This window comes from Pongo pygmaeus, chromosome 11 (assembly GCF_028885625.2).
Source record: "Pongo pygmaeus isolate AG05252 chromosome 11, NHGRI_mPonPyg2-v2.0_pri, whole genome shotgun sequence".
In the NCBI taxonomy this organism is placed as follows: domain Eukaryota; kingdom Metazoa; phylum Chordata; class Mammalia; order Primates; family Hominidae; genus Pongo; species Pongo pygmaeus.
The window spans coordinates 124,258,932-124,390,403 of NC_072384.2; the positions used below are offsets into that span (position 1 = coordinate 124,258,932).

The 131,472-nt window shown below is 42.8% G+C and overlaps 1 protein-coding gene across 2 annotated transcripts; it reads right to left on the minus strand.

The window, feature by feature from the left end:
• Positions 1-31,373: 31,373 nt before the first annotated feature.
• AP1S3 (adaptor related protein complex 1 subunit sigma 3) lies at positions 31,374-113,209 on the minus strand. Of its 2 annotated transcripts, none has more exons than XM_063648410.1 (5): positions 113,033-113,209; positions 53,338-53,516; positions 51,555-51,663; positions 41,185-41,322; positions 31,374-34,719 (listed from the first exon to the last, which is right to left on the minus strand). In XM_063648410.1, the coding sequence occupies exons 1-5, from the start codon at positions 113,033-113,035 to the stop codon at positions 34,684-34,686; spliced, it is 465 nt and encodes a 154-aa protein (XP_063504480.1). In that variant the 5' UTR covers positions 113,036-113,209; the 3' UTR covers positions 31,374-34,683. The 2 variants fall into 2 exon arrangements, with proteins under 2 accessions (XP_063504480.1, XP_054333035.1); XM_054477060.2 differs by lacking the exon at positions 113,033-113,209 and adding an exon at positions 72,742-72,762.
• Between the last annotated feature and the right edge of the window lie 18,263 nt (positions 113,210-131,472).

The following is a 131,472-nucleotide window of genomic DNA, read 5'->3' on the forward strand; positions in this document are numbered from 1 at the left end:
TCAAACAATGTCAAATCCTTATTATGAGTTCTTTTTCACTGGAAAATATTGAAAGCATTTCTTTTTTTTCACAGAGTGTTTTATATTGATTTGCATCTTAGTCTGTTTGAGCTGCTATAACGAATACCATAGACTGGGTGGCTTCAACAACATTTATTTCTCATCATTCTGCAGCCTGGCAAGTCCGAGATCAAGTTGCTGAGAGATTTTGTGTCTGGTGAAAGCCGTCTTTCTGGTTGGCAAGTGGCTGTCTTCTTGTTGTATCCTCACTTGACAGAGAAGGGGTTGGGAGGAAGGAGAGTACACTAATCTCTTTTTATAAAAAACACTAATCCCATCCTGGGGGCTCCACCCTCATGATCTCATCTCAACTCACTACCCACCAGCAGTCCCACCTCCAAGTACCATCACAGTGGAGGTTAGGGTTTCAATATATGAATTTGGGGTTGCATTCCATAACAATTTGCTTACAACATCTCAACAGTGGCTGAGCGTGGTGGCTCATGCCTGCAGTCCCAGCACTTTGGGAGGCCGAGGCGGGAGGATTATTTGAGCCCAGGAGTTTGAGACTGGCTTGGGCAACATAGTGACACTGTGCCTCAGAAAAGGAAAGAAAGAAAGAGAGAGAGGAAGGGAGAGAGAAAGAGAGAGGAAGGGAGAGAGAAGGGGGGGAGGGGAGGGGAGGGGAGGGGAGGGAAAATCTCAACAATGACCTTTTCCAGTCTGCCTTTCACATCAGGATTTCCAAGGACTTTCCCAGATTATGCAAAGGACCATTTCACTGTTCACTGTGTTCATTATTCAAACAGAGCTTCAGGTACGTCAGGGCACCCACGGGGTACCATCCAACAAAGCTCTGACATCCCTGTGCAAATAGTCAAATTTCAAATTTGTCCTTGGAAACTTTGGTTATCACACAATTCAGCCCCCACGTATTTGTCCTGGGATCTCCCACGTAAGCTATTCTCTAATTTAGTAAGCCCCTGAGCAGTGTCATCGAATTCATTCTAAATCTTTCTCTTTTCAAGGAGCCTGGATAGCTAATTCACCAGTGAAACCTAAATTGTTTACAACCACCACGAATGGGCTATTTACCTCTGAAGTCCTGATGCAAGTCACATGTCTGGCTACTCCAGCACCTACTAATCACTCAGTTCTTTGAATTTTTATTGCATAAGAGTCCTTATCCCTCCTTTGGGCATTTTTGGATATATTAACTTTTAATTGCATCGTACAATTTGTTTTGCAGTTGTTGAGGGTGATAGATAAACTTACTTAATCACCATCTTAATTTTTGCTTTTGTTTTTTAACTCCAAGTACCCATCGCAATGCCCTACACTAAAGGTTCACCCAGTAAGAGTTTATTAGGTTGAAATGAACTTACATTTTGGTAACTCTTGGAACTATAGTCTAATGGGATAAATTTAATGGTAGCATTTCAGACGTTATAGCAGATGAGCAGCAAAGATAATTTGGGATTACAAGGAGTCTTGGAACCCCCAAACGTAGCCACATATATGCTATTGATGTGGAATGCTGGCCCTAATTAGTTTGATGCTGGTCCTGCCCCAATTCAGGCCTCAGTGTAATATTATCATCCAAACTCACACAGGACTGTTCAGTAACAGGAAATCAATTATAAGATACCAAATTAGAATGCGAGAAGGACTTGGCCTATGAACTCTTACACCAGCAGAGGGCACTTCCTTCTAGCATGCAAGTCGGCTAAGGAAAGCAAATTCGAATGAGAAGATGCCTGATGACTGCTGGTACGAGTTACACAGAGATATTTTCCAATAAGCTATGGAAAGCAAATGAATGGCCCTTTCCTTCTCTAGAAGGATAAAACTTTGCTCACTTGGAATTGGAATCCCAGTCCTTTGGGAAATGCTTAGAGTAAGCTGATAAATTCTTATTCTCTGACTCCCTTTCTAAAGTTTATATGAACCGGCCGGGCACGGTGGCTCACGCCTGTAATCCCAGCACTTTGGGAGGCCGAGGCGGGTGGATCACAAGGTCAGGAGTTCGAGACCAGCCTGGCCAAGATGGTGAAACCCCGTCTCTACTAAAAATAAAAAATTAGCCGGGCATGGTGGCAGGCACCTGTAGTCCCAGCTACTCGGGAGGCTGAGGCAGGAGAATTCCTTGAACCTGGGAGGCGGAGGTTGCAGTGAGCCAAGATCGTGCCACTGCACTCTAGCCTGGGTGACAGAGCAAGACTCCATCTCAAAAAAAATAATAAATAAATAAAGTTTATATGAACCTACATCTTCTGAATTCCACATTTTCATCTTATTTCAAATCTCCTTGTCTTTCCCCCTTGTCTTTAAGGGGACATCCCTGTACTGTTATTATTATCACTCATACTGAGACTCTGCCTGTTTTAATCCTGGGGAAAATTTCAATCAAACGTTTGTCTGATAGCCTTTTAAGTCTTTCTGATATTAAACCTGGAGTCTCCCAAATTTGGGTATACACCAAGAAAGTGAGGGATTTCTAGGAGTTCATGCTAAACAGATTCAAACTCCAGGCATCTATTGGGGGGAAAAAGGCGGTGTTATAAATAATTATTGTGGATCAGAAATAGACAGATTGTTCTTGGTTATTATAATACAGAGAATTATAATTTGGGTGCAGAGAATCCCCAAATGAAGCATGGGGTAAGTGTTGGAGGCATGATGGCACTTCGATTTCAGTTCTGTGGAACTCAACTTGTGATGGTGGTAATAATAATCCCAATTACAAAAACTGAGGTACAGAGAAGTTAAATAACTTGAGTAATATCACAGCTTGTGATAAAGCTGAGATTTGAACTAAGTTCAGTCTGGCTCAGAAGTTTCTCTGCACTTCCCACTGTTATCTTGGGCCCAAGTGTTGCTGCCTCTCAACTCCAGGAACCAGCAAACATATTTCCATGGACTAGCTGTTTGTTTTCAGTAGGTTTTTCATCTCTGTCAACAGTGGTTTTAAAGTAAAATAAGAAAAGTGAGAGTTATCTGCATGAAATATATCTTCAATTTTCTTGAATGTCTTCTCCTCTCGTGTATTTACTGCCTTATCCCATTCCTGAAATAAACCAAGTCAACTAAACTTTGCAACATAGTGTGTATAAGCTGATCTTCCTACCACCTTGAATGAACTTTCATTTTCTGGCCCCACCATCTGTCCAACGTACTTCCCACTGTGCTTTCTCTCCTTCTTCTCTTCTCGGAGGTCTGAATGGCAATTCTTTAGGGCCCTCCTCTTAGTCCTGAAACTCCTCAGAGGCCAAGGCCACCCCTGGAAGGTTCCTGCTCCAAGTTTCTAGTTTCCAATAATCCCAACATCTTGCCTTTGTGTCCTAAAAGTGACAACTGCTTTATGCTGTCAATGCCTCTGTGATACTTCAGGATTCCCTTTTAGTTATTTAAGTTCTCGATCCTAGGCCAGGCATGGTGGCTCATGCCTATAGTTCCAGCAAGTTGGGAGGTGAGACGAGAGGATTGCTTGAGGCTAGGAGTTCAAGACCAGCCTGGTCAACGTAGCAAGGCCTCATCTTTGCAAAAAAATTTTTTTTTTCTTTTTGAGACAGCGTCTCCAGCTCAAGCTTGAGCACAATGGCGTGATTTTGGCTCACTGCAACCTCTGCCTCCTGGGTTCAAGCAATTCTCCTGCCTCAGCCTCCCGAGTAGCTGGGATTACAGGCGCCCACCACCACGCCTGGCTAATTTTTGTATTTTTAGTAGAGACAGGGTTTCACCATGTTGGCCAGGCTGGTCTCGAACTCCTCTGACCTCAGGTGATCCGCCCACCTCAGCCAAAATTTTTTTTTTTATCTTCTATTCTGTTTAGCCAAGTCTTTATATTAAATTCTGTTAAAATAACTGATATCTGTTTTTATGACAGGATCCTAACTGATACAGTAATGGTTATAAGGAATTGGCATTCTCTGCCCCCCTCTGGCTCACATGTGTCTTCCTAAGGCATCTGAAGTATGCGATATTCCCTGTTCATCTAAATCCAATCAGCACAATGTCATCAATGCTATGGACTAGTATGCTATTCTTTGGAATGTCAAAATAATCAAAATCTCTGCAGATACAATATGACAGACAGTAAGAGATTTGACGTGGCCCTGCGTGTACACTAAGAAAGTATACTCTTTGCCCTGTCAGGAAAAAACAAACTCCTTCTGGCAGTCTTTGCAAATTGGTGTGGACGAAATAGCATTTGCTGGGTCAATCACTTCATATCCAATTCCAGGGGCTACAAGGTTTTTATTAGTAAAGGTAGTGTATCTGGAACAGATGCTACAACTGGATTCACCATCTGAGTAAGTTTATGAAAATCCACAGGCATTTTCTAACATCTGGCTTTCTTTTGCACAAGGCAAAATAAATGTGAATATGACAAATGTCACCACCCCTGCATCTTACAAGTCTTCTAAAAGGACCTTGAGGTCCCTTTGGAAAAAGGCTTAGAGGAAGACTTAGAGTATATACTTGTAACTGTGTGATGTGTGTGTGTGTGTTTAAATCAAACAATAATTCTATCTTATGAGCATCTACTATATATGGGACATTGAGTAAAAAAAGAAAAGATCATGAGACAAGGAAGCTGCCCTCAAGGAGTGATTTTTTGCTGGGAGTGATTGACAAGTAGAAGTAAATGTATACAGATAAATTGCAACAGTCTTCAAGTGGCATAATAGCATACAAAATCAAGTGACAAGGAGTATTTTATATAGGAGTGGCACACGCCGGGCACAGTGGCTTAGGCCTGTAATCCCAGCACTATGGGAGGCTGAGGCGGGCAGATCACGTGAGGTCAGGAGTTCAAGACTAGCCTGACCAACATGGAGAAACCCCGTCTCTACTAAAAATACAAAAAATTAGCTGAGTGTGGTGGCGCATGCCTGTAATCCCAGCTACTCAGGAGGCTGAGGCAGGAGAATCGCTTGAACATGGGAGGCAGAGGTTGCGGTGAGCCATGATAGCACCATTGTACTCCTGCCTGGGCGACAAGAGCAAAACTCCATCTCAAAAAAAAAAAAAAAAAAAAGAGTAGCACAGATTACATCTTAACACCATGAGTTTGGGCCTTTTCCCAAAATTGGACAAAAGCTTTAAACTCCTCAAAGGCAGCCCAGTCTTGCTTTTACTACTTTGCCCTTTGGAATAGGGACTGACTTCCACACCGACCTCAGATGAGAAGTTCACTGTCTGGTCATCTCATTACTGTCACAGCTGCTGTTTCCACTCTTCTAATGAGGCTTCAGTCTCCCATTTAAACAAGAAGAAGGAGAAGGAAGAAAGGAAGAGGAAAGAAAAGAAGAAGAAGGAAAATAAAGAGAAGGCTGAAAACAACAACAACAAAAAAACTCTGCTTTAAATGTGCTCTGCACTGGAAGTCACAAGTGAGGGTGTTTTTTAACCTTAGGTAAAGATATCTTTAATAAAATATTCCTTGTTCCTGGTTCACCCAGATAAAAGCAGATCAAAAAAGCCAGTACAAGAGGGACAGGCAAAAATGAAAGCTTGATAGAAAATACGAGATAAGTTTTTGGCCATGTCTTCTATAAATTGCCTGGGGCTCTCGACACTATATTTAGCCTCCTGAATTCAAGTCTATGCCCTAAATACAGTAACTAAGAGGAGGAGCCTGATGTAACTGACATACAGGCTGCTGAGTATCTTTGAAGGGTATAATTCACACATCAATACCAGTCATTCCCATTTTTCTGCGTCACTCACTCTCCAGGGACAATTTTAAATCATCTGTGGGTAGACAGTTCAGCCAACTAAAATTTAAAATGTTCATAAAATAGCTCCTGTACAAATAAAACCAATGCCCATAAGGACATCTTATTCTCCTTTTTGGGCCTCTTTCTATTTGCTTCCTCCTTTAGCACATAGTAATAGTCATTCATCCCAGAATGGGCTCACCAGATCCTGATTATGTACTCATACCTTCAGAAAATGTTAGTGACCATTGCCATGCACCAGGCCTTTATGCTAAGCTCTAGGGATACAATGATGATCAACATAGAGCTCCTGATCTCAAGAAAATCATAGTCTAGAGGAGAATACAGATAAATAAGCAGTCAATAGTAAAGAGCTGAGATTAGGAAAGCACTAGAATAGTAGGGAAGCACTTAACCATTAAGTGCTGGTAGGCAGGTGTATTAGTCTGTTCTCATGCTGCTAATTAAGACATATCAAAGACTGGGTAATTTATAAAGGAAAGAGGTTTAATGGACTCACAGTTCCACATGGCTGGGGACGTCTCACAATCATGGCAGAAGGCAAATGAGGAGCAAAATCACATCCTCAATCACGTCATGGCAGCAGACAAGAGAGCCTGTGCAGGGGAACTGCCCTTTATAAAACCATCAGATCTCGTGAGGCTTATTCACTATCATGAGAACAGCACAGGAAAGACCCGCCCCCATGATTCTATTACCTCCCACCGGGTCCCTCCCATGACATGTGGAGATCAGGGGAGCTACAATGCAAGATGAGACTTGGATGGGGACAGAGCCAAACCATATCAGCAGGAATCAGGGAAGGCCTCCTGAAGATAAAAAGAATTTAATGTCAGCCTTTTATTCAACAAATATTTCCTGAGCACCTACTCTGCATAAGCACTGTTACAGACCCTAAGGAGACAGTAATGAATAAGACAAGATCCCTGTCCTAGAAGAGCTTATTGAAAGAGATTGACAAAAAAGGAACAATAATTATATAATATAGCTTTAGGTAGTGATAACTGCCAAAAGCAACTAAAGCAAAGCAAGAAAGTAAAGAAAGATAAAGAACATAAAATAAAATACAGTGCATTTTATTTAAAAGTTTAAAACTAAAGAAATAGAAAATGATGAAACAGTCAGGAACAGTCACTTTCAGTGGGAGGCATTCAAGCATAAAAAGGAGTCAAATAAGGAAGTCAAACATTGGCTCTTTTTATTTTAATTTTTAGAAATGGGATCTTGCTATGTTGCCCAGCCTGGTCTCAGACTCCTGGGCTCAAGAAATCTTCCCACCTCAGCCTCCCAAAGTGCTAGGATTATAGGCGTGAACCAGTGAGCCTGGCCAATCATTAGCTCTTTATTGCCAAATGGTGTCTGTAACAAACCATCCAGAAGCCTCTGTGAGGTACAACACTTGTACTGCCCACACATTTAGGGAGCTTGGTTGGGTGGCTCTGCTGATCTTGGCTGATCTTGGCTGAGTTCACACACAAGTTATTGATGGAAACCAATGAAGCCAGAGCAAGACAGACACAGGGGAGAACAACTTGAGGCTAGAGAGGGTGGCAGGAGCTAGATTAACATAGGGAATGGTAAAGAATTAGAATGTGAATTAAGGTGTGATGGGAAGCTTTTGGAGATTTTTGAAAAAGGAAGAGGCATGATGTGATTATTGTTTGAAAAAGATCACCTTTTTAACAACAGGATAGGTCATAGTGAGTCAAGAGTGGAAGCGACGAGCTAAGGGACCTTTATTATTACAAAGGAAATATCTTGGCAATAAATGTTGGTGGCTTAAACCAGAGTAGCGAAGGCAGAGGTGATGGAAATGTCAGTTTTTTATTTATTTATTTATTTTTTTTTTGAGATGGAGTCTTGCTCTGTCACTCAGGCAGGAGTGCAATGGCACGATCTTGGCTCACTGCAACCTCTGCTTCCCGGGTTCAAGCAATTCTCCTGTCTCAGCGTCCTGAGTAGCTGGGACTACAGGTGCCCACCACTATGTCTGGCTAATTTTTATATTTTTAGTAGAGACAGGATTTCACCATATTGGTCAGGCTGGTCTCGAACTCCTGACCTCAGGTGATCCACCCGCCTCAGTTTCCCAAAGTGCTGGGATTACAGGCTTGAGCCACTGGGCCCAGCCAGAAATAGTCAGATTTTTAAAAAATAATTTGAAGATACATCCAGCAGATCTTAAAGGTAGACTGCAGGTGGGTCAGTAAGGGAGAGGATAATCCAGCCCCAGAAGTGGATTCTGTAGGCTGGACTTGCCAGGCACCCCTACAACAACATATAGTAGATTTCCTTGGTTGCCCCCAGAGAGTTGCCCAGAGAAGTGACATTGCCCTGTTCTGCAACTCTGACAGCTGTCACCAGCAGATTCAATATAAGATGGCCTATTCTTCACCCCTGGCTGCCAGTGGGGCCAAAAAAGATGTGAGCGGGCTCAAGGGTTGGCAGTCTCGGGCTTGAATCCAGTCCCTCTCAGCTACCAGCAGTGTGGGCTTTGCAAAGCTTCACCTCACTGAGTCCCAACCTCCTCTTTAAAATAGGAGTAATACAATCTACAATACAATAAAGTAGGGGTAATAAAATCTACTTCGCAGGTCCGTTGCGAGGACTAAGTTGGAAAACTCTACAGACAAGCACCTACCAGGATGCCTATACTCTCCCACATTGGATACCACCATTAAGTGAATGAAGGCAGCCATCTCCAGGAATCAGTAGTTCTGTGAGCTGTTTAATAAGTACTTGCTGGAAAAATATTTCTGGCACTCAAATACAATTATGAAATGCCAAGTTCAAAGGTCTCTTTACAATAGGAGTTTCCAGAACCTGCAATGGGCTAAAGATGTGCTGTGATTCTCCATGAGAAAGAAGAGAGTATACAAATTTTCTAAATGTTTCTCAGGTATTTTCATGGGGCCCTTATTTTCTTAAATATCTCCTGAGATGACTTGGACATTTCACATTTTGGAAAATAGTGGTGTAAAAGCTTTGTGGGGTTTTTTTTTTTTTTTAAAGACAGGGTCTCACTCTGTCACCCAGGCTGGAGTGCAGTAGCATGATCTTGGCTCACTGCAATCTCCACCTCCTGGGTTCAAGTGATTCTGCTGCCTCAGCCTCCCAAGTATCTGGGATTACAGGCGCCCATTGCCACGCTCAGCTAATTTTTTGTATTTTTAGTAGAGACTGGGTTTCACCATGTTGGCCAGGCTAGTCTTGAACTCTTGACCTCAAGTGATCTGCCTGCCTCAGCCTCCCGAAGTGCTGGGATTATAGGCGTGAGCCACCGCTCCCGGCCAGTATAAAAGCTTTGTATTTCAAGCCCCAAATGTTTAGCAGAAATAGCCATTAGCCCCCTTGCCCTCTCTGAAGGGAAGTGCATGTAACAGGATCCAGTCCCCGCCTTCAGAGCTGCCAGGAGTAGCAGTTCAGAAAAGTGGAATCTGAGGCCAAGTCTAAAGAGCTCAAATTTCAGGCAAAAATGCTTGAGCAACATGGAACTGAGGAAAGAAGGCAAGCAGGGAGTCTGCCATTGGAGGCCAGAGAGCAGAGGTGGAAAACCAGAATCCCAAAGGTAGAAACAGGACAACAAAAGAGAAGAGGGAGAATGGAGAGGATGGTTGAATAGAGGCCAGTGAAAAAGGAAGGAAGTTCAATCTTAGTTCAAAGCAAATATTGTGACTGTGGGAACGTGGCCCTCTTCCTCCTATCCTTGGCGTGTTCTATCTGGGCTGGGGCAGGGCCTAAAGAGGCAAGTTCTGATTAGATAATTGAGATGTTCGCATGGACTTGCCAACTGGACAGAAATGGGTTGGTGCCAGGGGTATCTCTTTTGGAGCACCAAACATGTAGAGGCCCCAAGGAGAGGCTAAGGGAGGTAGGATCCAAGCAGGAATGCTCAGAGGAGGCCATTGAAGGACCCCAAAGATGAATAACTTGTTTCTCACTGTTGCGTGAGGTTAGCCCTGCTTGGCCCGAAGCTCTAACCTCTTACTGTAGGTCACGTGTTCATAGAGGAGCCCTGTGCAGGACCCTCAGTACCTCTAAGACTACCCAGGACTTTGAAGTTCCCGAAAGACACATCCACATCTCTGTCTTGCCCTCCTCCTCATGTTCAAACTTCCATTCCTCCATTTTGAGCATATTCTTGGCCAATCTAAGAACACACAAAAATCAATTTTAAAAACATCATGAGCCAGGAATTTGGCCTTTACTCAGATGTTTCTTTGGCAAAGTCCCTCAACGCGTTTGTCATCAACCAACTCACCACTTTCCTGAACCAGTTTTTTCTGTGACTGCAGAGTGTATGCTTCAGAAGAATGTCTGCTATCACTGCATCAGCTCAATTCCACTCAGTCAAGTCCTCATCACTGGATTTGGCTGACATGTGTTGAAAATTCTCTAATTGTCAGGCATTGAACCAAGCTCTGACATGCTTTACTTAATTTATTTAATTCCCACATCCCCACAACAAACTTAAAAAGAGAGGAGGAGGTAATTTTTTTTCCAGTTTCACTGATGAGAAAACTGTGAAGTTGGAAAAAACCCAAGTTCCCACAGAGAGTAAGTGCCTGAGCTGGGATTCTAACCCAGATCCAAGTGTACAACCTTACACAGGATGTTAAATAAGAAATCCTATTCCAATTCCAATGCTGAACTGAGAATCTGGAAGTGCGGGTTCCAGTTCCAACTCTATAATTCGCTTTCCAGTGGCAAAGTCACTCACTGGGCCCCTTTCTCCCTTAAAACAGAGGCATGGGGTTATGAGATGCATACTGAAAGCCCTTTCAGTGACAGACTAGTCTATATCTGTAGACTATAACAGTCATTTGTCCCTGTGCTCTTTTTTCTAAATTTAATGCACCCACCCCAATCTCGTCTTGAATTGTAGCTCCCATAATTCCCATGTGTTGCGGGAGGGACTCGGTGGGAGGTGATTGAATCATGGGGGGCAGTTTCTCCCGTACTGTTCTCGTGGTAGTGAATAAGTCTCATGAGTGCTGATGGTTTTATGTTTCCCCTTTCACCTGGCTCTCATTCTCTCTTGTCTGCCACCATGTGAGACGTTTCCTTCACCTTCCACCATGACTGTGAGGCCTCCCCAGTCACATGGAACCATGAGTCCATTAAACCTCTTTTTCTGTGTAAATTACCCAGTCTCAGGTAAGTCTTCATCAGCAGCATGAAAATGGACTAATACATAAAGGTTTAGGATTTTCTTCCTTCTATTCAGTTTTTTGAGGCAGTCTGGGGCATTTCCCTGGATTCTTTTCATTCTGTTTTCATTCCCAGGATCCATCTCCCTTCCCCAAAGCACTCTCATTTTCTTGAGGGTGACTCCTACTCTGACCTGTGGGGTGTGGGGCAGGCACTTGGCAGTAGGGTACTTCTGGGCATCTGCCTCCCTCCACAGACATGGAGGAGTGCCTTCATCTACCCTGGACGGCCAGGGCTGGGCATGACACCATACTAGAGTCATTCCGATTTAAGCTCACTGACCTCAGGACACTAGACACCATGGATGATCTCCGATCAAATCTTGTGGTGCTTTGGGAGCTACAGTTCAGGGGTAGCAGAAGCTACATTACGTGGTATGGCATCTGTGCCGGCTGCAGCTTCCTAGCCACACTGCTTCTGTAGAGTGACTTCAGCTGCCGTCCTGCAGCTGAGCTCTCTAGAACTGCCCTGGGCCCTGCCCTTTTCCCAGTCTGGTTTTCTTGACTCCTCATCAATGTGATGTGCTTGCTAGTGTCGTTTCAGTTCTTCTTCCCTCTCCTTTCTCTTTCTCCCTTCCTTTCTCTCTTTCTTTCCTTTTTATATTAGAGCCATCACTTGCTATCAAGAACCCTGGGTAATACTCCTATTTAGGTTTGAGTTTACAGGTCAAGTATATCCTGGTGTTTGAGATATTTTTTCCACCGATTCTTGTGAAACTAATCTTTTAAAATTACCTTCAAATTCACTTTATAAATCATACACACAAAGCTGGTCTCATTAAATTGACATGACTTATTTTTACCTAAAAGGTTTTCATCTAAGTCAATCATCCACCATATTCTCCAGGCGTCACTTCAAGAGACTTCCAAATACCAAGCTGCCAACCAGTGATTTGGCTGCCTCACCAGCTGGCAGGCAAGTGAGAAAACACTGCTCTGGTGGTCGTCTCCTAGGGCCAGTTTTGGCTTGAAATTGAGCCCCCTGCAGACCTCTCCCGTCCCAAGGTTGCCGCTCTATTACAAACTCATTCATTTCTGCCATTAGCATAATTCACCCAAGTCCTTTCTGTACTTAAGGTATTACTAAATAAGGGATGTATGAACAGACAAATGGATGAAGGAGTGAATAAAAGAACAATTTTTCCATCTTTCCTGGATCTTAAACTCAAACATTTGAACAATGTCAACCATGATCCAGCCCTGGTTTAATTAACTCCTAGTTCTTTGTGTGTGAGGTGTCTGGCCTAAATACAATCTCATCCACTGGAATTATGAAAGGGATCCTTGGAAGCTGTTTCAAGAACTCCATTTTGCTGTGGCACTGTAAATATCTCTAACATGAGGGAAAGAAGTGGGCATATTGATATAATGGCCAGAAGTATAAGGCCCTCACATGATTTCTAGATTTGTTTTTATTTTTTTTATTTTTTTCCGAGACAGAGTCTTGCTCTGTTGCCCAGGCTGGAGTGCAGTGGCATGATCTCAGCTCACTGCAACCTCTACCTACCGGGTTCAAGCAATTCTCCTGCCTCAGCCTCCTGAGTAGCTGGGATTACAGGTGCACGCCACCACGTCTGGCTAATTTTTGTATTTTTAGTACAGATGGGGTTCCACCATGTTGGCTAGGCTGGTCTTGAACTCCTGACCTCGTGATCCACCCACCTCAGCCTCCCAAAGTGCTGGGATTATAGGCGTGAGCCACCACGCCCAGCCAATTTCTAAATTTTTTTGTTTGTCTACCAAATTAAGAAAGAGAGAGAAAGGGGAGAAAAAGCAAAAACCAAATATAAACCAAGCTAGCCTTCTCCATAAAGTGACATATTTTTAAACTTCAGAAAAAAATTATATTAGGATAATAGATATAGCAATAGAAATATACTTGAGAGGTTTTTGTTTGTTTTTGAGAAAAAAGAATCTAGAAATTGTAGAGTCAATTCAACTCAACATATTAATACAACAAGTGTTAATTGGAAAACTACTATGGATTTATTCATTTGTTCTTTCATGCAATAAAAATCTGCCCCTAGGACATGCCCTACTGTGAGCTGTGGGTACCGAGAGACCAGTTTCTGACTTCTGGGGTGCCTCAGAGTTTAGTGGAGGAGTAGATACATATGCTGACACAACAGCTACTTAAGAACTAAGTTAGCAGAACAAAACAGAAGAAGCACCCTCCTTTACCTGGGAAGGTTGAGAGAGTGATGCTGGGTGCTAAAGATGAGAAGGTATCCTCAGGTAGGTAGAAAAGGGACCTGTATTAGTCCATTTGCATGCTGCTGATAAAGACATACCTGAGAGTGGGAAGAAAAGAGGTTTAATTGGACTCACAGTTCTACATGGCTGGGGAGGCCTCAGATCATGGTGGGAGGTGAAGGGCACTTCTTACATGGCGGCAGCAAGAGAAAAATAAGGAAGAAGCAAAAGCAGAAACCTCTGATGAATCCATCAGATCTCATGAGACTTATTCACTATCATGAGAATAGCACAGGAAAGACCAGCCCCATGATTCAATTACCTCCCCCTGGACCCTCCCACAACACGTGGGAATTCTAGGAGAAACAATTCAAGTTGAGATTTGGGTGGGGACACAGCCAAACCATATCAGGACCTTTTGGGACCCTACTGCATGCCAGGCTCTTTACTAAGCAGGGTTCCAGCTACTGCAGATATGGAGTTTCTGCCCTCAAAAAGTACACATTATAGAGAGGGAGAAGACAAATGCAATAAATGCATGAATACATGAACAAATAGGTAAGCAACAAAACAAACCAATGGAATAATTTCAAATAAAGTAAGTATTATAAAGAAAACAGGGTTATGGGCAAGACAGTGACAGTGGGGAGACAGGTTGCTACTGAAATGGGGTGATCAAGGAACAACTCTCTGAGGAGGTGATGTACAAGCTCAAACATACAAAAATGCAGAAAGAAGAAAACACATCCTATGTTAGGGACACAGCTGGATGTGGGGTACTGGGATCAGAAAGGAAGGAGAAAGCATGAAAAGACCTGGTTCTTAATGAGAACACATGGACACAGGGAGGAGAACAACACCCACTGGGGCTGCTGAGCGGGAGTGGGGAGGAAGAGCATCAGGATAAATAGCTAATGCATGTGGGGCTTAATACCTAGGTGATGGGTTGACAGGTGCAGCAAACCACCATGGCACACGTTTACCTATGTAACAAACTTGCATGTCTTGCACATGTATCCTGGAACTCTAAATTAAGTTAAAATATATATTTTTTTAATTTAATTTATATCATATATATATATCTGGTTTTATTTATACCACATATATATATATGTATATATATCTGGTTTTATTTATACCAGATATATATATATGTATATATATCTGGTTTTATTTATACCAGATATATATATATGTATATATATCTGGTTTTATTTATACCAGATATATATATATGTATATATATCTGGTTTTATTTATACCAGATATATATATATGTATATATATCTGGTTTTATTTATACCAGATATATATATATATATATATACATATATATATGTATATATGGTTTTATTTATAGCAGATATATATATATCTGGTTCCACAACAAGAAGCATGGACATTATCCCATGGGCAACAGAGACCACTGTGGGGTTTACAGCAACAGAGGGGATAGATCTGATTTGTATCTCAGCTATACTGTGCTTCATCCCAAAGAAATCGCTAGGCATTGGGCCTGGGTTTGGAAATTCCTCTCAAGGTCTTCTACATTGGAAACACTGAAACAACAAGCAGTGGGCAAACAATGAAAGCTATGTCTGATGTTTTTCAACGCAACATAATATATCCCTGATTATATTCCTGCCCAAGACTCTGAAGCCAGACTTATACAGAAATAACCACAAAAGTCACATGCAATGAGATCTATGGAACATGCTGAAATGGGAGAATTCCCTTACCACCCTCAGAGGACGTTTGACAGGGCTGTGGGTCGCTCCTTCAGCCACCCCACTGCTCAAACCCTTAGAGGGAGCAGGCAGACGGGCAGGTACAGAGGCCATGGGGAGCACTTTTGGGCTCCGGCCCCACAGCAGCATCTAGGAGTGGGTGTCTGCAAGTTCCAAAGCCCAAGTGGGTGTGTGTTACAGTGTGCTTTCAGCTTTGCTGTCTGCAGACAGCCTGTGTTAATCAGCTCAATTAGACACTCTGCCTTATCAAGAGGGCAGACGGCCAGTGTGACAGCTTTCTGTATCCCAAGTTCTTGCCCAGTGTACCGGAAAAATTGGATCACACATGGGCTTGAAGGATGAGTGCAAGGTTTTATTCAGTGGTGGATGTGGCTGTCAGTGAGATGGGTGGGGAGTGGGAAGTGGGGATGGAGTGGGAAGGTGGTCTTCCCCTGGAGTCAGGCAGCCCAGCAGCTGGACTTTCCTCTGACTGCCCCTGGCCAACTCCCCTTCTCTGTTTCTCTGCCACATGTTCCAACATTGCTGGTCTGCTGGTGTCTGCTGGTGTGTTCCTCTGCTCCTCTGGACGTTCAACCACTTGTATGTGTGCCCGCTAAGGTTGCAGGTTTATATGGGCACAGGAATGGGGTGTGGCAGGCCAGAGTGGTCTTGGAAAATGAAACATTTGGGCACAAAAAAACAGGAGTGCCTGTTCTCACTTAGGTCCGTGGGCACAGGCCTGACGGTGGAGCCCTCACCAGTAACCCTGCCCTTTTCTACCCAGCACTTTCCTGACCCCCCTTCCTACCGTATCAATACCTTATAGTATTTTATTTCAGAAAGACATATAAATCAATTAAAGAGCATAAGAATGCCTCCTATCCACACCACGCTCTGCAGAATGTGGAAGAAGGGGTGCTGCAGGCTTCTAGGAAATGGAGAAGCTTCCTCAAGAGGGGAGAAAATAGTGTCCTGGGCTAGACGGTGTGACCCTAGTGTCACCTCCCTGCTGTAAGTGTCCTAAAAGCAAGAGCACAGGTATCAGGAGCTATAAGGGCCCATTCCTTTAAGCAAAGTTCTTTCCATTTAAAGCAGAATATCAACAAGTTTCAAATGTGCAGTTTATTCAACATCTGCATTGAACACACAGAAGTTTCTCTTACCCCTCTCCCTCCCTCCTCCCCTTCCTCCTCGTCTCTTTCCTCTTAATAACCTTTTGAAAATGTAAAGACCATTCTTATCTTCCTGGCTGGCCACATAAAAATAGTACACAGGTTGGATTTGGTCCAAGGACCATAATTTGCAGATCCCTGAGTTAGAGTCTCATAATTCCTGGGGAAACAGGCATGATCATTATAATGTTTTTTACACACACAAATTCTTCTTCTGCGATGCATGCTGTTTACCTGTGTCATCCAATATTGGATATTATGTTTACTTTTCATTTTTTCTGAATACCATTTGAATTTTTGTTAAAGACAATTAAAGAAATTTTGCTAGGGATTTTTATTCACTTCTTTAAACATTCCAATATTGCTCAATCTTTTAAGAGTTTGAAAATGGAGTCCACGGCCCCAGAGAAATAAAATACCATATTATGCCTTGTTTGCTGTCTTGTGGAGGGACAGGCTAGCTATCTCTTATAAGGTAGCCAGATCACATCAGACTCTCAGCACACTCGGACTACTGTGTTCCAGGGATCACAGTTGGTCTGTGGCCTTCTGAACCTGGGCAAAAATGAGCCTTATTTGGGGGTTATTCTGAATATGTCAAAAGAAGAGATTATCTTAAACCTAAGAATTTGTCTATGATTTAGTTCCTATTTTGTCAGATTTGTCCATTTGGCATCAGGGATGATATTAGCCTTATACTTGCTTTGTTTGGTGAAGCAAGAATTTGTCCTTCCCAGTTGTAAGCAGTGGAAAGGAGTCAAGAGAGAGCCTGCGGGGCAGTGGGGGAGGAAGACCACCAGGGGAACACCCCTCAACTTATTTACAGAAAGAAACCCTCTCCTTTGAATATACTGTGTAATAAATGGTATTGAAGTGCAATGTCTTTATTTATTTATTTATTTATTTTGTGAGACAGTCTCGCTGTGTCTCCCAGGCTGGAGTGCAGTGGTGAGATCTCGGCTCACTGCAACTTCTGCCTCCTGGTTTCAAGCGATTCTCATGCCTCAGCCTTCTGAGCAACTGGGATTACAGACATGCACCAACCACCCTATACCCCCCATCCTCCCCATGCTCTCCATTCCCCCCATCCCCCACCCCAGCTAAATTTGTATTTTTAGTAGAGCCACGTTGACCAGGCTGGTCTCGAACTCCTGGCCTCAAGTGATCAGTCTGCCACAGTCTCTCAAAGTGCTGGGATTACAGGCATGAGCCACTGTGGCCAGCCTTGAAGTGCAATTTCTATAACCAGCTTACAAAATGGTGCCCCAGTTCTGGACCTTTTTCTTCAATGAAGCTATTTTAGGCAACATAAAACCTCTTCCCTACAATAGGGCTAGGATAGCGCTTTTGCTGTTTATCAGTGAGATCCAGAAGAGAAACCAAGAACAGCAGCTAACATTTGTTGAGCACTAACCAGGTGCCAGACCCTGTCCTGAGCACAGATGAGGAAACCGAGGCAGGGAGAAGTTACCTGCCAGAAGCCACACAGCTGGCAGGGGACAGAGTCAGGTCATGAACCCCAGCACTTCAGGTCCAAAACCCACCTTATCAATTAACTCAGGGATTCTAGGTGCTAATTTCAAGATGTTGTTAAATGGCCTCTGTAAAGCAATTCCCGCGACTTTGAAAGGCTAAGCAGCCAACAAGGCTGGGCAAGCCTGCCTGCCTCTCACCAGTCCCGTGCAGGTCTATGGTCCCTGCTTCCAGCAGGGCAGTCCTAGCAAGGCTGATGGGCAAGCTGCCCTGGGCAGTTAGAACCTCCAAATCGGCAAAATTGCCAGTCATACATACTCACCCTGTGCTTACTGTCCCCTTCGCCTGGGAACATGGAGATAGTTTTGAGTCAGAAGAAACAAAGCCTGAAGTGTACTAATTTCAAATACTGGCTGAGAGATTTTACTCAGCCGTGTCAATTCTGGCTCTCACCACATAATCTCAGGAAATTGAGAAGGCCTGACCTTCTCACAGACCCCACTGCACTCTGCCCCCAAAACACCTTCCCAGACTTTCCCTCCAATTGTCCCCTTCCTGATACCCATAATTGTTTTCTGTCTTTTTTTTTTTTTTTTTTTTTTTTTTTTTGATTGGCTGGAGTTTCTCTCTTGTTGTTCAGGCTGGAGTACAACGGTGTGATCTCTGCTCACTGCAACCTCTGCCTCCCAGGTTCAACAGATTCTCCTGCCTCAGCCTCCCGAGTAGCTGGGATTACAGGTGCGCACCACCACGCCTGGTTAATTTTTTGTATTTTTAGTAGAGACAGGGTCTCACCATGTTGGCCAGGCTGGTCTCCAACTCCTGACCTCAGGTGATCTGCTCACCTCGGCCTCCCAAAGTGCTGGGATAACAGGCGTGAGCCACCGCACCCAGCCTCCATAATTGTTTTCACATACCAAACTACTGAACAATAGCATCTGAATTGGGTTGTATCGGGGGTCCCCAATACCACCCTCAGGCTCGATGATTCCCTAGAAGGACTTACAGGATTCTGCAGCCATTATAGTCAGAGTTAAAGCTTATTGCAGTGAAAGCATATAAATTAGAATGAGGAAAAGGGAAAAGGCACGTGGAGGGAAGTCCAGGAGAAGCCAGGCATAAGCTTCTAGCTTCCCTTCAGTGGTGTCACAGGAGGATGCATTTAATTCTCCCAGCAACAACATGTGGCAACATATGCAAAGTTTTGCCAACCAGGGAAGCTCACTAAACATTGGTGTCTTTGGTTTTACCTAGACACCAGTTACCTAGGCATGCAGCACCCATGTGACTGACCTCAGCTACCCAGACTCCAGCCCCCTCACCCAGAGCAAAAACAGTGTTTGGCATAAATCACAAAGCTAGGATCAACCTATCTGGTCACACTGGTACAGCATGGCCCAAGGCTGGGGTATGCAGAACACTCTTATCAGGCAAAACATTCCAGGGGCTCAGACGTTATGTCTCAAGAGCCAGCCAGTTCTGGAGGCAGGTTTTTAAATGTGCAGAGCTTGAGCAACCTAGACACGCAGAGTTAATCGTTTCCAGTACAGGTTGTCAGCAAAGAAAAAGAAATCTCCTCAAATGGCTCTATCAACAATATCAAGGAAGGCTGGGCATGGTTGCTCACACCTGTAATCCCTGTACTTTGGGAGGCCAAGGCGGGCAGATCACTTGAGGTCAGGAGTTCAAGACCAGCCTGGTCAACATGGTGAAACCCTGTCTCTACCAAAAATATAAAAAATTAGCTGAGTGTGGTGGTGCATGCCTGTAATCCCAGCTACTTGGGAAGCTAAGGCAGGAGAATTGCTTGAACCCGGGCGGCGGAGGTTGCAGTGAGCCAAGATGGCACCACTGCACTTCAGCCTGGGCTACAGAGCAAGACTCCATCTCAAAAAAAAAAAAAAATCAAGGACCAAAAAGAAACAGCAGAACCCTGACTCTACAGTTAAATGTATCCAGGGGGATGTGGGGATGCGGTGTGTAGGAAACCCATGGCTATAGTTTGAATGCACTTCCTTCCATGTGAATTTGAAAGTGTGACAAAGGCATTGATGTAATAAACATTAAGTAATCCATCTGAATAGCAACACAAGCTCATAGCCTCTGCCTTGCAGAAGCTCAGTTTTGAGGGAGAAATGGCCTGTTATCCATGTAGGTTCACGTATATAGGAGCCACGGTGTCCTCTGCTCCTGTGGTACCCAATAAAATCCATTAATGCTGGGGAAGGGAGTCATGGGGATAGTTTCACAGGAGCTGGCACTGAGCTGAGCCCTGGATGGTGACCAAAAGTTACCAGGTCAACAGTGAGTGGGGCATTCCCAAAGCAGGAGACAAAAAGGTAGGATATTCCAGGTGGAGGGCTCAGCGCACGCACGACAGCTCAGTGCATTTGGACTGTCATATTAATCCGATTACTTTTCTAAATCTTCTCCATAGGGTCAAGTTTGTAAGGCTAGTTGTTATAAAGTAGTTTATGGCACAGCATCCCAACCTTTTTATGTCATGGTACTCATAGAAAATAATCCTATTTTTGGTACATTTCCTTTGGAAAAGAAAAAAGGCTCCTCTGGGGACAAAGGATCAATACCTTCAGGTCACCTGCACTATATTTATGTCACCCCCACATAGCACAGCAAATGGGTTGGGAAGCCCTGGTATAGGGCAGACTGCCCACAGGCAGCAGTCCTGATTTAAATATTCTGCTTTCTCTAAGGACAAGGAGGAGAGAGAAAGAGAGAGTAAGAGAGAGAGAGAGAAAGAAAGAGAGAGATGCCAGTATGATTTCCCAATCCATTTTCTGTTTAGTTTTATTTTTCTATTAATATTTGCAATTTTTACTAAATATACAGTTTTCTGTTTAGTGTAATTTCCCAATCAATTTTCTGTTGAGTTTTATTTTTCTAAGTGTTAGTTTTTGCAGTGTGATTTTTATTGGGAGCAAGTGAAGGAGCCACTCCCATAGTATACACTTCCGAAGGAAACACTTGGTTATAACATGGACCCTTTATCACTAAGCCTAATTTTCTGCAGCTATAATTTGCCTTTGTCACTAAAAGGCAATTATTAAGAACAATTGATGGCTGGGTGCAGTGGCTCATCCTGTAATCCTAGCACTTTTGAGAGGCCGAGGCAGGCAGATCACTCGAGGTCAGGAGTTCAAGACCAGCCTGGCCCACAGGGTGAAACCTCGTCTCTACTAAAAATACAAAAATTAGCCGGGTGTGATTGTGCATGCCTATAGTCTTAGCTACTCGGGAGGCTGAGGCAGGAGAATCCCTTGAGCCTGGGAGGCAGAGGGTGCAGTGAGCTGCGATCATGCCACTGTACTCCACACTCCAGTCTGAGCAACAAAGCAAGACTCCATCTCAAAGGGGGGGAAAAAAAAAGAACAATTGAGAGAAATCAATGCTGTATAAAGGGCCTTAACTTGGCTCTCAGCCCTTTTTTACATTGTTCACTCTAAATTCTTGTTTCACTACATTTCCATATATAAACAAGAGCACAAAATGCGTGAATCAAACATATGGGGAATCTTTACATTTAAAAACATGAAATATCATTCTTTTACTATTATCTGTTCTTCCTCACTTGCTCATCTGTTCTAAATAGGAAGGAAGGAAGGAAGGAAGGAAGGAGGGAGGGAGGGAGGGAAGGAGGGAAGAAGGAAGGGAGGGACGGAGGGAGGAAGGAAGGAAAAGAAGGGAAGGGAAGGGAAGGGAAGGAAGGGAGGGAGGGAGGGAGGGAAGGAGGGAAGAAGGAAGGGAGGGATGGAGGAAGGAAGGAAGGGAAGGGAAGGGAAGGGAAGTAAGGAAGGAAGGAAGGAAAAGGAAGGGAGGGAGGAAAGGAGGGAAACTACTTTTCCTGTCCCTTATGAATAATATATTACCTAGGTCTAGTATACAGTGTACTTGGTAGTCAATCATTCTCCTGGTAACTATCACTTTCAGCTACAGTTAAGCTTCTTTAAAGGTATTTTTCCATTTTTGTTTACAGATACGCCTTCCTAGGCTTTATCTTCACATCACTTGCATTTACACAGATCTCACACGGTATCTAAAGAGAAAGTCAACACATTTTTGTAGCAAAGGGCAAAAGGAAGACTGAAGAGACAGAGAGAAATCAGCATGCCACTGCTTTCTACTTCATGACTTGGAAAGAATAATAATAACCAAAACGTTTTCTAATCTTAAAAAGTGATCCTCTATCATACTCTTGCACTAAAATCATAATCCACATGACACATTTAAAAATACAAAAAGTGCACATATTTGGGTAGACTTGAATCATATTTTTGAAAAGCCTATTCCTCCTTGTACAATCACAACAACAAGCCATCAGGTTCTTTTTCATTATGCTGGCAAGGCTTGGCAATGGGCTCCCCACCCAGATGAATAGCTTCAACATAAAAGCTTGGTGTGTCACGCACGTAAATGGTATTGAATGAAGGCTGGCTTGGAAATGTGGCAGTTTAACTTCTGCTTCCAAACTTCTTATTTTTATTTCCCAAGAAAGAAAACATATCCTCATGGTGCCACTGCTAAGTGCTCAGTTTTAATTTTGATCATTTTATCACAAGAACAGCAGCAACTAAGTAATCACCATGTTCATCAACTTTCAGCAGTTACTGATAACTTACTCTGTGCCAGGCACTGGTATGGGTGGTAGGGACCCAGTAGTAGACAGAACAGAATAGGTCCTGGACAGTAGAGTGTCACATGTCACCTGAAATTTTGGAATCCTATCATGCTTCAGAAGTACAATATTTTAATGTTATTTCTGGATTCAAGACAACATAAGAGACAGTACAAAGTCTCTTGATCAAAAATAAACTATTTGATGATATACTCTAGAAATGATCATACAACTTGCTGGATTCAAGAACTTCTTGTGATTCTTCAAAAATCTTCTAGTTTGGCAGTATTAAAAGAAATATACCTTTTGGCCGGGCACGGTGGCTCATGCCTGTAATCCCAGCACTTTGGGAGGCTGAGGTGGGAGGATCGCTTGAGTTCAGGAGTTCGAGACCAGTCTTGGCAACATGTAAAAAAAATTTTTTTTTTTTTTTTTTGAGATGGAGTTTCACTCTTGTTGCCCAGGCTGGAGTGCGATGGTGCAATCTCTGCTCACTCCAACCTCCATCTCCTGGGTTCAAGCGATTCCCCTGCCTCAGCCTCCCAAGTAGCTAGGATTACAGGTACCTGCCACCACGCCTGGCTAATTTTTTGTATTTTTAGTAAAGACCATTCACCATGTTGGCCAGGCTGCTCTCGAACTCCTGACCTCAGGTGATCCACCCACCTCGGCCTCCCAAACTGCTGGGATTACAGGTGTGAACCACTGTGCCCAGTCAGAAACAAACAAACAAACCCTTCTTTACAAAAAATACAAAAATTAGCTGGACGTGGTGGCATGTGCTTGTAGTCCCAGCTCCAGAGGCAAAGGTGGGAGGATCACTTGAGCCTAGGAAGCAGAGGTTGCAGTGAGCCAAGATCATGCCACTGCACCCCAGCCTTGATGACAGAGTGAGACTCTGTCTCAAAAAAATTAAAAAGAAAAATACACCTTTTTAAAGGAGAGGTTTTAGATTCTAATCTAGTAGCTATGAGAAATTGTGTCAATGTATGTAAGAATCAATAGACCATTAGGAGACTTAGAAAAGTTATTTCTCTCTCTCTAACACACACATACACAAACACACACACACACACACAGCCTTCCCACTCATCCTGGACTTTTTATGTCCAGGTAATTTATATTTAAATATCTGCAATATAACATTAAAAGTGATAAATTAAGTACCTTGTGAGGCATAGATTTAATGCAAAGGGATTTCAGAGAAGGGAGAAAGAATGGAATGAGCGAGGATTCAGGAAGACACTAGTACTTGAGTTGGGTGTTAAAGAATCTGGATATAGATGGAGCAAACAACATTTAGGTAAAAGGCATCAACAGAACATTTAGGTAAACAACATTTAGGTACCTAAACAACATTTAGGTAAAAGGAATGAACAGAACAAGCAACGGCGAAAAAGAAGAGAATAATACATCAACCTGAAGGAACTGTGAAGGAGGGTGGGTATGTGATTTAAAAGTACAGAAGCACTCAGATCATGGAGGGTCTCAAAAGGCAAACTAAGGGGCTGCACCTGTAATCACAGAAGCAGGGTAAAAATCTAGCATAGGGGTCAAATGAAAATGCCCAGGGGGCCAGGCATGGTGGCTCATGCCTATAATCCCAGCACTTTGTGAGGCTGAGGCAGACTGATCACCTGAGGTCAGGAGTTCAAGACCAGCCTGGCCAACATGGTAAAACCCCATCTCTACTAAAAATACAAAAATTAGCCAGGAGTGGTGACACGTACCTGTAATCCCAGCTATTTGGGAGGCTGAGGCGCAAGAAACATTTGAACCCAGGAGGCAGAGGTTGCAGTGAGCCAAGATGATGCCACTGCACTCCAGCCTGGGTGACAGAGTGAGACTCATGTCTCATAAAAAAAAAAAAAAAAAAAAAAAGAAAGAAAAGAAAAGAAAATGCCCAGAACTAAGCTAGTATAGAAGTCAGAGAAGTGGGCAGGTGCAGAGGTGGCGGCTGTGGGAAACAGCAGCGCAAGCCTCCAGCTCCAGCTGATTCTTGCCACACAGAAATGCAGGGTCAATATTGCCAGCTCTTACAATTTTCCAAGAAAAACACAAGACTGTTGGTATGTGAAATAACATGATTGATTCAATTTTTTTATACAGTGACAGTCAAACAGAATTTGTACACAGGTGCAGGGTAACCTGTGGGACCCAAATTGTGTCTCTACAAAACTGACATGATGTGTGAATGGCAACATCACAGTCTTTCTACTTCTACATTTTGGTGTCTATTTCTCAGAAGCCTGCTTTCCCAATCATGCTTATTATCCACCCTTTTCCAGGTAGTCGCTTGTGTTATCTCTAAAGGGTGCTTTATTTGTGCACTTCCTGTAAATGAACTTGATTTCACATATCCTGATCCTGCTGATGGTAGCGCACAGTTTTTTTGTGCATTGGAGCAGGTTCAATGCTGTAACGACCCCAGTGCAGTGGGTTAACACAATAGAGGTTGACTTCTGTTGCATATATTAGTCCAGTTTGGCTGTCCTAGTTGGTTGGCTTTCCTGACAGCCTTTTTACAGATTCCTCCCGTCTCATGGCTGTGCCTTCTCTGGGTCCTGGAGTCGTTTTGTTTAGCTGTAAACAAAGAATGGAGGTCTCATATGGGAGAGTTTTATGAGCCAGACCTGCAGTGGGCATGGGTTACTTCAACCCACATTCCACTGGCCATAATTCCACCATGAATAAACCAATCTTCAAGAGAGGCTGCAAATTCAAGACCAGCAAAAAATGTATTCTTCCTCTGTGCTCTCCTTTCCTTCTGAAACATATGAGAAATCCCTCCTCCAAAATTCAACAATGCAAACTTGTTTTTATTTATTTTTATTTATTTTATTTATTATTATTTTTTTTTTGAGACGGAGTCTCACTCCGTCACCCAGGCTGGAGTGCAGTGGCACCATCTTGGCTCCCTGCAACCTCCACCTCCCCGGTTCAAGCAATTCTCCTGCCTCAGCCTCCCAAGTGGCTAGGACAACAGGTGTGAGCCACCATGCTTGGCTAATTTTTGTATTTTTTAGTAGAGATGGGGTTTTACCATGTTGGCCAGGCTGGTCTCAAACTCCTGACCTCAGGTGATTTCCACCCACCTCAGCCTCCCAAAGTGATGGGATTACAGGCATGAGCCACTGCTCCCAGCCAATACAAACTTGTAATTCCCCTTTTATTCCAGGAGTGGTTCTATCTACTCTAATAAAGACATCTTTCATTTAAAGAGCACTCAATATTCTTCACTTGTATCATTTAAAAGGGTGAAAAACATGCTTGAATGTCATTAGGATTGTATTTCATACCAGACTCATCAAATATTCTCATGGGGTAACACCTTTGATCAAGACAAAGTTTAATTAAACAAATGACTAGCACTGGCACTTGATCAAAACATGTTACAGCAATGATTATTCTTCCCTCTTCTATATATTGAGTGAATTAGACTACTCTATGATCTCATCTGATTCTAATATTCCATCCATTCCAAAGAGCAAGTCCAAGAGCCTTGTCAGTGGCACAGCCAGGATCAGCATGAAGGTCCTCAATTCCTACTCCACTTTGACTTTCTAAACATAACTATGATACACAGTAATATGGTTCAGAACATCACAACCAGTGTACTATGGACCACTTCCTTGCTCTGAGAAACTGATAGTTGAAAATCATGTATAGATATAAAAAAACAAATCATTATTTTTATTGATCCAAAAGTTCACAAGAGTTGAAATAATATTTAAATAGTATTTGGATGGCTGTCTCAGAAAAATTCCTAAATTCAGTAATTATGTATTTTGGCTCAAAATATTTTGAATATAAAAGGCACTGATAGCCAGGCAAGATGGCTCACACCTGTAATCCCAGAACTTTTTGGGAAGCTGAGGCAGGAGGATCACTTAAGCCCAGAAGTTTGAGACCAGCCTGGGCAACATAGTGAGACCCTTTCTCTACAACAGTTTTTTTTTAAGTTAGCCAAGTGTGGTGGCACACACCTGTAGCCCCAGCTATTCAGCAGGCTGAGGTGAGAGGATTGCTTGAGCCCAGGAGGTCCAGGTTGCAGTGCGCTGCTATCGTGCTACTGCACTCCAGCCTGAGAGACAGAGTGAGACTCCATCCCATTTCAAGAAAAAAAAAAAAAAAGCACTGGCAGAAAGCAGAGAGGACTTGAATAAAAGTCTCTGCACATGAAGCACTTTCTAAAATGATCAGCTGGTTTAATTTTATTAATACTCCATGATTTATTATTCTCGAGGGTATTTGTATGTAAAAGATTAAAATTTTCTTCCAAATTAATTTGCTCTATGCTCTTATATTTTTTTATTTTATTTTTTTATTATTATTATTATACTTTACGTTTTATGGTACATGTGCACAATGAGCAGGTAAGTTACATATGTATACATGTGCCATGCTGGTGCGCTGCACCCACTAACTCGTCATCTAGCATTAGGTATATCTCCCAATGCTATCCCTCCCCCCTCCCCCCACCCCACAACAGTCCCCAAAGTGTGATGTTCCCCTTCCTGTGTCCATGTGTTCTCATTGTTCAATTCCCACCTATGAGTGAGAATATGCGGTGTTTGGTTTTCTGTTCTTGCGATAGTTTACTGAGAATGATGATTTCCAATTTCATCCATGTCCCTACAAAGGACATGAACTCATCATTTTTTATGGCTGCATAGTATTCCATGGTGTATATGTGCCACATTTTCTTAATCCAGTCTATCATTGTTGGACATTTGGGTTGGTTCCAAGTCTTTGCTATTGTGAATAATGCCACAATAAACATACGTGTGCATGTGTCTTTATAGCAGCATGATTTATAGTCCTTTGGGTATATACCCAGTAATGGGATGGCTGGGTCGAATGGAATTTCTAGTTCTAGATCCCTGAGGAATCGCCACACTGACTTCCACAATGGTTGAACTAGTTTACAGTCCCACCAACAGTGTAAAAGTGTTCCTATTTCTCCACATCCTCTCCAGCACCTGTTGTTTCCTGACTTTTCAATGATTGCCATTCTAACTGGTGTGAGATGGTATCTCATTGTGGTTTTGATTTGCATTTCTCTGATGGCCAGTGATGGTGAGCATTTTTTCATGTGTTTTTTGGCTGCATAAATGTCTTCTTTTGAGAAGTGTCTGTTCATGTCCTTCGCCCACTTTTTGATGGGGTTGTTTTTTTCTTGTAAATTTGTTGAAGTTCATTGTAGATTCTGGATATTAGCCCTTTGTCAGATGAGTAGGTTGCGAAAATTTTCTCCTATTTTGTAGGTTGCCTGTTCACTCTGATGGTAGTTTCTTGTGCTGTGCAGAAGCTCTTTAGTTGAATTAGATCCCATTTGTCAATTTTGGCTTTTGTTGCCATTGCTTTTGGTGTTTTAGACATGAAGTCCTTGCCCATGCCTATGTCCTGAATGGTAATGCCTAGGTTTTCTTCTAGGGTTTTTATGGTTTTAGGTCTAACATTTAAGTCTTTAATCCATCTTGAATTGATTTTTGTATAAGGTGTAAGGAAGGGATCCAGCTTCAGCTTTCTACATATGGCTAGCCAGTTTTCCCAGCACCATTTATTAAATAGGGAATCCTTTCCCCATTTCTTGTTTTTGTCAGGTTTTTCAAAGATCAGATAGTTGTAGATATGTGGCATTATTTCTGACGGCTCTGTTCTGTTCCATTGATCTATATCTCTGTTTTGGTACCAGTACCATGCTGTTTTGGTTACTGTAGCCTTGTAGTATAGTTTGAAGTCAGGTAGTGTGATGCCTCCAGCTTTGTTCTTTTGGCTTAGGATTGACTTGGCGATGCAGGCTCTTTTTTGGTTCCATATGAACTTTAAAGTAGTTTTTTCCAATTCTGTGAAGAAACTCATTGGTAGCTTGATGGGGAGCTCTTATATTTTTAATAAATGTTTAACTACTAAAGTATGCACAAATTGTTTTATTATTGCTATTATCATGGGATTAGGTGTTTCAAGTAGAACCCGTAATTGATTTTATTCATTTTTTTCTATTAATGTGCCTTGTTTTATTCATTTATTTATCCATCATTTTGGTATTGGCTTTGAATATTATAATTAGTCATAGTCTAATGCTTGACAAAATCTCATTAAAAAGTTGTTTCCAGAAATAAAAAGATGCTCATTTCTAAAAACAGAAAAACATAATTAAACCAATTCATTATAGAGGACAGATTATCAGAAATATATTTAATCCTACATAAGTAAAGATACTTATATTTTCATACTTTTTTGAAGTTTATTGTTTATTTTATTAAATGATAATTAATATTTCAATGTTTTCAATTTTACTGCATTCATTTCCCAAATTATATTTTTATTGCACTTTAATTTTTCCATTTATTTTGCATACTAAAAAATGCAAATGACCTAAATTATTTTTTGAACTTAATTTCTGACTACAAATGTGTGTAACTCCCTCAGTTCTTTATTCTTTGCATTTCTATAGTCCTAAGTTTTACAGACATGTTTCCACCATAATAAAAAATTTTATTAAAACTGGAGGCTTCCCAAATTCAACAGATCCCCCCACAAAAAATAATAGTTTTAAAAAAGTTTAAGTGACTACTGATGCAGTATGAGCACTATCTTACTTGTGGAACCAAGTTCTTCATAATTCTCCTTTTTCTTTTTTCTTTTTCTTTTTTTTTTTTTTTTTTTTTGAGATGGGGTTTTGCTCTTGTTGCCTAGGCTGGAATGCAATGGCATGATCTCGGCTCACTGCAATCTCTGCCTCTGGGGCTCAAACAGTTCTCCTGCCTCAGTCTCCCGAGTAGCTGGGAATACAGGCGCCCGCCACCACATCTGGCTAATTTTTGTATTTGTTTTTTGGTAGAGACAGGGTTTCACCATGTTGGCCAGGCTGGTCTCGAACTCCTGACTTTGTGATCCATCTGCCTTAGCCTCCCAAAGTGCTGGGATTACAGGTGTGAGCCACTGCGCCTGGCCCGTAATTCTCCCTTTTCTTCAGCCTAAATGTCTTCTTCTCTTCAAAATGTCATCAAGTAAAGCAATAGTATCAAGTAAATTACAGTGGCATCTTTCTACTAAGCAAGCATTTTACACACAAGATTAAATAAAAGTTTAAAGAAGGGCAAGTATAATATAAGAAATAAAGTTTCCTAGAAGTTATAGCAGACTGGGTGTGGTGGCTGACGCCTGTAATCCCAGCACTTTGGGAGGCTGAGGTAGGAGGATTACTTGAGCCCAGGAGTTCAAGACCAGCCTGGGCAACATAGTGAGAGCTCATCTCTATTTTTTAATTTTTTAAAAAATGTTATAACAATATCAAGTATACCTCATAAAGCTGGTTATGAAGTCAGCTAACAATAGCAAAACCTCATGGAACTCATACAATTGCAGAACTGCTCATTTTACCAATCTGTGTGGAAATTTTCATCATTTTCCAAAGGAAAGAGAAAAAGTGCCACTTTTGAATAATATTATCACTGGATAGAGAACATGCAAAGACACGAAAATAATTCTAATCCAGAATGGTTACACTGTAAATAGATCATCTCAGGTTAATTGATCCTTGTTAGTTAGTAACTGTGAAACCCTGAAGAGAAATGCTTAAAACATTATTTATTCTGTAAAGCTGCAAAACAAACTAGTAAGCAAAATAGTAAATGAACACTTTAAGTGTTTATATTTAAGTTAAATATAATGGAAACACTGCGTAAGTTATGTGATAGCACAGATGCAAGGAAAAATTGCTGAGATTCAGTTAATGCATGAGCTTGTTCATGAAGAACTTATCAAAAGTTCTTGTGTAGGGCTGAATTCCACATTAAATGGTTCTATAAGAAGGTGAGTCTAACAAAACCTGAGAAGGTCAGGCACGGTGGCTCATACCTGTAGTCCCAATACTTTGGGAGGCCAAGGTAGGAGGATCGCTTGAGCCCAGGAGTTCGAGATCAGCCTGGGAACTCAGGGAGAACGCCCCTCTTCCCCCGCTTCTCTAAAAAAGGTTTAAAAATTAGCCAGACATGGCAGTGCATGCCTGTAGTCTCAGCTATTTGGGAGGCTGTGGTGAGAGGATCCCTTAAACCCGGGAGTTCAAGGTTGAAGTGAGCCATGATTATGCCACTGCTCGCCAGCCTGGTCAACAGATCCAGACCTTGACTCAAAAAAAAAAAAAAAGGCGGCCCTAGATGTTACAGACCTTTCTGTTTTTAGCAATATGTGACAAAATAGATTATTTCTGCTTAATACCAAAGTACATGGTCTACTGGTAAACTTTTGTCAAGAGTTCAAATAAGAATTTTTAAAAAATTAATGGTTGTCCTTTGCAGATTATTGGAGAATATTTATTGGCTTGCTTTACTCATATTCCCCAGCATCTGAATGAACTTAATCAAAAATTTTCAGGGACCATTGTGAATAAGTACATTATCAGGTAAAATTTACCAGTAAAATGTATTGATTATAACTTAGGTGAAATTAAACACAGTTCATCAATGATGTTTTGTAGGTATTATAACATGAATTCTAAAGAAGATGCTGGCTGGGCGCAGTCGCTCATGCCTGTAATCCCAGCATTTTGGGAGGTCGAGGTGGGCAGATCATTTGAGGTCAGGAGTTCAAGACCAGTCTGGCCAACATGGTGAAACCCCATCTCTACTAAAAACACAAAAATTAGCCAGGCATGTGGCGCATACCTGTAATCCCAGCTACTCAGGAGACTGAGACACAAGAATCGCTTGAATCCAGGGGCGGAGGTTGCAGTGAGCTGAGATCGCGCCACTGTACTCCAGCCTGAGCAACAGAGTGAGACTCTGTCTCAAAAAAGATTAGAACAATACATTTGACTAAAGCTTTATCATTATTTTAGGAGGTTTGATATGGAAAAAACAGTTTGAATCAAAAATCCATTTGCTTTATCACAAGAACTGTCAACTTTACATTTGTTAATGAAAGAAAAGGAGCTGTCACTAGATTTAAAAAATGATCACATCATTAATTACGTGTAAAGAGATCAGATTACCAAAATGTAGGTGAATGATGAGAAAAGTCAGTAGGAGCAAAAGCAATAAATACTCTTCTCCCATTTGCTACCACTTACTTTTGAAGTTGCTTCTTGTTGGTAGGTACCAAGAAAATAAAGAGGTCATATTAAAGATATATCACCAGGAATTATGAGTAGCAATTTCAAACATAAAATCTGACCTAAAAAAAAGTATATTCATGAAAACACACCAAGTTCCTCATTAAAAAACGTTAAAACATTTTATTTTGAAAGTTTTATAGAAATTTAACATTTATTATCTTTCCTTTCCCTTGGTAGTTTGATGGTAATTATATAATATAAAGAAAACACAATGACTATTTTAGCCTAGACCCATGTAAGATGTCCCTAAAATACCTCATATTTACCCCACTGTGCCATATAGATATGTTTACTTTCTTTCGTTCTTTTTTTTTTTTTTTTGAGACAGAGTCTCACTCTGTCACCCGGGCTTCAGTGCAGTGGCGCAATCTCAGCTCACTGCAACCTCTGCCTCCCAGGTTCAAGCGATTCTCCTGCCTCAGCCTCCTGAGTAGCTGGCACTACAAGTAGGCGCCACCACACTTGGCTAATTTTTGAATTTTTAGTAGAGACAGGGTTTCACCATATTGGCCAGGCTGGTCTCGAACTCCTGACCTCAGGTGATCTGCCGCCTTGACCTCCCAAAGTGCTGGGATTACAGGCGTGAGCCACCTCACCCGGACGAGATATATTTACTTTCTATGTGTCACATTGATTGAAGTCTGAGAAGCCCTGTCCATAACTAGAGTGTCTAATATGGAATTATCCAGAACATGTGTAGTATAGTTGAATGAGGTTCAAGAGATACCTTTATCCAAATATGGTGACAAATTTCAAAAGAACTGGAAAAGCTCTTATGGATTTACATGAGGTCCATCTTTACAAAATTGTATTGAAAAAATAAAGAATTCAGCCGGGTGCAGTGGCTTATGCCTGTAATCCCAGCACTTTGGAAGGCCAAGGCAGGCAAATCACCTAAGGTCGGGGTTCAAGACCAGCCTGACCAACATGGAGAAATCCCAACTCTACTAAAAATACAAAATTAGCCAGGCGTGGTGGCGCATGCCTGTAATCCCAGCTACTCGGGAGGCTGAGGCAGGAGAATCATTTGAACCCAGGAGATGGACGCTGCAGTGACCTGAGATCACACCATTGCATTCTGGCCTGGGTGACAAGAAGCAAAACTCTGTCTAAAAAAAAAAAAAAAAAAATAGAAAGAAAGAAAAGAAAAGAAAAATAAAGAATTCTACCACATTAAAAAGTTAAACCACAAAACTGAAGGTTAGCTAAAGTAAACACAGTTATCAATCGTACATGATAAACTTCAAGCTGATGCCATAATTGTAATTACATGGTAGCTTGAAGAAATATTGGATAGTAAAAGCCTAATGATTATTTTATATGCTAATCTGAGTTATTTCCTTTGAATAATGGTTATATTGAGGAACTGATGAATTTTTCCCTTTGTTCTCCTGCTTGCTTTGCTGTTTTCCCTAAATATGTCTGCTGAGATGAACTAAAGAGAACATTTTTCCATCGGGTTCTCTAAAAATCTACCGGATGGGATCTCCTAAAGAATCCAACAGGAAACACACTCTTCTAGGAAATCACTGGAGGTCCCAAACCACTCCAATATGAATGATACCAGACTTCAAAGCTAACATTGAAAATGCACAGGTAAAACATCAAATAGCAGGCAGCAAGACAGAATACAAGCTTTTACTTTTTCTTTTTTCTCTTGAGATGGAGTCTTGCTCTGTCGCCCGCCTGGAGTGCACTGATGTGATCTTGGCTCACTGCAACCTCTGCCTCCTGGGTTCAAGCCATTCCCCTGCCTCAGCCCCCTGAGTAGCTGGGATTACAGGCACCTGACACCACGCCAAGCTAATTTTTTTGTTTGTTTGAGATGAAGTCTCGCTCTGTCGCCCAGGCTGGAGTGCAGTGGCACAATCTCGGCTCACTGCAACTTCTGCCTCCCAGGTTCAAGTGATTCTCCTGCCTCAGCCTCCCAAGTAGCTGGGACTACAGGCACACACCACCACACCCGGCTAATTTTTGTATTTTTAGTAGAGACGGGGTTTCACCCTGTTGGCCAGGATGGTCTGGATCTCTTGACCTTGTGATCCACCCACCTCTGCCTCCCAAAGTGCTGGGATTACAGGCGTGAGCCACCGTGCCTGGCCTTATTTTTGTATTTTTAGTAGAGATGGGGTTTCATCATATTGGCCAGGCTGCTCTCAAACTCCTGACCTCAAGTGATCCACCTGCCTCGGCCTCCCAAAGTGCTGGGATTACAGGTGTGAGCCACCACAACTGGCCTACAAGCTATTTCCCTGTAATATGTCTGATCGCTGTTAGGACCTGGTTATACAGAATTTTCATTCCAGGAAGCACAAATGTGATATATTTACAGTAATAATGGTCAGCAGCAAATCTTTTCTCTGGGGAGGAAAGGGTGAGAAAAGAAAAAAGGAGGAAAGGAATCTACCATATAGGCTGTGATAATCTTAAATGCTCTAAGTGAGCCATGTAATAAGTCTTCAAATGCATTAGAGATACATTAAAACATATTTGAAATGAAATTTCCAGCATCTAAGAGTGCTTGGAACATGAATTTTAAAAAATAGTAGCAATAATTATTATTGCTATTGTTATTAATTCTTATCATACTATTTTAGAATAATAAAGGAAGTCATAGATGCTGTATCTCTAGGTCTCTATAAACCTTAATAAATATATAGTTTGTAGAAAACCTTATTGGAATGTCCCTTATATTCAGTTAAAAGATAAATTAAAACCTCAGTCAAGATAGCAGCTTCTAAGGCATCAAAAACACTTATTAAGTTCTATACTTTTTGGTTATTTTCTTAATCCCAATTCTGAAAAAAATAAATGAATTCAGCACATTAAAATCAGACACTTGGTATGTGAATTGCAGTTAAAAGTACTATTAAGTGTATGAAAAATGTCTAGCATTACATATAAACTCTGCACTATTAACATAATTTTGAATTATTATACAATTTAAAAAACTAAACATTTAGAAAAAGTATTAATGACATCATATATACTTTACATTCAAAATCATGGATTATTACAATATTGTTTCAACCTGTCAGTAGAGGATCAAATGCAAAAAAAAAAAAAATTGCAGCTAATTTACCTAAACTAGCTTAAAAATATAACATGGAGTTAAAACATTACAAATATTGTCTGTTGGGTTAGGTGGTAGTTACTTTAAACATTTAGAGCTACAAGTACCCTATACAGTATAATACAGACACATAGTTTTTTTTTCTGTTTTTTTTAATAATACAGACACATAGTAATTATAAATATGTTAAACAACTTTAACTTTGTTAGTTAACAAAGAATCCCTTTAAATTATTTTTGGCATGGTGCCTGAGGCTCCATCAAAAAACCGGATGGGAGGCGTTGCTTATTTACAGCTTCATAACATGTAATGCTGGAGTCTTCAAGTAGATTTCCAGTTAAAATGTAGGCTTGTTCATGTATTCTTCCATTGTCTGAAAGTGAACAATAAATTAGAACAATTTTCTCTTTAAGTCACATCCTTCCGCAGACTGTGAAATCTTCTGCATTCTTTGATTTATTTGCCATTGTTGAAAACAAGTTGTCAAAAGGATACATGGATATAAAACCTTTGCATTCTAATCAAAGTTTGAGTATAATTTGTATGCACATCCATATGAGGCTGGAATTAAGTAACTTTCAACTGAGAAAAAGTTAAGCTTGATCATAAAGTGAATGTCTGATAAGAGAAATGCTTGGTCAGCACGGTGCTCATTTCTGTAATACCAGCACTTCGGAAGGTTGAGGTGGGCAGATCACCTGAGGTCAGCCTAGCCAACACGACAAAACCCCATCTCTATGAAAAACACAAAAATTAGCCGAGTGTGGTGGCATGCACCTGTATTCCCAACTACTCGGGAAGCTGAGGCAGGAGAATTGCTTGAACCGGGAGGCGGAGGTTGAAGGGAGCCAAGATTGCACAACTGCACTCCAGCCTGGGTGACAGAGTGAGACTCTGTCTCAAAAACAAAACAAAAAAAGAGAGAGAGAGAGAAATGCTAAAGCAAAGTTGCCAAGATATCACTGTTGACTTAAGATAAACACGTTTGCTAAAATGATCAGGAGGACCACATCCAGGTACATGTATTACAGAATTCTGAATTATATCTGTATAACATATGTATCATTACCTATATTGTGCAGAGCATCTTTATTATACATATTGTCAAGACAAAAAAGATAAACAGACCGAAATTCTTAAGAATTTCTTTACTTCTCTACCAAGTTCACAGGAAAAAATATATAATTTCTGCCATGTTTTCAAAGGCTTCCTCCCAAAGTATACAAATTATGTTTCTTTTTAAGTTCAGAGGTACATGTGCAGGTTTGTTATATAGGTAAACGTGTGTCATGGGGATTTGTTATACAGATGATGATTTCATCATCCAGGTATTAAGCCTAGGACCCATTAGTTATTTTTCCTGATGCTCTCCCTCTTCCCACCCTCCACCCTCTGAAAGGCTCCAGTGTATGTTGTTCCCTTCTATGTGTCCATGTGTTCTCATCATTTAGCTCCCACTTTTAAGTGAGAACATGCGGCATTGGGTTTTCTGTCCCTGCACTAGTTTGCTCAGAATAATGGCTTCCAGCTCCATCCATGTCCCTGCAAAGGACATGATCTCATTCTTTTCATACTGCCCATCAGTTACTAAGTTTGCTAACATGCCCCAAAGCCATAATATTTTTTTTCAGCATTAAAAAAAAAAATGTTTGAACAGACTCACAATTACAGGTAGAGTTCAAAGTTAACAGTGGTGTTGCAGGTTCTATACCATGCAAGACAGATGGGCTTTCTCTCGCACGCTCTCCTACTTTAAACATATATATTTGTGTCACACCAGGGCCCCAAGATGAATCAATAAGAAAGCTCGAGAAGACAAAAAGTCAACCTGCCTCTTTCGTTTGAGTCACAATCTGCTCATCTAGCAATCCAAGTTCAACTTGTTCTTAAACTTAAACTCCAGGGTATATGATTCATAAGAACCTGCCGGGAAATACGCTGACTGACATGGGCTGAAGAGACAAAGGCCGCTGGCCGAGCAAGATTGCTCAGGAGATACCAGGGCTAGAAATCTGCCCTTACCTTCAAAAGAGGTTTTCTAACTGGTTTTCACCAACTCTATCTAGAATTCCAGAGTTCCTCTGCCGAAAAACATTTCTGTTCAGTCATCCACATTTACTCAACAAAGCTCTCACCTCCTAAGTGGGCATTGGCCGAGACAGCCCCGTACCCCTCTACCCCTCTACAGATGCTGCCCGTGGGGTCTTTTAACTTAGCAGAGGGATCATACAGGTCATTGGGCCATGCTGGTTTTATGGAATCTAGAGTTTACACCATTTAAAGGGGAATACAAAGTTACAAATATAAAATCAGGTATAAAGTGTACTTAGAATGAGAAAAGAAATGACCACAGATTATGAACTTTGAAGATGACAAATATCACAAAATAAAAAACGGTTGCATGTTATTTTCATTAATTAATTGCTTGGCACTCCTCCATCATATATCATATTGTATGGCTATGTACTTTTTGCAGTTAAAATATCTTATTTTTGCAAAGTGGACAAAAACCCATGACCAGATGAGGGCATTGCTAGGCCCTGCCTGTAGCCTCGAGAGGGGCCTGGAGTTGACACTTTCCTGTCACTGTAGTTCAGTGGCCTCTAGTCATTGGCACTGCTCACATCACCAGATGACTCAGTCTGCTAAACACCACACCGGCTGCCCTGTCTGAGCTGAGCCAGGCTGTTACTCAAGCTATGTAAATCAATAAGGTAAAAGTTGGCATTTTCTTGAGCTTGCCACTTTAAAGGTTTGGGGCAGACTTTTAGAGCTGGCAGAACCTTAGTTGCCCTTACCTTCGCAAGACAGGAGCTGGAGTCCGTATCTTGGGGTCTCTTCTGGATACATCTAGCTCTGTGGTGTTTCTTATACATATAGCACAGTGTATGTTACGACTGCCTACTGCTTTGTGGTTTGGCTTAGCAGTTAACATGGTTTACGCTTTTAAGGGTGACAGTGTTGGGGTGCACCTAGCAGTTTCGCCTGCATCCACACGAGGGCACATGGTATCCTATTGCTCATGAGATACAATCTAACCCTCCCCTTCGTTTTTTCGAGACAGGGTCTCACTCTGTCACCCAGGCTGGAGTGCAGTGGTGCAATTACCGCTCACTGCAGTCTCGACCTCTTGGGCTCAAGTGATCCTTTCACCTTAGCCTTCCAAGTAGCTGGAATTACAGGTGCACACCACCACATCTGGCTAATTTTATTACTTTGTGTGGAGACAAGGTTCTTACTATGTTGCCTAGGCTGGTCTCAAAACTCCTAGGCTCAAGCGGTCCTTCTGCATCAGCCTTCTGAGTAGCTGGGATTACAGGTGCACACCACCACACCTGGCTAATTTTATCATTTTTTTGTAGAGACAAGGTTCTCACTATGATGCCTAGGCTGATCTCAAACTCTTGACTTAAGCAGTCTTCCTGCCTGGGACTCCCAAGGTGCTGGGAACACAGGCATGAGCCATCGCACCTGGCCTTGAGCCTCCCTTGTTGGCAGGCTGTTAGTCGGGGTAAAATATCTACTGCTTGTTGCTCCCACATATTGCAAGTCCTGTGGTTAATGACCACTATCGCCTTTGGGAGTTTCATTTTCTTTTCTTTTTTAAAGACAGAGTCTCACTCTGTTGCCCAGGCTGGAGTGCAGTGGCATGATCTCGGCTCACTGCAACATCTGCCCCCCGGGTTCAAGCGATTCTCCTGCCTCAGCCTCCTGAGTAGCTGGGATTACAGATGCCCACCACCGCACCTGGCTAATTTTTGTATTTTTAGTAGGGACGGGGTTTCACCATCTTGGCCAGGCTGGTCTTGAACTCCTGACCTCGTGATCCACCCGCCTCGGCCCGAAGTGCTGGGATTATAGGCACGAGCCACTGAGCCCAGCATTTTTTTTTTTTTTTTTTTTTTTGAGATGGAGTCTTGCTCTGTCACCCAGGCTGGAGTACAGTGATGGAATCTCGGCTAACTGTAATCTCTGCCTTCTGGGTGCAAGTGATTCTCCTGCCTCAGCCTCCCAAGTAGCTGGGGTTACAGATGTGCACCACCACACCTGGCTAATCTTTGTATTTTTAGTAGGGATGGGGTTTTGCCATGTTGGCTAGGCTGGCCTCGAACTCGTGACCTCAAGTGATCCGCCCGCCTCAGCCTCCCACAGTGTTGGGCTTACAGACATAAGCCACCACGCCCGGCCAGAGGGTTTAATTTTCCTTCTAATAACTTTGTGCCATTGTCCACGTTGTTGTTACCCCCAAATAAGTATTCCCAACAAAGTAAACAGTTCCTTTCTTTTCCTCTTATCAACACCTAGCCACCACACACTCAGAATAAGCTTTGAGCATTTGGAGATTTGAGGCTATGTCTTCTTACTAAATCTGCAGGCAGGTGTAGCTTTTTAAAAGTTATTATTATTCTAAGAAACTGTTATTAAGTAGGAGCTAGAGAAAAGTCTTAGGGGCTACTGAAGATTGACAGCTGTTCTCACAGCTAAAGCAATGTCACAAAGTCCTCCCTTAACCTTCAGTAACTACAAATATATGATCGGGTCCAAAGGACAGGAAAAAAAAAGCAGTAATTGTTTTCCTTTATGAAAGTATATTATTGGCTCCTATCCAGTTTAAACTTCTTAAGCAGGCAAGATATGCAAAGTCAATTCTTCAACAAGCTCCCCAAAATATTCACTGACTTCACTGAATACCAGAGCCCAAGAGAACGCTAATAACACTCTGTATTTGGCAAGTGTTGTTAGCGCAACAGAAGAGACTGAGAGGGTGGCCATGACATTGCCTGCTCACAATAGGGACACCAGGGCTAAATGCAAGGTCCCCTGAGACCTACCCATCAAGCCCCTCCACTCAGTCACCAGGAACATGAACTACCAATTAGCGTTTAATTGTGAAAGAGCTCACTCTTGAAATACCTACTTCCTAGATTTAAATAGAACTAGCAACACCAGATTTATGACAACCTTTTTAAAACATTTCCTAATTTGAGAGGATTTCAAATTAACCCAGGTGTGTCTTGGCCCCCAATTCAGCTTTAATTACTGAAGTGCCAAAGACCCCATTAAAAAGTCTGTTTCTCCTGTAAGGAGACTCCACAGTCAGGACCCTGAGGTCCTGAAGTTAAAGAAAACCTCCACCCCCTCCGCCTGCCCCCAACTCCCAGCGTATTTTATGAAACACTGTTTTGTGAAATTTCCAAACCACTGATTTCTCAAATACCTTGTAAAATTTTCCTCCCTGTGGCATTTGGAGACAGCCAAATCAACATCAGAGAGTTTAGATGCACTTTTTGAGGTCAGACACCTCTGGTAATGAATGCATTGGCCTTCTAATAGGCACACGCAGCTGCTTACGGCACCCACTCAAATAGATGTTTTCCTCCACATCCATTCACTAGAGGACTGATTCTCTGGCTGGGCGGGAGCAAGTAATCAGCCTAAAGATGCACCAAAACAGTTGCTGGGAATTCATACTTAATGGTGTTTTGTTAATTTAATCACCCTCTTCCAAATAGCAGAAAAAAATAGCTTTAATGCCAGTTTTACTTACTTATTTATTTATTTATTTATTTATTTTGAGATGGAGTCTCGCTCTGTCACCCAGGTGGTGCTATCTCAGCTCACTGCAACCTCCGCCTCCCGGGTTCCAGTGGTTCTACTGCCTCAGCCTCCCAAGTAGCTGGGATTACAGGCACACATCCCCATGCCCAGCTAATTTTTGTGTTCTTAGTAGAGATGGGGTTTCACCACGTTGGCCAGGCTGGTCTTGAACTCCTAGCCTCAAGTGATCTGCCTGCCTCGGCCTCCCAAAGTGCTGGGATTACAGGAGTGAGCCACTGCATCCGGCCAAATGCCAATTTTAAAAAGGTGCTTTACAATGCTCTGGATCCTCTTGACCTGCTTATTTGAAAACAGGAAGATGGGAAGACCCACTGAGGCTGTGGGAAGAATCATCTAGAGGTGGCAGGGCTGGGATGGAACCCAGCCCCTCAGAGCATCTCATCTGGGAGGGCAGAGGTCAGTGGGGTGAAGTGCTCTTTCTCACAGTGTCCTGGGAGGAATGGAGAGACTGATGTAGGTAAGTTCCCTGAGGAGGTATGATACAAATCTGTGCTGCTTCTAAAAGAACATTCCCACTTTATTTTATATAGAAATCCGAGAGTCCAGGGCAGTACCAAATGGATGCTTCCGGGCCCATTTATACCTTGGCAAGCAAACCACGGTGTTCCCAATTTCTTTATGCAAACAGGAGCACACATACAGCCTTCCCAAAAGGTGTAAGAAATTTTAATTAAAATGATAAATGCCATGCTCAATAATAAAGCTTTAATATCCCTGGCAAACAAAATAACAATGTACTGCTATTCTCCTTTCCCAGGGCAGCATAGTTATTTTAATGAAAGTCTTTTTACACATCTCATAAAATTATTCTTGAAAAGAATAGCACTAAGTAGTTGATACCTTTTTGGCAGTGAAGGACTCTTGCACTCCAAAGCTCAGCCAAATGTGAAGAGCAAAGACTCTAAAGCCCAATTGCCTGGGTTCAAATCTCTATTCCACACTTCCTAGTGGAATAGAGAAATTTCACACTTCCTGTGTGAAATCGAGCAGGTCATTTAACCTCTTGGTGTCTCAGTTTACTCATCTATAAAGTGGGAGTAACAATACCACCTACCTTTTCGAGTTGTTGTGAGGATTAAATAAGCTAATACATATAAATAGTTTAGAAACTGTACCCAGCACAGCGTAAGTACTCAATAAGTCTTGGTTAATATTATAATTATTAACACTATCATCATCATCATCAACTTTCTCCCATGGTTTGGGAAACCGTACTGACCTCCTGTAACATATCAGAGTCTTCAATGGCTTTGACAGCAATTTTCTTGGATGTTTCCTGAATTTCTCCACCTATTATAAACTCGTCCAGGATGAAATAAGCCTTTTCAAAATTAAAGATAATATCCAGCTCGCAGACCTGGTGGGACAAAAACAAATGTTTTGATAAACTTGCAGTTGTATCAGGGGAAACATCTGCCCGAATCTCGAGCTTTTTCAGTTTGCACTCATGTGGCGTACCAAAAATAAAAATATCAGATGGCATTTTAAGGACAGAAAAAAAGAACAGGGAATGCCAGGCCTTAATAAATGTATGCCACATTCTATTAAAGCAAAGCACATCCTTAGATAATAATGTTTTGTGTTACAACAGGAAATTTGAGGCTCAGTAAGGGAATGAGGCCACTCGGCTCCTCTTCCTATCTGCACCAAGAAAACTGAGCCCCAGCTGCATTCCAGGCAGGAGGGCAGAGCTTTGTTTCTCCTGCTGTCTGCTCTGTAAATCTTGGCTTCTAGCTTTAGAACTCTCTCAGAAACTAATTCTTCAGAGGAAAATTAGCTCAACTGTGCTAATTTTTCTCAAAATTATGTCACAGCCAGTGGTTCTCAAACTCATTACAAAGGCTCATTAAAACACCCTGGTGCTACGGCCCACCCCTAGAGTTTATGACTCAGGAGGTCTAGATAAGAACTGAGAATCTGCACTTTTAACAGGTTCCCAGGTGATGCTGAGGCCGCTGGATTGGGGGATTTCACATCCAGAACCCCTGGCACGGATCAAAGCAGAGTCTGATAGATTTTGGTGTTTATTTAAGTGTAGCAAGTATGGCAAGATCACTCCCATCATCCAAATAAAGCTCATTTCCCGTACTCACACACCATCCTTGCTGTCTTACTCCCTACTTATTCCTCTACTCACTGACACCTTCTCTTTCCGTACCATACCCCACCCACCCAACTGAAGCTGTTCTCTTGAAACTCTGCTCATTGAGTCTCCAGATTGCATAAATGTCTTCCTTTGGGAAGTGTCTGTTCATATCCTTCGCCCACTTTTTGATGGGGTTGTTTTTTTTCTTGTACGTTTGTTTAAGTTCTTTGTAGATTCTGGATATTAGCCCTTTGTCAGATGGATAGATTGCAAAAGTTTTCTCCCATTCTGTAGGTTACCTGTTCACTCTGATGATAGTTTCTTTTGCTGTGCAGAAGCTCTTTAGTTTAATTGGATCCCATTTGTCTATTTTAGCTTTTGTCACTAGTCATTAGAAAAATGCAAATCAAAAACTACAATGAGATACCATCTCACACCAGTTAGAATGGCGATCATTAAAAAGTCAGGAAACAACAGATGCTGGAGAGGATGTGGAGAAATAGGAATGCTTTTACACTGTTGGTGGGAGTGTAAATTAGTTCAACCATTGTGGAAGATAGTGTGGCGATTCCTCAAGGATCTAGAACCAGAAGTACCATTTGACCCAGCAAGCCCATTACTGGGTATATACCAAAGGATTATAAATCATTCTACTATAAAGACACATGCACATGTATGTTTATTGCAGCACTGTTCATAGTAGTAAAGACTTGGAACCAACCCAAATGCCCATCAATGATAGACTGGATAAATAAAATGTGGCACATATACACCATGGAATACTATGCAGCCATAAAAAATGATGAGTTCATGTCCTTTGCAGGGATGTGGATGAAGCTGGAAACCATCATTCTCAGCAAACTAACACAAGAACAGAAAACCAAACACTGCATGTTCTCACTCATAAGTAGGAGTTGAACAATGAGAACACATGGACACAGGGAGGAGAACATCACATACTGGAGTGTGTCGGGGGTGGGGGGCAAAATACCTAATGTAGATGGCAGGTTGATGGGTGCAGCAAACCACCATGGCACATGTATACCTATGTAACAAACCTGCACGTTCTGTGCATGTATTCCAGAACTTAAAGTATAATTTTAAAAAAAGGGAGGAGAAAAAAAAAAGAAAGAAAGTCTCCAGACCTCCCCAACGTTTACCTCTCAGCCTCATGTGGTACTCTTCACCAATCTCTGTTCCTTGAAAATCTCTTCTCCCTTGCTCCCCTGATTTTGGCAATACCACTTAATGCCTGTTTTTCTTGTCTATCTCTGATAATTCCTTCTCAGACTCCTTGGATAATTTATCTCCGTCCTACCCTGCATTTGTTTAAGAAGTATTTAAGGTGTGCCTAGCACATATCAATCAACAGAACAGACAAACATCTCTGCTGCATGTTGCTTATATTCTAGCCATCCATCTTCTGCTTGAATATTCATGTTCCTCAAGGGAGCCTCTTCTCTTCGCAAAATGCGTATTCTCCTGGACAATCTTGCTGACTCTCTACAGCTGTGTCTAGCATGCAGGTAGCTCAACAAACCTAGACGACTAGCCCTGATCTCCCTCTAGGCCATTAGTCCAATATTTTCCCCCACTAACTAGACATTTTTACCTGCCTATTCCTCAATCCATGTCACTATGTCCCAAACTGATATCAAGATTATTCTTTTTCCTTTAGTCCCTATTTTGCTTAGTAGTTGCAACCTCTAATTGCTCCATCTAATTCATTTTAGGGTTCAACCAACATACTTCCCCTTCCCCACTCATTCCTTTCCCTCCCTTGATCTCATCCCTCTGGATTTGGTCATCAGTTTCTACTGATTCTATTGTCTAAATAAGTCCCTACCCTTCCTCTCTTCTCTGCTTTCACAGCTGCTGCTCAGGCCTACAGCACTTCTCCATCAGGCCCCTGCAATGACCTTCCAGGTGGCGGCTGTGCCTGCTCAAAGCCATTGACCACTAATGCTTTGCTAAAATGCTGATCTTGTGCCTCTCCAGTGTAAGGTCTTCAGGACAAAGGCATATAGGAATCTTTACCAGCCTGGGCCCTGCTGTCTGATTTCCTCTGCCAGTGCTTATCCACGCATCTGACACACATGCCACAAACGCACAATGTCACGGTGCTTTTTTGTGCCTTTGCCTTCTGCACATTCCAACAATTCTTGGATTGTGTCCCCAAATGTCCTTTTCTTTATTCTCCTGCTGGCAAAACCAAGCTCATTTCTTCAAGGCCAAATTCAAAAGTCAGGCACGCGGCGATTCCTCACATCCCCTTTCTCCCATTCAGATTTCACGTCACTTCCTGTGGGTTGTCACCTACATCTTCTGTGCACTAGTTTATGCATATTGATTACTAATCACTCCCCCGTACTACGAGTTCAGGGCAGAAACTTTGCCTTCATCATCTTTATATCCCTGGTTTCTCGCACATTGTGAGACACAAAAAATGCTTGTAAGATAAATGAATGAGCAAGTTTAAGTACAGGCCTTGTCTGAGCATGGTGGCTTACGCCTGTAATCCCAGCACTTTGGGAGGCTGAGGCAGGCAGATCACTTGAGGTCAAGAGTTCAAGACCAGCCTGGCCAACATGGTGAAACCTTGTCTTTACTAAAAATACAAAAATTAGCCAGGCATGATGGTGCACGACTGTAATCCCAGCTACTCAGGAGGCTGAGGCAGAAGAACCACTTGAACCCAGGAGGCAGAGGTTGCAGTGAGCCAAAATCATGCCACTGCACTCCAGCCTGGGTGACAGAGCAAGACTCCTTCTCAAAAAATAAAAATAAATAAATACAGGCCTTGTTTCTAATATGCTAGAGATTAATGGCATCCCAGACACAATTCTATGGTTGTACTGAATGCTATAACTTTGCATGAAATAGATGTCAATATTTTAGCAAATTCCTCCATATATTTACAAGTTAGGTCAATAAACTAGCAAACTTCACAAGGAATATGGTTTAAGTTGACACATCCAAATGAATCCAACTTCTATACAGAATTACCATGGCATACTGGGGGTATATCATAGTTTATTTAAGCAGTTCCTTTATGGATATGGTCAGATTTTGGGCTGTTTCCACTTTTTATTCTAAATGTTGCTGCCATAATTTTTGTTGTTATTGTACACTAATTTGAGTATAGCGTAGGAATAAATTCCTTGGGGAATTGCTGGGTCAAAGGATTTGTATATTTAAAATTGATAAATACTAAAATGTGGTCCTCCAAAGTAGTCTATAAAACTTAAAAGTTTCACTAACAGTAGGAGTGATTACCTATTTATGCCATCTCCAGCAATGGATAGTCTCTAAATTTTCAGATGAACATTAATTAAATTTGCATTTCCCTGCTTATTAGTGAGACTGTACATCTTATTAGATGTGCACTGGCCTTTTCCATTTCTTGCCTTGTCTACAAATTGCTTAATACTTTGTTTTTGTCTATTGTAATATTTGTCTTAGAAATCTGAATGATTCTTTCGGTGTCACAGATACTGTCTCCTTTCCCTGCTGTTGTATATGTTGCAAGCATTTTCTATGTAGAAGCTGAAAAGATTAAGGTAGATTTACATGCACAAATATGGCAAGAGCTCTAAGACAGACTTGTAAGGGAGAAAAAAAGAAAGTTGCAGAATAATATGCAGAATGCAATCCCATTTTTAAAAACTGTATATGTTTAGAGGGATATGTAAAAATATGCATCATTTTTGCAGTTTTAAACAATAGAAAGAAACAAAAAGAAATCACAATAGATCAGACATCCATGCACATGAAAGAAGATATGAGAAGTAAGCAGTTACCAGAGGTCAGAAAAGGCAGAGGTCAGGAGTTATAGTAGCAAGCTGAGGAACCTCAGAGTTCAAGGCAGGCGTAGACCAGGAATCCAAGACAGACAGGAGCCTCATTAGGAGAAACCAGCATTTAAAATCCTGCAAAGTGAACCTGACAGATACTAATGAAAATTCTCTAGGAACTTCTTATACCCCACTTTGATGCATCCCCAGGTCTGGGTCCTCCAGCAGCCATGGGGAATTAATTTACTGTACTAGTTTCAAGGGATAAGGGTAAGGTCAGGTGGTATGCAGAGTTAGAGACACAATACACACACACACACACACACCTTGATATACAGTTACTATCTTTAGCTCTGAAGAGAAATGAATATGCAAGTTCCCTAGGCATTATAGAGAATGTTACAACTGAGCAACTATTTCACATACAGCAACTCAAAAGTGCTATCCTATGGTTATTCTTTGAGTCTACTGCCATCTGAGAATGAGAGAAAACATCCAGGAAGACCCTTAGACCAGTTCATTTTTTTTTTTTTTTTTTGGACAGTCTTACTCAGTCTCCCAGGCTGGAGTGCAGCGGAGTCATCTCAGCTCACTGCAACCTCCGCCTCCTGGCTTCAAACAATTCTTCCACCTCAGCCTCCCGAGTAGCTGCGATTACAGGCATATGCCACCATGCCTGGCTAATATTTTTATTTTTATTTTTAGTAGAGACAGGGTTTCACCATGTTGGCCAGGTTGCTCTTGAACTCCTGACCCTAAGTGATCCCCTCCTTGGCCTCCCAAGGTGCTGGGATTACAGGCATGAGCCACCGTTCCCAGTCCCAATTCAGGTTTCTGAAGCTACTGCCTAATTACTCATGCCTGTAATCCCAGCACTTTGGGGGGACTGAGGTGGGCTGATCATTTGAGGTCAAGAGTTCGAGCAGACTGGGCAACATGGTGAGACCCTGTCTCTACTAAACATACAAAAAATTAGCCAGGCATGGTGGCACATGCCTGTAATCCCAACTACTCGGGAGGCTGAGGCAGGAGAATTGCTTGAAACCAGGAAGCAGAGGTTGCAGTGAGCCAAGATTGCGCCACTGCACTCCAACCTGGGCAATGGAGTAAGACTCCGTCTCAGGAAAAAGAAACAAAATAAAATAAAATAAAATAATAAATTCCACCTTGAGGTTGTCCTAATACAACAAAAATATGTCCTTGATGCTCAAGTGACTCCACGCCTTCTAATTATGCAAATACCCCTGGCTTCTTCCTCCCTCACCATGTTAATAAACACATGAGCCTCTTTATTTTCTCGTGTATCTAGATTCTGAATAAAGCTTTAAAAAGATAGAAACTATCATTTAACTTTATCTTCAATGTCCTAGCCTTGTGCTTTACTGTAGTTTGGCTTAAGGTTCTTTTCTTACAGCAGAATTCATGGTGCAGTGAGATGATTTCTGGCATTTCACCAATTGAATCCTTTTGGACAGAATCTAACAAGCACATGTACTTATTAAATTATGCTCTAAAGTAAATACAAAAAGTTTCAAGTTACATGCAGCAAATGCTTCAAATAATAGTAAACTATATAAGTACCATAAAGCTATATATAAAATAAGAATAGGCTGGGCACAGTGGCTCACACCTGTAATCCCAACACTTTGGGAGGCCGAGGTGGGTGGATCACCTGAGGCCAGGAGTTTGAGAACAGCCTGGCCAGCATGGCGAAACCCCATCTCTACCAAAAATACAAAAATTAGCCAGGCATGGTGGCACGTGCCTGTAATCCCAGCTACTAGGGAGGCTGAGGCAGGAGAATCACTTGAACCCAGGAGGCGGAAGTTGCAGTGAGCCAAGACCGCGCCACTGCACTCCAGCCTGGGCAATGAGAGCAAGACTCCATCTCAAAAAGATAAATAAATAAAATAAAACAAGAATAATTATAATGCAATGTTCAACTATATAGCAATGAATAGTTTATTAAGTATTGCTATCACGCCATCTCTTTGCCCCTCCCAGCAGCCCTATAAGGTTAGCAAAGTAAACACTTCTCTTAACCTTTTTGAGGGTCATTTTTCTCATCTGCAAAACAGAGATACATGACAGGCCCCAAATGCTTGAATTGGTGAGTGAGTGAGCCTACACCAGCATCCGGGGGACTCACAGTGCTCTTCCCCTGACAGCAAAAAACAAACAAACAAAAAACTCCCTACATCAAGTTCAAAAGCTCTCTGGGACATCAACAACCTCACACACTGAGGCACCAGTAAAAATTCATACTGTAGTCTGTAATGCAGAAATATGGCAGGTATCTAAATCCTCAGACTCTTATCTGGCATGAGACTTTGAGGCATTTCCTCTGAGTCTCTATAAATTGGGGTTAATGCTACTTACTGAAGATTGGAAGATTAACTAGTTAATCCTTGTAAATCTCCTTGGAATTGAAAAGTGCTAAAAAAAAAAATTACATAACTTAAATTAGTAGCCAGAGATTTTGATCCATCTGTCTTCAGCAGATAATATTTTCCAGGTTATAAGAGAAGCTCAGTACCAAGTTTTCCCCTAGATAACATTATATAAGGGCAGAATTCAAGGAAAGCTTTAGCATTAATATGGGAGTAAAAGAAAACCAAAGAGAAATATTTTATTGCTGAGACTATCAATGAGAATCAGTACTGGAAGTCTTTGCTCATCACTGTTAATTAACAAGAACTGAACTTCTACTGGGCATATAGCCTTGAATTGCTCTTAGCTGCTCTTAGCTTAATGAAAGATTCATTGAATTTTTTAATAAATTAAATTTTGGTACATGACAAAGACAGAGCTTCCAAAGGTATACCAAAATAGAATGGGAAATTAATGTTAGAGAAATGGGAATTCATTCTGACTCTCTTTGTACTTTAACTGGGTTTAGGATTGGTGAAGGTCACTCGAGTCTCTTGAGAAGCAGAATGCCCTGAGATATCTGGCTGAAATTTGGTCAGATAGATTGAGATCAAAATTCAGCCCCAATTCACATTATCATAGTTGGTTTAATCTAGGAAAATGCAACAGGTCAAGCCAGAGTTCAGAAATGAGAAAGAGAAGGCAGGTTACGGGAATGCCTAGACCTCAGGGAAACTTCTTCAGGCTCTTGCAAAAGGCCAAGTCTGTAGTTTATTTCAAAGGAAAGTACAAAAACGTGAGAATTCATTTGAATAGTAGAAAGTATTAAATTAAATAATATGTTTGAAAACATATTAGTATACATTTGCAAATTTCTCCCTAAAAAAATGAAAATAAACTTGGTATACCAAGAGGAGAAAGAAAAGATGGTCTAGTTGTCTTATTGCTGTTATATACTGACCAACAACCTGAAATCCCTGAAGCAACATTTTAGGTCTTACAATATCATTTACAAGGGGGAAAAAAGGGAGGGAGGAAAAATTCTTTCAGAAATCTTTCCAGTGTTCATCCTTATGAAAAGTGTTGCAACAAATCTGATAAAATTTGTTCAATATTACAAATACTGCTCATTCATTAAAGAGAATAACAAAAAAAAAACTCTTCAGGAAGTAAATTATCCTAACACTTAACAAAAATCTTCAGTGAATAAGAGAATAGGGAAGAGGGTATCATGAGAAGAAAACAGTTTCCAAATCCAGTGATTTATTTCTTGAGACTGTTAACTGGATTAAATGTTTTGGAACATTTGCTATCAAATCTGGCCCACAGCTGTTACAAGTTAAGCGGTGGGGGGATAAAATGAGTCACAAAGCATGGTCTCAAGAGAATTGCAATTTGATGGTCAAGCAAATCGGGTGCCAGTTAGGGACACTCCAAGTTCATTCCTCGTTGCTGGAGAACTGTCACGTATATAAAAAGGGAAATGTAGGCTATAGGTGGTGGCTCATGCCTGTAATCCCAGCATGTCAGGAAGCCAAGGCAGGCAGATCACCCAAGGTCAGGAGTTCAAGACTAGCCTGGCCAACATGGTGAAACCCCATCTCTAATAAAAACATAAAAATGAGCCAGGCATGGTGGTGGAGGCCCGTAATCCTAGCTACTCGGGAGGCTGAGGCAGGAGGATCGCTTGAACTCAGGAGGCAGAGGTTGCAGTGAGCAGAGATCGTGCCATTGCACTCCAGCCTGGGCAACAAGAGCAAAACTCCGTCTCAATAAATACATACATACATACATACATACATACATACATACATACATAAATAAGGGAAGTGCAACAAGGCTGGAAGAGTGGTCAGGGATCCATGCTTTGAAAGGTTAAACAACAGGCTAGGGGGTTTGATTTATTGTACATGATGGAAAGTGGCTGTGAAGGAATGCCCAGATACAAAACCTGTATCCGGGTTTTTTAAGGAAGATGGTAACTAATAGGGCAAGAGGGTGAACAGAGAAAAGCTCAAAGGCATAAAAAGCCAGGTAGGATGTTTAAGAGAAAAGCAAAATTGAAATCCCAAGTGAACCTATACTAGTGAGAGTGGAAAGAAGGAAATGAATGTCAGCCCAATTTGAATAGACAGAGGCAGATTCTGGTAAAGCGTAGAAAAAGACAAAAGCAGCAGCATCCTTTTGCACTGAAGGATCCTGGAACATAACAAATTCCAATCATGAGACGGAACGGATTTTCAGTAGATGAGTTTGGTTCTGGACCATGAGAAGCCCAGTGAAGACTGTCACCAGCAAGGGGAAGAAGAGTCACTTAGTAAGGGATTTCCAGGACAGAGCGTCAGTACACACAGAGTTAGGAAGAGATGAGGGCATTTAGGGATGGGCAGAGGAAGGGAGCTGAGTGGAAGAAACCAAGGAGGCGCCTTCAGAAATAACAGGACAAGAGTCAGCAGAAATCCATGTCATGGAAAAATCAAGAAGGGTGAATTTAGAGAAAGCATCATGGTGAGCAAGGGTCCAGTGCTGCAGCAAGAAGCAGGTGAAAGCAGGTGAAGACTCAAGAGGAATCGCTGGTGTCAACCTGCAGGAAGGTTCAATGGTAACTTGCTGATTTCCTTGCAGAGTAAAGATGGACCCATGCTGTAAGCACTGCAGAGTGAATGAGTTCTGAGGACTGGAGCACCTAGTATAGTATATCACTTGGCAGAAAATGCAAAAAGATTATTGAATAGCAATGTGAAGGAAAAGGATTTGGGTTTTTTGTTTGTTGCTATTTTTCTCATGCATAAATAATTAAGAATACTTATAGCTTAGAAAAAAAGCCAGAGAAAGGATAAAAAGTCAAAACAGAAAAGAGACGACAAAGCCAATGAAGAATAAAGAACACAATATCAAGAAATCCTTCACAGTTAAATTCTGGTTCACTGAAATAAGGTCTCTGGTGTATTTGTGGTATGAAGATAAAGATACATCCACCTCTTGAAAGCTTTGGGTGGCCGGGCATGGTAGCTCATACCTATAATCCTAGCTCTTTGGGAAGCTGAGGTGGGAGAATTGCTTGAGGCCAAGAGTTCAAGACCAACCTGGGCAACATAGCGGGACCCCATATCTATTTAAAAAGAAAAAAGGAAAGCTTTGGGTCTTTCATTTACTAAGAATTACAGGTAGGGAGAAAAGTCTTGTATTCTAATCTTAGGGGGACTAAGGTGATCTTCGGTTCAAGTTCAATTCATATTTTAGATGTGACAGAGAGAAGGGATGTGACCAGAGACAGAACTGAAGTAAGAGCTGAGATGGGGACTGTAGCTAATCCTAACCGACAAGGACAACACTTACATTTCCAAAATATTTGTCCAGCAGCTCCACGTAACGATGCACAATCTCTAGCGTCAAGAGCTCATTGTCCTGATTTTCTATTGCACAGCAAAAATATAAACTAGCATACCTTGAAATGAAAAATAACAAAAGCAAAATATGACAATACATTAAGCAACCTGGAGACAGTTTTTCCCGTGAATATGCAAAGTCACCTCCTCCCCCGCCGAGCCTCTCCTCATCCAAGAATGAAATCATTATTCATCACCCCCAATAGCCTCCTGAAATATAAATCAGAATATATGAAAATGCTGTGGGGGTTGGATTACTTCCGTTAATTACGCATGAAAGACTCTCAACAAAATTTTACCTTGAAGAGCTATTATCAGGAGGACAGTATCCTTTCACCCCTGGTAATCAGGGTGTCTTCACACCCCTCTCCAGCTTGTCAATTGTTTTTTGTAAAATAGAAAGCCCTGACCAGTGCTGTCAGGAGCCCACACTCCCCACCCTCCCACTTTACAATGGGCTTCAGTCATTCTGTGTGAGCCTCCCTCCTCAATTTGTCAAACTCCAACCTTGGGCCCAGCAGAAGGAGCTTCGCAGGCACTTGCTGGTAATTTACTCCATTGAATATCAATCTGTGAATGTTACCTCTGTTTTTCCCAGTGAGCTTTATAAACACCCTTTGCAAGAGCATACCTAAGGAGCATAACTCCTTCCGGGAGTTGCAGTAGGGTGTTGGATGCAGGGTCAAGTCAGCTGTGTTCTGTTCCTGGCTTAGGCATCAATTACCTGGGTCTCCAAGGGCAAAATTATGTTACCTCTCAGGCTTAGTTATCTCATATATAAATTGAGGGTCCTTTCTAGAATAGTCTTGCCATGGCAAGCAGGTATGGTAAAAACAATATACAGGCTTTAAAGCCAAAAAGATCTAGATTTGAATCCTGGCTCTACCAGTTAACACTCAATTACTGTGACTGGGAACTGACTACTTAAACTCTTCATGTACTCATTACAAATTCAAGTAACAGGCATAATAAGAGCTGCCCCACTGAACACATCCCCATCTCTCTGTCATACTAACCTCCATTTTTTCCAAAGCACTTGTTACTAAGTGAAAATATTGTATTTGGTTACTTAATAAATACGTATACCACATGAGAGCAGGAATGTCATCTGTCTTGTTCAATGATGTATCCCAGCCATTAGAACAATGCCAGGAATGGCTGGACGTGATGGCTCACGCCTGTAATCCCAGCACTTTTGGAGGCTGAGGCAGATGGATCACCTGAGCACAGGAGTTTGAGACCAGCCTGGCCAACATGGTGAAACCCCGTCTCTCTTAAAATACAAAAATTAGTCAGGCATAGTGGCAGATGCCTGCAATCCCAGCTACTCAGGAGGCTGAGGCAAGAGAATCGCTTGAACCCAGGAGGTGGAAGTTGCAGTGAGCCAAGATCACGCCATTGTGCTCCAGCCTGGGCAACAGAGCAAGATTCCGCCTCCAAAAAATTAAAAAAGAACAATGCCAGGAATGTAACAAGTGTTCATACCACTTTTCTTGAATGCATGCGTGCACTATCAAGGTGTAGTTTATTTACCTAGAATCCATCCTGGCACCTAGAATTTCTTTCAATAAAATGAGAGTTCTTTTCTAGTTAGTCTATTGGTACAAATATCTGGGCCCCAGCCTTCAAAGATTTCAGTAAATAATGGAATTGGTATAGCAATGTAAAATGTTCAGGATTAGAAAAAACCAAAGCAAGACTGAGAAATTGAGCTCTCAAAAAGTTACTCACACCTTTTATAAACAAGTTTTAGCTCCTTCCAGTCAATAAAACTGCTTGTCCTGTGACCACGGGAGAGGATAATCTGAACAATTTCCCGGGTGATCTTCTTCCTCTCTTTGTCAGGGAGAGTGATGTACCATTTCTGTAGCCGTAATTTCCCTTGTCGACTGAAGAGCAATATGAAATGTATCTAGAACAAACAAAGGACACAAAAAACAGAACCTGATCAACCAAGTCATTCTGCCATTCTGCAAAGACACTGAAATTCAGTGATGGATTTACATAGAAAGATAATTCTGAACAGATGAAAAAATACTTACCAGCATGAAAACTCTCATCTGACAAATTATATTTAACCCATCAGAGAAAAAAGAAATGTGTATATCACAAACATAGCTTACTTTTATTACAGGAGAAAAATAAGTTTTTTATTTTAATTCTTTTTTTTTTTTTTTTTTTTTTTTTTTTTTGAGAAGGAGTGTCACTCTGCTGCCCAGGCTGGAGTGCAGTGGTGAGGTCTCAGCTCACTGCGACCTCCACCTCCTGGGTTCAAGCGATTCTCCTGCAACAGCCTCCCAAGTAGCTGGAATTACAGGCGCCCACCTTCATGCCCAGCTAATTCTTGTATTTTTAGTAGAGACGGGGTTTCACCATGTTGGCCAGGCTGGTCTCGAACTCCTGACCTCAGGTAATCGCCCCACCTCAGCCTCCCAAAGTGCTGGGATTACAGGCATGAGCCACCACACCTGGCTTTATTTTAATTCTTTTTAAGTGTTATAAACGCACATAGGGAAAAACACATCAAGAAAGTAGTAGTACTTCTGTTTTTAAAACATTAATTTCTTCCTTTACAAGACAAAAAAAAGTGTTAAGAACAACAGAAGGATTTACTTTAAAAATTATATTCTGGCACCATATTTAACTATAGAAACATAATGATAATATAGAAATAAACGGGAGAAGGAAAGGCAGTGAGGCTGAAGCAAGGGGAAAGAGAAAGTGAGAAGCTGTCTTAAATGTAAGCTGTTTTTTTTTTTTTTGAGACAGAGTCTTGCTTTCTCACCGAGGCTGGAGTGCAGTGGCATGATCTCAGCTCACTGCAACCTCCTCCTCCCAGGTTCAAACCATTTTCATGCTTCAGCCTCCCAAGTAGCTGAGATTACACGGGCATGCCACCATGCTCGGCTAATTTTTCTGTGTTTTTAGTAAAGACAGGGTTTCACCATGTTGGACAGGCTGGTCTCGAACTCCTGGTCTCAGGTGATCCGTCCACCTCAGCCTCCCAAAATGCTGGGATTGCCGGCATAAGCCACGACATCCAGCCTTAAATGTAAGCTGTTTTCTCCATTTTGCACGTTACTTGGCTGAGAGCTTTAGAATCAACCACCTGAAGTTACAATTGTCTTTGGCATCACCATAGACTCTTAACAATTTAGACAGTATATTGGCTACACTAGGAAACAACCTGATTTTATTTTCAAATAAGTTCTGAAATGTGTATTTGAAATGATGGTAATGAATTTTAAAAGGTTTAAATAAGCAGAAGACATTAGAACATCTGGAAATTTACTTCAAAACCTTGGAAGGTACAGTACTTGGTGGCTCACACCTGTAATCCCAGCACTTTGGGAGGCCAAGGCGGGATAATCACTTGAGCCCAAGGGTTTGAGACAAGCCTGGGCAACATAGTGAGACCCCATCTCTAAATTTTTAAGGCTCTGTTAGAATGTTTTTTAAAAAAGAAATTTTTAAAAAACCTTGAAGGTATGGTATAGTTAATTTTTGGGAATTGTCAGATGGCCTAATCTTTATTTTATGAGAATTAAGTTTTCTCAGTCCACGGTATCAGAAGATCAGGTTTAGAACCACAATTTATTTTGTTCAGTTTTGTTTTGTTTTTAAAAAATAAAGTGCATTGTTTCAGTTGTGTCATGAAGGAAATTACATATACTGGGAACAAAAAATTATTAGATTTTAAGAAAACGTTTTACAGATACAAGATTCAACTTTAGGCCAGGTGCAATGGCTCACGCCTGTAATCCCAGCACTTTGGGAGGCTGAGGTGGGTGGATCACCTGAGGTCAGGAGTTCAAGATCAGCCTGACCAATATGGAGAAACCCCGTCTCTACTAAAAATACAAAATTATCTGGGTGTGGTGGCGCATGCTTGTAGTCCCAGCTACTCGGGAGGCTGAGGCAGGAGAATCACTTGAATCCAGGAGGCAGAGGATGCAGTGAGCCAAGATCACACCATTGCACTCCAGCCTGGGCAACAAGAGTGAAACTCTGTCTCAAAAAAAGTTGAATCTCAAAAAGATTCAACTCTATTGAAAAGGCTGAGGCCTAAATGCCACGACATAAATCATTACAACCCACTAGGTGGCAATATCTGAGGTTCAAATGAAACCATGCTTTTTACTCAGATTTTCCCCTAACCACCTCCCCTCCCTGCCCCACCACCACCCCCTGGCCCCAGCCTACAGAATTTGAGGTCTTCTTTTGGAGTGCAGTGGCTCACTGCGGCCTCAAACTCCCAGACTCAGGTGATCGTCCCACCTCAGCCTCCCCAGTAGCTGGAACCACAGGTGTGCACCACCATGCCTGCATGCCTGGCTAATATATATATATAGTGTGTAGTGTGTGTGTGTGTGTGTGTGTATGTGTGTGTTTGTAGAGACGAGGTCTCCCTATGTTGCCCAGATTGGTCTCAAACTCAAGCCTACAGAACATAAGGTCTTCTTTTGGAGGGCAGTGGCATGATCATAGCTCACTGCAGCTTCAACCCCCCAGGCTCAAGTGATTCCCCCCACCTTGGCCTCCCAAAGTTCTGGGACTACAGGTGTGTGCCACCACGCCCAGCTAATACTTTTTAAATTTTGTTGTAGAAACGAGGTCTCCCTATGTTGCCCAGACTGGTCTCGAACTCCTAGGCTCAAGCGATCCTCCCACCTCCGTCTCCCAGAGTGTTGTGATTACAGGCATGAACCACCATGCCCAGCTTGAGGTTCTTAATAGTTCATCTTTTTTTTTTTTCTGGTAACTACAAATTACTTTTTTAACAATTTCAATTTCTGTGTTAGATTCAGGGAGTATATGTGTGCTTTTGTTACATGGGTATATTGCATGATGCTGAGGTTTCAGGTACAACTGAACCTGTCAATCAGGCACTGAGTATAGTACTTAAGTTAGTTTCTCAGCCCTTGCCCCATTCCCTTTCTTCCCCCTCTAGTAGTCCCCAGTGTGTATTGCTGCCATCTTTATATTCATAAGTATCCAGTGTTTAGCTCCCGCTTGTGAGAACATGCAATATTTGGTTTTCTGTTCCTGTGTTAATTCCCTTAGGATAACGGCCTTCAGCTGCATCCATGTTGCTGCAAAGGACATGATTTTGTTCTTTTTTATATTGTGTAGTATTCCATGGTATATATGTATATTACCATGTTTTCTTTATCCATTCCACCATTGATGGGCATGGAGGTTGATTCCATGTCTTTCTATTCACTTTCTATTGTGAATAGTGAATAGGTAATCTTCTTAGAAAAGAAACATCTGTTATAATAATGATACGAGGCCCAAGACACCACAGGTGATGAGAAACCAATTTAAAAACCCTCCTCATCAGCAGCTTTTTAAAAAATCACCTTCAGTCTGGAATTTTAACATAGCATTTTTTTTTTTTAGTATTTGTTTCACTATAACACAGGTATAAACAATTCAATAATCTTAGCCAGGTGTGGTGGTTCACACCTGTAATCCTGGCACTTTGGAAGGCTGAGGAAGGAGGATTGCTTGAGCCCAGGAGTTTGAGAGTAGCCTGGGAAACATAGCAAGACCCCATATCTATTTAAAATAACAATAAATAATAATAATAATCAAATTCAATAATCAAACACTACCTTCTGAGAATTCTATTGAGAAGGGTATTTTTGCTTCCAAGAAGAGATCATAAAAGTGACTGACACTCTACGAGCATAAAATAGAAGGGTTATAGGATCACAAAGAATAAGGGTCAGCATTGCATCATCACAGTGCGTAAGATTATTCAATCCAATGCCTAGTGAACAGTTCCATTTTTACTGGGAAAATGAAGTCCACACATTTGCCTGGTGTTCTCTTGCATTTCCTGCTAGAAATTTTTCTTTCTCCATCTAACCTAAATCTCTTGCTATAATTTAAACCAGTTTTCCCTGATTTTATCCATAGATTATATAAAAAGAGAATGTATCAAGTATCTTTGGAAGAATAACCAACTTCACTGATGTGGAGATAGCCTTTAAGTCTTCTTTTTTTTTTTTTTTGAGACAGAGTCTCACTCTGCCACCCAGGCTGGAGGGCAGTGGCGCGATCTTGGCTCACTGCAACCTCTACTTCCTAGGCTCAAGTGATTCTCCTGCCTCAGCCCCCCGGAGTAGCTGGGATTACAGGCGTCCATCACCAAGCCCAGCTAATTTCTGTATTTTTAGTAGAGATGGGGTTTCACCATGTTGGCCAGGCTGGTCTTGAACTCCTGACCGCACATGATTGGCCCGCCTCAGCCTCCCAAAGTGCTGGGATTACAGGTGTGAGCCACTGTGCCTGGCCGCCTTTAAGTCTTCTTTTAGCCTTTTCCTTCCAGACAAAATAAACCCGGTTTTATGTCTTCTCTTTATTGGTTCTATTTTCAGATCTCATAATCATCATTGTTGAGCATCCTCTGGGAATTCTCCATAGGCTAAATGTTACTTTTAATCGAGGGCACCTAGATCAACGTGAGAAGTTCTACTGAGAGGTGTAACTATTGCTGGGATTAATAGTGGATGCTTTTCTAGTTGGTCTGTAGGGCAAACTTATCTCAGGATCAGGTGCCTGCCTTCTTAAAGAATCAGCAATGCAGAACAACGAACAAAAAGCAATGTTTCATTCTAACAACAAATTCAAGGAGAAAGGATGATCAGGAAAAGAACACATCCATTAAGCCCACATGAAATGCAAATACTCATTCCAAACTCAAAAACAGCAACAAATAGATTCAAGCTTATCCAATAATTGCATTGCATGAGGCAGTGTTGGAAGATTTAGCCCCCTCACGTTCTGCTCTGCTTGAGAACTGGGCTTGTGTTGTCGTGTCTGTCACCTCTCCAGATTTAATGAGGTAGCTGGAACAAACTGGCAGAATGAATTGTAATGATTCACAAGAGTTCATCACCTCCAGCAATTAATTTTATCCAATTTATCAGTTTGGTCATTCAGGGCACATTTGAATAACACTCTTCAAAAGGTTAATAAAAAATACCATTTTTGCTTAATATTTGCTTGAGAGTAGGAAAAAAAGGCATGGGAAGACTTTTTCAATATTTGCCAAGAGCCAACTTAAATGCAAGTTGATGTCATAACTAAGTTCATCTGACTTCAGAAAACAACACTCTAGCATTCCCTTTCAATAATATTGTTGGGACAAAAGGAACAATGGAGGGACTCTCCCAGGAGACACCAACTTCAGCAACAGCTGTAACATCCAGGGAGGCATGGTGACTTCTTACACTTGGCTCAAATGCTTGGCACCAGGTGGGCACCTGGTTCCACCAAGACCTCCATCCCCACCTCCAAAGGGGCAACTTCTGTCAGCCGCCATTTTGAGAGGTCTCACTTGTTAACAGATTATCCTTCAAACCCAAAGTCATCAGGTGATTCCAGCTTTCTTTGTCCTCAGAGTGCCTACTAGAGCAATCCTTGATCTAATTGGGCACAGTCCCAAATTCTTATTTAGACTCAGAACGCAAACTTCTATGGGCGTTTTCTAATCTCCTTCTGAAGCATGTTCTGGGGACACTGTTAGTCCTCTGAGGGAAGCACGAAGCGGAGCAGCACCAGTCTGCTGAGTCTGCGCCCTGGCCGGTGTCCACATCTTCCTTCTAGGTGAAGAGGAACCCTGAAGGCTTCCAGTAGCAGCTTTGGTTCACATCTCCCTGCTTTTGACCTGGATCCATGAAATGGACCCACAGCCAGCTTCCAAGAAGAGACATCCAGGACCCTTACCTGTCCCCAGCATTGTCACATTCCAAACACCAGCCTTTCCGGACTAGCTCGTATCTCAGGAACTGAGCTGCTCAGACAAATACTCAGGCTGTGATTGGCCCACGGTTCTGAAGCCTGTTACAGTATGTTTAGGGGCTATTACCACCTTATTTACAGCAATCTGTGCTCTAACACAGGTTCAATCAACCTGACAGGCCCTCCTCCGGTGGCCCAGATGATGACACATCCCTTAACGCCACTGCTCTGATCCTTACTTCCTCAGCCCTTTTTCCCACCTCTACAGCCACTTTGCAAATTCCCAAACCCGATCAGCCCATCCACTCTCATCTTTGCTTTTATATGGAGGTCTCCAGGCACCCCTGAGAAAAATCAAACAGGGCTTTGCAAATTGGTGCCACCGTTAAGGTCTGATGACCAAGCTCGGCTGAATCTCCAGTAGTACTTGGAGACCCTCCATGTACCTCTCAATGCAAAGGATTTCCAAGCATCTTTCTCTTTGATCCCCCACGTGGGTCATTTCATATCACCACCATGCCCCCATATTCCCAGTCTCCATCCTCACTCCCTGACTCTGAGGAGAGGATAAAAGCCATGCTGGGGACTCACTCCCTTGGATCCTCCCAACCTGCATACCTGCATGCACAGACTTGTCACAGCCACCCCCCAACACGATGTATTTTCTTCCTGCATCAGAGAGCACAACGCTTCTCACGTCCTGGCTTTCAACCCTCACCTACCTCTTTGAGAACACGGCATCGTCACTCCCACACTGCCAGGCTGTGCCCCCTCTTCTGGGGCTCCTCACCTGCAAATGCTGAATAACCCAAGTCTCTCTCATCTTTAAAAAACAACCACCCCCCCAGACCTCCAACTCTCCTGAAAAGTGACTCAGCAGTGTCAAGAGTCCTGTAAGTGCCCATATCTTTGGTTTCAGTAATTCTGCTTTTAAAATCTGTCTTTGACCAGGTGCGGTGGCTCATGCTTGTAATGACTTGTAATGACTCCCAACACTTTGGGAGGCTGAGGTGGGAAGATCACTTGAGCCCAGGAGTTCAAGACCAGCTTGGGCAACATAGGGAGACTGCATCTCTACCAAAAAATAATAATAATTAAAAAATAAATATTTCTTAAGAATGTGCCCTAAAATGCAGACAAATATTGAGGCATTAGATGTTTACTACAGTTCTTTATATTAGCATACAAAAACAATAAAACTAACAATGCCTAAAAATCCAATTAGAGTTTAAATGATATTTACTAAATAATTTCAACAAAGTAAGAATGCTTATGATACAATGTTGTTTTAAAAAGATGGCCAGGTGCGCTTACGCCTGTAATGCCAGCACTTTGGGAGGCCGAGGCGGGCAGATCACCTGAGGTCAGGAGTTCAAGACCAGCCTGGCCAACATGGCAAATCTCCGTCTCTACTAAAAATACAAAAAATTAGCCAGGCGTGGTGGTGGACGCCTGTAATCCCAGCCACTCGGGAGGCTGAGACAGGAGAATTGCTTGAACCCAGGAGGTGGAGGCTGCAGTGAGCCAAGATCACACCATTGCACTCCAGCCTGGGCAATAAGACCAAAACTCCATCTCAAAAAATAAAAACAAAAATAAAAAGATTATATTGTGTGTGTAGTATAACAAAAATGTAAAACTATTCTTGCAAAAAAAGATTACATGAAAGAAATACACTAAATTGTTATAGTGGTTATCTTACAACGGTGGAATTATAAATGTTATTTTCTTCTTTGTACTTGTCTGGATTTTCCAAAATTCATATGTATGATTCTATAATTAGAAAAAAATGCTTAATAAAAAGAATATCAGTGAGTTCAATAAAAACCAGTCAACATGCTGTCTGAAGGTCTAATACTAAGTAAATGCCAAAGTTCTTTCAACAAATAACACTTTAGCTCAAAGAGATGGCACACTACTCAGGTGACCCTGTAGTAATAGCAAAAAGAACTGCAGACTGTGTGGCTGCCAGTGGCTGTGGCAGTGTGTCAGGGAGGGATGAATAGGTAGAGGACAGAGGATTTTAGGGGAATGCAAATAGTATGATACTATAATGGTGGATCCGTGTCATAAATTTGTCCAAACTGATAGAATGTCCAACACCAACAATGAACTCTACATCTAACAAACTCACACCTGTACTCCCTGAATCTAAAATATAGTTGAAATTACAAAACAAAAAATAAATTAATTACAGAGAAGAGTCAGTGTAGGCTCATCAGTTGCAGCAGGTGTACCATTCTGGTAGGGGACGTTGATAATGGGAGAGACTCACATGTGTTGGGGCAGGAGGTATATGAGATATCTCATACCTTCCACTCAATTTTGTTGTGAACTTAACACTGCTCTAAAAAAATTAAGTCTTAAGAAATGTACGAACTGTGTAACCAAAGTATCTCCTTGCTACACAACTAAGATGACAATTACACATGCATAGCGAAAACAATCACAGGTAAGGATCATTAAAAAATGATCATTGTTGCCTTGTTAAGATGGAGGAGCCCTAATAACTATTTTTCTTTAATTTCAAAGCAATGTCATTTCATTTTGGCAATAAACTGAAGAAAGTGAAAGGGCAAGAAAGTGCAAACCTACAGTTTAGGTTTCATTCACATTAACTAGAGCATTGTTTTTACAGCAGGTGAGATCCAATGAGTTATAAAACAAACTTAGTAGATCATAATCAACATAAAAAAACAATCTAGGCATGGTGACTCCTGCATGTAACCCCAGCACTTTGGGAAGCTGAGACAGGAAGATTGCTCGAGGCCAGGAGTTCAAGACTAGCCTGGGCAACATAGTGAGACCGTGTGTCTCTACAAAAAAAGTTATTAAATTAAAAAAAAAAAAAAGAAGAAGAAGAAGGCCAGGCGTGGTGCCTCACACCTATAATCCTAGCACTTTGGGAGTCCAAGGTGAGCAGATCGCTTGAGCTCAAGAGTTCAAAACCAGTCTGGGCAACATGGTGAAACCCCATAATCTCTGCAAAAGATACAAAAATTAGCCAGGCATGGTGGCGCCCAATTGCAGTCCCAACTACTTGGGGGACTAAGGCAGGAGGATCACTTGCACGCAGGAGGTGGAGGCTGCAGTGAGCTGAGATCATGCCACTGCCCTCCAGCCTGGGTGACAAAGTGAGACCCCGTCTCAAAAAAAAAAAAGAAGTGATATGGTTTGGTTCTGTGTCCCCACTAAACTCATGTCGAATTGTAATCCCCAGTGTTGGAGATAGGGCCTAGTGGGAGGTGACTGCATCATGAGGGTCTGGAGTTCTCATGAATGGGTTAGCACCATCTCCTTGATGCTGTTCTCATGAGAGTCAGTGAGTGAGTTATTGTGAGATCTGGTTGTTTAAAAGTGTGTGGCAACTCCCCCATCTCTTTTCTTCCTGCTCCAGCCGTGTGAGGTGCTGCTTCCCCTTCGCCTTCAACCATGATTGTAAGTTTCCTGAGGTCTCCCCAGAAGCATAAGCCACTGTGCTTTCTATACAGCCTTCAGAACCATGGGCCAATTAAACCTGTTTTCTTTATAAATTACCCAGTCTCGGGTATTTCTTTACAGCAATGTGAGAACGGATGAATACAAAAGAAATATTTATAGACATCTGCAACACTCCTGGGTCTTAACCATTCAGAGTGTGCAAAGCCATATGTCTTCATTTAAGAGAGAAAGGTGTTCTTGAGCTAAGAAGGTTGACAGAAATCTTCAACCAAACTTTGGAAGACAGAGACAGAAATGAGATGAAAGATTTGGCAAAATAAGGGAAGTTGTCACTGAAAGGGTGAATTCCCAAGAGAAACCAGATATGTCTCCCCAGAGAATGCCTGAGAGCAACACTTGGGGGCACCATGTCCCTAGAAGACAAGGGATAAGGCAGAGTTCTGAAAGCAGGGAGAACAGCTGAAAGTCTCCCTATCGAGTAATTGACATGTGCCACATGGAGATTTCTAGAGACTACAGCTAAGTGAAAACACACATGCATATGCAACACACACACACACAAACTACACCATACAATAAGTTTCCAATTGCTTTATCCAAGGGTACAGAAATTTAGGAACTCCATGCAGTTGGAGAACCTCTTAGCACAGCTTGCTCCAGCCCCCAGAGTCAGTAACCTCCCAAGCAGGGGCTGCTGACACTGTCCACACAAAGCAGGGTATTACCTAATCTGAGAAGCTCCAATGTAAATGCCACAGTTCTTTTTGTTCGGGATGGAGTCTCACTCTGTTGCCCAGGCTGGAGCGCAGTGGTGTGATCTCGGCTCACCCAAGTTCAAGTGATCCTCATGCTGTGCCTCAGCCTCCTGAGTAGCTGGGATTATAGACATGTGCCACCATGCCTGGCTCATTTTTGTATTTTTGGTAGAGATAGGGTTTCACCATGTTGGCCAGGCTGGTCTCGAACTCCTGACCTCAAGTGATCCACCCACCTGGGCCTCCCAAAGTGCTGGGATTACAGGCATGAGCCACTGTACCAGGCTGGACTGCCACAGTTCTTATATACTTAAGGCTTACATCACCACTCAGAGGACTTACATCATCTTCGCCCTTAAGAAGAGATATTTGGCCGGGCGTGGTGGCTCATGCCTATAATCCCAGCACTCTGGGAGACTGAGGCGGGCACATCACCTGAGGTCAGGAATTCAGGACCAGTCTGGCCAACATGGTGACACCCCGACTCTACTAAAACTACAAAAATTAGCTGGGGCTGGGCGCGGTGGCTCACGCCTGTAATCCCAGCACTTTGGGAGGCTGAGGTGTGTGGATCACAAGTTCAGGAGATCGAGACCATCCTGGCTAACACGGTGAAACCCTGTCTCTACTAAAAATACAAAAACAAAAACAAAAAAAATTAGCTGGGCGTGGTGGTACATATGCCTGTAATCCCAGCTACTTGGGAGGCTGAGGCAGGAGAATTGCTTGAACCTGGGAGGCACAGGTTGCAGTGAGCCAAGATTGCGCCACTGCACTCCAGCCTGGGCGACAGAGCAAGACTCTGTCTAAAAAGAAAAAAAGAAGAAGAAGAGATATTTACAGATGCCTGCAACCCTCCTGGATCCTAAACCTAATTCAGAGCCTGAGAAGCTATATATGTAAGGTTTCTGAACTTCCATCTCTAGCTTTGTTGTACAGAAAAACCCATCTCTTAATTCAAGAGACTGAACGATTCTTCCCTGAAGACACTAAATGACAGAGAAAAGACCTTTAGGTACTAACAATGAAGCCTCCAGTCAACCTGTCTATGCCCTCAGAACTGCCTGTCAGCATTTAAGCATCCTGCTTCTAAATATGAGTAGAGGACAAGAGTCCCAGGCATTTGAAAATAGCCTGTGACAAGAAAGAGACAGAAAAGAATAGAAAAAAAACAAACCACTGGATACAGTAACAAATCACAGAGCTGAACAAATTGCTACACACACACACACACACACACACACACAGTATACTCAGAGATGGTTAAAAGATGAAGTTCCTATGTCAATAAAACAAATACAGAGTTTCCTTTTTAAAAAAGAGATAAGAAAAAGTTCTTAAAAGTTAAAAACTATGATAACAAAAAATAAAATCAAAGGAATCTCCAATAAACTGGACCCCCCCAAAAAAATAGATGTAAGCTGGGCTCAGTGGAATGCTTGTAGTCCCAGCTACTCCAGAGGCTGAAGCAGGGGGATCACTTGAGCCCAGGAGTTCAAGGCCAGCCTGGAAAATATAGTGAGATACCATCCTTCAAAAATAATTTTTAATAGATGGGAAATTAATGGAAAATATAAAACTATAGAGGGGGTGCTAGGTGTGGTAACTCATGCCTACAATCCTGGCACTTTGGGAGGCCAAGGTGGTGGATCACTTGAGACCAGGAGTTCAAGGCCAGCCTGGGTCAACATGACAAAACCCTATCTCAAAAAAAAAAAAGAAAAGAAAAAGCCAGGCATGGTGGCACATGCCTATGGTCCCAGCTACTCAGGAGGCTGAGGTAGGAGGATCGCTTAAGCCTGGGAGGCAGAGGTTGCCGTGAGCCGAGATCATGCCACTCCACTCCAGCCTGGGTGATATTACAAGACTCTATCAAAAAAAAAAAAAAAAAAAAAAAAAAAAAAAAAAGGCCATCAAATGCAATGAAACAAGAAGGTGTAATGATATCAAGAAAGATGAAGCAGAGATAATGGAGAGGAAGAAAATATCAAAGAAAGAATTCAAAATTTTTTCAAGAACTAAGTAGATGAGACTTCAGATTTTAAAAAGCTCATCGAGTGTGCAGCACAATGAATTTTAGAAGCACATCAACATGAAACTTCAGAACAACCATGACAAAGAGAGTAGCCTGAGATTCCAGGAAGACAGTTTACATGCAATGGATCAGAAACCAGAACCTGCAATACTAGATGATGAAAGACAAGATGTCTACATCCAGCCAAATTATCAATCAAGAGACATAACATTTTGACACATGCAAAGACTAAAAATACAAAGAAAAGAAATTGCCTCCAGTCTTTTTTTTTTTTTTTTTTTTTTTGAGACAGAGTCTTGCTCTGTCACCCAGGCTGGAGTGCAGTGGCATGATCTCAGCTCACTGCAACCTCTGTTTCCCGGGTTCAAGCAATTATCCTACCTCAGCCTCCTGAGTAGCTGGGATTACAGGCACCTGTCACCACACCTGGCTAATTTTTTTTGTATTTTTAGCAGAGATGGGGTTTCGCCATGTTAGCCAGGCTGGTCTCAAACTCCTGACCTCAAGTGATTCACCTGCCTCAGCCTCCCAAAGTGCTGAGATTACAGGCGTGAGCCTCTGCACCCAGCAATTGTTTGATTTTACCTAGCGTAGTTTTTTTTCAACCTGTACAGGTTCATAGAATAAGGATGTCATTAGTCTACTGGCCTGTAGGTGGAGTAATACACTTCAATGTATGTCCTGAAAGATAGTATATATTTATGGTATAAAATGTGATTTTTACACATATACGTTATAAAGTGATTACCGCAATCAAGCTAATTAGCATATCCATCACCTCACATAGTTAAAAATCTGTGTGTGTGTTGTGACAACATTTAAGATCTACTTTCAAGATTCAAATAATCACAATCAGAAATAATAAGAGGGCTATCATCACTGACCCCACAGAAATAAAACTAACCATCAGAGAATACAAAAACACCTCTATATACATAAACTAGAAGATCTAGAAGAGATGGATAAATTCCTGGACACATACACCCTCCCAAGACTGAACAAGAAAGAAATTGATCCCTGAATAGACCAATAGACCATTAACTTGTTGTGAAGTTGAGACAGGAACAAACAGCCTACCAACCAAGAAAAGCCCAGGATCAGATGGATTCACAGGTGAATTCTACCAGAGGTACAAAGAAGAGCTGGGACCATACCTACTGAAAATATTCCAAAACATTGAAAAGGAGGGACTTCTCCCTAACTCATTCATGAGGCCAGCATCATCCTGATACCAAAACCTGGCAGAGATACAACAACAACAACAACAACAAAACACATCAGGACAATATCCTTGATGAACATCGATGCAAAAATCCTTAACAAAATACTGGCGAACCAAATCCAGCAGCACATCAAAAAGCTTATCCACCATGATCAAGTTGGCTTCATCCCCAGGATGCAAGGTTGGTTCAACATACACAGATCAATAAATGTGATTCATCACATAAACAGAAATGAAGACAAAAACCACATGATTATCTCAATAGACACAGAAAAGCCCTTCGATAAAATTCAACATCCCTTCATGTTAAAAACTCTCAATAAACTAGATATTGAAGGAACATACCTCAAAATAATAAGAGCCATTTGTGACAAAACCACAGCCAATATCATACTGAATGGGCAAAAGCTGGAAGCATTCCTCTTGAAAACCAGCACAAGATAACGATGCCCTCTCTCACTACTCTTATTCCACATAGTATTGGAAGTTCTGGCCAGGGCAATCAAGCAAGAGAAAGAAATAAAAGTATTCAGATAGGAAGAGAGGAAGTCAAACTATCTTTGTTTGCAGATGACATGATTCTATATCTAGAAAATCTTATCATCTCAGCCCAAAAGCATATTAAGCTAATAAGCAACTTCAGCAAAGTCTCAGGATACAAAATGAATGTACAAAAATCACTAGCATTCCCATACACCAACAACAGGCAAGCCAAGGGCCAAATCATGAATGAATTCTCATTCACAATTGCCACAAAAGGAATAATACCTAGGAATACAGCTAACAAAAACCACTGCTCAAAGAAATCAGAGATGACACAAACAAATGGAAAAACATTCTATTCTCATGGACAGAAAGAATCAATATCTGAAAATGACCATATTGCACAAAGCAATGTACAGATTCAATGCTATTCCCATTAAACTACCATTGACATTATTCACAGAATTAGAAAAAACTATTTTAAAATTCATACGGAATCAGAAAAGAGCCTGAATAGCCAAGACAATCCTAAGCAAAAAGAACAATGCTGGAGGCATTATGCTACCCAAACTATACTACAAGGCTACTACTTTGAGGCTACTATACTACTTCAAACTATGCTACAAGGCTATAGTAACCAAAACAGAATGGTACCGGTACAAGAACAGACACGTTGACCATGGAACAGAATAGAAAACTCAGAAATAAGACCTCACACCTACAACCATCTGATCTTCAACAAACCTGACAAAAATACGCAATTTTTTTGCTTATTTTATTAAATAAATAAAAATAACCATTTATTAAAAGGATTCCCTATTTAATCAATGGTGCTGGGAGAACTGACTAGCCATATGCAGAAGACTGAAACTGGGCTTCTTCCTTATACCATATAAAAAATCAACTCAAGATGGATTAAATACTTAAATGTAAAACCAAAACTATAGAAACCATAGAAGAAAAGCTAGGCAATACAATTCAGGACATAGTCACGACCAGATTTCATGACAAAAATGCCAAAAGCAATTGCAACGAAAGCAAATTGACAAATGGGATCTACTTAAACTAAAGTTTCTGCACAGCAAAAGAAACTGTCATCAGAGTAGACAGACATCCTACAGAATGAGAGAAAATTTCTGCAATCTAGTCATCTGACAAAGGTCTAATATCCAGCATCTACAAGGAACTTAAACAAATTTACAAGGAAAAAAACAAACAAACAAACCCATTAAAAAGTGGGCAAAGGACATGAACAGATACTTGTCAAAAGAAGACATACATGTAGCCAACAAACATGAAAAAAAAAAGGCTCAGCATCACTAATCATTAGAGAAAAGCAAATCAAAACCACAATGAGATACCACCTCACACCAGTCAGAATGGCCATTATTAAAAGTCAAAAACCAACAGATGCTGATGAGGTTGTGAAGAAAAAAGGAATGCTTTTACACTGTTGGTGGGAGTGTAAATTAGTTCAAACATTGTGGAAGACAGTGTTGCAATCCCTCAAAGACCTACAGGCAGAAATGCCATTTGACCGAGCAACTCCATTACTGGGTATATACCCAAAGGAATATAAATCATTCTGTTATAAAGATACATGCCTGTGTACATTCATTGCAGCACCACTCACAATAGCAAAGATGGAATCAACCTAAATGCCCATCAATGATAGACTGGACTAAGAAAATGTGGTACATACACAACATGGAATACTATGCAGCCATAAAAAGGAATGAGATTATGTCCTTTGCAGGGACATAGATGGAGCTGGAAGCCATTATCCTCAGCAAACGAATGGAGAAACAAAAAACCAAGTACTGCATGTTCTCACTTAGAAGTGGGAGCTGAATGATGAGAACACATGGACACATTGGGAGGAACAGTGGGGAGTGGAGGGTGGGAGGAGGGAGAGCATCAGGAAGAATAGCTAAGAAGGAAGAGTGTCAGGAAGAATAGCTAAGGAGGGAGAGCATCCAGAAGAATAGCTAATGGATGCTGGGCTTAGTACCTAGGTGATGGGATGATCTGTGCAGCATGCTCAAGTATATAATACATTATTATGAATATAGTCACCAAGATGTATATTAAATCCCCAGAACCTATTCAATCTAACTAAAACTTCGTACCCTTTGACCAACATCTCCCCTTTTCCCACCACCACCTAATACATTTTTTTTTTTGAGATGGTTCACCATGTTGGCCAGGCTCATCTAGAACTCCTGACCTCAGGTGATCCTCCTGCCTTGGCCTCCCAAAGTGCTGGGATTACAAGCGTGAGCCACTGCGCCCAGCCTACAATTTTTAAAGAGAAAGGATTGATAGTTTTTGCTGATTCTGTGTTTATCCTTTGTGTTTTAGTACGTTACTAGATATGATCCTCAGCTATCACCTTTGGATTAAAGAGGTTTCACCTCTTGAGTTTTTTTTCCTACCATAGGTTTCTTAATTCCCTTATCATTTTGCATTTTTCTTCCTGAATCATGTCTAACTCCATTTCTTGCTCAGAATGGGGACTCACATACTGGTGGAACTGTTAAATTTTGAGAAATAGCAACTAGCCCTCTATTAATATTCTGGGTGGAGAACTGCTTTGGCTTTTCTATAGGGGTTACAGAACACTAACACCTATAACTAACCCCTATAACACTAACACTATTGCGCCACTGCACTCCAGTCTGGGCGACGCAGAGAGACTCTGTCAAAAAAACAAAAATAAATAAAATATAAAATAAATTATCCAGGAGTCAGACCCTCCTATGGTTTTCTTGAGAAAGCCTTCCTTTAAAAAGCCCAGGGTTTTATTCGGTATCAGAAACTTACAACTTGAGTTACTTTTCTCCAGATACAATAAACTCAGCTAGCACTTGTATTTGCCACATCTTCTGGCAGCTTATCCTGACAGGTTTAACAGTTCTCCGGTCAGAAATATCTAATAGCATCTGCAAACTGAGAGACCCAGCTGCCCTCTTCCTTCTGCTAGAGCAATTATAAAAATGTTGCACACGGCTCGTCTGAGCACTCATTCCTCCAGGGCTCCATGGTTTACCTTTGAATGTCAGGATGAGCCCTTAAAACAATTATCCTGATGTCCTTCCTCTAAGCACATCTGAAAGCCACAAGACTATCTTTCCAAGTCTACTCCCTCTCAACCCCTCTCCCTTGCGTCTGAACCCCCAGCCGAGGGGCTTTCTGAAAGTGGAAAGGAGGGACGTTCACTGTTTCTTCAGCAGCATGCACGTTCCCCTTCTCAAAGGACTCCAGCCAAATCCAGTTCCCTCTTCCACAAGCCAAGTTGCCTTCTCCCTAAAAAGGCCATCTGCAGGCCAGGCACAGTGGCTAACGCCCGTAATCCCAACACTTCCAAGGTGGGCGGATCACCTGAGATCAGGAGTTCAAGACCAAGCTGACCAACATGGAGAAACCCCATCTCTACTGAAAATACAAAATTAGCCGGGCGTGGTGGCACATGCCTGTAATCCCAGCTACTCGGGAGGCTGAGGCAGGAGAACTGCTTGAACCCAGGAGGTGGAGGTTGCAATGAGCGGAGATTGCGGCACTGCACTCCAGCCTGGGCAACAAGAGAGAAACTCCATCTCAAAAATTTAAAAAATTTTTAAAAAATTTGAAAAGGCCATCTGCTGAAGCCTTTTGTGATGTACCCTTAGTATAGATTTTACCAGCATGCTCTGGGTAGAAATAAGATTTGCCAGACTGAAGTTTCCCAGATACTTTTTACACATGTTCTTAGGATGAAGATTAACTGACATCTGCCAGTCTTCTAATTTAGCGACCCTTTGAAACAAATTTGTTACATTCCACAAATTTAAATGTTAGCTTTTTCAAGCTTGTTGCATGCCATCCAGCCAAAATGGTGTAACTCAATCACTGTTCCGGATTTCGCCCAGGGCCCGCTAGGCATTTATGACTAGGCCAGGCAGAGGGTGCTGGGAGGCAGTGGAATAGCTTGGTTGTTAAGTGGGAAAACTTTGGTAATCAGTAGCTTGAGAGCTTGTATTTAAATCCTGGCTCTGTCATTTATGAGCTAAGTCGATGTGAAAAAGTTACCTGATCTTTCTAGTCTCCTTATCAACAAAATCGGAAAAACAATGATAAGGACCTCAGTGATGCTGGGAAAACAAAATGATATTACATATGTCAACCTCTATAGTGTAGAGCCCAGCAAAGAATGAGCATTCAGTAAATGTCTGTAATCATTAATAAATTACCCAGGCCGGTCACGGCGGCTCACACCTGCAATCCCAGCACTTTGGGTGGCCGAGGTGGGCAGATCACCTGAGGTCAGGAGTTCGAGACCAGCCTGGCCAACATGACAAAAGCCCTTCTCTACTAAAACTACAAAAATTAGCCGGACGCAGTGACAGGCATCTGTAATCCCAGCTACTCAGGAGGCTGAGGCAGGAGAATCGCTTGAACCCGGGAGGTGAAGGATGCAGTGAGCCAAGATCGCACCATGGCACTCCAGCCTGGGCAACACAGAAAGATTCCGTCTCGAAAAAAAAATTAATTAATATAAAATAAATTATCCAGGGGCCAGCCCCTCACATTTATACTCCCATTTATCTTCATCAAGGCAGGCAAAAACAATCTCTGCTTCCCCATTCAGAATCATCCCATTACTACCCCATTATTTATTTCACTAACAGTTTCCATGTTCTGATGGAAAGAGCCTCTGACAGCCATTTCACAAGTACCCCAGAAGTACTTTCACAACAAACTATTTGCTGTCTAGCTGACTTACTTACCTTGTCTCCTTAATCGCCTGGTCTCATCAATCACCTTTCCATTATTATTATTTAAATAATAAGTTTATCCCAGAAACAGCAGGGATATACTTACAGATGAGTAACCTGGAGTTCCTTTCTTTCTCTTGACCACTGACCAATGGTCTTTCATGTATTTATTCAAGTTCCCTGTAAGCTGTTTACTTCAGGGTTCCCCATTTTTTCACTTATGGGTGTGTATTCTTCTAGCATCCTTTTTTTTTTTTTTTTTCTCGAGATGGAGTTTCATTGTTGTCACCTAGGCTAGAGTGCAGTGGCGCAATCTCAGCTCACTGCATCCTCCAGCGGGTCCTGGGTTCAAGCGATTCTCCCACCTCAGCCTCCCGAGCAGCTGGGATTACAGGTGCCCGCCACTGCGCCCAGCTAATTTTTGTAGTTTTAGTAGAGACTGGGCTTCACCACATTGGCCAGGCTGATCTTGAACTCCTGACCTCAGGTGATCCACCCACCTCGGCCTCCCAAAGTGCTGGGATTACAGGCATGAGCCACGGCGCCTGGTCCTCTAACGTCTTTTTCTATAATTGAGTGGCAGCAGCAGAATTTTGAATTTTGAGTTTTCATCTTCCCTGCTGATTCCTTAATTGTACTGCATCACTCCTCTAAGGTGAATCACTTTCACTCTTTTCCCACCAGTTTCTACTCACAGTCATAGCACCAGTTAGTGGGGATCAGAAGGCAGGTGTGGCCTGAACCAACATCCCTCGTCTCTCTCTCCAGACCTCATGTCTTCATCCAAGAAATAGGAGAGCCAAGTCACATATCCAAATGTCTTTCACAGGCTGGGCAGAGGCAGGTAACATATTAAATAAGGGTAAAGATCAGCATCATACAATAGGGGGTGGAGGAGAGAGCAGCAACTATGAATCACAAGCTCCAACAAAAGCTGCAGCCACAACTCTGCCATAGTCAAGTGTGGCCAAGAAAAACATGTCAATCACTATTGCTAACTCTTCAGAATTTTTTCCCAAAAGCCTGAAATCTGGATGATTAGGTGAAATATTGGGGTTGTCTTAACATTGTCAATTAATAATAATAAAACCTTCTTCAGGCTGACACAGCTCACGCCTATAATCCCAGCACTTTGGGAGGCTGAGGCAGGTGGGTCACCTGAGGTCAGGAGTTCGAGACCAGCCTGGCCAACATGGCAAAACCCCGTTTCTACTAAAAATACAAAAATTAGCCAGCCATGGTTATAGGCAGGTGCCTACAATCTCAACTACGTGAGAGGCTGAGGCAGAAGAATCACTTGAACCCAGGGGGTAGGGGTTGCAGTGAGCCGAGATCACACCTCTTCACTCCAGCCTGGGCCAAAGAGCGAAACTCCGTCTCAAAAAAAATAAATAAAATAAAATAAAACCTTGTTCAAGCTAAACAAAGCACACTGTGTGTGGATGTGGTCTGCAAGCTCTGTTTGGCTGCAGGCCTCATTTGAGGCTGCTGAATCAGATGATGGCTGGAGTCCCTCATCGCACTAACATTCTACAGCTTTGCTTGGCTCAAGAGATTTCTCCTTTCTGTGATTTCTGAGACTACCTATTTGAGGAAGTGGTCCTCTGACCCAAGAACCTTGCTTCCATATCTCAGCCTAATATTACTGTCAAATCTATTCTGAGGTCAAAGTCTCTCATTTACATATATACATCAAATGTCATAGGTTTTTTTTCCCCTCAAGATTGCCAGCTCAGGTTTCTATGATAAATGAGAGGAAAATTTATATAAAAAATTTAAATCTCCACAATCTCAGAATGTCATTTTTTGCCTGCTGTCGATCTCAGAATCTCAGGTAGGCCTGTCATGTCAGCCTTTTTCCTGAAATAAAATGTTGAGAAGACACTGACCAACATATTTCCATTATTTTCCTAATCCTTGCACACCATCTGGTGGCAGAACTAGCTACTGTGAAATGTTCAGGGAAAGGCAAATTAAGTGGATCTGAGGGGGCAGAACAGAGCTAGGAAGAACAGGATGAGAGGAACAACAATAAGGGGAAAAAAATGGAATGACACAGAAACAAACTGTTGACCTGTATTAAGTCCATGCCAGCTACAAGTAACCTGCAGAATAAAAGGTTAACTGCTATGAATTATTAAGTAGCCACTTACGTGAAATGTGAACATTCTCTCTATAAAGACAATTCCTCATAAAATTGTCTGTCTGTTATCCATCCACCTGTATGGCACAGTAAAATTTAATGGAAGAAAAGAAGGAAGGAAGGATAGACAGGTAGTTACACTGAAAGGACAGAATAATCCACTTGCTATGAATTGAATTGTGTCCCCTAAATTCATATGTTACAGTCCTAACCCCCCAGTACTTCAGAATTCAACCTTATTTGGACATAGATGTTGCAGCTGGGTGCAGTGGCTCATGCCTATAATCCTAGTACTTTGGGAGGCCAAGGTGGGCAGATCACCTGAGGTCAGGAGTTTGAGACCAGCCTGGCCAACATGGTGCAGCCCCATCTCTACTAAAAATACAAAAATTAGCTGGGTGTGGTGGCAGATACCTGTAATCTCACCTACTCAGGGGGCTGAGACAGGAGAATCACTTGAACCCAGGAAGCAGAGGTTGCATGGAGCAAGATTGCACCACTGCACTCCAGCCTGGGCAACAAGAGTGAAACTCCATTTCAAAAAAAAGAGAGAGAGAGAGAGAGAAATAGACATTGCAGATGTAACTAGTTAAGATGAGGTCATACTAGAGTAGGGTGGGCCCCTAGTTCATTGTCACTGGTGGACTCATACAAAAGGGAAATTTGGGCCTAGACACACACACACACACACAACACCATGTGAAGGTGAAGGCAGAGATTGGGGTAATGCAACTGAAGCAAAGGTGCACCAAAGACTGCCCTTAAACCACCGGAAGCCAGGAGAAAGGCAAGCAACCCATTCTCTCTGAGAGTTCCTAGGAGAAACCATTCTTGCCAGGCTTCTAGCCTCCAGAACTATGAGATGATCAATGTCAGTTGTTTAGGCCACCCAGCTCATGGTACTTCCTTATGGCAGCTTAGCAAAGTAATCCACCATATATCTCTGGCTTTGAATTTTATGCCTTTTATTTTTAATCTCAAAAATCATCACTGTTGTTTTCTATCTCGTTACAACTCAATATTATAAAACCAGATCATCTACATTCCAAAGATAAAGTCAGCAGATTCCATTCAACTTAGCAAATATTTATTTAGTATCTACCACAGTGAGGTATTTAAAATGAAATAATAACTCATTCCTAGACTCACAAAATTCTAGCATTAGAAAGGACAATAAAGCTGATTTGGTACAACACTTCTCATCCTAAAACTGTAGAAATCTTCTCACGAACGTAGGTGAAAAAAATCTTCAACAAAATATTAGCAATTCGAATCCAACAATATATAAATAGAATTACACACTACAAGCAAGTGGGATTTATCCCAGGATGCAAAGCTAGATCAGCATTCAAAAATCAATTAATGTATGCCCAGGTGTGGTGGCTCGCACCTGTAATCCCAGCACTTCCCGAAGTGGGGCAATGAGGGTGGATCACTTGAGGTCAGGAGTTCGAGACCAGCCTGACCAATATGGTGAAACCTCATCTCTACTATAAATACGAAAATTAGCCAGGCATGGTGGCACACACCTCTAATCCCAGCTACTCGGGATGCTGAGACAGATGAATTGCTTGAACCCAGGAGGCGGAGGCTGCAGTGGAGCTGCACTCCAGCCTGGGCAACAGAGTGAGATTCTGTCTATAAAAAAAAAAAAAAGAAAAAAAATCAATCAATGTAGTCCAAGTATGATGGCTCATATCTGTAATCCCAGAGCTTCAGGAGGCTGAGGCAAGAGGATCACTTGAGGTCAGGAGTTTGAGACCAGCCTGAGCAACATATCGAGAACCCATCCTTACAGAAAACAAATAAATAGCCAGGCATGGTGACGCACACTTGTAGTACTAGATACTCAGGAGGCTGAGGTGGGAGGATCACTTAAGCTGAGTTCAAGGCTGCAGTGAGCTATGATCAGGCCACTGCACTTCAGTCTGGTGACAGAGCAAGACCCTGTCTCTTTAAAAAAAAAAATCAATTAATATAATTTATCACACCAACAGGCTAAAAAAGAAAAATCACATGATTATATCAACAGATACAGAAAAAGCATTTGAGAAAACTGAACATCAATTAATGATAAAACTTCTTAGCAAACTAGGAATAGAGAGGAATGCCCCCAACTTGATAAACAACATTTACAAAAAACTACAATTAACATTATACTTAATGGTAATATACTAGAAGCTTTCCCTTTCAGATCAGGAACAAGGCAGGGATGAACTCTCTCATTACTGCTTTTCAATATCATACTAGTCCTAGCTAATGCAATAAGACAAGAAAGGGAAATAAAAGTATACAAATAGGGAAGAAAGAAAACTGAAGAAATCAAGGCCCAGAGACCTGCTGATTATACCTTCAGTGGTACAGTCTGAGGCAGAATTAAGATGATCTCCACATTCCCAGCCCAAGGCTATTTGCACTTAGCATCTGACAATTTTTCTCATCCACCAAAGCTAAAACCCCTACTGTTCATTCTTTCCAGTTACGCAAATAATTATAACCAGAGAAGTCTTTTGCTAATACCAGAGACCTATGTATAATAGTCGATGGTTGACACATGTAGGGCATGCGTCAGACAACATGGAAGAAGCATATTACACGCAGTACTTCATTTAATCTTCCTCGTAACCATGAGAAGTAGATACTATTATTATTCCCACTTGATAACGACTCTAGGGCTTAAAAAAGTTTAAGTACCTTGTTCCAGATCCACGAGCTAGAAGGTTTCAGAGCTGGGCTTTGATTCCAGAACCCATTCTCTAAACAGCAATGCAACATTGCCTCCTTGAATAGAAAGCAAAGAGATATACACTGGCACCAATTAGACTGGCCTTGCCCACTTTTAAAGTCACTATGATATTGAACCACCCATATGAGAAGGTAACTCTCTTTTTTCTTTTTTTGAGACAGAGCCTCACTCTGTCATCCAGGCTGGAGTGCAGTGGCACTGCAATCTCCACCTCCTGGGATCAAGCAATTCTCGTGCCTCAGCCTCCCGTGTAGCTGAGATTACAGGCACCCACCACCAAGCCTGGCTAATTTTTGTATTTTTAGTAGAGATGGGATTTCACTATGTTGGCCAGGCTGGTCTCGAACTCCTGACCCCAAGTGATCTGCCAGCCTCGGCCTCCCGAAGTGCTGGGATTACAGGCGTGAGCCGCTGCACCCGGCCCATGAGAGAGTAACACTTAAAGCTCCCTCTGCCCCATCTAATACTAACGGTTTCTGTGCCTATCATAAAAACAAGCAGAGAACCCAAAAGGCCTAGGCTTACAGAGACCAAGATAGAAGAAATAAAAATTCAACTGAAGACAATAATGACACTAGTACTGAGTCATTCTGCGTCACTAGTATTACATTTATCACAGAAGTGACAATAAAATAGGTAGAAAAAGCTCTAAGCAAAGTTTTTGAACTGTAAACATTTTGCAAAAGATATCTGAGGCCATCTAACTAGTTTAGCTTGATCAAACATGGGCCCTTATCTCTTCCTAGAGAGCGATGAGGAACTTAGAAAAGATTGTTTAGATATCTCTACTGAGGGTCTGGAACGTTATTGAGAGGAGGAGCCATTACTTCCTTTGAGATTTTAAGATAACTAAACAGATCTTGTATTGGCAGGGAAATCCCTGTTTCTAAGAGAAATGAGATGGGAGGATGGTAAGGAAGGAGGGGAGGAAGGTACAGTCACTGTCTGCTGGGCTTTCTTCCTTATTAAGAAAGCATCCAACTTTACTTTTTTTTTTTGGAGACAGAGTCTCACTGTATTGCCCAGGCTGGAGTGCAGTGGTGCGATCTTGGCTCACTGCAACATCCGCCTCCCTGGTTCAAGCGATTCTCCTGGTTCAAGCAATTCTCCTGCCTCAGCCTCCCGAGTAGCTGGGATTATAGGCACCTGCCAGCATACCCAGCTAATTTTTTTGTATTTTTAGTAGAGGCAGGGTTTCACCATGTTGGCCAGGCTGGTCTCGAACTCCTGACCTCAGGTGATCTGCCCACCTCAGCCTCCCAAAGTGTTGTGATTACAGGTGTGAGCCACCATGCCTGGCCAAGAGCTCTTAAACAACTTTAACAAATCACCACAAAAATCCCAAACGCACCAAAACCAAACTTTTAATAGTGTACTTTGCTTTCATTTACTCTGAAACATGTTGGATCACAGCGTGAAATAAATTGTTACCAGTTTCATCAGTGGTTTCAGGAAGGGGCATTTTCTCAGGAGTTTTGATTCTACCCCATGGTTCACAGTTCTCAAAAAAATGTAACTTTCTGGAAACCAAATAATCTGGGAATATTTTTTGAACAGTCAACCATTTTTTGTAGTGAAACTGCAATAAATCTATATCCTGGGCTACATAAATCAATATATGGTAGAACCAAAGTAAGATGATTTTTCCATTACTACAATTAACTTAATTGTGTTAAAATCTGAACATTTCTAGCAATGAAAATTTCAGTATAGTTGATAGTACAGAACAACCTTTTCCTATGACTGCTTGAACCCTGTTGAAAGCAATTTTAAATTTTTATGATGTTAGCAAGTGTAAACAGACATAAATATATCTACCAACAACTGAGTAAGAAGTATTGTTTTTCTTCTTATAAATTACTTCTATTTAATGAAGGCAATCCACCCCAGCTCCAAGATCTTCCATATTCAAGCAGGTCATAAATTTACTTATAAATTCACTCTTTCAGAAAGTTAAAGCTTTATTCAAACTCAAACACAGCCAATTAATTTTTTAACTTATATACAAGATGAGTCAAGAGGAGCTAAAATGGTATGCAAAATGCTACTAGTAAGGTTTTTAATGTCCCAATTTCATGGCACAATTTTAGTGTTACTAAATGTTACTGCTCAAAATTCCATATGTCATTACTTTTTGCTTCATGCAACAACTCATTGGTTTTTCCTAACAGCATGGTACTTAGCATGGTGGTAAAGGTGATGTGCTCAACGAAAATTGTTCTTAAAAGTCCCAGGATGGCTGGTCACGTAATGCCTTTGTGATGAAAATTGTACACCTGAGTTTAGAAAATAATGCAGGAAATCTGAAGTCACTAAAACAAGGTAGAGGAACTATAAAGATGGAAGTATCTTGGGAGGCCGAAGAGGGCAAATCATGAAGTCAGGAGATCTAGACCATCCTGGCTAACACTGTGAAACCCAGTCTCTACTAAAAAATAGAAAAAATTAGCCGGGCGTGGTGGCGGGAGCCTGTAGTCCCAGCTACTTGGAAGGCTGAGGCAGGAGAATGGCGTGAACCCGGGAGGTGGAGCTTGCAGTAGCCGAGATCGCGCCACTGCACTCCAGCCTGGGCGACAGAGTGAGATTCTGTCTCAAAAAAAAAAAAAAAAAAAAAGATGAGAGTATCAATTACAAAAGGTACTTAATAATGAGTGCAATTTTCCTGACCTTTGAAAGGTGAAGTGGACAGCACAAATGTAAAGTGCAAGGATGTCTTTTTTCAGACTTAAGTAGAATGTTGAATTATACAATCCACCCTACCCTCCATCTCTGATTTCACAGGCTGAACAATGCACCTTTTCCAAAGAAAAAAATGAGTGTGAATGAGAGTCAGGTAAAGCTAGACATGTGAACCTCCCAATTGATGGCTAGTTTCGTGCTCTTAAATTTAGGTCCTAACCCTGGCTCCAGCAAGACAGAAGCCACCAGCCAGGCAGTGGCTGAGCACAGATCCCACACCCTCCAAAGTAGCAGCTACAGATCTTTGCTGCCAACCTGGGGGTGTATCCACTAATTAACTTCACAATGCACCCTCAAGTAAGCACACTTGCTTTGCCAATGCCAGAATTTCCTTTCTTCTAGTTTTCCAGGTCATTGATTCTAATGACAGGAGGATAGAAAAGATGAGGATCAGCCCAGTATGGTAGCTCATGCCTGTAATCCCAGCACCTTGGGAGGCTGAGGTGGGAGGATCATTTGAACCCAGGAGTTCAAGACCAACCTGGGCAATATAGTGAGACTCTATATCTACAAAAAAACTTTTTTAAATAAACTAGGCCAGGCATGGTGGCACATGCCTGTAGTCTCAGCCACTCAGGAGTCTAAGGTGGGAGGATGGCTTGATTTTAGGAGGCAGAGGTTATGGTGGCGTGGAGGTTGCAGTGAGCCATGTTTATGCCACTGCACTCCAGCCTGAGTGAAAGAGACTGTTTCAAAAAAAAAAAGAGGTTTCTAGAAATTACTAGAGTCTTCTAGATCAAATGAAAGGAAGGAGAGTGTTTTTAGTAAGGATATTAATGGTAAAATCTGCAAATTATGTTTGGGCGTCCAGCTCAAATATCTACATTTAGGAAAAGACTGAATTTTGCAGCAGTGTTACAGGGAATTGGCAGATCTGGTCCTATTTAGTTGAAAAACACCTTAAACTAACAATAGAAATGATTTAGGCTTAAAACTTACACACATACAACCATGAGTCAAATGAAAATAACCTGTAAGAAAATATTTACAGAGAAACAACAGCAGAAATGAAGTTGCCTCAGAATAGCACAGCAAAGAAAAAGACAGCATTAGACAGAAGCCTTAAAAACTCATCAGCGGGCTTAGGAAGAATGAAATAGTGACCACTGCAGCTTTAACATGTTATGGGCCAGGCGCCGAGGCTCATGCCTCTAATCCCAGCACTTTGAGGGGCTGAAGTGGGTGGATCACCTGAGGTCAGGAGTTTGAGAGCAGCCTGGCCAACATGATAAAACCCCGTCTCTACTAAAAAAAGAAACAAAAATTAGCTGGGTATGGTGGTGGGCACCTGTAATCCGGGCTACTTGGGAGGCAGAGGCAGGAGAATTGCTTGAGCCCAGGAGGCAGGGGTTGCAGTGAGCCAAGATCGCACCATTACACTCCAGCCTGGTGACAGGAGCGAAACTCCATCTCAAAAAAAAAAAAAAAATTGTTATGTACAATTTCCCAAAATACTTCTGAAGATTATGTTTCCTGCCTTTCAATTATAACATACAATGCTACACTTCTGATGTCAAGACAAAATTTAGTCTAAAAATTTATTCTGCTAAATCATCCACCAGGTACTTTATATATTTATCTAACACCATTCTAATTTACTTTAACAAATATGTGCTAAAGCCTTATTATAGTTCAGAACTATGTCTAACTTCTTATACGTCTTAAACAATGTGTTTTGAAATAGCTGGCATTTCTTGAAGGCTGATCCTCAAACTGCTTTGCTTTGAAGTTTCAGTGAGTTCGGTTATTTTTTCCTTTTGCTTTATTCTTTTTTACCCATGTATTATACATAATTATAATTTTCTCAGGACTTTTACAAATAATTATTATTCTGAGGTTAAATTTAAATATGTTCTGTGCCTTCGCTAGGCTGAGTATACCAGAAACCTCCATTCCTAACACTAATTGGTCAAGTGCAGAAACAAAAATGTCACCAGAGTTGGCACTCTACTAAGAAAATATTTTACCAAATTACAAAGAGAAAGAGAACTAAAAAGAACATCAGACTCTCAACTTCTAGAAAAATAAATATAATGCCAAACTTGGGTCAAACACGAGAAAAACTGCATACCTCTCTGGCAGGCAGCCTTGTCAAGTCAAAAAGAAACTAGACAAGTTCCAGTGCAGTAGATGATCACATTTTTACTGTTGAAAGCACCAAGCCCAAATAACACCTCCTGGTAATCACGTCAGGAAATGCAAATGCATGCCGTGTGAAAGGAATGGTCGCATTTCACTTTTTTATATAAACAAAGGATTTTGTTGTTGTTGTTGAGACGGAGTCTTGCTCTGTCACCCAGGCTGGAGTGCAGTGGCAGGATCTCAGCTCACTGCAAGCTCCACCTCCCGGGTTCACGCCATTCTCCTGCCTCAGCCTCCCGAGTAGCTGGGACTACAGGCGCTCACCACCACGCCCAGCTAATTTTTTCATATTTTTAGTAGAAACGGGGTTTCACCACGTTAGCCAGGATGATCTCCATCTCCTGACCTCGTGATCTGCCCACCTCGGCCTTCCAAAGTGCTGGGATTACAGGTGTGAGCCACCGCGCCTGGCCAACAAAGGATTATTTTTGTGTCATTTTAGCTGTATATGACATAAATTAGATTGTCCTCTTATTTTCTTGCAGTCAGAAGTTACCTTTATACGTTCAATATTTAGAATATGTATACATTCTTAAGATATAAACATATGTGTGTGTGTGTGTGTGTGTGTGTGTGAGAAATTGAGATCATAAACTTTCTTTTTGGGGTCCTAATTATTTCAGCTTTGTTCATATTTATCTTTGTAACATCTTAGAAGAAAATTAATAGAATAAACAACATTGCAATAGCTCTCCCAGAGCATAATTTCAGGTGGTTTTTTTCTACATTTCTGTTTTTTTCTAAATTTTCTACAATAATTATGCATTGTCACAATTTTTAAAAATTTAATTAAAGATTGCTAGAGAAATACAAAATAGGCTGGGCACAATGGCTCACCTCTGTAATTCCACCCTTTGGGAGGCCAAGGCGGGAGGATTGCTTGAGCCCAGGAGTTTGAGATCAGCCTGGGCAACATGGTAAAACCCCATCTCTAGTAAAAATACAAAAATTTAGACAGGCATGGTGGTGCACACCTGTAGTCCCAGCTACTCAGGAGGCTGAGGCAAGAAGATCGCTTGAGCCTGGGAGATAGAGGTTGTAGTCAGCCATGATCATGCTACTGCACTCCAGCCTGGGTGACAGAGTAAGACCCTGTCTCAAAAAAGAGAGAGAGACAGAGAGAAAAATACACAATACAGTAGCTACTCCAATACAGGAAGGGAAGAACTGGGCTTTCTGGAATTCTGGACAGCTAGAAATAGATATTATTCAGGGACACTGCCTCAACACACCCCACTCAATAAAATAGGGCTTTATTGATACTGGGTTTGGGTCAAGAAAGAGCCCAGTATTTGCAAGCATTCTTTTAATCAGAGTGATAAGGTTTGGATCTGTGTCCCCACCCAAATCTCATGTTCAACTGAAATCCCCAGTGTTAGAGGTGGCCTGGTAGGAGGTGACTGAATCATGGGGGCTGGATTCTCATAAATGAGTTAGCATCATCCTCCTGGTGCTGTTCTTGTGATAGTGAGGGAGTTATCACGAGATCTGGTTGTTTTAAAAGTGTGTGGAACCACCCCCCTTCTCTCTCTCTTGTTCCTGCTGCCCCACATAAGATGTCTGGCTCTCCATTCACCTTATCATGATTTTAAGTTTCCTGAGACCTCCCTAGAAGTGGAGCATGCTTCCCGTATAGCCTGCAAAACTATGAGCCAATTAAGCCTCTTTTTTTTTATGAATTACCTAGTCTCAGGCATTTCTTTTTTTTTTTTTTTTTTTTTTTGGAGACAAGGTCTCACTCTGTCACCCAGGCTGTGACAGAGGTGTGATCATGCAGTGGTGCGATCTTGGCTCACTGCAACCTCCACCTCCCGGATTCAAGTGATCCTCCCACCTCAGCCTCCTCAGTAGCTGGGACTCCAGGCACAGACCATCATGCCCAGCTAATTTTTGTATTTTTTGTAGTGACAAGATTTCACCATGTTGGCCAGGCTGTCAGGTATTTCTTTATAGCAGTACAAAAATTGATTTATACAAACAGTGAACAGAGCTGGTATAAGTTCTTCCTAAATGGTGAAGTAAGGCCCCAGAGCAGGAGGTGACATGGTCAGCACTGAGCTTCAAGCTTCAAGGAGAACCCTATCTTGCTCAACAACATCATTGGCAGACGTGAGGCAACATTAACCCGGCAGGCCCAGAGAAGCTGGGCTGCAGAGAACTGCCCCACTCCTCTGGGAGGGCCCCTCCCTTCTGACAAGCTTAGAACTCAAGGCTAAGTAATGGGGATTGAATCCAATGCTACATGTTAGGGCAGGGATGGTTTTTTTTTTTTTTGGTCAATCCATAAATTACCTGAAACACTGCAGAAGAAAGGACTCTTTCCCATCACTTTTATATTATAAAGTTGTAGAATGTATCATTCCTAACTTTAAATGACCCATCTTTTCATTAGGCAGACCTAAACAGACCTCTAATTTTTGATACTCTGTGGCATATTGACTAGAACACACTAGACTAATGCACTAGAAAACAATCTGGCAACTAAATTTCCTTATAAATACTCAGTTTCCTTCAGAGTACTCAACACTTTGTTTTTCAATAAAATTTAACAGGCTTGGCTGGGCACAGTAGCTCATGCCTGTAATTCCAACAATTTGAGAAGCTGAGGCAGGTGGATCGCTTGAGCCCAGGAGTTCAAGACCAGCCTGGGCAACATGGCGAAACCCTATCTCTACAGAATTAGCTGGGCATGGAGGAACATGCCTGTGGTCCCAGCTACTGGGAGGCTGAGGCAAGAGGATCACTTGAACCCAGGAGGTTGAGGCTGCAGTGAGCTGTGTTTGTACCACTCCACTACAGCCTGGATGACACAGGGAAATCCCGTCTAAAAAAAATAAATAAAAATGGACTAGCTGGGGAAGTTTGAAGAGACCACATTAAGAACATTATAACAATTTCTTCAAGAATTGCTCCCTTACAATCTGTTATTAATATAATAGCTAGATTTCTCTTTGGTCAGGGCAGGTCACTCCCCTGCTCAAAACTTCTCTCCAGGAAAGAGCCAAATCCTCACCATGGCCTGCAAGGCCATACTCAACATGCCCCCTCATGACTTCTGAAATCATCTACTCTTCCCTTCGCTCACCGGACCACAGGGCCTTTGCACTAGCTATGCCTTCTGCTCAGAACACTTCCCCCAGATATCTCATGAGCCCCTCCCTTACCCCCATTGAATCTGCTCAAAACCCCACTTCTGGCTGGGCATGGTGGCTCACACCGGTAATCCCAGCACTTTGGGAGGCCAAGGCAGGCAGATCACTTGAAGTCAGGAGTTCACAACCAGCCTGACCAATATGGTGAAACCCCATCTCTACTAAAAATACAAAAATTAGCCAGGCGTTGTGGTGGGTGCCTGTAATCCCAGCTACTTGGGAGGCTGAGGCAGAGAATTGCTTGAACTTGGGAAGTGGAGGTTGCAGTGAGTCGAGATCGCGCCACTGCACTCCAGCCTGGGGGACAGAGTGAGACTCCATTTCAAAAAAAAAAAAAAAAGCAAAAACCCCTTCTTACTTAGTAAGGCCTACCCTGACCACCCTATATAAAATGCACTGTTTCACCTTTATTTATTTATTTTTTTTTGAGACAGAGTCTTGCTCTGTCGCCCAGGCTGGAATGCAGTGGCGCGATCTCAGCTCACTGAACCTCCGCCTCCCAGGTTCAAGTGATTCTCCTTGCCTCAGCCTCCCGAGCAGCTGGGAATACAGACACACGCCACCACGCCCAGCTAATTTTTGTATTTTTAGTAATTTAGACAGGGTTTCACCATATTGGTCAGGCTGGTCTCAAACTCCTGACCTCCTGATCCACCCGCTTCGGCCTCCCAAAGTGCTGGGATTACAGGCGTGAGCCACCGTGCCCAGCCTATTTTACTTTTTATGTATTGCCATTATTCTACACTCTATAATATGCGCTCCATGGGGCAATGATGTTTGTCCCTCACAGTTCTGGGGAGAAGCCTCTACTCAAAGTTACGTGGCTTATTAAACGGTTCAGGACAAGAATCTGGGGATCCTGACCTCAAACACAGTTGTCTTTTGACAAAAGCAAAACACAGCTGAGCCAGTGAAAATTTAGACTAAGTGGCTTAATATATGATGGGGGAAAACAAAAAGACACGTGACCCCACGCCTACCCCTCTCTCTTTTGTAATTTTTTCTTTTTTTGAGACAGGGTCTCCATCTATCACCTAGGCTGGAGTGTAGTGGCACAATCACCACTCACTATAGCCTCAACCTCCTGGGCTTGAGCAATCCTCCCACCTCAGCCTCCCAAGTAGCTGGGACTATAGTCATGCACTACCAGGCCAGGCTAATGTTTGTATTTTTTGTAGAGACAGGGTTTTGCCATGTTGCTCAGGCTGGTCTCACACTCCTGAACTCAAGCAATCCACCCACCTTGTCCTCCCAAAGTGCTGGGATTACAGGCGTGAGCCTCAGTGCCCAGCCTTGTAATCTAATTTTCTAAATATATTACTCTTCAGTTTGCACTTGACCCAGAGAAGCAGTACTATTTCCTTTCTAGAAACAACACACAAAGGTCTGCGTACCTAAAAGCAAAGATGTGCTGTCCCACTTAAAAAAAAAAATACTATGCAGAAAATGTTCAACAAATACTTTGTGATGAATGGAAAACTCCTAATAAAGTAGGTAGTTACTATTTATATTTTAATAAATCATTATGGTATTAAAAGATTCCTCTCTTACAGACTCATTTACTGTAACATTCTTTTAAGAAGTGCATCATCTTTTTATTATGGTTTAAATTTTGGCTCAATTTTTTTAATTTTCAAATTTTTTAAATTTGTTTGTGATAAAATATACGTAACATGAAATTTCCCATCTTTTTTTTATTTCAACAGCTTTCGAATTACAAGTGGTTTTGGCTACATGAATGAACTATAGAGTGGTAAAGTCTGAGAAATTTAACATCGTAACCTTTTTTTTTTTTTTTTTGAGACAGAGTCTTGCTCTGTTGCCCACGCTGGAGTGCAGTGGCATTATCTTGGCTCACTGCAACCTCTGCCCCCAGGGTTCAAGCGATTCTCCTGCCTCAGCCTCCCAAGTAGCTGGGATTACAGGCACCCACCACCACGCCCAGCTAATTTTTTGTATTTTTAGTGAAATATCTGGCCGGGCGCAGTGGCTCATGCCTGTAATCCCAACACTTTTGGAGGCCGAGGTGGGCGGATCACCTGAGGTCGGGAGTTCAAGACCAGCCTGGCCAACATGGCAAAACCCCTTCTCTACTAAAAATACAAAAAATTAGTGGGTGTGGTGGTGAGCACCTGTCATCCCAGCTACTCAGGAGGCTGAGGCAGCAGAATCGCTTGAACCCAGTGGGTGGAGGTTGAAGTGAGCAGAGATCATGCCACTGCACTCCAGCCTGGGTGACAGAGCAAGACTCCATTTCAAAAAAAAAAAAGAAAAAGAAAAAAAGAAATATCTATTAAGCCCTTTGCCCATTTTTTCATCAGGTTGTTTTGGGCCCCATTTTTAACATTTCCATCTAATACAACTGTCAATGCTGGGGGCATTCTGATTCAACAGCTATTTGAGACTTGGAAGTTGTATTTATGTCTTGGGGACTCTTGGACACACACTGTAGAAAACAAAATATGTGATTTGGTAGGTTTTAGGTGTCCTATAATTGTCTTAAGGCCTGCTTATTCTCTGCCTGTTTACTATTGAGCTGATAAAATAATGGCCATAGGAAACAATCTGGTACAGTGGCATAAACTGTGGTCAGAAGCCCAGATTTTGCCAAGAATCAGTTCTACATGTTTATGTAAGTTGACCAGCATCTCCAGGGAGATGAACGTGAGATGATTCCCAAGGTTCAACTTTAACTATCTGACACTAGACCTTTATCCACAAGGCAATGATAACCATATATTCTTCAAAATACTGGAATCCAGAGAGGGATTCTCAGGTCAGTAGTCACAAAGCATTTGTTTTACATACTTCTCAGAAGCCAAATATTATAGAATAACACAAATATCACATTTATTGACCCAGATCTTCTTCCATTTATGCATGCAGGCATGTAAGCCTTTTTTTGTTTGTGTGTTTTGTTTTGTTTTGTTTTGTTTTGAGACGGAGTCTTACTCCATGGTCCAGGCTGGAATGCAGTGGCACAGTCTCAGCTCACTGCAACCTCCACCTCCTGGGTTCAAGTGATTTTCCTGTCTCAGCCTCCCAAGTAGCTGGGATTATAGGCACGCACCACCACACCTGGCTAATTTTTGTATTTTTAGTAGATATGGGGTTTCACCATGTTGGCCAGGCTGGTCTCAAACTCCTGACTTCAGGTGATCAGCCTGCGCTGGCCTCCCAAAGTGCCGGGATTACAGGTGTGAGCCACCGCACCCAGCCAGCATGTGAGCCTTTATAAAATGTCAGAGCAGTAAATTTTGGTTCCCTTTCCAACTCCTTGCTCTTAGAGAAGTGGCTTTTATGTTTTGGGGATTTTTTTTCTAAACACGGAAACTCTAGTTCTAAAAAATAAAACTTAATTATGAAGAATAAAATGTAAAATTTGAGCTACTCTGATTTAAGAGAGTTTGGAAGGTATTCAGGGATTCCATAAAGCCTGGCCTGAAAAACCACTGCCTTTGAGTGCCACATCTCCCTTTTCAGTAGTAGAGGGAGAGAGAAAGAGTAAATCAGGAATGTGCAATGAAGTTACAAAAGTAAGTAAGGAACTCAAAACTGTCAATAAAAACAATCAAAAATCACTTTTCTTCTATTATTGTTTCATGTATGCCATTTTGTATGGGGTTGTTTGTTTTCTTGTTTACTTTGAGATAGAGTCCTGTTCTGTTGCCCAGGCTGGAGTGAGGTGGCATGATCTCAGCTCACTGCAGCTTCTACCTCCCAGACTCCAGTGATTCTCCTGCCTCAGCCTCCCAAGTAGCTAGGATTATAGGCATGTGCCACCACGCCCAGCTTTTGTATTTTATAATAAAAATTTTTGTATTTTCAGTAGGGAAGAGTTTTTGCCATGTTGGCCAGGCTGGTCTCGAACTCCTAATCTCAAGTGATCTACCCCCACTCAGCCTCCCAAAGTGCTGGGATTACAGGAGTGAGCCACCATGCCTGGCCCACATATGCCATTTTGAAACCTTAGTGAGCAATTTTCCTATGACTTTCAAAGTGTGCCTTTTGAAATTTACGCCTGGGAGATGGTGTTCAGCTTCTCCGTGCCAAATAATATTAATTTACTGCTGTTGTACACTACATGTCACGTCTTGTGCTAAGTATTTTACCTCATTTAATCCCCACAACAAACACATGAGGAGGATAACAATTATTTTCCATCTTTTAAAATGTGGTAACTGAGGATCAGAGAGATTAAGTAATTTGCCCAAGGTCACACAGCTATAAGTGGTAGAACTGGGCTTAGAAGCCAGGCAGGCTGGCAGCAGATCCCCAACTCTGAATATTTTTACAAACTATGGCCTGTTTGGAGAACATAGCTGAGCTAAATACACTCTGACACAGCCCCTCTATCCCTTCATAAGACATTTTCTAAAAGTTGAACACCAATACATGGGATAGCAAAGACAAACAAATCATTCTCAGAATAGAAGGTAGTTCCTTGAGTGAAAGGGGTAAGAAGGGAGGCGCAGCCCTCACATCCACAAAGGGTCCCACGCTTAGAATCATGGCCTTATTTAGGCTGTCACAGAGAAACCCCAATGAGGCCAACAGACAGAGACGTCCTTTATACATCAATAAGAACTTGTCCTATTCCCAGCCCAAGCTCCTGGCATGCACAGTGAGTGGACCCATGCATCTTTACAAATCCTTAAAACATTCTGCAGAAGGCAAAATGAAAGTACCCAGTATTTTATAAATGACACATTCATTAACTTGTTAAGCACAAGCCTTTAAAATGTGCCACCAACTAGCGTCAGATGTGCCCCAATATTTATAACCTTGTTTCCACACTACCTTCATTTTTTCACATACCAGTGGCTTCAGAAAATGGAAGTGGCAGGAGCTTTCCAACCCTGAGTGGCCCTAACCTTCTGTGACTCTGGGAGAAAGACTTCAAGAAGCAAGTAAGAGAAAAAACAGTGGGAAGAGGCCTCAGTGGATATGGCTGGCATCACTAGGTATTTCACACTCTGTTCTTTGTTTTCTGTGTTAACAATGGGACGTGGCTGTTCTCTGCCTTTCACCTTCTGTTCTGCCCCATCTAGTTCATAGCCGGCAGCCTCAGCAGAGACCATGTCCACTACAAGAAGTTTAATAAAGTGGCAAAAATGACAAGGGGTTGGACTTTCTGCTTCTCAGGCATCACCTAATTCTGAAATCAAATGTACTTGAAAGGTAACATTTAGACCTTTCCTGGCCCTCCAGGACAAAGTAATCAGGGATTTGAACATGGGGCTAGTTTTCCAAGGACCCTAACAAACTTCACAAACGAAATTCTCACTGGTCACATGAACATCCACTATTTGCAAAACATTCTCATTTCAAATATAGAAACTACTTAGTTACACTTCAATCAAAATGAGGTTTGCACATTAAACTAAAAAATATGACAGGAGTTCTAAAACTATACAGGAGATTTCAGGCTGACAATAAGAACTAAGACTCAATTTTTTTTTTTTTTTTAATTTGAAACAGGGTCTTACTCTGTCACCCAGGCTGGTGTACAATGGCACGATCACAGCTCACTGCAGCCTCAACCTCCTGGGCTCAGGAGATCCTCCTGCCTTAGCCTCCCAAGTAGCTGGGACCACAGGTACACACTACCACTCCGGGCTAATTCTTTTATCTGTAGAAAGGGGTGTCTGACTATGTTGCCAGGCTGGTCTTGAACTCCTGGGCTCAAGCGATTTTCCTGCCTTGGCCTCCCAAAGTGCTGGGATTATAGGCATGAGCCAGTGCACCTGGCCCCAATCTTTATTTTAAATAAATGTGATTTAGTATTTGACTTAGACTTTCAATTCATTTTACCAATAGGGTGACAGAGTTAGCAAAACAATACCACAGATTCTGAAAATAAATGTCAATGTGCCATAAACCACGTTGGAAAAATCTTTGAGTACTTTTTGGTATCAAACCAAGAACATAGTCATCAGTTCTCCTTGCTTGGTAAATTTTAGTCATGGGCTGTAGTCTATGACACATCTTTGAGAGGCAGACTTTGAAGGAGCTAATGCTGGCAGAAACCAACCAGGGTTGATTTTGGATGCAATCCAAGGAAAGCAGAAAGATCAGGTTAATTAATTCCAGTCAGCCCTAAGTAATGATTCTTTAGGGTCTGACCCAACTCTCAAAACAAAAATCACTTTCCCTCCCAAGTTTAGGAGCCACCTTCAAATTCCTGAGGACTGTGGTACTAACCAACCTAAAATGAATGCATGCATAGATTTGTAAAGCCAACCAAACATATGAACCCTGAAAAACTAAGGTAATCGGTCTCAGTTTCCTAATAAATATAAAAGTGTTTTAATTCCACAGCAAATAATCCAAGCATATAAACTGTTCTTATGCATACAGCACTCTGTATTCCACAGAATGTAATACAGTTTTTAAGTCCTCACTTAACTTCAGCAATAGATTCTTGAAAACTGCAACTTTAAGCAAAACAACATACTATGTAACAAAACTAATTTTGCCACAGGCTAATTGATAGAAATAAGAGTCAGGGACAGGCAGTGGCTCAGGTCTCTAATACTAGCACTATGGGAGGCCAAGGCAGGAAGACAGCTTGAGCCCAGGAGTTCGAGACCAGCCTGGGCAACACAGTGAAACCACATCTGTACAAAAAATACAAAAATTAGCTGGGTATGGTAGCATATGCCTGTGGTCCCAGCTACTCAGGAGGCTGAAGTGGGAGGATCATTTGAGCCTGGGAGGCCAAGGCTGCAGTGAGCCGTGATCATGCCACTGCCCTCCAGCCTGGGCACTAAAGGAAGACCTCTTAAAAATAGAAAGTCAAGTTCCTTTTTTCAAGTTCCAATGGCATACAGTGTGTCATTTTGCTTAAAGACACAGTTTCTAAGAACCTATCAACAGTGTTAAGTGAGGACTTACTGTACTACTTTATCACCAGTTGGGTTAATTGGTTAAATAAGGAATGCAATATAATTTATTTGATGATAAACCTCTATGACAGATAGTGGGAAATTATTCCTTCCTTCCTTCCCCACTTCTGAAAAAAAAATACTTCAACTGGTTACTTGTCAAAAACAAACGAAGAGATCAAATGGTCTTTTTAAGCAAAGCCAGGTTTCCGGGCCATGAACACGTAGCTTTGCTAAGAGAAGCATGAAATGTGAGTAGCCACAAACCATAACAATCACGAGAACCAACAGCAAGGAACAGATAGCAAGTATTCACAGGAGACCATGGATAGGGTCCCATAATACCTGTGTCAATGACTGGGCCCAAAGGCTAGTAAGTGGCAGGGAGAGATTCTAATAAGATCAGTCTGACACTAAAGCCTGAGGTCATCCCAGCATCCCTGCAATCAAACGCTGTTTTCACATATGTGCAGTGTCAGTAGGACTGCTGTTTACCAATATGAGGCTTTTGACTCTATGTTAAATAGATCCATAACACCAGAGTCAACATACTACAGACTGCTCATAAAAGATGACAGACAATCCCCCATAACTTGCCAATTAAAATAAAATAGTCCAGTCTAGGTGCAGTGGCTCATTCCTGTAATCACAGCACTTTGGGAGGCCAAGGTGAGTGGATCACTTGAGGTCAGGAATTCAAGACCAGCCTACCATATTGAAACCCTGTCTTTACTAAAAATACAAACATTAGCTAGGTGTGGTGACGCATGCCTGTAATCCCAGCTACGCGGGAGGCTGAGGCAGGAGAATCGCTCGAACCTGGGAGACGGAGGTTGCAGTGAGCCAAGCTAGTGCCACTGCACTCCAGCCTTGACAACAAAGCGAGACAACTCTGTCTCAATAAAATACAATAGCCTGTAGGCAATAAAATTAGGCCTCTGTATGAGAGAAGGTCCAGTCAACATGACCACAGTGTAATGTTAGTAAGACATGGCTGGATGACAACCAAAAGTCAACCTGGCTCCAGCGTCTGCCTGAAGAAAGATGTGTTAACAGCAATGGTCTGCTTAGAGTCCTGGAAAAAGAAAACAATTTGGGGGCCTGGTGTGGTGGCTCACGCCTGTAATCCCAGCACTTTGGGAGGCCAAGGCAGGCAGATCACCTGAGGTCAGGAATTCGAGACAAGCCTGACCGACATGGAGAAACCCCGTCTCTACTAAAATTACAAAATTAGCCAGGCATGGTGGCGCATGCCTGTAATCCCAACTACTTGGGAGGCTGAGGCAGGAGAATTGCTTGAACCCGGGAGGTGGAGGTTGCAGTGAGCCGAGATCGCACCATTGCACTCCAGCCTAGGTGACAGAGTGAGACTCTGTCTCAAAAAAGAAAAGAAAACAATTTGGAAGAGTTTAGGACCACATCTCTGGGGAAAGATGCCCTGTCTGGCTTCTGTGAGTATCCGCTGTTGATTTATTTAACTGGAATGGAGATAGACACAACAGCTATGAGTTGAAGAACATCAGAGACTATTTGGCCCACTAACTCTTACTACTCTGATTCTAAGCTCTCCCAAGAAATTTTCTTATCATCATCTAACTTCCCAGGAGACTTTTTTCCAAAAAAAAGACAAATATGCTGACCAAATAATAAGAACATGGTATTCTACATGACAATTACATTCATCAATAAAAATGACCCACTGCATGGCAGGCATGATGCTGGGCACTTTTATATACATTATATTGTTTAATCCACAAATCTAGGCAATGCGTCATATTGAAGACAAAAAAGATTAAGTTGTTGACAGTTGAAAGACTTTCCCAGAATTATCAAAATACAGGTGGCAGGGTAGGTATCAAATGCAGCTTGGATTCTATACCTCTATAAAAAATGTCCGGCTGGGCACATTCATTCACTCCTGTAATCCCAGAACTTTTGGAGGCCAAAGTAGGTGGATCTCTTGAGCTTAAGAGTTTGAGACCAGCCTGGACAACATGGCAAAAGCCAGTCTCTACTAAAAATATAAAAATAAGCTGGGCATCATGGTGTGTACCTGTAGTCCCAGCTATTTGGGAGGCTGAGGCAGGAGAATCGCTTGAGTCCAGGAGGCAGAGGTTGCAGTGAGCCAAGATGGAGCCACTGCACTCCAGCCTAGGCAACAGAGAGAGAGAGTGAGACTCCATCTCAAAAAAAAAAAAAAAGTCCAAGGTTCCAAGATAATCTGGAAGGAAAAGGAGTGTCGTAGGCATCCTGGAAGCATATGAAAAATTTTGGAATTATAAGCAGTGCTCTTGGGAAATGACCCAGAAACGTTAGCAAATTTTCTTTTTTTTTTTTTTTTTTTTTTGAGATGGCATCTTGCTCTGTCACTCAGGCAAGAGTGCAGTGGTGCAATCTCAACTCATTGCAACCTCCGCCTCCTGGGTTCAAGCTATTCTCCTGCCTCAGCCTCCTGACTAGCTGGGATTACAGGCACGTGCCACCACACCCAAATAATTTTTGTATTTTTAGTAGAGACAGGGTCTCACCATGTTGGCCAGGCTGGTCTCAAACTCCTGACCTCAAGTGATCCGCCCACCTTGGCCTCCCAAAGTGCTGGGGTTACAGGCATAAGCCACTGCACCAGGCCAAATTTTCAAAGTTGTTCTTACACCAGAAATCCTTAAGGACCACTGGCTGCTTTAAAGATGACATCACTTAATGATTATAGATTTAAGCTTCAGGCATGGGGAAATAATTTGATACTATTTTAATTGCCAGTAAAGTAACTATAGGGCTAATTACCTGATAGTGAGCCAGTCTTCATGCTCAAATCCCACTACATATTTTTTCAGGGCCTTTTTCTACACTTATGATGTGATGTGACTGAGGGTGCGTGTGAAATAAATATGGCATTTGTTCTCTACTTGGTGGTTTCCATCTGCCAAAACCACGCCCAGCCCTGGACTGTTTTGGTGTCACAGCAATCAGCTATGTGCAGGGAGATTTAACATCTTCGATTTCAAACACTTGCTTTTTGTTTATTTTTAATCATACCTGCCACGTAGCTGAACTGCATAAAGCTTTTTTGAGGGAGAATGCAACAGATACTTTCAGGTCCTTTTGCTGGAAATAACCTTCTTTACATCACTCATTGGAGAAAAAGCACACTCTGTTTGCTCACTTCTTCCACTTGCCAAATATTTTAATTCATTCTTTTAAAATGCAGAAATCTAACCCAATTTTAGCAATGTGTAGCTACAGAAATAAACTATAAAGTCATTGGCATCCATAAATAACTGGCAGTTGGCAATAAAATTGATATTTAATTATATATCTTTCAAGGGTGTTAAAAAAATACTGCTTCAAGATGCCTTGTGTAAAAAAAATAAATAAATAAAGTCCTACTGTCTTTGTGATTATCTAATTTCACAGTTAACCAAAAAAAGAATTTTGCATCCTTTTCAGCCATTTTTGCTCAAGGTCCTAAATTCTTAGTTTCCACAGTCAAGACTCTAGTACAGAATATAATTCTAAATTAGTAGTATATTTTAGAAGCACTCATGTTACAAACATTTGCTATAAACACAGTGATTATTGCAAAGTTAGTTACTTTATATTTTCTGCTTTTTGAACTTTTACTGATAAAATACTATTATATTCACTGGTTATAAAAAATGAGTTCAGGAAAAATGGGATTTAAAAGCTAGTTATGTTAAAAAAAAATCTTAATGTAACACTTGCTAGATTTAGTGTGGCCTTTAAAATATCTGTGTTTTGACCCTGAAAATGATTTATGTGTAAAAGAGATTGCAACAATGCAAATTTTATTGGCATAATGTTTGCTAAACTAAATTGCTCCAGAATTCCTTTCTATCGTGATTTAAAGGCACTTTGATATCAATTTTACTAATAAATCAGACAAGTCTATTATTTCAAGGAAGCTCACTTTTAAAAGGTTTTTTTCTCAGACTGAAAGACATTTATCTTGCAATTGATGTAAGATAAAGGTCTTTTTCCCAGTGATCTACACAAGGGACCAGAGTTGAAGTTTTCGCATTTAGGTCCATTACGTTTTAAAATGTTTTATTCTTAAATATACTTAATGGTTTGGAACTTAATATGCATCGACTGACATATAGCTGTTCAATAAATATTTATTGCCAGAATATTTTTTTTCAAAATGTCCAAGGCAAAGATGAATTCAAGTTTTTCCGAGGCATGGGGTGTGCCTGTTTAACTCATCTTATATATAAGAAAATGAACATAAAACTTTAAACTTCACTTTAATACTCTAAATCAGTAACATCTATATGGGTACACACTATCCCCATCATCAAAAAAAAAATCACACAAAGGAGAATTTAAGTTTAAATGTTTGTCCCAAGCAGCGCCTATTACCTTACTCGTATTCTATATACCTAGGAAATGATGATTCGGTGATTCCAAACTAGGAGGAAAAAAAAAAAAAAGCCAGACCTTCCTGGACTGCCCTCCAGACAAATGACAAGGAGAAAATTTCCTTTGCAAATCAACATCCTCCACCAAATGACTCCACTTTTTCTCGGGGACTAGATTGCTGACGTTTTGGGAGTATATGTCTATTTCCCAAACTCATTCCCATGGGCAGCCAAACCAATCTGCTTTGCAAACACACCTGAAACACACCTTGCTGGAACCAGTCTCACTGCCCCAGCTCCTCCTTCCCCATCATGCCTGAAATACGCTTCTCACTAACCCAGTCTCTAACACACTTTCAGGGCCCTCTCAAAACACATACTTCCCTATACACCGTGAGCCTCCCAACCATACCTTCATTTTCCATGCTCTTGAGAGAAACCCTCTATTTAGAATGACATCCAAGCTGCTCTAGGTATGGATGCCTTCCCTCCCTGGAGCAGAAGCATAATCAGTTTTGTTAACTTTGTTTATCTATCTATTTATCTATCTATCTGTCTATGGCAGAGTCTCACACTGTTGCCCAGGCTGGAGTGTGCAGTGGTACCATCTCAGCTCACTGCAACCTCCACCTCCCAGATTCAAGCGATTTTCCTGCCTTAGCCTCCTGAATAGCTGGGATTACAGGCGCCCGCCACCACACCCAGCTAATTTTTTGTATTTTTAGTAGAGATAGAGTTTCACTATGTTGGCCAGGCTGGTCTTGAACTCCTGACCTCATGATCCACCTGCCTCGGCCTCCCAAATTGCTGGGATCACAGGTGTGAGCCACCACACCCAGACAGTTTTGTTAACTTTTTATCTCTTAATAATGTCCCTGTTCTGGTAGGTATTCAATAAATATATGCCTAAAGCAAAATAGTAGTGCTGTGCTGCTTCTCCACTTGATCTGATTGAAGCCAAAACTGCGCTTACTATAGCAGCTAGACACACAGAGATTCGTGAGCAATGCAAGATTCGTGAGCAATGCAGCCACGTGCCCCCTATGTGCATGGCTGTTGGCCCCTCCAGCCAGCTGTGGACAAGAAAACCCCCATCTTCCAGCCACACCTGGATGAGCCTGGCTCCTGGGCAACAGCAACACAAGGACATATACTTAACAACTGAGCATCAGGCCAGCCTTGCTTTTGATTCTGACATACTTGGAAAATAACGTACATTATGTTCATAGAGGCATATTATTATTTTCTTGTAGCTGATAACAGACTGAGAGCCAGAAAGGGTTTTTAAGATTGTATCTCAGGCCCAAGTTCTCATTTGACAACCAAAGACAGGCCCCAGAGAAGCTAGATATTGTGGGGAGGTCGCAGTTATCAGCATAGCTGAGTATAGAAACGAAGTCCCCTCATCGTCCAGTCCAGCAATCCTTCCAAGCAATATGCTCTTCTGCCTTTCTAATGGTGATTGTCTTAAGCTGCTATTAAAATCAACTCCTGGCCAGGCACAGTGGCTCACACCTATAATCCCAGCACTTTGGGAGGCTGAGATTGGAGGATTGCTTGAGCCTAGGAGTTCGAGACCAGCCTGGGCAATATAGTGAGACCTTGTCTCTACAAAAAAATAGAAAAAATGAGCTGGGCATGGTGTCATGACCTGTAGTCCCAGCTACTCGGGAGGCTGAGGCAAGAGGATTGCTTGAGCGCAGGCTGTGGTGAGCCATGATCACTCCACTGCACTCCAGCCTGAGTGACACAGTAAGATCCTGTCTTAAAAAAAATAAAAATAGGCCATGCCTGTAATCCCAGCACTTTGGGAGGCTGAGGTGGGTGGATCACCTGAGGTCAGGAGTTTGAGACCAACCTTACCAACATGGAGAAACCCCATCTCTACTAAAAATACAAAATTAGCCGGGCATGGTGGTACATTCCTGTAATCCCAGCTACTCAGGAGGCTGAGGCAGGAGAATCGCTTTAACCTGGGAGGCAGAGGTTGCAGTGAGCCGAGATCGCGCCACTGCACTCCAGCCTGGGCAATAAGAGCAAAACTCTGTCTCAAAAAAATAAATATATAAAATAAAAATAAAAGTAAAATAAAATAAACTCCTCTATTACATCAAACTAAAAAGCTTCTGCACAGCAGAGAAAACAACCAACAGAGTGAAGACACAACCTATGAAATGGGAGAAAATATTTGCAATCCATAAATCCAGTAAGGGGTTAATGTCCAAAATACATAAGGAACTCAAACAACTCAATAGCAAAAAAAAAAAACTCAACTGAAAAAAAAATGGGCAAAGAACCTACATGGACATTTCTTGAAAAAAAGATATACAGATGGCCAACAAGTATATGGGGAAAAAAATGCTCAGCATCACTAGTCATCTGGAAATGCCAATTAAGAGCCACAGTGAAATACCACCTCGCACCTGTTAGAAAGGCTACTATCAAAAAGATGAAAGATAATAAGTGTCAGCAAGGTTGGAGAAAAGAGACCTTGGTACACTGTTGGTGGGAATGTAAATTTGTACAGCTATTATAGAAAACAGTATCAAGACCCCCCCCAAAAATATTAAAAGTAGAACTCACATATGATCCAGCAATCCCACTACTGAGTATATACCCAAGGGACATGAAATCAGCATTTGGAGGAGATATCTGCAATCCCACGTTCATTGCCACACTCTTCACAATGGCCCAAGATACAGAATCAACCTAAATGTCCATCAGTGGATGGATACAGAAATTGTGGTATATAAACATAATGGAATACTATTTGGCCTTTAGAAAGAAAAAAACCCTGTCATTTGTGAGAACATGGATGAACCTGAAGGACATTATATTAAGTGAGATAAGCCAAGCACAGAAAAAGTACCATATGATCACACTCAAATGTGAAATCAAAGAAAGATGAAGTCATAGAAGCAGAGAGTAGAATGGTGGTTACCAGGGGCTGAGGGGACAGGGAGGAAATTGGGGAGATATTGGTTGAAGGACACAAACTTTCAGTCAGACAACAGGAGTAAATTCAAGAGGTCTATGGTACAACACGGTGACTATAGTTAATAACAATGTATTATATACTTGAAAATTACTAAGAGTATATTTTATGTGTTCTCATCACACACACACAATTACAAGTATGTGAGGTAATACATATTCTAATTAGCTTGACTTAACCATTTTGCAATGTGTATACATATCAAAACAGCCTGTTGTACAGTGTAAATTTATACAATTTTTATGTGTCAATTTTTAAAAATAGATTTAAAAAATAAGCTTCCCTTCTCAAAGCACATATTAAAGTGGCAGAGGAAGAGAGCCTGGGGGCAGACATATAGGGGCGTAGAGGGAAATAGTAGATGGTTTGTCGTTGTTTTTGTTTGTTTTTTGAAGTGGGATCTTGCACTAGAGTGCAGTGGTGTGATCATGGCTCACTGCAGCCTCAATTTCCAGGGCTCAATTGATCTTCCCACCTGAGCCTCCTGAGTAGCTGGGACTACAGGCATGCACCACCACACCCAGACACCCAGCTAACTTTTGTATTTTTTTAGTTAAGATGGGGTTTTGCCATATTGCCCAGGCTGGTCTCGAACTTTTGGGCTCATGCAATCAGCCTGCCTCAGCCTCCCAAAGTGTGGGGATAACAGATGTGAGCTACTGGGCCCAGCTATAGATGGTTTTTTAAAGATACACAAAAATATCCAAAAAAGATACATGAGATAATCCACTCAGAGACAAAAGACATACACAGAGACTCCTAAATACACCTGCAATTTCAACAGCATTACACCTTGTATAGAAGGTAAGGTAAGGTCATCCCCTAAGCCATGCGGTTGAGTGGCTGAGGCACCTCCTGACTTTGGATAAGCCACAAGCTACTTTTGACTTATTTCTCCAAATGCAAAAGGCAGGTGGGGTTTTTTGTGAGAATCTTGCTCTGTCGCCCAGGCTGAAGTGCAGTGGCGCGATCTCAGCTCACTGCAACCTCCCCCTCCCAGGTCCAAGTGATTCTCCTGCCTCAGCCTCCTGAGTGGCTGGGATTACAGGCGCCTGCCACATGCGCAGCTAATTTCCATATTTTCAGTAGAGATAGGGTTTCACCATTTGGCCAGGCTGGTCTCAACTCCTGACCTCAAATGATCCACCCGTCTCAGCCTCCCAAAGTGCTGGGATTGCAGGCATAAGCCACTGCAACTGGCCTAAAAGGAAGGTATTAATATTTTTTTAACTCTACCTTTTTTTTAGGTTTGTTTTTTAGTTATGTGAAAAATTCACACGTGAGAAATGTCACTCCAATAATACTGGATAAATAATTCGTTAGTGGGGTTAACCGGAGGGGCAGAGCTGGGGAGAAAGGGTGGAGATGGGAGTGTCAATAAGAAAACAGTTCCTCGGCCAGGCGCGGTGGCTCATGCCTGTAATCACAGCACTTTGGGAGGCCAAGGCGGGCGGATCACGAGGTCAGGAGATCGAGACCATCCTGGCTAACACCGTGAAACCCCGTCTCTACTAAAAAAAATACAAAAAATTAGCCGGGCATGGTGGCGGGCACCTGTAGTCCCAGCTACTCGGGAGGCTGAGACAAGAGAATGGCGTGAACCCGGGAGGCGGACCTTGCAGTGAGCTGAGATCGCGCCACTGCACTCCAGCCTGGGCGACAGAGCGAGACTCTGTCTCAAAAAAAAAAAAAAAGAAAGAAAACAGTTCCTCATGGTCGACCTTCACCCAGTTCTCCTCCAGCATTTCTATTTCCTTAATAATTATTCCATTTCTTTATTTTACTCACTGACCCCTTCCCTCTCACACACACATACAGACACTCATACACACACTGTTTTCTGAAGAGCTGAAGGCGGGGTCATTCCACCCTTCCAGACTCAGCCCCAGGCCTGTCTCTCCCGTCTCCTCCCCACCGAATTCCTGCAGTAATTATATAATTTAACAACATACTTCAGATTTGCTATGCACGTAAAAAATTTTGCCCAAAAACATGACAAGTATCTTATAATCAAGAAACAGATCTTATATTTGTGGGGTTTTTTTCCTATTAATAATAACCACTGCAGTTAAGAACACAAAGATTGCCGGCCACGGTGGCTCAGGCCTGCCATCCCAGCACTTTGGGAGGCCGAGGTGGGTGGATCACCTGAGGTCAGGAGTTTGAGACCAGCCTGGCCAACATGGGGAAACCCCATCTCTACTCAAAAGACAAAAATTAGCTGGGCGTGGTGGCGGGCACCTGTAATCCCAGCTACTTGGGAGGCTAAGGTGGGAGGATCACTTGAACCTGGGACCAGAGGTTGCAGTGAGCCAAGATTGTGCCACTGCACTCCAGCATGGATGGCAGAGCAAGACTCTGTCTCAAAAAGAACACACAGATGAACAGGTGGGAAACACCCTGAAACAGTATTATTTTTCCATTCATCATTTTTCCCTGACAGAGTAATCATCTTTGAATATATCCACAACACCTGTCAGTTTTTTAATTTTTTCCTATAGTAAATATGCTGATTGAATTTCTCCTGGAGTCCTTTGAGAATCAGACTAGTCCTGTGTTGTGTTTCAAGTCATCGAAGGAGAAAAAAGAGACTGGAAATAGGGGGCAGAAATTCCAGGAAATTTTCAGTACGACTCTGAAGTTGAATAAAACATTAATAACTTGCGGCTAGGTATGGTGGCTTATGCCTGTAATCCCAACACTTTGGGAGGCCAAGGCGGGCAGATCACTTGAGGTCAGGAGTTCGAGACCAGCCTGGCCAACATGGTGAAACCCCATCTCTACTAAAAATACAAAAATTAGCCGAGCATAGTGGTGTGCGCCCATAATCCCAGCTAATTGAGAGGCTGAGGCATGAGAATCGCTTGAACCCAGGAGGCAGGGGTTGCAGTGAGCAGAGACTGCACCACTGCACTTCAGCTTGGGTGACAGAGAGAGACTCCGTCTCAAAAACATAACAAAACAAAACAAAATTAATAACTTAGGAATCTATTCATATTTCATCGAGAGGCTTTTTTGTTTTTGTTTTTTTAAGACAGGGTCTCACTCTGTCGCCCAGGCTGGAGTTCAGGGGCACAATCTCGGCTCACTGCAACCTCTGCCTTCCAGATTCAAGCAATCTTTCCACCTCAGTCTCCCAAGTAGCTGGGAATACAGGCGAGCACCACCACACCCAGCTAATTTTGAGATGCTTTATTTGAACTTTGATCAAGAGGCTATGCTTACTATGCTAAACTCAACACCCTGCACGGTAATGACCACTTAATGGTTATTAAGAACTTTCATTTTCTTCCTACTCAACACTCATTAAAACTCTATCCCCAGGGCCTTTTATACCTTGACAAAGATGACTTCAGTTAAAAGCAAAATTTTGTAAGAGGCGGGCAATGGTATATCCATCATACCCTTTCAAAGTTTACCACTAACAAACTTCAAGCATCCATCTGAGAGACCAATCTGCCTTATTGTATATTCAAGTCTTGACCTTCCCCCACAGTTTTTGCAAAGATAGTTGATGTAGACTAGATTATCGTGAGACGGAAAGGACTTTGAAAGGCAGGACTCTCTTATGTAGTGGACTTAGAACTGAAGACATGACTTCTTAATAATGAAACTGAAGGTAAGTACTTGTTTATACAACAAAATAAAAACGTTCTATACAGACTTCTGAATCATACTTTAAAAAAATGTGATATTACTGTAACCCTTACCTTCCCCCACCTCCCCAATATCTGCAGTCCATAATTTTGTTTTGTTTTGAGATAGAGTCTCACCTTGTCACCCAGGTTGGAGTGCAGTGGCACGATCTCAGCTCACTGCAACCTCCACCTCCTAGGTTCAAGCTATTCTCCTGCCTCAACCTCCGAAGTAACTGGGATTACAGGGGTTTGCCACCACACCCAGCTACATTTTTGTTTATTTTTAGTAGAAACGGGGCTTTATCATGTTGGCCTGGCTGGTCTCGAACTCCTGATCTCAAGTGATCTACCCACCTCAGCCTCCCAAAGTGCTGAGATTATAGGCATGAGCCACTATGCCCGGCCGATTTTGTTTATTTCATCAAATAAATTTCTCAGAGGAAAAAAAAAATTGTAAAGTATTTTCATTAGCTTTTCCCATTTCTCTTAGAAATAGCCCTGGCTAGGCTGGGCGCTGTAATCCCATCACTTTGGGAGGCCAAGGCGGACTGATCACCTGAGGTCAGGAGTTCAAGACCAGCCTGGCCAACATGGTGAAACCGCATCCTACTTAAAATACAAAAATTAGCCGGGCGTGGTAGCAGGTGCCTGTTATCCCAGCTACTCAGGAGGCTGAGGCAGGAGAATTGCTTGAACCCAGGAGGTGGAGGTTGCAGTGAGCCGAGATCGTGCCATTGCACTCCAGCCTGGGGTACAAGAGCAAGACTTCATCTAAAAAAAAAAAAAAAAAAAAAAAAGAAGAAGAAGAAAAGAGAAAGAAATAGCCCTGGCTAGCATTTATGAAATGTGTTCCAGGTGCCAGGCCCTGTGCTGATTGAACCAAGCAGTCTTATTCCATGTTCAGGTGATCTCATGAAACGGGATGAACCAAGTATCTAAGATCACAGCACTCACACAGGGCCCTGGGGTCATCCCCCTCACCACATTCTCCTCTCTCTCTCTCTTTTTTTTTGAGACAGACTCTCACTCTGTTGCCCAGGCTGGAGTGCAGTGGCACAATCTCGGCTCACTGCAACCTCCGCCTCCCAGGCTCAATCGATTATCTTGCCTCAGCCTCCCAAGTAGCTGGGATTACAGGCATGCACCACCATGCCCAGTTAATTTTTTGTCAAGGCCAACACTGCCCCCTACCCCAAGTGCCACGTCTGAGTCCCCACACGGCCCACCTGCAACTTCCCAGGAAATAAAACTGAGATGACTCAAGAATGCTTAATATCAAATTCTTCTCCTGTGTGATTGATCCAAAATATTTACAGAGTTGAGAGAACTCCTCACCAAGAATGTGAGCTCCGTGCAAGCAGGCGGCTTCTGGCTTGTTCAACACAGTATCTGAGGCCCAGACCCAGGGCTGGTTTCAGTGGACACAGGGTCATTGCATGGAGAAGCCCTGCATTCAAAAGGACCCAAAACTTGGTTTAATGCTCTGCTGTCACTGTCTTGAAATTCCCAGTAAACTTTGAAAAAGGGATCCTGCATTTTATTTTTATTTTATTTCTTTGAGACTGAGTCTCACTCTGTCACCCAGGTTGGAGTGCAGTGGTGCGATCTGGGCTCACTGCAACCTCCACCGCCCGGGTTCAAGCGATTCTCAGCCTCCCGACTAGCTGGGATTACAGGCGCCTGCCACTGCACCCAGCTAGTTTTTGTATTTTTAGTAGAGACGGAGCTTCACCATCTTGGCCAAGCTGGTCTTGAACTCCTGACCTGGTGATCCACCCACCTTGGCCTCCCAAAGTGCTGGGATTACAGGCATGAGCCACCGCACCCAGCCAGGACCCTGCATTTTCATTTTGCACTGGGCACTGCAAATTACGTAGCCAGTCCTGCCTGTCATGGGGCAGGCATCCAAATTATTTGTCCAATATACCTATGAATGAGTTAGTGGAAGCTGCCTTAGAAAATGGGTCAATAAGCCATGACTTACAGGCCAAATCTGGCCTTCTGCCTGTTGTTGTAAATAAAGTTTTATTAAAACACAGCTCCAGCCAGGCACAGTGGCTCATGTCTGTAATCCCAACACTTTGAGAGGCCAAGGCGGGAGGATCACCTGAGGTCAGGAGTTCAAGACCAGCCTGGCCAACGTGGCAAAACCCTGTCTCTACTAAAAATACAAAAATTAGCTTGGGAGGCCAAGGCGGGGGGATCACTTGAGGTCGGGAGTTTGAGACCAGCCTGACCTCTCTCTCTCTTTGGTTGGAGAAACCTCGTCTCTACCAAAAATACAAAATTAGCTGGGCGTGGTGGCGCATTCCTGTAATCGCAGCTACTCGGGAGGCTGAGGCAGGAAAATCACTTGAACCCAGGAAGCAGAGGTTGTGATAAGCCAAGATCACACCATTGCACTCCAGCCTGGGCAATAAGAGCGAAACTCCATCTCAAAAAAAAGTTAAAAATTAGCTGGGTAAGGTGGCGGGCACCTGTAATCCCAGCTACTTGGGAGACTGAGGCAGGAGTATCACTTGAACCCAGGAGGCAGAGGTTGCAGTGAGCTGAGATCACACCACTGTGCTCCAGCCTGGACGACAGAGTGAGACTCCATCTCAAAAAAAAAAAAAAACCACAGCTCCATCCATTTGTGTCTTGTCCATGGCACTTTCACTCTACAACAGAAGAGTTGAGGAATACTGAAAGAACATGGGGTCTACAAAGCCTAAAATATTTACTATCTGGCCTTTTACAGAGAAAGTTCACTGTCCCCTGCTTTAGTAAATTGTCTCTCCAAATTTTCTATCCAAATAACTGTAACAGCAGGAAAGGCAGGTGGCCTCATGAGACCAGGAGGGTAGCCTAAGCTGCAAGCCATAAACAATATATGTCTTAGGGTTTGTGTGTATGAATTTTGCACCCGGGAGCCAAATATATTAGTGTGTTAATACAAAAATATTTTCTCAGCTGGGTACTGTGGATCACACCTATAATCCTAGCACTTTGGGAGGCCGAGGCAGGCAGATCACTTGAGGTCAGGAGTTCGAGACCAGCCTGGCCAACATAGTGAAACCCCATCTCTACCAAAAATACAAAAAATAGCCGGGCGTGTTGGCATGCACCTGTAGTCCCAGCTACTCAGGAGACTGAGGCAGGAGAATTGCTTGGACCTGGGAGGCAGAGGTTGCAGTGAGCTGAGATTACGCCACTGCACTCCAGCCTGGGTAACAGAGTGAGACTCCCTCTCCAAAAAAAAAAAAAAAAAAAAAAATTATCTTTCTGAACAATGCTCCAGGGATGAGTCAAATTTATCCCTTGACAACCCCCGTCTACAAGGATGAGTACACAGAAGGTATGGGCACCCCAGTTTGCAAACCATGCCTTCATTCCTCATCTTTGATATACCCAGTCTGGAAGGAAGTCTCCTGTAGCATTTCAGTGTCCACCGAGCTTCGACCCACACCAATCATTTCTTACCAGCCCAGAAAATCCTGTTAGAGGAGATCCAACAAGGACATTAAATACAGAATCTCTTGTGCACTTATTGTTAACTGACTGTACTAGGTCCATGCCCCATCGCACTGAAAGACTAATGAGGGATCATATTTTTCCCCAGGCAGTTTCAGAAGCTACTGAGAGGCAGGAATTTCAGAGCCCAGAGATGCCTGCAGGAAAGTTTTTAGAAGAGGGATGTTGGCAGAGGCCAGTTTCCTCATGATGGTTGATAGCATTCTATTTCTAACTTGAATGATTTTCAGTATCCCTTTTTCACTGTTAAAATTTTTAATTTACCTTATTACTAGCAGCGATACAAGAAATACATTTTTTTTTCTTTTTAATAGAGACTCAGTCTCACTGGTCTCAAACTCCTGGGCTCAAGCAATCCTCCCTCCTCAGCCTCCCAAAGTGCTGGCATGAGCCTCCAACCCTGGCCCCTTTCTCTTTTGGAGATAGGATCTCACTCTGTCACCAAGGCTGGAGTGCAGTGGCACAATCATGGCTCACTGCAGCCTTGACTTCCTGGGCTCAGGTGATCCTCTCATCTCAGCCTCTCGAATAGCTGGGACTACATGGGTACACTACCACGCCCGGCTAATACTTTTTGTATTTTTTGTAGAGATGGGGTTTCGCCATGTTGCCCAGGCTGGTCTCAAACTTCCAGACTCAAGCAATCCACACACCTTGGCCTCCCAAAGTGTTAAGATTACAGGTGTGAGCCACCGTGCCCGGTCAAGAAATACATTTCCTTAGTCAGGGTGCTGGCTGGATAGTTTCATATGCCACTGAGAGAATTTAGGGGCATTTGCCTCTGACATTTGTGTACATTCTTTCATGTCATAGGTTATGGGGGAGCTTCAAATGGTTTAAAGGGAGTTTTCCTGGATACTTCAGGTTAAACAGAGAAAGTATTGGGGAAAAGAAGGTATACCAGAAAGGGAGACTCTGAGAGAGAAAAAGACAGGCCCCAGAGAAGAAATGAACCACACAACCATGGTGAAATTTCAGGTCTCTGGGAGAACCACTGGCAACAACAAAACAATATCAAAAGGACAATTCATGAAGACATCAAGAAGTATTTGTTCTGTTGGCCGGGCGTGGTGGGTCATGCCTGTAATCCCAGCACTTTGGGAGGCCGAGGTGGGCGGATCACGAGGTCAGGAGATCGAGACCATCCTGGCTAACACGGTGAAACCCCGTCTCCATTAAAAATATAAAAAAATTACCCGGGCATGGTGGCGGGAGCCTATAGTCCCAGCTACTCAGGAGGCTGAGGCAGGAGAATGGTGTGAACCCAGGAGGCAGAGCTTGCAGTGAGCAGAGATCGTGCCACTGCACTCCAGCCTGGGTGACAGTGAGACTCTGTCTCAACAACAAAAAAAAAAAAAACAAAGGACTTATTCTGGGGATTATTAAAGGAGTTTTCTGTGTGTGTGTGTGTGTGTGTGTGTGTGTTGGAAAGGGGAGTAGTTTTATCATTATGTCTTAAAATGAAATAATTCACGGGACCCAAAAGGGCAGCCATTGACAACACAGTTCAGCAAATATACAGTGTGCTGCTTCCTTACAGGTGTTGTTGGCAAAATGCCACACAAAAGTTATCAGCAGCTGACAATACCACAAAAAAACAAACAAACAAAAAAACGAGTGATAGAAACTCGGAAGTAACAATCCTGGTGAGGAGTAACTACAAGTCTCACTGGTGTTTTTGGGAGACCTGTGGGAAGGGCCAGTGGAGGTGAGCCCTCTTGGGACAACTGAACACCACAAAGGGTCATTTCTCCTCTGATCCCAAAGCCCTCGATCTTACACTAACTGCTGGCCAGCAGCCTAGACCAAGTCTCTGTGGAGGAAAGCACTCATTAGTGTAATAGACCGCTTCACCCTCAAACTGGAACTTAAATTGCCAAAATCATTACATGCTTATTACAATAATTCAAACTTCAGACCATAAAATTGATATAGAAGGGGAAGGGGGTGTGGCAGGACCAACAGGTTCATAGTTTGGTTTTTCCACCCTCACCCTCCACAACTCCATGAGATTACAATGAACAAGGGAATTTTTTTTTTCTTTTTTTCTTTTTTTTTTTTTTTTAGGAGAAGGGTGTACTCCTACTATTTCAAACTTAAATATATTCTGAATAAGAAATGGCTTTCCAGTTCTGTTTGGTAAATTCTCTCAAGTCAGATTTTAAGTTGTACACCCAAAAAAAAATCCTTGATTTTTTTTTTAGCATAAGTCTATCCTGCTTTACATAAATAACATACATTACGAGACGGGAATTTGCAACACAAAAAGATGGTTATTCATGTTTCCAAAGGGATCACCATTTGAGTTTCTTTCAATGGGTGCCTCTACTGTTTTGTTCACAATGTGGTTTTGAGTCACCTCAACTTTTCAGAAGCACATGGACTACATACATCAAAGTCCACTTGTGCTTTTATTAAAAGTACCCCAAAACATTTCAAATGTCACCGTATACATCCCAACAGCTATCTTGTTAAAGGCAAAATAAATAAATACACACATACATAAACAACATAATCCTCCTTCATCTGTCAACATTGCCAACCATTCAACAGTACATTCTGCCCCATAAGCCTTTTTAAGCACACTGGGCTCAGCTCGTGGGATTCCTGAAGCTCAATAGCCCTAACACTGTTTTCCAAGGTAGAGATTTCTAAAAGGTGAGATGGAGAAGTACACAGTTGCTTCAAACAGTGTGATCCAGACACAAACACAGTCCCAAAATGCACCAGATATGAAATCTCTGTGCCAGAAACCAGGGTCACTGGCACTATGGAATCAAGAACCATTTTCTGTGTGTAAAGTACTAGGTGCCTAGATCTGCCAGTAAGCATCTACCAGTTTCCTAACATAAGAGTCAGCAAAAGTCAGGAATGAAGCAGCAGGAAAGACAGGGAGTTACACAGTGAGCCTCAACAAAGATCTCAGAGCTGCTGGCCACTAGCAAGGGCCGCCGATTCTTTCTTACGACTTGAAGGTAATCACAGAGGAGAGGTGATGGTTACTGAGAACTTACAACGGCAAAGCTGCTTGAAGCACCTTCACACGCATTCACTTATGGTAACTGTTAAACTCCAGGACAGTGACTATGAAACTTTTCAGATGCCTTTACCCTCTTTTATTTATTTATTTATTTATTTGAGATGGAGTTTTGTTCTTGTTGCCCAGGCTAGAGTGCAATGGCACGATCTTGGCTCACCACAACCTCCACCTCCCGGGTTCCAGCGATTCTCCTGCCTCAGCCTCCCAAGTAGCTGGGATTACAGGCATGCGCCACCACACCCAGCTAATTTTGTATTTTTAGTAGAGACAGGGTTTCTCCATGTTGGTCAGGCTGGTCTCAAACTCCTGACTTCAGGTGATCCGCCTGCCAATCCCAAAGACCTTTTTGTTTATGTGGGTTATATCCACTGATATTTATTGTATTTGAAATTAAAATAAAAAATAGATATTAATATATTTTAAAACAATACTGCTTGGGCAACATAGGTAGGCTCCATTTCTACAAAAAGTAAAAAATTCCACTGGGCCCAGTTTTTCACGCCTATAATCTCAGCACTTTGGGAGGACAAGGTGGGAAGATTACATGAGTTCAGGAGTTCAAGACCAGCCTAGGCAACAAAGTAAGACCTCATTTATACAAAAATCAAAAAATTACCTGGGCATGATGGCACACACCTGTGGTCCCAGCTACATGGAAGGCTGAGGTAGGAGGATGCCTTGAGTCTAGTAGGTTGAGGCTGGAGTAAGCCATGTTCATGCTACTGCACTCTACTCTGGGTGATAGAACAAGCCTTGTCTCAAAATAAATAAATAAATAAATAATTGGCTGGGCATGGCGGCACGCGCCTACAGTCCCAGCTACTGAGGAAGCTGAGATAGGAGGGTTGCTGGAGCCCAGGAGGTTGAGGCTGATGTGAGCCATGATCACACCACTGCACTCAGCTTGGGCGACACAGAGACCCTGTCTCAAAAATAAATAAATAAAAAGAAAAAACAATAGTAAACCTATTACACATTAAACATACATAACATTTTTATGACCAATAACAATATTTTTCCAAAGCAAAAAAAAAAAAAATTAGTGAAAAGCATGGCATTGTTTTACAATTTTGCAATCTCCTTAAGGTCTGGGCTTACCAAAGACAGCTGGACTTTCCTATCTGCATCCGTGTTCAATCTGTTGTACCATCTCAGCTTATGTAGACACAAGAAAACTTCACTATAGTCTTGTGAGAATGAGAATGAAATGGGAAAATTAATATCTTAGTATTATTATGAAAATAGTTTTGACCTTGCAGACCTCCAGTAAAAGTCTTGGGGACTGCTGGGGGCACCCAGGCCACACTTTCAGAACCTCTGCCTTATGAGTTAGGAGATATTATCTCCATTTTTCAAATGGGCAAACTGAGACAGAGAGATCAAGAAATTGTCCAAGGCCATACTGCTAGAATAGCTCAGAGTAGCTAAAATGCAATGAGCATAACAGATTTAACCTCATTTGTTTGTTGCAAGGATTGAATGAGATCGTGAATATAAAGAGTGGGACATCCTGCTTGTCTTATCACAAATGCCCAATAACATTAATGTTTCCCTGCCAGGTGCGGTGGCTTATGCCTGTAATGCCAGCACTTTGGGAGGCCGACGCAGGTCGATCACGAGGTCAGGAGTTTGAGAGAAGCCTAGCCAACATGGCAAAACCCTGTCTCTACTAAAAATACAAAAATTAGCTGGGCGTGGTGGTGGGCGCCTGTAATCCCAGCTACTTAGGAGGCTGAGGCAGGAGAATTGCTTGAACTCGGGAGATGGAGGCTGCAGTGAGCCAAGATCACGCCACTGCACTCCAGCCTGGGTGACAGAGCAAGACTCCATCGCGAAGAAAAAAAAATAATGTTTCCCATTTGGCAAAAGCTGGTAGAAAAGCTGGAGAAACTTCCCACATTTCTGATCAACTCATCACACATATGACACCAGCAAGAAAAAATAAAATTCCACCACAGGTATTGTGCAGAGGAGCAGCTTTTCCTCATAGACCAAACCTTGGCCCATTCCTCAGCACAAAAGCAGCCTTTGATGACTCAGAAATGCAGGGCCTTATTCCAGCCTCCGTTAGGCAAATTACACTGGTGGACTGGGCATCTGTCACCTTGTTCCTCGGGAAACTTGAGCAAGCCAACAAACCTGCTCCATTATTTACAGCATTGTTTTTGCATCACGCTGTATTTACAAGGAACCCTCAACAGACAAAAATGACGCCGCTAGTGTGTGCAGCCAAACCTTTAACAGGAACCAGCATCTGCGGTCTTGCTGGCCAGGTGCTCAGCACTCTCGGGCTCTCCTTGTTCATCAACTTTCTTAGCCCACGTGGCCCACCCACTCCTGCCTCCGGTGGGCCCACAGGGTGCAGGTCACTTCCCTTCTGCGGATTTGGGAAGTGGTCACACACTTGGGGAAGTGGGACTAGTGACGTTCAGACCACCACACTCTTAAAAGGCTGCCCCTAAACAGCAGGCAAGAGCAAGAGGAGCCTGAGCTATCGCTTCCACCCAAGTGCAGGTCACCAGATCTCTCTCCAGCAGGGCTGCAGCCGGCCTCAACTTCCAACCTGACCCCCTATCCCCTGCCCTTACACACCCCAGTCCATTCTCCAACCACAGCCAAAGGGGTCCCTTAAAAGTGCACACCAGGCCGGGTGCAGTGGCTCACGCCTGTAATCCCTACATTTTGGGAGGCCGAGGTAGGCGGATCACCTGAGGTCAGGAGTTCGAGACCAGCCTGGCCAACATGGTGAAACTCCGTCTCTACTAAAAATACAAAAATTAGCTGGGTGTGGTGGCGCACGCCTGTAATTCCCGTTACTCGGGAGGCTGAGGCAGGAGAATCGCTTGAACCCGGGAGGCAGAGCCGAGACCACACCACTGCACTTCAGCCTGGGCAACAGAGCGAGATCCGTCTCAAAAAAACAAAAGTGCACAATGGGTTAAGGTCAGTTTTAGCAAGGTTTCCCCTACTCAGTTGAAACCAAAACCAAACTCCTTATTTTGGCCTATAAAAACCCGCCTCACCTGGCAGATGCCCACCTCTCCTGCCACAAACAAGGCTTCTCCCCTCCGCTTTGGTCTCTCTAATCCACCTGTAGCGCCCCTCCAGGACCTCCAGCAGCTAGAATGTCATGTCCTTGAAGAGGCTTTGCCAAATCAAAAGTTGCCACTCCACCCGGTTGTATTTGAGACTTCAGAGAGCTTCTTACTCTAGAAGTTCTCTTCATTTTACTTGTATATTGCATGTTTCCCTCCCTCCGCATCCCCCTCCTAGAAGGTAAGCCTCCTGGAGAACAGGGGCTCCTCCTGGTCCCCCGCGACATCCCCAGCGCCCAGCACCGAGCCCGGCACAGACTAAACACTCGGCTAACGCGGATCGAATGAATGAATGGAGCCGCGGCGCCGCGTTGCCGCAGGAATCCCGGGCAAGCGATCCTGGCGCGTCCGCACCGTCCCGGGCGGCGGGGCCACAGGGACGCACGGTTCGGGTGGCCAAGCGGGACTCGACCCGCACCCCCACCCGGCCGCGCGTCCGGCCCGGACGCCCCAGGTGCCTCCCCGGAGCGCGAGCGCCCCCACCGCCTACCCGGGCCGACGGTTTCCCCGCACTCACCATCGTGGCTGGGCCGCGGCCGCCCCCGCCTTGCGAGCAAGGAGCGCTGGAGAAGCGAGGGCGAGAGGCGAGCGCAGACGCCGGTGCGGCTGACAGGTGAGACGCCCGGCTTAGACCATGGCTGCTTCCCACAATGCCCTCGCGCTGAAAGTTTGCAGACTCCTCCCAGCGCGGCTGCCTCCTCCCTGCACGCTCCTCCCCGCTGCCTCCTCCCCGCGCGCTCCTCCCCGCTCCCCCCCTCCTCGCCCTTCTGCTCTCCTTCTTTCTTCCTTTCCCCTTCCTCCTCCCTTCTCCTCCTCCTCCTCCTCCTCCCTCCTTTCTGCCTCTCCCCTGTACCCCCTCCCCGCCCCCACCTCGGCCGCAGCTGTTTCCGCCCCGCGCCGGCCGCACCTGGAGCGAATGCACCTGCGCGCGCGCGCGTCTGTACCCCGACAGACCGCAGCTCGGCGCCGGTGGGCAGGCGAGAGTGTGTGGCCCGCTAAGAACTCCCTGCGCGGGGAACTCCCTGCGCGGAGAACACCGGGGACCTTTCGCGATGCTGCCGCGCGATCGTGTCCTGTATTCCTTCCACAAACGTTTATCAGAGCTGGGAAAGATACTTCCGATACACTCGCAGAAAGTGCCGGGGACTGTCTCATCCTAAGCCTTCCAGGGAGGGAGCAGTTGGAAGAGAAGGAACTAGAAGCGATTTCTTATCCCCTTCTGCCCCCATTTCACTTTTTTAAAAGTAAGCTCTGCAGTCTAAGGGCAAAGATTTTAAGCAGGTCCCCATTTATTTATTTATTTATTTATTTAGAGACGGAGTGTCGCTCTGTCGCGCCGTCTGGAGTGCAGTGGGGCGATCTCGGCTCCCTGCAACCTCCTGCGTTCAGGGTGATCCACCCGCCTCGGCCTCCCAAAGTGCTGGGATTACAGGCATGAGCCACTGCGCCCGGCAGCACGCCCCCCTTTTAAGAAGTCTCTCCTAAGAAGTTGTGGTGTAGAAAGTTCGTTCTCCAATTTCTCTCTTCCCCTTGACTTTTCTTAAATCTAGGGCGTTGAGAGTCTCTAAACCCCCAAGCTGTAAGCAGAGTTTTTTTCTTTTTTCTTTTAATTATATTTACCAGATAGACTAGATGTAAGCAGAGTTTTGAATGCATATTTATGGTTTTGAGAAAGGGAGTCCACTGGTTTTATCAAATAGCTAAAGAGATCCTAGACCCTGCAAAAGTTAAGAATCATTTCCTGGGCCAGGCGTGGTGGCTCAAGCCTGTAATCCCAACACTTTGGGAGGCCGAGGTGGGCGGATCGCTTGAGACCAGAAGTTCGAGACAAGCCTAGCCAACATGGTGAAACACCGTCTCTACTAAAAATACAAAAATTAGCTAGGCGTGGTGGCACACGCCTGTAGTCCCAGCTACTAGGGAGGCTGAGGCAGGAGAGAATCGCTTGAACCCGGGAAGCAAAGGTTGCAGTGAGCTGAGATCATCTAGCCTAGGTAGCAGAGTGAGACTCAGTCTGAAAAAAAAAAATAATAATAAGTCATTTGCTGGGTGGTCCCTGGAACCCCAAATCAGTGAAAGTCCTTCCCAGGATGTGTTGTCTACCTTCCTAGGAATGTAGGCCCACCCACGTGACTGAAAATAAGGGAAACTCCATCCACCACTGCATTCATACTGCAAATATTCATCACTCTAGGCCAGGCCCTACAACAGGAGCCTGGGGGACCCAGCTGGGAACAAACAGGTGGTCTGTCTCCTGGAGCTTACAGTCTCTTGTGGGACAACACATAATAAGTAAATAAAATATAAGAAATTAAGATGAGTGGTAAGAAGGAGATATTTGAGTTCCTGGGATGGGCACAGGGAAGCTACATTGATTTAGCTGAGTGGTCAGGTAAGTGCCCCCTGGGGAGGTGACAGAAGACTTGGATGTGAGAAGCCAGTGCTTTGAAGAAGAAAAAAAAAAAAGTCCTTCTGGAAAGACTTCAAAAAAGGCCTCTATGTGAGTTAAGTGCCAGGAGGCCTAGAGGTGGGCAGGGGCCAGAGGCAATGAGTGTTCTCTACATGAGGGCATCACTGCAAGCCCCCAGGAAAGCCACAGCCTCCAGCCTCAAAGCTCTCAAACCTGGACTTGCGGAATCTGCCGGGGGCATTGGAAGAGGTCTATTTGACAACAGTTAAACCCCAGGCGATGGGATGATTTTGCTTCCTGAAAGAAATGGAATCTAGGACAGCTACTTTTTAACCCCTGTGTTCTTCCCCCAGGGTCTGTTCCTTCCCTATCTCAGGACATTATGCTTTATCTAACTAGATAGACTCTAATCTTTGTGCTTCTCCTCCTTTCTAGGTAACTTCAGGGCAGGGCCCAGCTCTGTGCCACCATCCAGAGCCTTCTGCTGTAAGATTTTCTTTGCTAGTGGGAAAGAAATGGAATTATAAAGGTGAATTTCAAAGCTAAAGAAATCTCAGGCCGGGTGCCGTGGCTCATGCCTGTAACCCCAGGACTTTGGGAGACTGAGGCGGGGGGATCACCTGACATCAGGAGTTCAAAACCAGCCTGGTCAACGTGGTGAAACCCCTAATACAAAAATTAGCTGGGTGTGGTGGCAGGTGCCTGTAATCGCAGCTACTCAGGAGGCTGAGGCAGGAGAATCGTCTGAACCCTGCAGGCAGAGTTTGCAGTGAACCGAGATCCCCACTGTACTCCAGCCTGGACAACACTACGAGATTCTCTCAAAAGAAAAAAGGAAAAAAAAAAAAAAAAAAAGCTAAAGAAATCATCTCAGCGCTGTTGCCATGACAGTTAAGTCAAATATTAAAGCAGGAGAGGCCAGGAGCGATGGCTCATGCCTGTAATCCCAGCACTTTGGGAGGCTGAGGCAGGTGGATCACCTGAGGTCAGGAGTTTGAGACCAGCCTGACTAACATGGTGAAACCCTGTCTCTACTAAATACAAAAAATTAGCCAGGCATGGTGGCACATGCCTGTAAGCCCAGCTCCTTGGGAGGCTAAGAGAATGGCTTGAACCTGGGAAATGGAGGTTGCAGTGAGCCGAGATTGTGCCATTGCACTCCAGCCTAGGCAACAAGAGCTAAACTACATCTCAAAAAATAAAAATTAAAAAAATAAAGCAGGAGAAGATTCCCTTACTGTGTGGCTCATGGTTGGAGGGGGTGTAATTAAAGATGTAGAGGTTGAGGGGGGCAGGTAGCTTAAAAATTATTAGTGTCCTTTGCCTTTCCTCCTGGCCTGGCTGAGATGGGCAGAGGATGCTCTCTGGGGCCTCTGCCACCCAGTGTTTTTCCCTCCAGATTCTCACACCATACCCCAAATCACCGAAGAGGGAGGCCTGCAGTGAGCTGGGCACTTCACAGGGTTATCTTAGCTGCCCCCAAAACAATCCGTAAGAAAGGGAGCACTGTGGCCATGGTACAGATGACAGCCTGAGGCTCAGAGGCTCAATAGCAATAATAAGAGGCAGGCCGGGCACAGTGGCTCAGGCTTGTAATCCCAGCGCTTTGGGAGGCCCAGGCAGGAGGACTGCTTAAGGTCGGGAGTTTGAGATTAGTCTGGGCAACATGGGAAGACTGCATCTCTATTTTAAAAATCGTAATAATAAAATGAGTATAAAAAGAAGCTAATAAGAGGCAAGGATAAGCCTAGAATCAAGGCACTAAGATTCAAGTTGTTTCCCCCTGACAGACCTACTCCTACCCCTGACAGACCTACTCAGAACACAACAGTGAGAGTTAAGCAGTGTTTATTTCATCACTCATTTGTCTCAGAAGAATAACATGCATTTTTAAGCTTTGACTTCTTTAAAAAAAAAAAATTCTGTAGAGATAGGATCTTACTGTGTTGCCCAGGTTGATCTCGAGAATCCCTGGCCTCAACGGATCCTCCTGTCTTGGCCTCCCAAAGTGCTGGGATTACAAGCATGGGCCACCACACCCAGCCTCAGTCTTGACTTCTGTATCCCATCTTTGCTCCTGTTCAAACTCCTGACTCCACACCAGGCCCACAAATAGCAAAACCCCAGGGAGGACCCAGAGGCCCTATCACTCAAGATGTTCCGATCTAAAGAGGAGTTCCCTGTTCAGATCCTAAAGAGGCTTTTAGATTCAAAATCTAATGTCTTAGAAGACAAATACAGTGTATTACATGGTTCCGGTTAGGTTGTTTATGAGCTAGTGCGTGTGATTCTGTTGTGTACATTTACTCATAAAACAATGCCCAGGCATTTGGTCAACCTGATTTAGGAGTTTCACTTCTCAGATCATTCTATATTTAAATATTAGCAGAAGATGCAGAGAGAATGCAGTAAAAGCCGCCGTCACGTCCACAGCAAGGGAGAAGAGCAAGTTAGGGACATGATAATAAAGTAAAATAATAATAATCTATAAACCAAAATACTAACTTCCTAGAAATTGAGATAGATCAAGCTGAGAGTTTAAGAAACTGAAAGCAGCAAAGGAGAGGCCAACTTCAAAGTCAGCTTATGCAGTGCCTTCACAGGCATTAATTGAAGCCTGGTCCTGCTGTTCTTTAATGCCCTTTTATTAATGTCTTAAGTAATCAACATCTCCAGTAATCCCTTCTGCAGCATTCAGGAATTCATCTTGTCATGGTGAAACTTTTAGTATGAGGCCTTATGCTCTTTAGAAATCCCCTTTACTTTTCAAAAGAAGGCCTATTATTCCAAATGGAAAAACTCTACTTAATATATTTCTAAAGAATATTTTCAGAAAATTTTTAATTATAAAATAATATAGGTTCATTGCAGATTTGGAAAACACAGAAAAGTGTTATTTTAAAACCTTACTCTAGGCTGGGCACAGTGGCTCACCCCTCTAATCCCAACGCTTTGGGAGGTTGAGGTTGGCGGATCACCTGAGGTTAGGAGTTTGAGATTAGCCTGGCCAACATAGTGAAACCCCATCTCTACTAAAGATACAAAAATTAGCCAGGCATGGTGGCGGACGCCTGTAATCACAGCTACCTGGGAGGCTGAGGCAAAAGAATCTCTTGAACCCAGGAAGCAAGGGTTGCAGTGAGCCAAGACCACACCATTATGCTCCAGCCTGGGCAACAAGAACAAAGCTCCATCTCAAAAAATAAAAAATACAAATAAAATAAAACCTTACTCTATTTCTGCCAACAAGAGGCCAGGTGAGGTGGCTCACGCCTGTAATTCCAGCACTTTAGGAGGCTGAGGCGGGTGGATGCCTGAGGTCGGGAGTTCGAGACCAGCCTGGCCAACATGCTGAAACCCTGTCTCTACTAAAAATACAAAAATTAGCTGGGCGTGGTGGCGCATGCTTGTAATCCCAGCTACTTAGGAGGCTGAAGCAAGAGAATTGCTTGAACCCGGGAGGCAGAGGTTGCAATGAGCCGAGATTGCGCCACTGCACTCCAGTCTGGGCGACAGAGCAAGACTCTGTCTCAAAAAATATAATAATAATACTAACTCTACCAGTAAGAAATAACTATTGTTATATTTGGTTTTCCTTGCATATTTGTATTCTATAGAGATAGAAAAGGATAGAAAGATTTTTTTCTTTTTTTTGGGCAGGGTCTCACTTTGTTGCCCAGGCTGGAGTGCAATAGCATGATCTCACCTCACTGCAGCCTCGACCTCCCTGGTTCAAGTGATCCTCCTGCCTCAGCCCCCCATGTAGCTGGGACTACAGGCATGCACCACCACACCCGGCTAATTTTTGTATTTTTCTTAGAGACGGGGTTTTGCCATGTTGCCCAGACTGGTGCCAAACTCCTGAGCTCAAGCAATACACCTGCCTCAGCCTCCCAAAGTGCTGGGATTACAGGCGTGAGCCACCGTGCCCAGCTGAAATTTTGTTTTTAAAACCAAAATTGAAATTCTGCTGCTGTGGTTTGAATGAGAGTTCCCTCTAAATTTCATGTTGAAACGTAATCCCCGCTGTGGTAGTTTTAAGAGGTGGGGCCTTTGGAGAAGTGATGATTAGTGGATTAATGGATTAGCACCTTACCAAAGGGCTGGAGGAAACTAGCTTAGTCCCTTTTTAGCCTTCCATCCCTTCCACCCCGTGAGGACTCAACTTTCGCCCCCCTGGAGGATGCAACAACAAAGCACCATCGTGGAATAGAGACTGAGCCCTCACCAGACGTTGAACCTGCTGACGCCTTGATCTTGGACTTCCAGCCTCCTCCAGAACTGTGAGAAATTAATTTTATTTATTTATTTTTTTTTTTTTTGAGCAAGAGTCTCGCTCTGTCACCAGGCTGGTGTGCAGTGGTGCAATCTTGGCTCACTGCAACCTCTGCCTCCCGGGTTCAAGCGATTCCCCTGCCTCAGCCTCCCAAGTAGCTGGGATTACAAATGCATGCCACCATGCCCAGCTAATTTTTGTATTTTTTTAGTAGAGACGGGGTTTCACCATGTTGGCCAGGATGGTCTCGATCTCCTGACCTCGTGATCCGCCCACCTTGGCCTCCCAAATTGCAGAGATTACAGGCATGAGCCACCACACCCAGCGATAAATCAATTTCTATTCCTTATAAATTATCCAGTCTCAGGCATTTTGTCATAGCAGCAGCAACGGACTGAGACACCTACTGTATGTACTCTTTTGCATCCTGCTGGGTTTCTTGTAGTAGCATAGTTATGGAACAAATATTGTTTGAACATCTACTCTGTGATAAGAACTGTGCTTGGCACTGGGCATAGAACAGTGAAGAGAGGAGTTGTGGTCCCTCTCAGGGTGGATGTACAGTGTTATGGGGGAAGACAAATATGAAATAAATAATAGCATACATAAATGTTTAATTATCATGAATGCTCTGAAAGGAAAGGATAAGATGCTAGCAAACATGCAACAAAGAAATTGCTGGTGGACATTTCCTATTTGCCTCTCCAGCATCCATTCCCCTGCTTCCTGTAATTTTCAGTTTGGGTTTGGGGACCCAACCCACACATAAACTCTTAACTTTAGGGGTGGCACATGATGCTCTCCTGACCAATCAGAATATTGCTTTCCCACAGCAATAATGATTGGTTCTAAAATAAGCATATTCCCAGAGTCAAATAATTCAAGCCAATAAGACTAAATTCTGGGCTGGGCGCAGTGGCTCACGCCTGTCATCCCAGCACTTTGGGAGGCCAAGGCGGACGGATCACCTGAGGTCAGGAGTTCGAGACCTGCCTGACCAACATGGCAAAACCCCATCTCTACTAAAAATACAAAAGTTCGCTGGGCGTGGTGGTGGGAACCTGTAATCCCAACTACTCAGGAGGCTAAGGCAGGAGAATCACTTGAACCTGGGAGGCAGAGGTTGCACTGAGCCGAGATTGTGCCATTACACTTCAGCCTAAGCGACAGAGTGAGACTCCGTCTCAGAAAAAAAAAAAAAAAAAAGACACTAAATTCTGGGACATTTTGTGGAACCCTCTTGGAGTGCATCCACTCTTCCTGTTAGGCTTGAATGTGAAGGAAGAAGCTGCAGCTGCTGCAGCCAGTTTAGCACCATGAAGCCTGAGCTTCTCTATGGGGCCAACATCAAGGATTGGACTAAGAGGTGGAGAGACACACAGGTTCTAGTGACACTTTTTGAGGCCTTCATCAAACCTGATGCTAACCCTGGACTTTGCAGTTACCTGAACCAATTTGGGTTCACTTGTGACCAAGTTGATTCAGGACATGAAAGAGTCAGGGAACACAAGTATAAACTTAGGCCTGAGGAATGAGCGAGAGTTAAGCTGGCCTGCAGCAGAAATGAAATACAAAGAGCAATTGAAGCAGAGGAGACAGCCTGGTCATGAGCAAGAGACCTGGAGTGGCAGTGGCCACAGAATATGGCAGCAAGAAAGCCAGAGTTCAGGAATGGGTGGATCATGCAGGTCTTTGCAGGTCTCATTAAGGATTCAGAATGAGAGACCAAGAAATGGAGATCATTTAAGGCTTACACGAGCAGTGAAGTGGCAAGATCACGCTTTAGAGATGTTTATTAGTAATTCCATAATCTGGCCGGATGCAATGGCTCACGCCTATCATCCCAGCACTTTGGGAGGCCAAGGCGGGTGGATCACTTGAGGTCAGGAGTTCAAGACCAGCCTGGCCGACATGGTGAAACCCCGTCTCTACTAAAAATACAAAAATTAGCCAGGCATGATGGTGCATGCCTGTAATCCCAGCTACTCAGGAGGCTGAGGCAGGAGAATCGGTTGAACCCGGGAGGCAGAGGTTGCAGTGAGCCAAGATCATGCCATTGTACTCCAGCCTGGGCAACAGAGCAAGATTTTGCCTGTTTTATATATTTTTTTACTATTTATAAAAAAAAATAATAATAATAATAAATAATTCCATAATCCTGTTTGCTGCAGTGTCAAGAATAGAACCACGGCAGAAGAGAGAGGATGCAAGGAGACTTGTATAACATTTCAACTGAGAGATGATATGGTGGCTTCAACCAGGATAGTCATAGTGGACTTTTCACTTATTATACATGAGAATCTCCCAATATCAATTTCTAGCTTTTTTTTTTTGTTTTTTCAGACAGAGTTGCACTCTGTCACCCAGGCTGGAGTGCAGTGGCGCGATCTCGGCTCTCTGCAACCTCCGTCTCCCCGGGTTCAAGCGATTCTCCTGCCTCAGCCTCTGGAGTCGCTGGGATTACAGGCATGTGCCACTACACCCGGCTAATTTTTTGTATTTTTAGTAGAGATGGGTTTCGCTATGTTGGCTAGGCTGGTCTCGAACTCCTCACCTCAAGTGATCCGCCCACCTTAGTTTCCTAAACTGCTGGGATTACAGGCGTGAGCCACCGCAGCGGCCAATTTCTAACTTTAAAAAGAAAAAAAGAAAAGAAAAAAAAATCCATGATACTTAAAGGACATTTAATAGGCCATTTTGGGCTACTCATTTTCTATTTCCTTACAATTGGATAAGTAATATAATTCCTGGAGTCTGTGTTCTTAAAACAAAATACAGAGATTGTTTCCAGTTGTTATTTTACAAATACTACAACAGAAGTCCTGTGCATAAAATTTGTGTCCAAGCTTCTGGCTATATCAGGATAAATTCATAAAGGGTTTTGTGTGTGTGTTTGTTTTTGTTGTTGTTGTTTAGGGTTTTGTTTTTTTTTTAAACAGGGTCTTGCTTTGTTGCCCAGGATGAAGTGCAATCACACACGATTACGGCTCGTTGCACCAGTATCTATCTATTCATCAAGAAAGACTGTACCAGGTTTCCACTGGTATACGAGAGTCTCTGTTTCATCAGTTCCCTATCAGTAATGACAACTCATGTGATTCTTGAGTTAAGAATAAATTCCTGCTGGGTGTGGTATGATCTCATTCCACATTCTTTCAATCCACTCTCATTAGGCTTCTGCCCTCACACTCCACCAAGCTACTTTTATAAGATTACCAATGAGATCACCATGAGCTTGTACTGTCTAATCCAATGGGCAACACTCAGCCTTCATCTCATTTCACACATCAGCAGCATTTGACCACACTGCTCCTGACCCTCTCCAGGAAGAAACACTGCTTTCTTGGCCTCTACAGCACCCCTCTCTGGGCTCTCCTTCTCCTTCATTGGCCATGTCCCTTTGTTATTGTTGAATCCCCCTCATCTTCCAAACCTCTACATGTTGTCATACCCAAGTTCAGTCTTTGGATAGCTCTCGTCTTCACACTCACCCCCTAGTTTAGCTGGAACATGGAGAAAGTTAGGAAAGTGGGTGTTTTAAAGCTGCTAGTGTAGGTTGAGACCAATACTTTGAAGACAACTTATGCCAAATAATTTAGACCAGGAAGATTTGTCACAGGGTTTTGAGTCGTGTCAATGAAAAGAGTCAAACTCTGTAAAATATTATAAAAGATTTATTCTGAGCCAAATATGAGTGACCATGGCCCGTGGACACAGTCCTCAGGAGGTCCTGAGAACATGTGCCCAAGGTGGCCGGGGTCAGGGCACAGCTTGCTTTTATACATTTAGAGAGCCATGAGACATCAATCAAATACATTTAAGAAATACCTTGGTTAGGTCCAGAAAGGCCGGACAACTCAAAGGCGGGCGGGGTAAGAGGGAACTTCCAACATTTTCTGGTTGACAATTGGTTGAGTTTGTCTAAAGACCTGGGACGGATAGAAAGGAAGTGCTCAGGTTAAGATAAAAGATTGTGGAGAACAAGGTTCTTTTTGAAGTGGCTGCCCTTAGAGACAACAGATGACACATGTTTCCTATTCAGATCTTTAAAAGGTGCTAGACTTTTAGTTAATATCTTTACTATTGTTGGGGGTGGTGCAGGGGGGACCTGGAAGAAAAAGATCTAGCTATGTTAATGGAGATTCTTCGCAGATGCAAATTTTCCCCCACAAAGGAAAACTTTGCAGGGCCATTTCAAGATATGGCAAAGAAACATGTTTTGGGGTAAAATATTTTTATTTTCTGCCTTGTCTTGTAATGTTATGCCAGAGTCAGGTTGGAAAGTAACTCATGATATATAGGGCTAAATAAAACCCATCTGATGAGAATTTATGGTTTGTAGGGCATGACCCTCCAGACCCCTTAGATAAGAATTTGGGCAAGATAAAAAAAAAAAATCAGAGCTTAGTTCTCAGACAGGATGAGGATGATGGGGGCAGAGTACAGGGCAAGGGGTTAATGTGTGGCTGGAACAAGGCTGTGCCTGGGGGGAGATCAATTTGAGAAGGTATTAGGCTGCAGGGCATAGGGACATAATGCTGGAAGAAACTGTTCAAACAGACGTGAGCCCAGTTGGGTGAGACTTTAAATGTATTTTTTTTTCAGATTTGAGAAGAATCTGGTCATCTGGCCGTGAAATTCAAAGTCTGTGTATAACTTAATTCATAGACATGTGCGCATGTACACACACACATGCCCCCATAAAAAGGACTCTGAATTCCTCAAACATTCAGTTCTTTAGGTTGTGGCTCTTATTGCCAACTGAAATTAATCACCAGGGAAGGCCAGTATACAAATTCTCGAGTTGTTTCCATTTCTACATGAGCATGTTTAAAACATGCTTTCCATGCAGTCAGAGTTTATGAAAAGAGGGGTACGAGTCCAGAGCCAGAGCCATGGTGGGTGCCAGACAGATCCCTGAGAAAAGTGCAAAAGCCAGCAAGCCCGATGCCACAGGTTTACAGTCACCAGGGATGTGCAGCACCGTGGATGCCTTGAGTAGGTCCCTCCCTCTTCAGGAAAAGGCTTGGACTGCCAGGCCCCAGGTCCATCCATAAATTACTTTTGTCCATTATCTCTAAAGACCACAAATTCATTAAAATGAAACAAAACATAGCTACATACATATCACCAAGGGTTGGTCTGCCTTATTGTTTGTTTGTGACATCCTTAGGATTTGTGCAGACATAGCACAGTGTGAAACTGTGAGAATGTAAAATTATTAAAGAATGAGGCAAATATACCTAGAGTCACTTTCATCTTCTGCACTAGGGGTTTAATGGCATCTTAATCCGGATGACCTATCATATTAGTCCATTTTTCACGTTGCTGATAAAGACATACCTGAGACTGGGCAATTTACAAAAGAAAGAGGTTTAATGGACTTACAGTTCCATGTGGCTGGGAAGGCCTCACAATCATGGTGGAAGGCAAAAGCCATGTCTCACATGGCAGCAGACAAGAGAAGAGAGTTTGTGCAGGGAAATGCCCCTTTTAAAGCCATCAGATCTTGTAAGACTCATTCACTATCACGAGAACACTGCAGGAAAGAACCATAATTCAATCACCTCCCATTGGGTTCCACCTCCCATTGGGAATTGTGGGAATTACAATTCAAGATGAGATTTGGGTGGGGACACAGCCAAACCATATCACCTATATCTACTAATTAATACTATTCAAATGTTATCACACTATAAATGTTATATGGTTTGCCTGTGTCCCCACCTAAATCTCATCCTGAATTGTAACTCCCATAATTCCCATGTGTCATAGAAAGGACCCAGTGGGAGATAGTTGAATTGTAGGGGTGGTTTCCCTATACTGTTCTCCTTGTAATGAGTAAGTCCATGAGATCTGATGTTTTTATAAGGGGTTTCCCCTTTCACTTGGCTCTCATTCTCCCTTCCCTGCTGCCATGCAAGACTTGACTTTGCTCCTCCTTTGCCTTCCGCCATGATTGTGAGGCCTCACCAGCCATGTGGAATTGTGAGTCAATTAAACCTCTTTCCTTATAAATTATGCAGTCTCAGGTATGTCTTTATTAGCAATGTGAGAACAGACTAATACAGTAAATTGGTACCGATAGAGTGGGGCGCTGCTATAAAGATACCCGAAAATGTGGAAGCGACTTTGGAACTGGGTAACAGGCAGAGGTTGGAAGAGTTTGGAGGGCTCAGAAGAAGACAGGAAAATGTGGGAAAGATTAGAACTCTCTAGAGAACTGTCGAATGGCTTTGACAAAAATGCTGATAGTGATATGGACAATGAAGTCCAGGCTGAGGTGGTCTCAGATGGAGATGAGGAACTTGTTCGAAACTGGAGTAAAGGTGACTCTTGCTATGTTTTAGCAAAGAGACTGGTGGCATTTTGCCCCTGCCCTAGGTTTGTGGAACTTTGAACTTGAGGAAGATGATTTAGGGTATCTGACAGAAAAAAATTTCTAAGCAGCAAAGCATTCAAGAGGTGACTTAGGTGCTATTAACAGCATTCAGTTTTAAAAGGGAAACAGAGCATAAAAGTTTGGAAAATTTGCAGCCTGATGATGCCATGTGATAGAAAAGAAAATCCAATTTTCCAAGGAGAAATTCAAGCCAGCTGCAGAAGTTTGCATAAGTAATGAGGAGCTAAATGTTAATTGGCAAGATAATAGGGAAAATGTCTCCAGGGCATGTCAGAGACATTTGAGGCAGCCCCTCCCATCATAGGCCCTCAGGCCTAGAAGGAAAAAATGGTTTCCTGGCCATGTCCAGGGCCCCCCTGCTATGTGCAGCCTAGGGTCTTGGTGCCCTGTGTCCCAGCCACTTCAGCCATGGCTAAAAGGGGCCAAGATACAGCTCAGGCCATGACTTCAGAGGGTGCAAGCCCCAAGCCTTGGCAGCTTCCACATGGTGTTGAGCCTGTGGGTGCACAGAAGTCAAGAACTGAGGTTTGGGAACCTCTGCCTAGATTTCAGAGGATGTATGGAAATGTCTGGATGTCCAGGCAAAAGCTTGCTGCAGGGGTGGGGCCCTCATGGAGAACCTCTGCTAGAGCAGTGAGGAAGGAAAATGTGGGGTAGAAGCCCTGACAAAAAGTCCCCACTGGGGCACTGCCTAGTGGAGCTGTTAGAAGAGGGCCACCAGCCTCCAGACCCCAGAATGAAAGATCCACTGACAGCTTGCACTGTGTGCCTGGAAAAGCCACAGACACTCAATGCCAGCCTGTGAAAGCAGCTGGGAGGGAGGCTGTACCCTACAAAGCCGCAGGGGTGGAGCTGCCCAAGACCATGGGAACCCACCTCTTGCATCAGCGTGACCTGGATGTGAGACATGGAGTCAAAGGAGATCATTTTGGAGCTTTAAGATTTGACTGCCCTGCTGCATTTTGGATTTGCATGGGGCCTTTATCCTCTTCATTTTGGCCAATTTCTCCTGTTTGGAATGGGTGTATTTATCCAATTCCTGTACCCGCATTGTATCTAGGAAGTAACTAACTTGCTTTTGATTTTACAGGCTCATAGGTGGAAGGAGCTTCCCTTATCTCAGATGAGACTTTGGACTATGGACTTTTGAGTTAATGCTGAAATGAGTTAAGACTTTGGGGGACTATTAGGAAGGCATGATTGGTTTTGAAATGTGAAGACATGAGCTTTGGCAGGGGCTGGGGTGGAATGATATGGTTTGGCTGTGTCCTCACCCAAATCTCACCTTGAATTGTGGCTCCCATAATTCCTATGTGTTGTGGGAGGGACCCAGTGGAAGATAATTGAATCATGGGGGAGGTTCCCCCATAGTGTTCACATGGTAGTGAATAAACCTCTCAAGATCTGTTGTTTTTATAAGGGGTTTCCCCTATCACTTGGCTGTCATTCTCTCTTGCCTGCTGCCATGCAAGACGTGACTTTGCTCCTCCTTTGCCTTCCCCCATGAATGTGAGGCCTCCCCAGCCATGTGGAACTGTGAGTCAATTAAACTTCTTTCCTTTATAAAATACCCAGTCTTGGGTATGTGTTTATTAGCAGCATGAGAACAGAGTAATATAAAATGCTAGATTGTCTTTACAAAAAAAAAACAGTGTATATTTAAAGGAAAAGAGGACTTTTTTAGGGGGGGCGGGAGGGTGGAATGGAGTCTGGCTTTGTTGCCCAGGCTGGAGTACAGTGGTGCAGTCTCAGCTCACTGCAGCCTCTGCCTCTCATGTTCAAGTGATTCTCATGCCTCAGCCTCCTAAGTAGCAGGGACCACACCACATGATTTACCACATCCTGCTAGTTTTTTTGTATTTTTAGTAGAGATGGGGTTTTACCATGTTGCTCAGGCTGGTCTCAAACTCCTGACCTCAGGTGATCTGCCCACCTCGGCCTCCCAAAGTACTGAGATTACAGGTGTGAGCCCCCATGCCCAGCAAAAGAGTACATTTTTGTCTATGTGATTATGCAAAGCCTGCCCTAATTGCTACTGAATTATTTTATTTTCTTTTTTGAGACAGTGTCTTACTCTGTCATCTGGGCTGGGGTGCAGCGATGCAATCTTGGTTCACTGCGGCCTCGACCTCCTGGGCTCAGGTAATCCTCTGACCTCAGCCTCCTGAGTAGCTGGTATCACAGGCACCCACCACCACACCTGGATAATTTTTTTTTTTTTTTTTTTTTTTTTTTTGTAGAGATGTGTTTCACCATGTTGCCCAGGCTGGTCTCAATTCCTGGGCTCGAGTAATTTGCCCATCTTGGACTCCCAAAGTGCTGGGATTACAGGCATGAGCCACTGCACCCAGCCTGAATTCTTAGCAATAATCTTTGAAATCTGCAAATAGACATGACTTACTTGGCATCATCAAACAAGATTTATCAGGTCTTTCTTTCAGAACAGAGCCCAGTCATAATGGCAATCTGATTAAAGGCTAACTCAACTAAAGATAAGTGCCCCTGGGAGGAGCAGCAACTGAGTTTCTAATTGGCTCAGAGAGGAGCAGCTCCTGAGTTTCTTATCTGTTAAGTCCTACTGAATATGAAGTACTTGAGCAAAGCATGCTGATGGTTATCACGGCTACATCAAAAACGAAAAGGTATGGCATGCAAATGCACCTTAGATATGGGCTGGCAGTTATAGTCACAGTCAAAAATGCGTATATGTCAGAGTAATGGTTGCTAAGACTTAAAGCCATTAGAGCAACCAGAATGTGTTCCCATGTAAAGACCAGCTTTTGAGTTGATCCTACACTCAGTGTTGGTTGACTTGCCTTCCCCACTCAGGGTCTTGGTTTAAAAGAATGGGCGTCATTCCTGACTGCTGCATCCCACTCTTATCTGAGTTCTGCTACCATTTACTCACCATCCACATGCATCCTACTTTGGAAATCTGGGTGCTCAAATAATTACTACACTATAAAAAGTGCTTAAGCCAAGCCCAGTGGCTCACACCTGTAATCCCAGCACTTTGAGAGGCCAAGGCAGGTGGATCACTTGAGGTCAGGAGTTTGAGACCAGCCTGCTTAGCCCAACATGGTGAAACCCCGTGTCTACCAAAAAATACAAAAATTAGCCAAGAGTGTTGGCATGCGCCTGTAGTTCCAGCTACTCAGGAGGCTGGGGCATGAGAATTGCTTCAACTCAGGAGGTGGAAGTTGCAGTGAGCCGAGATTGTGCCACTGCACTCTAGCCTGGGCAACAGAGTGAGACTCCATCTCAAAAAAAAAAAAAAAAAAAGAAGAAAGAAAAAGAAAGGAAAGAAAAGAAAAAGAAAAAGAAAAAAGGCTATTTGACATGTCCAGTGGCCTAGAACTCCAGGAGAAGGTATAGGTAATTGCTCAATACAACAAAGTGATGTTTGGGGCCATGTTTAGAGCTGTGTAGAACAGAGCTTCATACATAAAAGGTCTTTGTTTGGTCTGAAGCTTAATGGTATCACACATTGCCAACCCCCTATCCAACATACTGAACTCCATAGTTGGTGTTAAATGTCAACATCAGCCAGAGAATCGTTAGTTAGCCCTGGTGCTCCTGATGAGTAATCTTTGGTTTTGTAGCTTTTAGGTGAACTCCCTGTGTAATCCTATGACCATGTGTAGGTTCAGCATAAGTGCAGTCACTAGGTAAATGTATATATTGGGCAAGGGACCGAACAAACCTCAAGGACAGTGATTCAAAATCCATAGCATGGTAAACTATCACAAGGACAAAAAACCAAACACCGTATGTTCTCACTCATAGATGGGAATTGAACAATGAGAACACATGGACACAGGAAGGGGAACATCACACTCTGGGGACTGTTGTGGGGTGGGGGGAGGGGGGAGGGATAGCATTAGGAGATATACCTAATGCTAAATGACGAGTTAATGGGTGCAGCACACCAGCATGGCACATGTATACATATGTAACTAACCTGCACATTATGCACATGTACCCTAAAACTTACAGTATAATAATAATAATAATAATAATAAATCCATAGCATGGTTGGGGGCTTGGAGGGTTGGGGAGGATGGAGAACAATCAGTTACCTAGCCCTCAAGTGAGTTGGAAAGGGAAATGTTTGAGAGCTAAGCCCTACCCAGGGTATTGTGGATTCATAGTCCTGTGCTGAGCCCTGCATTGTCTTACAGGAGGAGAGAAGCATCTGCAGCCAGAAGCCTTGAGCACTGGTCCAGCTTCTTCTCCTACCAGCCAAGTGACTTTGGGCAAGATACTTCACTTCATTGTGCCTCAGTTTCCTAATCTATAAAATGAAGATAATAATTCCTCTGCCTCCTAAAGATGCTGGTAGGATTAGTCAGTACTCAATAAGTATAGCTATTATTACTACCAGTATCAGAGGTTTTTTTTGTTGTTTTTTGTTTGTTTGTTTGTTTGTTCTTTAAGACAGAGTCTCACTCTGTTGCCCAGGCTGGAGTGCAGTGGCACAATCTCAGCTAACTGCAACCTCCGTCTCCTGAGTTCAACTGATTCTCCTGCCTAAGCCTCCCAAGTAGCTGGGATTACAGACACACGCCACTGTGCTCTGGTAATTTTTGTATTTTTAGTAGAGACGGGGTTTCACCATGTTGGCCAGTCTGGTCTCGAACTCCTGACCTCAGGTGATCCGCCTGCCTCGGCCTCCCAAAATGCTGGGATTACAGGTGTGAGCCACCATGCCCATCCATCAGAGGTGTTTGAACCCAAGTGACTCCATCTTGAATAGGGGCTGGGAAAATAAGGCTGAGACCTCCTGGGCTGCATTCCCAGAAGGTTAGACATTCTTAGTCTCAGGATAACATAAGAGGTTGGCAAGTGATACAGGTGACAAAGACCCTACTGATTAAACAGGATGCAGTGAGGAAGCTGGCCAAAACCAATTCAAACCAAGATGGTGATGAAAGTGACCTCTTGTCGTCCTTACTGCTCATTACATCCCAATTACATTAACATGCTAAAAAACTCCCACCAGTGCTATGACAGTTTACAAGTACCATGGCATTTGTAAAGTTACCCTATATAGAAGTTATCCTATATAGTCTAAAAATCTATAGGATATACTCTAAAAGACCCTATATAGAAGTTACCCTATATAGTCTGTTCCCTCAGTTCTGGGAAATCTCTGCCCTTTTCCCAGAAAACTCATGAATAATCCACCCCTTGTTTAGCACATAATCAAGTTAACTGTTGTTAATTAAAATTATAAAATTCAGCATGAAAAAGCTGCCTCGCACACTCACTGCTCAAAATGCCTTTTGCCAAAGCAGGTGAAGATGGTGCAGTCTTACGAGCATGTTTAAAAGCAATGGTGGGCTGGGCATGGTGGCTCATGCGTGTAATCCCAACACTGGGAGGCCGAGGTGGGTGGATCACTTGAGGCCAGGAGTTTGAGACCAGCCTGACCAACATGGTGAAACCCCATCTCTACTAAAAATACAAAGAAGTTAGCCGGGTGTGGTGGTGGGCACCTGTAATCCCAGCACTCAGGAGGCTGAGGCTCGAGTATCATTTGAATCCAGGAGGTAGAGGTTGCAATGAGCTGAGATTGCACCATTGCAGTCCAAGCTGGGCGAGAGAGAAAGACTCTGTTTCAAATAAATAAATAAATAAAAGCAATGGTGAGAGCTGAGTGAGATGCCTTGGGATATCACCAGCAGTGTGAGCCCCACTCGAATTTCACATGAAACTCAACAAACAAGCAGAACAGTCATCGCACACAGAAGCAGGCTTTGCTCAGTCACATGCATAGGATTCTGCAGGGTAAGGAATATAAAAGCGTACTGGTATTTGGTGGATCTGTAAAGTGGAGATTGTTAAGTAAAAAAATGTCAGTAGGCT

Coding starts and splice junctions, on each gene's coding strand:
- AP1S3 (XM_054477060.2), bottom strand. Junction 51,664..53,337: donor CTAAAACTTGTTTATAAAAG/GTGTGAGTAACT, acceptor TTTCATTTCAAG/GTATGCTAGTTTATATTTTT. Junction 41,323..51,554: donor TGGACAAATATTTTGGAAAT/GTAAGTGTTGTC, acceptor TTGTCCCACCAG/GTCTGCGAGCTGGATATTAT.